Here is a 144,179-nt window from a genome sequence, read left to right as displayed (position 1 = left end):
TCATAGGAAAAACAAGAAGTTCAAATGGACAGAGAAGCATGAAGTCGCCCTCAAAGCATTAAAGGATTACTTATCTTCAGCTCCAGCTCTAATGAAGCCTGTGGATGGAGAATCCTTATATCTCTACCTAGCTGTTTCAGGAAAAGCCGTAAGTGCTGTCCTTGTGAAGGATAATGAAGGTGAACAACATCTCGTTTATTATGTAAGTAAAAGTCTATTAGATACAGAAACCAGGTATTCTCATTTAGAAAAACTAATTCTTGCACTTATTATGGCTTCCACTAAATTAAGACATTATTTTGAAACACATACTATTATTTTAAGAACTAACTATCCTGTTAAGAATTTTCTTAGAAAACCAGAATTGTCAGGTAGAATGACCAAGTCGGCTGTGAAGCTGAGTGCGTATGACATTCAGTATGAGCCTAGAACAGCTATCAAATCGCAGGCACTAGCAGACTTTGTGGCTGATTTTAGCTTTGACATGCAGAATGAATCCGACTTGGAGGTTCAACAACTAGAAGAAACCAAGGATACTTGGATCCTCTTCACAGATGGAGCATCCAACATAAGAGGTACGGGATTGGGCATACTACTGAAATCGTCACAGGGGGACATAATACCCCAGGCCATTGCATGTGCATTTCAAGCCACCAACAATGAGGCAGAGTATGAAACACTCATCGTAGGTTTACTTTTAGCCAAACAAATTTGGATCAGGTATATTTAAGTTTATATGGATTCTTTACTTATAACTAACCACTTTAAGGTTCTTATACCGTGAAAGGTGAAAAAATGATCAAATATTTAGAAGTTGTGAAGGAATTAGCAAAATCCTTCGAGTTGTTTAGTATCATACAGGTACCAAGAGAAGAAAATGTTGGGGCAGTTTCCTTAGCTAATTTAGCCTCATCCTTAAAAATTCCAGAAGATATGAAGATCCCAATCATCTATACACTCTCGCCAGCAATAGGAGACCAAGAAGTTCGAGAGATAACAACTGATAAACAGATTGTACTTTGGGATCCATTATCCTCAGCTAGCCAAGGATACTGGATCATCCCAATTAAGAAATACATTCGAACCGGAGAGATTCCAGCCATAGAGAATCCCAAATCTTTCAAACTCAAGGTATCAAAATATATTTTATTAGATGATATGCTATATAGAAAATCACTTGCAGGTCCATACTTGAGGTGTATCGAGGATCCTGAAATTCAAGAGGTGCTCAAAGACTTTCACGAAGGTGATTGTGGTAATCACACTGGAGGTAGAGCCCTATTCTCAAGGATTCTGAGAACAGGATACTATTGGCCAACCATGAAGAGAGACGCCATGGAATATTCAAAGAAGTGTGATTCTTGTCAAAGACATGCAAACATTCTTCATCAACCAGCAAAACCTATGTATCCTATATCCTCATCATGGACTTTCATGAAATGGGGCATGGATATTGTGGGTAAGCTACCTATGGCACCAGGAGGAAAATTATTCATGCTTGCAATGACTGACTACTATTCAAAGTAGATAGAGGCAGAAGCTTTTGTTCAACTTCGCGAAAAAGCGGTGATATTCTTTATTAAAAGAAATATTATTACTAGATTTGGCATTCCTTCAGAAATTATTTGTGACAGTGGTTCCTAGTTTATCGAAAAAAGAACCACTAACTTTTGTGACAGTTGGGGCATCAAGATGATTACATCTACTCCAGTGCATCCTCAAGCTAATGGCTAAGCAGAGTCAAGCAACAAGATCATAATCAACAACCTTTAAAAGAAGCTAGGATCCAAGATGTCGAGTCAAGATTTGACCCAAAACTGATTACAAGGAAGATTGAAATCTTCTCAACCTCCTCAGATATTGATAAGTATGGAGCCGGACACACCTAAGACATCCGAGCAAGGTTTAACTTAGTTGGGCAAAATATTTTGCCTACGAGGCAAGGTTATCTTCTTGAAGTCTTCTTTAGAGGATATCCGGGAAGGGTTCACACTTTAGTGTTTAACTAGGCAGGGTTCACTAGTTAGTGTACACCCGGGCAAGGTTCTCTATATCAAGCAGGTTTGTTCTTCATAGCCGAGTAAGGTTTACTTCAGAGTAAGCTCTTGGCTAACCAAGCCCATGAAGCCAAGTGATTGGAAGAATCGGGCAAGGTAATCTTTAATAATATAGTGGTCAAGGTAAGCTTGTTGTTTAATGAAACATATCAAGTAAAATCGGGCAGGGTTCAACTCATGCAAGGTACCGTGATCCCAAGCACATTTGCTAATAAGCTTATTCCAAGCAAGGAGTTGATAAGACCATTGAAGAACAAGGTTGCTAGTAAGGTTATGTCGAGCAAAGTCTGAGATAATCAAGAAGATTGAAGTATTCCTGGTGAGTATTTTCCTTTTGGAAAATACTCCAAGTAAAGCATACCCGGAAAACTGTTCCCGGGCACACTTCAAGGTTACCATGTCTAACAAGGAAAGCAGAGCACAAAGTCTACTCTGAGAAGTTTACTTCTACAAAGCCTACCCGGAAGACTTGTTTTACACTTAGGATTATTTTGAATATGTAACTTGAATATGTACGATATATTTAGGGTTTCTAGAAGGAATGAAAGCTGTCCAGAGGTGTCAGGCCTATAAAAGGAATACTTAGGGTACACCTCTGGAAGGCGGCTGAATACGATAATAGAAAGAATTTTTGTCAAGTGACGGCCGTTATTAGTATTGTGCGGACAACCTTTCCCATCAATAAACCCTAGATAGATTATCAATTGTATGATTAACATTATTTAAATGGAAATCTTTTGTGTGAATCTTGTGTGTTAGTTAACTTTTTTTGATTACTCAGCAACCAAATCGTTTGTTATTGATTCCGCCTTTATCAAACGGTTTTCTTTCTAAATATAGCAACCCTCATTAACTCTCTTGTCAACACTTTATTTGCTAACGATCTACCAACAATCGGGGACCTGACAAATGGTATCAGAGCTGGTCAATGCTATTTTAGTAAGAAATTGTTGCTGATTGAAGATTTGAAGAACAATGACGTAAGCAGAACACTGTTCCATTAAAGAGTGACGTCAGCTGCCCTAGTCGTCATTTCTATCCAGATTTACATCTTTTCGGTGTTTTCTCTTCCTTATTTTAGTTAAAGTTTAAATCTTTACCTCTGATTCTTGTTATATTCGCACCAGATTCATCAGATCTGGACAACCGGTTTTCAGATCTGATTGTTTTTAAAACTTGTCTTTTACAAATCAACTAATTTTGATTTTCAAAATGTCTGGTTACGAAGAACAAGAGGTGTCTACTAATAAGATTCCTAGACTCTATGGACAGGAAAACTTCACAAAATGGAAGGTCTTATTTGAAGCAGGCGTTTGCGATAATGATGTGGTTATGTGGAATTCAATCAAGAATGGCCCACAAAACACTAATGATGGTGCTAATGCAACTACTACTATAAGAGACAGAATGAGGAAAGTGGATGACAGGGCCTTAGCCATGATAAAGCTACGTCTGTCATGGGAAATATTGACCAAGGTTGCACATCACACCACAGCTAAGGCTATGTATGATGCAATCCTTGAAATGTTTAAGGGGAACACTGAATTGAAGAACATCAAAAAGCAGAGGCTCAAGCAACAGTTAGAGAGATTTAAATACAAGGATAGAGAGAGATTGAAGTCAATTCTGGAAAGATTCGTAGCAATTGTGAATGAGCTAAAAACCACTGACTATGTCATGACTGATTTTGACTTGAATACTAAGCTGCTTAACTCAATTCCCAAGGAATGGAACACTGCTTGCAAATTCATCCTCCAAAAGCCAAATTTCAATCTCTAGTCGTCATTTCTATCCAGATTTACATCTTTCCAGTGTTTTCTCTTCCTTATTTTATTTAAAGTTTAAATCTTTACCTCTGATTCTTGTTCTATTCGCACCAGATTCATCATATCTGGACAACCGGTTTTCAGATCTGATTGTTTTTAAAACTTGTCTTTTACAAATCAACTAATTTTGATTTTCAAAATGTCTGGTTACGAAGAACAAGAGGTGTCTACTAATAAGATTCCTAGACTCTATGGACAGGAAAACTTCACAAAATGGAAGGTCTTATTTGAAGCAGGCGTTTGCGATAATGATGTGGTTATGTGGAATTCAATCAAGAATGGCCCACAAAACACTAATGATGGTGCTAATGCAACTACTACTATAAGAGACAGAATGAGGAAAGTGGATGACAGGGCCTTAGCCATGATAAAGCTACGTCTGTCATGGGAAATATTGACCAAGGTTGCACATCACACCACAGCTAAGGCTATGTATGATGCAATCCTTGAAATGTTTAAGGGGAACACTAAATTGAAGAACATCAAAAAGCAGAGGCTCAAGCAATAGTTAGAGAGATTTAAATACAAGGATAGAGAGAGATTGAAGTCAATTCTGGAAAGATTCATAGCAATTGTGAATGAGCTAAGAACCACTAACTATGTCATGACTGATTTTGACTTGAATACTAAGCTGCTTAACTCAATGCCCTAGGAATGGTACACTGCTTGCAAATTCATCCTCCAAAAGCCAAATTTCAATGATTTGAAGGTGGATGATGTAGTGTGCTTCCTTCAGGCTGCAGAAATAGAAATGATTAAGAATGAAATGATAAAAGAAGAGAAGCCATGTTTCCAGATCACTAATGCTCTCATTGCACCAATGGGCTACTTGACGACCAAAAAACAACAACAGATTCCTATCATTGAAGAACCAGTTGAGCCGGGTATGTATACACCTAAATCTGTGAATGGGAGTACAAGTCATCAAGGAAACCAGCAAAGGTTCAATGTCCAACTTATGGATGATACTGATTATGCCTCAATGGCAAGTGGACATGTACCTTACACTGGTGGAGGAAGTGGCCAAGGAAGGGAAACACATGCTTTGTTCTCTATGTTTACAGAATCATACAATGCTTTTGTAGAAAAAAATCTGATTCATACAAGTGTCATCAAGGATGACCTTGAACATATAGATGTTGATGATTTGGAAGACCTGGATTTGAAATGGCAAGCAACCATGTTGGCTCTTAAAAGCAAAATGCTATACAACAGACCGATATCTCTCTTATCAAGGCCAAATGAAAGAATTAGATTTGACAAGTCAAAAGCAATTTGCTATAACTGTTAACAGCCTGGTCATTTTGCCAGAGAATCCAACATGCCAAGAAACTAACAGATGAATCTATACCAAAACCAGTCAAGAAATCAGCAGCATCAATATCAGCAGAATCAGCAAAGAAACAACAATCCTAACAACTTCAATAACTACAATCCCAACTTCAACAACTTTCAACAGTCTCAAATGAATAACAATCATCAAGTTGTGCCTCAGAATCAAAACTTTCAAAGAAACAACAATCAAAACCATCAAACTATGCCAAACAACTCAGTCCCAACTAATCAAAATCAACCCAGAAATCAAGGAAATGTGGCTGTCACCACACAACATGAGGGTAGTTTTGATTGGAGCAATCATGAAGAAGACATTGCAGATGACATCAAGAGGGTAAATGCAGCATTCATGGCCTTGATTGAGAAAGAAGGTGGATCATCATCTCAGGTACACTCTGTTTCTACTATTGATTAGAATGAAATAATCAATGAATTGAAAACAAAAGTAGGCAAGATGGAAAGTGAGTGTTTTAGGAAGAAAAGTATCATCAATGGATATGAAGCAAGTGAGTTGATAAGTGAAGAAAGATTAAAAGTTTAGAAGAAGATTGCATAAGTAGCTACAGAGCTCAGAAAAGATACACCACTGAGATTGATGGATTAAAGAAGATGATTGTTGAAGAAAAGGTGCAGAACACAAAACTGCAAATTGAGAATGAATTCTTGAAGAACTTGGTTTCCACAGGAAACATATGTGGTATCCTAAACGAAGTAAGTGAGAAAGATAAATACAAAGCAGTTCCACCACCATTCAAAAACTTTATGCCAAAAGTTGATAAAGAGAAAAGAGATGCATATCTGCAACAATTCAGAGATGGTTTTCATGACAAAGAAGAATTTGTTGATTTGTATAAAATTGTTAAGGTAAATGCAGAAGGTGAGTTTGTGGTTAAGGAAGAAGGGAAAGAAGAAAAATCAATTGGTGTGCAAGTCTCTGAAGATGACTTTGATTCTGATGATCTTAATCAAGATGATTTGAGTGAATTGAGTGATCAAATAACTGAAGAAGAGATCAGGGCTGCTGATAGAAGAAGAAGAGTGAAGAAACCTAAATCAATTGACAAACTTCCATTGTATCCGCTAGTCACACCAAGAATGAAAAAACAAAATGAAAGAATGAAAAGAGAACATGTGTCTTTTGACATTTGTGAAAGGAAGAATATAAGCTACAATGATGTAAGGCCTCCAAGCAAAGCTGTATTGGAAAGGATAAAGCAAAACAACAAGAAAAAGTGACTGAAACTATAGATGTTGATAACTTTATCCTTGTTTATCCAGTCTTTTCTAATCATGAGGTGCTTGATGTTGGAGAAGTGGAAACCATGGAAGAATATGAGAAAAGACAGTCAAGACATAGAGAAAGCCAAGATGAGTAACCTATGATTATGGAAAAGATTGTCTTTGTCAAAAGTAAACTTGAAAGACAAGACATCAAGATTGAGGAATTTGTTCCTTTTTCAATTGATTATGATAGTCTGAAGACTCAAAAGACACTTGGAGTTAAAGCACCTAAACCAAGTGAAAGATTCAAGAAACCTAATGAACATGAAAGATACAAGGGAAAGGTTTGGTGCAAGAAGTGTGATGAATATGGTCATCACACAGACTCATGTAAAGAAAGATTCAACTTCAAACCCTTTCATGTCCCAGATGAAACAAAGTATGGCCAAGATTTTGTTATGTACAAGCAAAAGTATAATGCATACCTGGGAAAAGGAAAGGTGTGTGGAAATGAAACCATGAATAAAGATGAATTGAAATCAGCTGAAAAGACAAGACATGAAAATAACACTGAATTTAAAACAAGGAGACAAGTGTCTAAATCAGCAAGAAGGAGTGTGTCTCCTAAGAAGAATGAGAAAGTGGTCAAAAGGAACTTTCAGCCTATGAGAGTCAGCTCCAAAGAAGATACTCAATTAGTTGATTCTGATAGCTCTCAAGGTTCACCTAGCAGTGAAAAGACAAGAAACAAAGGTGTCTTTTCAAGAAAGAAACCAACAGAACTGACAGGTGATGAGAAGTTCTTGTTAAAGCATGTATATGAACCAGAAGGATTTCTTTGGAAACCTAAGGTTGAGGCTAAAGTGGATAGAACTGCTGATGTAAGAGAATACTCAGAAAAGAAAGATTATGTAGTTCAAGAGTATGACAATGCACCAGAAGAATCCCAAGTCACAACCTCATTTGTTAAAACTCCTAGAGAGTGTGGTTATGAAACTGACAACTCGGAAAATATTGAAGTCACTCATGAAGATCCTGAGCAAACGACACTCACTTTCACTGCTGCCACTGAAATTGAAACTGTTGAGCTTCAAGTTGAAATAGCTTTCACTTCATCACTTAACTAATCAAACTCTTTTTTTTGTGCAGGAACACTCCACTCCACTTAATGACATATGGTACATGAATAGTGGATGTTCTAGGTTCATGACTTGTGACAAGAGGTCACTTGTTAACTATGAAGAAAAGTTTGAAGGTCCTGTAGCATTTGGAAGTGATGAAAATGGAGGAAAGATTGTTGGAAAAGGAATTTTTACAAATGGAAAGGTTTCATTTGACAATGTGTTTCACGTTGAAGGTCTCTAGTATAATTTGCTGAGTATTTCACAAATGTGTGATAAGGGTTACAAAGTTGGTTTTGATGACTCACACTGTTTCATCTTAAAACCTGAATTTGTAATCCCACCAAAAATGTTTACGATGATGGACCCAAGAAATGGCAATCTTTATGAGCTTAATATGAAAGAAGTTGTTTCAAGGGGTGGCACATGTTTTGTTTCCAAAGCCACTGAAAAATGAAGCAAAATTGTGGCACAGGAAACTATGTCATGTGAATCTGAAGAACAAGAACAGACTTGTTAACGGTGAGCATGTCATTGGCTTACCTACAAGAGAGTTCAAACTAGATGATCATTGCAGTTCATGCCAGAAAGGCAAGAAACACAAATCCTCTCATAAGACAAAGCTCATCAACTCAATTGATCAAGCACTTGAATTACTTCACATGGATCATTTTGGTCCTGTGAGTGTGCCAAGTATAGGAAAGAAAAGATATTGTCTGGTGATCATTGATGATTACTCAAGATATACTTGGGTTTATTTCTTGAGTACAAAGGATGAGACTGCAGAGTTGATTAAGGGCTGTGTGATAATGATTGAGAACAAATTGAATAAGAGAGTTAAATTAATGAGAAGTGATAATGGCACTGAGTTAAAGAATGGAGTCATGGAAGAATTCTGTACACAAAAAGGAATACTTTCGCAATTCTCAGCTCCTAGAACTCCTTAACAAAATGGTGTTGTAGAAAGAAGAAATAGAACACCATGTTAGCAGATGCAAATCTACCAATGATATTTTGGGCTAAAGCTATAAATACTGCCTGCTATGTTAAGAATATGGCACTTGTTAACAAAAGGCATAAGAAGACACCATATGAAATTTTCAGCAATAGAAAGCCTTAAATGAAGTTTTTCAAGCCCTTTGGATGCAAATGTTTTCTTCTGAACACCAGAGACTACTTAAACAAGTTTCAAACTAAATCCTTGGATTGCTTCTTTGTTGGATATTCAACACACTCAAAAGCTTATAGAGTATATGTGAAAGACCATTTGAGTTTTATTGAATCATCTGACATCATCTTTAATGAGAATCAGTTCAATACAGTTGATGGTGCAGCTTGGCTGTTTGATCATGAAAAATTGATAAGATCTTTCAAGATTTATCCTGAAGACTTTGATGACTCATTCTACAAGACCAGTGTGTTTGAAGAGAAAAAGAATAAAACATTGGACTTAGAAGAGTTGTGGAAGAAGGTTTCTAGTAAAGAAAAGGAGTAAACATTCATAATGGATCCCTCAAGTGACATAGTTGACCAAGTTCAAGACAATTATGAGAATCAAGAAATTAAGAATGATCAAGTTCAGACTGAGGGAAATCCAAGCAATCAAACAAATGAGGAAGCTGTAATAACTGCAAGATTTAAAGATATGTTTGAAAGGATGAATTAAGACAACACTGGTGCATCAACTTCAAGACAGATACATGAAGAAGCACCAAGTAGTGACAGTTAAACAGCTGTTTGATCATTGAAGAACCAGACCTCAATGAATCAAATCTTAACACAAATGTGTCTGTTGACATGATAGTTCAAACTCCTTATGTTGAAAAGAATCATCCCTCTGAAAACATCATTGGAGATATAAATGAAAGAGTTACTATAAGCCACTCTGAAATTGCAAAAATCTGTTTATACTCCTGCTTCCTATCCCATATATAACCAAAGAACATTGTTCAAGCTCTAAAGGACAACAGTTGGGTGGAAGCAATGCATGAGGAATTGGTACAATTAAGAGGTCTACATGTTTGGGATCGGGTTGAAAGGCCAAGAAACAGGTCAGCAGTTGGCATAAAATGGGTTTTCAGAAACAAAAGGGATGAGAGGGGTTTGGTGATTAAGAACAAAGCTAGACTTGTGGCACTAGGATGCCTTCAAAAAGAAGGAATAGACTTTGAGGAAGTCTTTGCACCAGTTGCAAGACTTGAGGCAATCAGGATCTTTCTTGCATATGCTGCCTCAAAGAACATTAGGGTGTTCCAGCTTGATGTCAAATCTGCATTTCTAAATGGAAAGTTTGATTCAGAGGTGTATGTTGCTCAACCTCCAGGTTTTGAACAACTCCAAATGTCATGAGTACAAGACAGCTTCAACTCCAACGGACACCAAAGAAAAGATGATTGCTGATGAAAAGGGGGAGCCTGTGGATGAGCATGAATATAGAGCCAAAATTGGATCCCTGATGTACCTAACTGCTACAAGACCTGACATTATGTATGTTGTATGTGTCTGTGCAAGATTCCAATCAAGTCCAAAAGTCTCCCACATGAATGCAGTCAAAAGAATTTTTAGATATTTGAAGGGAAGACCAGACTTAGAAATTTGGTATCCAAAGAACCAATCTTTTGACCTTATTGCCTACAGAGACAGTGATTATGATGGTTGCAACATGAGCAGGAAGTCAACTTTAGGTGGATGTCAATTTCTGGGAGACAGGCTGGTGTCATGGCAATGCAAGAAGCAGACCACTGTGTCCATATCAACTGCAGAAGCTGAATACATTGCTACATCTGCTTGTTGTGCCCAAGTTTTCTGGATTGAGAACCAAATGCTGGATTATGGTTTGAATTTTCTGAACACTCCTATTTTTATTGATAATACTGCTACATATTTTACTGTTAAGAATCCAGTTGAACATTCAAAGACTAAGCTTATTGAAATTAGACATCACTTCATCAGATATTGCAATGAAAAAGGTTTGATTAAGATGAAAAGAGTTGAGACAAGTGACAACTTGGCTGACCTATTCACCAAGCCACTTAACAAAACCTGATTCAACTTTCTTTACAAAGCCCTAGTGATGATCAACTCAGATGAGGTCTGATTGAGGATGTGTGCTTAGTGTGTGTTTCTGTGTGCTAATTGATCATTTTTTATTAAGGTCACACACATTGAATGTTGGTTGAAATGCTTGAATATGTTAATTTCTTTGTGTTAACTGAATTGTGTTACGTGATTATCTGTGCAACATAGGTATCATTGATACTTATGCTTGATTATCAGTTAACTGTTTTTCATATTATGATAAGTAGTTTGAATTGCCTAAATTGAATAAATGCTTATCTGAAATCATGATTTGTCGTCTGATTATGTGTTTTATCTGATCAATTGATGTCATTAGGATAGGCTAGACCTTGAATATTAGTCATGTCTGCTTGTTTTTGATGGTGTTATTCATGATTAAGATTTGAATATGTGACAACTGTTTATGTCAAAATGTGTTTTTATGTCAAAATTAAATGATTAAATGATTTTTCCAATGAATTTTGCATAATTACAAAAGTTTTTATCACAACATGAGCAAGTTGTTAATGGTGTATAGATATGATAATACTATTCAATTCAAGCTTTCTAGAAGCTCAAAAAAAGGATTTTTCAATGAAAAGTCTCAAGTAGTTATTCTTGCTGAAAATTATGTCATGTGCCCAGTTGGAAGGACATACACATGTATGTTTGGTCCTATAATCTGCATAGATTTAAAGGGTAGCCATTAACTAGAAAATTGTAAGCACTTGGGGCAATAATAGCTTGTTTTCTGTTCATTCACTTAAAATCATGTCAATAACTCTGACTTTGAAAGGACATATGTTCACATGTATGTTTGGTCATGTTGACCACTTGTGGTCAAATAGGATAGCCATTCACCACTCAAATAAGAGATATTGGGGTGTTTGAACTTAAAACTGTTTAAAATGGGAAATGATAGTACATTGACTACTTAGCCAATCATATGGATTTAATAGGCTAAAAGGGCAGTTAGTACAGTCATTAACATGTATGGTTGTTTTCTCATGATGTGTAAAATCTAAGGTGATATAAACATAAAGACAATGCTATATCTTATGTGGAGTTACATTGATGTCTATGGATGTTCCTATATATATCTTTCCAAATGATATGCAGAAAAGTGATTATCCAGTCATACACAAGCCAGTTTGTATTTGGTCTCCAAAATGAAATGTTTGATTTAAAAGAATGACACAGAACAACAGTGAACAGAATAATTCTTAAATAACATGAGGGTTAACTCTAGAACTACAGGGGTGGAGGCAATCACATAAGTCCTTTAAACATCCTGAATGAAAGGCCTGTAAGTCCGAATCGCGTAGCATGTAAGTCCAATGTTCAACGTCACACATGTTTGTAAATTTGAAAAGAAGAATCTTAAATTTTTTCAAATATATATATATATATATATATATATATATATGTTCTGTCATTAAAAGTTTTGACCAAATCGGGTCAAAGTCAAATTGGGGTGATCTAGAGAAAACCAAATAAGTCTTGAGAATAGATAAGGAGCATCAGAAAACTTCATGTTTTATCCATTAAGAATCATGCACATTAAATGAAATTAAATCATATCACCAAGGAAATGAAATTCATGTTAAGTCTAGACCTGCTGTTGACCTGTCTAAGTTGTCATAATAATGCTGAGAATGAAGTATTGAGAAAGCTACCTAGTCAATATGATCCCATTAATGAGATCTTTTCAGTTAAAGAAATAAATGGTTTGAAAGGAAACATAACTGAAATTTGATCTCTAAATGCACCATTTGCTCTCAAACTATTATCACTAATGAAATATAATTGACAAATGTCATGACAAGTGGTTTTTAAGTCAAAAAGTGTTGCATTTTGCCTAAAAAAGGATGAATATGTATTTTCGGGCAAGGTTTGAAGTTTTCAAACCTTCCCGGGCACAAAACAGTTGAATATGTATTTTCGGGTAAGGTTTGATGAATTATAACCTTTCCGAGCACACTTAGATGTTTTTATCTAAGATTGGCAATTTCGGGCGTGCTTTGAAGTTCTTGATACTTTTCAGGAAGATTTTACTATTTTTAGTCACCTTCCGGGCAAGCCTGATTGTTTATGTTTGAATATGTATTTTCGGGTAAAGTTTGATGATTTATAACCTTTCCGGGCATACTTAGATACTTTTATCAAAGTTTGTCATTTTCGGGTATGATTTCTGAGCACTCTTTGGAAATTTTAGTTTAGTTCCCAGGCATACCTGATATTTGAATATGATTTCTGAGCACTCTTTGGAAATTTTAGACAATAGAACACTTAGGTGTTTTTATATGTTTAATTTCATTCCGAGCATGCTATGTGTTATTTGTGTTTATGATCTCTTTGAAATTACAAGTGTTTCCAGACATACCTTGTCTTCCAGGCACACTTTATATATTTCGGGTACACTAGTGTTCCCTCAATATACTTGGTAATTTCAAAATTTGACTTTCCGGGTACACTATCTACTAGATTTCTTTTTTCGGGCATACCTTGTACTCTAGGAAGGTTATTCGGGTGTACTTTGAATAGGAAGGCTGTTCGGGCACACTTTATACTCTTATGAAGGTTGACCGGGCACACTTTACATCAAAGTATGCTTGATTGAATGTGTTTCTTATTCTCATAGGGTCTATGGTAGATTAAGTTTTAAATTTAAATTTGAAAAATTTATATGGGTATCTTAAATGATTCCTAGCAAGGATGCTTATTTGTTATTTCATACTTGATTATTTATCTTGTGATTAAGTTCTCAAGAAATCTGGTATTTCAAGTAAACTTTCTTCATTTTTACTTAAATTTATTTCTAAATTACTTTATTTTTAAATACTTTACTATTTATGGACATATACCAAACCAACCATTCCTTAAGTAGATAAGGAATTTATGAGCTAAAAGACAAAACACTTTTTAAGATTCTCTCTTTATCTGTAAAAGCAAAAATCAAATAAAAAAGAACTTTATCTGCAGCTGTTCTGACTAAATTGCAGATATGTACCTTGAAGTTGTCTTAACTACCATTAAGACAATTTTTGCAATATGTTTTAAAACTTGAAACTTCGCATTTCAACAGTAACTCACATTTCTGTTGTGTGTGTAGGTTTCAATATCATTCAAGACAACGGTTTGAATCGAAATATTTTTTATGCCTTAATCTTTATTTTTCTCTTGAATACACTTACTTATGGATCTAACTGACAATTGTGTATTCATTGTTAAACAGAGAAACCATAATGAATCCAACTCCAACAAATCCCAATTCCTAAAAACATCATAATTCTGAAGAACTGAAGAAGGCATTAAAAAGAGTTCAAAACCTAATGTATGAGGTTGAGAAGACCTCAGCTGCCCCAAAACAGGGGGAGAAATCACTGAATCAGGGGGAAAATTCGTTAATGCTTCTTTCAATGTATGAAGAAAATGATTCAGATACTGAAACTGACATTGTTCCAGAAGATGAAGAGAAACAAGTCGAGTAAAGAAAGTGTGACATTCGTGACAAAACAAGGTATACCTTATTCATTACATAGCGAGTAAACGATAAATCGGTTAATTCGTAGTGCTTAAACGAGTAACCGACCGATACTAATTATGACCTGTATATATACTTAGGGGTCATATACGAGTTATATATATATTATAGTGGCTAACAAATTGATATTTAGGCCCCAGTACGTTTAAAACTCTTTAAACGAAAAAGGTTTCGTTTATCGATACGCTATAAGATTAAACGCAATCGTTAATATCAAAACGAGCATTGTAGCATCCGTTAAGCCGAAAAAGATTTATAAAACACTTATATGACATGTTCTAAGCAATCCGTGAAAACATTTTGGAATATTACAACGAGTCAGTACGTTTTTCTTATTTTACAAAAATGGGGTGAAAAACACTCGTTTTCGCGTAGTTTTTCGCACTCGAACTAGTTTTCTTGCGTAAAACCGGACCCGAACTAAATTTTGGACTGAGACTGAACCTTGGCACACAAAACGAGGCATAAATGGGCCAAAAAGAGGCACGATGGGCCCCCCCTTTTGGTCCGGCCGCCAAAGTGGACTTTTACCCCCGTTTTTGTTCTTGCTTGTTACATAAGCTTTACACTTGATATTTTTGCACAAAAATTATCAAACCAACTCACAAGCACCTGTGTTCTTCTGCTGTTCCATCAAAACCCTATAGGTAACCTTCAATTCTCATTCATTTCATACTTAATTAACATGATTTAAACATGGAAAATTAGGTTTTCATTAGTATTAAACATGTTTAACCATCTAAAAACCCTAAAAATCAAGTAAAATCATGTTTTGATGTTAAACATGTTTACAAACCAGGAACATATATTCTTTTGATCAAAAACGCGGATTAGAACATGAATACAACGTTTTTACGGTTTGAAAGTTCGGTTTGAACCCAAAACCGAAACCCTAATTATCAAGGCTGTTACATGGATGATTTATGCTTTGTTTGATGTTATATAATATGTAGATACACTGAGTTTGCAACCCGAGACCCGGAAAGTCGTTTAAGCTAGCAAAACTCATCGAAAACCCGTAACACTCGTTTAGGGGCTGTTAAGTATTAGGTTGTGACTTTCTTGTTGTTAGCTTCTGAAAATTTGCAGGGACATTAGGAATCATTTAAAAGAGTCTCTGTTCAAATTTGGTAATTTTTTGATAAACGGAGAATATTTGGCGAATTTATTACCATTTATTGGCGTTTATTTGCGAAAAATAGTTAAACTTCATGAAGAATTATGAAGATTTGATTGGAACCCATAAATGATATATTAAGATCACTGGTAAAGTTTTAGAACCTTTGGAGATGTCTAAGTATTATTTGTGCAATTGTGTTTTAACCGAGTTTTAATAGCCGAAAAACGCGCAAAAAGGCATTTTGACCAAAGAGTTAGATTCTGGAGATTTTGCAGGGGATATGTACTGATATTGTGACCACTTGGAAAAATTATCGGAATTTTCGGATGTCGTTTGGTATATACGGGCTATTTATTACTTAATTATAACACCTTAAATGAATTTTTATAAATGGATAACTAATCATAAAATTTCTGAAAATATTTTTATAAAATTCTCCATAATTTAATTTATTTTTACAAAAATTTCCATAATTTATATATAAGTACATAATTAGTTATGAATAATCCAAGATTTAAACTATATTTGTTTTAACGAAACCGGCAGTTTGTGTTTAACGGACTGACTGGTATGTCAAAATGTCAAACGTGGTAAAATATCGTATTTTTGAATGAAATTAATAAAAACAAACTTTTTACGAGAATTCCGGACAATTCGGGTGGATTGTACGCGTTTTGTATAATCAAACCCGTGTGAAAACGGAAACGAACCCTGCGATCAATCCAGATACCGAAACCTCAAGATGCTTTCATAAATCAAATCATTTTAACAATCAACATGTTTACTTAAGTTTGTGTGATCTTACCTATTCCCTAAACGCGTAAACGATCAACTTGGCTAGGCTCGGGAAACGGTGAAACTGAGCCAAATCCAGTTTTAAACATTTCATAGTATACAACGTCACAATCTAAGACTATGGTAATGTTTTGGGCCTAACAGCTATAACTAGACTAGTTAAACAGCCCGATTTGGTTTAAACATTGTACTAGTATTAACAGTACGATACCGATTATAGGATACGAGTTATAATCGAGGCATAACACTTATTGACGTAAATTACCTGCTCGAACTACAATAAGGTGAGTTTCACGACCCCACTTTCTAAACTGTTTTACGAACTTTTGAGGTGGAAAGCATGTTTACATATACTTATATACTTGAAAACGTGTGGTGATGTGAATTATCTAAGTACTAACACTTGAAAGTCCCCACAAACACAAGTGATTAACCCCTAAGGTTTAAAGGTTTTCACCTTTCTTATAAATTAGAGTTTCTACACTCTTTCCTGGAGTGCACCATATCCAACGTATATTCCAGGGCAGCGGGACCAGTACACGCTTAGTGGCTGACAATTTCGTTGTTTTCGGCTATACGTAGGATCCTACGATTTATGGTAGACGTACTATACCACCGGTTTATAACATTTTCATGTTATCCCACGTTTGGGCTAAATCCCGGTTTGGGAGAGTCCCCAGTTGGCATCCGTATCTTTGGGCCAGTCCCTAGTTCGGGCTTGTCCCTAGTTTGACACCAGTTATGGCATGTCCCCAGTTCACGTGCTTGTCCCTAGTTGCACGGGCTTGTGCCTAGTTTATTATTTGGGCTTGTCCCCCGCTTAATGGGTTTGATCCCAGTTAACATTATAAGTTATTAGCAACAGATTTTCTAAGTTGATTACGAAGATCAAGTCTTATGGATTCAAAATCCTTAAATTACTTCTGCAAGGATCACAGAAGATTCTACACTTATGGAAACTAAGGTCCACCTAGACCTTGTGGTACAATTCCTACTTGTAACTTTGTTTCGGTTTAGCTAGGATGATTTTAAATATTTTTGTTTAAAGAGTTGACATTTTTGAATTATCCCTCTAAGGATATTCTATCCTAAATTTTGTTTTTATTAATTTTAAGGATATTCTATCTTAAAATTTTTTAGAATATTCTATCCTGAACGTTTCCTTCAATCAAGAATAATTTTTGAAATTTTCAATAAAGCTAAATCTATATTAAACAAACTTTCGCAATAACAAACATATAGTTAAAAGTTTTATCTTATTAACATAAGTCACTTGGACTTATCCAAAATCCTTAACTCGGATTTCACCATGCAAAAGATGGACCATCCACCTGGGTTAAGTGAGTAGTACTAATTGTTCATAAGTGCAGGAAAATAAAGAACAGGGGCACCGATGGTTTCATCCCCCCAAACAGAGGATCCATCCACCTTTGTTACCACCGCAAATTGTCTTAAGGATCATGGATCATTTACCCAAATTACTATTGTCTATTCTAAACCATAACCATTGTTCATAAAAACACCATTAAACCAAATAAAGAAAACGGGCTCGGACCTTGTCTTCTATATCCTTCATCCCCCGTTTACGTGGCTGCTTCACCCTCCGCGGTTGCTTCCTTTTCTTCTTCAGCCTCCTTTGCATCCTTCACTCCACTCACACCTGCTCCTCATGCATAACCCATCTCACCTTCCTCTTCGTCCTCGCCTCCATCCAAGTCAGACAAGGCTTGATTCCACTTCTTGATGTCCCATGAGGATTTGTCAATAGATGGGTCATTTGCCTCAGTTACCAGCTTGATCCTAGCTTGGAGAACCGATTTAGCTGCCCAGATCTTTTTCTCGTTGGTAGCTCAGTTGATCCCATCCTGCATTTGGACCGCAAGTGTGGATGCATGATCCTCCGCCTGTTTCTTCTCCTTGGTCCTTTTGGAGAGAGCCTTATCTTTAGCAACGGCCATAAACCTCAACGCAACAAGATTCTCCTCATACTCCCCAACAATCTTTTCATGATATCTTCAAGCAGAATTAACATCCTATACGAGAAAACAGGACAAGGTTAGAAGAATACTTGAACAATAAAGATTGAAAGGATAGAGGATCCTTACGGTCGAGAGCATCTCAATAAGCTGTTTCTCGGTTTCAAAGGGGTTCTCTGGATCGTAGCACTTCTTCCTCTTTGCTCCTGACTTGGCTCGGGTTGTGACTAGGCGAGGCTCAGACACTTGAGTCGATTTAGAGGTATCCTTCTTGGTGAACATGCAGTCAATGTCTTCGAGAGAAAACTTGGATGCGGACTTTCTTGACTTCTGAGCACCCGTAAACAATAATTCACAGATAAGTTTTCAATTATTTTTATCAATATTTAAATTTCTTATCCTTACTTGACATGTTTGACTCTGAGTTTGACTCCTGAAAAGCTACGATAAATTTGGCTTGAAAGGTTCTGATTGTAGGATCAGTGACAAGATTTTCTCGACTCTCTCTTCGACTCTAGGAAGCTCAGACATTAAAGCAAAGTTTTCAACTGCATAAGAAAAGAAATGTTTTAATGGAAGAATCAAGTATCCTATTGAAACAACCTAAGGATCTTAGATCCTACCCTTCTGGATCCACCTGGAATGGAATCTCTTTTGACAAAGAAAAATTGATTCCTCCAGAGGGTACTATTCAGAGTAGCCTTGGAGATAGAAATCACTTGGCGAGGTTTCTATTTGAAAACAAAGAGTTTGGAGCGGTGGGTAACCTGTACAGGTACGCTAACTCAGCCAAGCCGAACTCGACACCCTCCTCTTCGATTATCCTCTCTATGGTATGAAGGACTCTCCATAACATCGGCATGGTGTGGACGTAACTGATTCCCGTCAAGGTGAAGAATCTTTGGGTGAAATCAGGAAAGGGATACTTGAATCCTATAAGGAACGGTTGGGCTGGAAAACAAACCTAGTTTTTTCGATATGCATTTGCTGCGGGCTAAGGAATCGAAGGGTCGGAAAATAGTGTTGGCTGGAAAATGGGATCGGGTTTCTACAATTTCTAGATCCGTAAACTTACAGATGTAGAAAGAAGGGGCTTGAAGGATGCCTTGCGAATAAAGTTCGTCGGGGTCGGTATGATAGAAAGAAGAAGAGGATACAGAAACAGTAGACATGTTCAAAGAAAATAAAAGAAGAAGAAAGAAGGATACCTGAAGGACGACTGGAAGTGTGATTATAAAATGGTTATAATCATCGCATATATAGGCGGCGTATATTTATGAGTTTAGTGATAATAACCGTCTGACACACGTCTAATCGTTTCCAATTTGCATGGATTTGAATTTCAAAAATGACAGCTGTGTTCCACTATCACCCGCCATTTTTGGGGGCAGTTGTTAGGGCATGAATTTTATGCTGAGGATCCATTATTCTTGACTGTCTTGTGGATAGATTATCCTTGAGATATGTTTCAATTTATGAAGGATCAAGGATCCTCGGTATTATTTTTTACTAATGATTGTATTCGAATGGTGATGTGTGAGCCAAGTATAACGACTTTATGACTTGGTCTACCTTAAAGTTCGCTACTGGAAAGCTCCCAAGCACGTAGTCAATGAACGTTGGAGGAGTTATGGACGAGTGGCGGATTATTAGGAAATGTTGCTAGTTGATATTTTCTTTATATTATCGAGATAACGATCAATTAAGAACTAACTTGTACTCACACAAACTAGAGCAGAATTCATACTTCTCTCTACACACTAGCTTTCATTGTAACGTTGATTGTAATCTCCAAAACACTTGTAACCTTTTGTCACACCCTCAAAATCCACTAACGGAGTTTTACCATCAGAGGGTGTGAACTAACAGGATCGGAATCATTAGTTATAATCAAACACCATAAATAAAGTTTTCAAACAACCAAGACATCAAGTCTTAAGTAAAAATGCGGAAGCGTAAATAGTAAACCAAAACAGCTGTGCCACACAGGACGACTTAAAAACACAAGTTGTCAAGACAGAAATTAAAAGCAGTTTCTAAAACAATGGTGTTTAGCGAATGCATGTCCTAAACCGCGCGCCCGCCTCGGCTACCTGAGAATAACATACTAAAAGTGTCAACACAGGGTTGGTGAGTTCACAAGTTTATATAAATAAAACGTTTGCGTTTGCGTTTACGTTTTGCGTTACCAGATAGTGTTAAGTCATTTTATATATCAATAGGTAGCTAACCTATCAACAAGTATTACTAAGTGTTCGACACCGAAGCTGACTGTTTATCAATTGCCTTGCCACCATGTCAACCACGACCATGGTAATGTGTTAGCCAAGATTACACCCACTCGAACTACAGTCGAGTTTAGAGTTGGGTGGGGTTTGTCAAACCCAGTAGTACTACTCAACAGTGACTCGCTATTATCCAAATATTAACCGGTTTCATGTTATGAAGGACTTTAGTTGGTTTGTTTGCCAGTTAGCCTAACAAGTGATATATAAAAACTAACAAAATCTACAGCGTTGGAGTATGTTATCTCCCCCAAGTAAAAAGCGTTTAAAAGAGTAAAAAGGGGAACGTGAAACTCATTGTTTGCGAAGATAACCAAAAATATCCGAGAAAAAGGTGTGTGTCACAGAAAATCCTCACTAGTGTTCTAAAAACAAAAACGAGATTTTCTAAGTATTTAAACTACGAGTGAGTCCCTAGACTCGACACATACAACTATTGCATGAGATGCGTTTCGTGCTTCGTTTGTGAAATAAGTGCGACTCGACAAACACGTTGGTGATACGTTACATTTGTGAACAACTACTTACGTGTCAAGTATTAATATTGTACATTATTAGAAATTATCCCCCAAAAGGGCAATTTGGTCAAAACATAGCAAACATCGATCGGTTATGCACTTTTCATGACAATTTAAATAATACAGCAGCTAAATTATCCATGCAGATTTTCACTCGACAAGATTACTCTTATTAATAAATTCTAACAAGTTAAATAAATCACCAAAAATCATCACAGAAGCACACGTGAGTTAGGTTACTAAACCTATTTTTATTATATTTTTATTATATATGGTTTTATCACAAAGATCAAAACATCACAGCAAACACACAACAATCATTATCTTGCGTAACAGAATGTTATTTGTTATTTCTGTTAAATGACAAATCCAATTAATGCAAGACCAATTGGGTTAGGTTCCTAACTCAATGTATTTTCTTCCAGAAGTGGAACCAACCAATTTGGTCTTGTATTTTATGAGATATCTTAGTCTCAAAACAGCCTAACTACAGGTCTCCCAAATCATCCTTGCACAACAGTTTTGTAAAATAATAAAAACAGGCTTTTATACGTCCAAAAATTATAAACTCGGACTTTTCAGAAACTAGACTCGACCTAGTATACTGTAGTATCAACAATCGTATCAAAACATAAAATTAACATCGAGTTAAAGTCGTCCAAACACGAATTCAATAATCTGTCCAGCATCAGTTTTCATCAAAACTCGATAAACAATTAACCTATGAACTAACAATCATGCATACAACCTTAGCATATCAATAATCAACATATATAACAATTAGGTTTTATAATTAATGTGTTCAACGATGCCAAAAATCAATAGAATAGGTTGCATTTAGTGTTTAGTTTACCTAGTTAATACATTAAGCCTTTAACAAGTTGCAAGGATGATTGTATGTGTATGTGTGTTGTGTGTTTCGGTCGATCCAAGGGGGGAAGGTGGCTGCCGTCGCAGGTGGGGGAGGGAGAGGGAAAAGAGGGTCAGGGTTTATGTTAACGTTGTTTATATATTAAGATAATATATCATATGTTACAACTAGCACCCTCAAGTTTAATTTAGTTTAATTCTAATACAAACTAATATTTTTCATTCATAACGTGATGTTATAAATACAAGCACAAGTTTACACATATAACCGCAACACATAATTATATCAAGTACTTGTTTATAATATTCATTGTTTGTTCACCAATGGTTTGAGTCGACTCGTGTGTGTTTCGGTGAAATTCTGAAATATTACTTGTGTAGTGATTGGCATGCGTCATCTAAACCCTAGTTTAAATGTAATGAGATATGCATTACAGTTCGTGTGATATTAAGTTTGAATTAATGGAGTTTGGAATAACGGAGCTAACCTGAAATTGACGAGTGTCACATCATTCTCATGTTGAAAGAATTTTCGTCCCGAAAATTTGAGTCAAGTCACGATGGGTGTCTGAAAAAGGAAAAAATTTTCTGTTTGTCATATCATCCCCTAGTAGAAAGAAATTTCGTCCCGGAATTTAATTCATACCTCCGGTGATTTCTGACGGTTTGTCGACTTTCGCGGTTTTCGGTGTTTGGTCAACCCTTCAAAAAGGTGAGGATACTTTTTCATCATTTGATCCTCGGGTTCCCACGTGAACTCTTGTCCATGTCTCGAGTTCCAATGAACTTTAACGATTGGAATTTGCTGTGCTTGAGTGTTTTGGTTTCCCAATCCAAAACTTCGACTGGTTCTTCGATGAAGCGTAGCTGTTCATCAACTTGCAACTCGCCCAAAGGAACTGCTTGTGTTTCGTCAGAAAGGCATTTCTTCAAGTTGGATACATGGAAAACGTTATGTACGCCACTGAGTTCTGTTGGTAAATCCAATCGGTATGCTACCGGACCAACACGTTCGGTTATCCGGTATGGGCCAACGTATCGTGGGTTGAGTTTGTTTCTCTTTCCAACGGGAACTACACCTTTCCAAGGTGAGACTTTGAGTAAAATTTTGGTCGTTCACTTGGAATTCCAGTGGTTTTCGGCTCTTGTCGGCGTAACTCTTTTGGCGATCTCGTGCTGCTGCCATGCGGTTTCGGATTTGGACAATCTTTTCAGAGGTTTCAAGTATTAATTCTGGACCAGTGATTTGGCTATCACCCACTTCTGTACAGCAAAGAGGTGATCGACACTTCCGTCCGTACAACGCTTCAAACGGCGCTGCTTTAATGCTTGCGTGGTAGCTGTTATTATACGAAAACTCTACCAAAGGCAAGTAAGGTTCCAAACTTTTCCGAAATCCAACACGCATGCACGCAACATGTCTTCCACGGTCTGAATGGTGCGTTCACTTTGCCCATCCGTTTGAGAATGGTATGCTGTGCTCATATCGAGGCGGGTGCCTAGTGCGCTCTGTAGTGACTTCCAAAAGTGCGAATTGAAATGGGAATCTCGATTAGATATGATTGAGACAGGTACTCCGTGTCTAGACACTACTTCTTTCATATAGATGCGAGTCAGTCTTTCCATTTTGTCCGATTCCTTGATCGCTAAGAAATGCGCAGACTTAGTCAACCGGTCAACGATCACCCATATGGTTTCGCATCCCGTCGTTGTTTTGGGTAATCCCGTGATGAAATCCATGGAAATGTGTTCTCATTTCCACGTTGGAAGTTCCGGTTGCTGTAGCAGACCAGATGGTTTATGATATTCCACTTTGACTCTTGCACAAGTCAAGCATTTGCTCACGTAGGTGGCAATATCGGATTTCATGTTTGGCCACAAGTAAAGTGCCTTTAGGTCATGGTACATTTTATCTGAGCCAGGGTGAATGGAATATCGGGACTTGTGTGCTTCGTCCATCACTAGAGTTCTCAACTCTCCGTATCGAGGGACCCAAATCCGGTTTTCAAAATATCGGACTCCGTCTGATTTGGTTTCAAGCTGCTTGTCCATGCCCCGCATGAGTTCTGATGGGAGGTTATCGTCTTTCAACGCTTCGAGTTGAGCATCACGAATTTGATCAGGTAAGTTGGCGTGAATCGTGAGTTGTAATGCTCGCACCCGTCTAGGTTTATCGGTTTCTTTTATACTGAGAGCATCAGCCACTACATTGGCCTTGCCCAGGTGGTACTTGATGGCACAGTCATAATCCTTAAGTAGCTCGACCCAACGACGTTGTCGCATGTTCAACTCCTTTTGATCGTAGATATGTTGGAGACTCTTGTGGTCAGTGTAAATGGTAAACTTGGTACCGTACAAGTAATGTCTCCATATCTTAAGAGCAAACACCACAGCTCCAAGTTCCAAGTCATGGGTCGTATAGTTCTTCTCGTGTATTCACAGTTGTCGAGAGGCATAGGCTATTACTTTCTCGAGTGGCATTAAGACGCAACCGAGACCCTGTATCGATGCATCACAGTGCACTTCAAAGTTTTCCGTTCCCTCGGGGATGGCTAGGATAGGCGCGCTATAGAGTTTTGTTTTCATCAGTTGGAAAGCAGATTCCTGCGCATCACCCCAATTGTACTTAGTGCCCTTGGGTGTCAATGCGGTGAGGGGTTGAGCAATCTTTGAAAATCCCTCGATGAAACGTCGGTAGTAGCCAGCCAGTCCTAGGAATTGTCTCACCTCATGCGGAGTCTTAGGTGCTTCCCAGTTTTTGATGGCCTCTACCTTGCCGGGATCGATATAGATACCATTCTCATTGATCACATGTCCTAAGAAGTGAATCTCGCGAAGCCAAAATTCGCATTTCAAGAGTTTAGCGTATAGTTGTTCCTTCTTTAGCAATTCCAGGATTAACCTCAAGTGTTCTTCATGGTCGGTCTTGTTCTTGGAGTAAACGAGGATATCATCAATGAAAACAATCACAAACTTGTCGAGGTACGCCTTGCATACTCTGTTCATGAGATCCTTAAATACAGCTGGTGCGTTGGTTAAGCCAAAAGGCATAACCGAAAACTCATAGTGACCGTACCGAGTTCTGAATGCCGTCTTTGAAATGTCTTCTTCGCGCACTCTTAATTGATGGTAACCAGATCTCAAATCGATCTTCGAGTAGTAACTCGATCCTTGAAGCTGGTCGAACAGATCATCAATTCGGGGTAGGGGATAACGGTTCTTGACCGTAACCTTGTTCAGCTCCCGGTAATTGATGCACATGCTGAAAGTCCCATCTTTCTTTCGAACAAATAAGACAGGTGCTCCCCATGGTGATGAGCTGGGTTGGATGAAACCTTTATCCAACAAGTCTTATGGTTGAGTAGACAACTCCTGAAGCTCCGCCGGTGCGAGCCGATATGGGGCTCGTGCTATGGGTGCAGCACCGGGGGCTAATTCAATTTGGAAGTCGACTTGTCAAATAGGTGGGAGTCCAGGAAAATCCTCCGGGAAGACATCCGGAAAATCTCGCACAATCGGTATGTCTTCGATTCGCTTCTCCTCCGCGGGTTTCTCGACAATATGAGCTAAAATCGCCGGATGGCCCTTTCGCAAATAATTCTGCGCCTTCATGAGGGTGATGACGCTTGTAGTCATGCCGCTCTTCTCGCCCTGTATCGAGATGATTTCGCCAGAAGAGGTAGTGATGTGGACTATCTTGTCGTGACATATAATCTCAGCTCTATTCTTAGATAGCTAATCCATGCCGACAACGACATCGAACTACTAAGCGTAAAGGGTATAAGGTCGATATCAAAGGTATGACCCGACAGTTTCAACTTACATCTCGCTAGTACATGAGTTGTTTCTGTAGACTTACCGTCAGCTAATTCAACAGGAAACTTAGCATCTAACGGGGTTGGAGTTAATTCTAAGAGTTTACTAAAGACTTTCGATACAAAACTCCTATCAGCTCCAGTGTCAAACAAAACAGAAGCAGAACAGTCGTTCACAGGGAACTTACCGGTAACCATATTCGGATCGCTGCGGGCCTGGCCCGACCCAATGACGAAAGCTCTACTTTTACCACTGCTCCCGCCACTGTTATTGCCTTCATTGTTCTCATTCTGCTTCAGTTTGGGACAATCCTTCCTGAAGTGACCCTCTTGACCACACTCAAAGCACCATTTTGTCGCTATAGGCTGTTTAGGAGCACCCTTAGCCGCTAGGTCTCCCCTACAGTCCTTGGCCTGATGACCCAATTTTCCGCATCGCAGACACTTGATACGGTCACATGGGCCAGCATGGTGATAGTTTCACTTGTTGCATTTCGGGTACTTTCCAGCATAGCCACTCGAACCCTGTCTGCCACCGTTGTTGTTATTGTTGGAACCCTGATTATTGAAGTTCCAAGCGAGTTCGGGTTTACGGTGGTGTTGTTGCTGTGGAGGGTTCGATGATGAGGAAATGGTGTTGTCAAACTTTCTCTTTCCATTCATAGAGTTGATGTTGCTATTGTCAATGCTTGTGTTATCACGGGTTTTGGAAGGTGGAACCGCTAGGTGGTAACGAACCTTGTGCCACTGCTTGGTCCGTCAGTTTGTGGGCTATTCGGATCGCTTGCTGAATTTTAGCCGGTTTGGAAGACGTCACCATACCCTGAATCTGGGGTACCAAACCATTGATATACATCTCGATTCTCTTACGCGACGGGTCAACCATCCGCGGACACATCACCGCCAGTTCGTGGGAACGGGTGGTGTAGGCTTCAATCTCGGAACCCACCATTTTCAGCGCCTAAAATTCCGACTCCAACTTCGCGATTTCCTCTCTAGGACAATACTCTTCTCGCATCATATTCTTGAATTCCTCCCAGTTCATAGCGTTTGCCAAATCCAACCCAAGAATTTGCACATTGGAGTTCCACCAGGTGAGGGCAGAATCTTGCAATGTTCCAGCAGCAAACTTGACCCTGCTGGCTGGTGGACCGTTACACATCTCGAAAGCTGACTCTGCCTTCTCGTCCCAACGCAGGAAATCTATGGCTCCCTCAGTTCCGTCAAATGAATTAGGCTTGCAGTCTAGGTAGTTCTTGAAAGTACTGACTCTAGCTTGACCTCTGGCTTGATTATGAACGTGCGCAGCTAGAGCTGCCGCCGCATGGTCATTCAGTAGGGTTTGGAGTTCTGTTGCGGTTAGGTTAATGTTACCGCGACCATGACCAGCGTTTCTTCCAGACATCTAGATGTCGTCGCCTGAGAACACGTCCGAGTGTGCATTCTCCTCAGTATCTTCCTCGGGTTCTTCCTCAGGTTCTTCTGCATCCGGGGCAATCTGCGCCCCTAGTGTGTCCTAGCGGGCTAGAGCTGTCGCTGCAAGGGCTCTTGCACTAAAAATTTTGCATGCAAATCTATCATCTCTGCTTGCATTTTGTTCATTATCTCCATTTGCTGAACATGAGCATCCTGAACTTCCTTCATGGCTTCGGTCAGTAAGGAAATTCTCTCTCGGACATAGATTCCATTCTCTTTCAATTCTCCCACGTTTGCTCTAGTCGAGTGCATAATGTCAACCTCACGCTCTAAACAAGAAACGAGGGCTTCGAAAGCGCGCTCCATCGGGAGTGTTTGGGGGTGGTAGCATTTTGAAGGATGTAGGACAACCTGGGAGACGTAACGGTGGAACTTGCACACAGTAAACGATCCGCTCGACTAGACTCGGGGTACCAACTCCAGTGACCATTGTCCTCATACACGTCTCCAGATGGGCGATACCTCTTCGGTGCGGGGGCTGCGAGTTCCAGGACTACTCGGGGTGGTGATGAGTTGGGAAGATGCGGTTCCTTTCCAGGGGCGTGAGACATCGGGTCGGATGATGATGACGATGGCGTCGACATCCTTACAGGATAAGTCGTGTATGGGTTACGCGCGTACGAATGAATGAGGTTAAGAGACAAAGAAAATGAGTAACTAAATATATATCATATCTATATACTTATATGCAGTGCGTAAGATCATAACTAATGGGTCGTTACGGTTATAGTCTAGTATGCATGCAATTCTAGTTCGCTATAACCAATGGCTCTGATACCAATCTATCACACCCTCAAAATCCACTAACGGAGTTTTACCGTCAGAGGGTGTGAACTAACTGGATCGGAATCATTAGTTACAATCAAACACCATAAATAAAGTTTTCAAACAACCAAGACATCAAGTCTTAAGTAAAAATGCGGAAGCGTAAATCGTAAACCAAAACAGTTGCGCCACACAGGACGACTTAAAAACCCAAGTTGTCAAGACAGAAATTAAAAGCAGTTTCTAAAACAATGGTGTTTAGCGAATGCATGTCCTAAACCGCGCGCCCGCCTCGGCTACCTGAGAATAGCATACTAAAAGTGTCAACACAGGTTTGGTGAGTTCACAAGTTTATATAAATAAAGCGTTTGCGTTTGCGTTTACGTTTTGCGTTACCAGATAGTGTTAAGTCATTTTATATATCAATAGGTAGCTAACCTATCAACAAGTATTACTAAGTGTTCGACACCGAAGCTGACTGTTTATCAATTGCCTTGTTACCATGTCAACCACGACCATGGTAATGTGTTAGCCAAGATTACACCAACTCGACCTACAGTCGATTTTAGAGTTGGGTGGGGTTTGTCAAACCCAGTAGTACTACTCAACAGTGACTCGCTATTATCCAAATATTAACCGGTTCGATGTTATGAAGGACTTTAGTTGGTTTGTTTGCCACTTAGCCTTACAAGTGATATATAAAAACTAACAAAATCTACAGCGTTGGAGTATGTTATCTCCCCAAAGTAAAAAGCGTTTAAAAGAGTATAAAGGGGAACGTGAAACTCACTGTTTGCGAAGATAACCAAAAGGATCCGAGAAAAAGGTGTGCATCACAGAAAATCCTCACTAGTGTTCTAAAAACAAAAACGAGATTTTCTAAGTATTTAAACTACGAGTGAGTCCCTAGACTCGACACATACAACTTATGCATGAGATGCGTTTCGTGCTTCGTTTGTGAAATAAGTGCGACTCGACAAACACGTTGGTGATACATTACATTTGTGAAAAACTACTTACGTGTCAAGTATTAATATTGTAAATTTCTAGCAATTATCCCCCAAATGGGAAATTTGGTCAAAACATAGCAAACATCGCTCGGTTATGCACTTTTCATGACAATTTAAATAATACAGCAGCTAAATTATCCATGCAGATTTTCACTCGACAAGATTACTCTTATTAATAAATTCTAACAAATCAAATAAATCACCAAAAATTATCACAGAAGCACACGTGAGTTAGGTTTCTAAACCAATTTTTATTATATTTTTATCATATATGGTTTTATCACAAAGATCAAAACATCACAGCAAACACACAATAATCATTATCTTGCGCAACAGAATGTTATTTGTTATTTCCGTTAAATGACAAATCCAATTAATGCAAGACCAATTGGGTTAGGTTCCTAACTCAATGTGTTTTCTTCCAGAAGTGGAACCAACCCATTTGTTCTTGTAGTTTATGAGATATCTTAGTCGCAAAACAGCCTAACAGCAGGTCTCCCAAATCAGCCTTGCACAACAGTTTTGTAAAATAATAAAAACAGACTTTTATACGTCCAAATATTACAAACTCGGACTTTTCAGAAACTAGACTCGACCTAGTATACTGTAGAATCAACAATCGCATTAAAACATAAAATTAACATCGAGTTACAGTCGTCCAAACACGAATTCAATAATCTGTCCAGCATCAGTTTTCATCAAAAATCGATAAACAATTAACCTATGAACTAACAATCATACATACAACCTTAGCATATCAATAATCAACATATATAACAATTAGGTTTTATGATTAATGTGTTCAACGATGCCAAAAATCAATAGAATAGGTTGTATATAGTGTTTAGTTTACCTAGTAACACCTTAAGCCTTCAACAAGTTGCAAGGATGATTGTATGTGTATGTGTGTTGTGTGTTTCGGTCGATCCAAGGGGGGAAGGGGGCTGCCGTCGCAGGTGGGGGAGGGAGAGGGAGAAGAGGGTTAGGGTTTATGTTAATGTTGTTTATATATTAAGATAATATATCATATGTTACAACTAGCACCCTCAAGTTTAATTTAGTTTAATTCTAATACAAACTAATATTTTTCATCCATAACGTGATGTTATACATACAAGTACAAGTTTACACATATAAACGCAACAAGTAATTATACCAAGTACTTGTTTATAATATTCATCGTTTGTTCACCAATGGTTTGAGTCGACTCGTGTGTGTTTTGGTGAAATTCCGAAAGACTACTTGTGTAGTGATTGTCATGCGTCATCTAAACCCTAGTTTAAATGTAATGAGATATGCGTTACAGTTCGTGTGATATTAAGTTTGAATTAACGGAGTTTAGATTAACAGAGTTAACCTGAAATTGACGAGTGTCACACCTTTTTTGATTAATAACTTGCTGATTGACGAGTTGTCATCACCCAGGGTTTTTTTCCTTTGATCCAAACAAGATCATAGGGTTTATCCTCGCAACAAATCGTTGTGTTCATCTCTATTTCGTTCATACATTCGTTGTTAATATCATAGCACTAGACCTCACAATTACGTATTCGGATACTTTCCCTTAGCTTATTTTTATCCAAAACAACAGTCGTAGTCCTTAATCAAATCTAACCATCTCCTCTGTCTCATGTTCAACTCCTTCTACTCTAAGAAGTACTTCAAACTCTTATGATCGTTGTAAATAGTACACTTAGTACCATATAGGTAGTGTCTTCGTATCTTTAGAGCATGCACCATGTTGCTAACTTTCGTGAACCTTCAGCTATCTGGACGCATAAGCTATCACTTTTCCACATTGCATCAACACGCAACCTAACCCACGTTGCGAGGCATCAGTACAAACCACCAAAACCTCATTACCATCAGGTAAAGCAAGTATTGGAGCTTGTGTGAGTATTTTCTTCAATTCCTCAAAAGTTTCATCTTGAATGTTACCCCAACTGAATACTACAGACTTTCTGCTCATACCAGTCAATGGTGCAACTATCTTGGAGAAGCCTTCAATGAATCTTCTGTAACAGCTAGCCAACCCTAATAAACTTCGTATATCAGTCGAGTTTTGCGGAGTCTTCCAGTTTGTTATCGCCTCAATCTTAACTGGGTCTACGGTAATCCCTTCAGGATTTATCACGTGCCCAAGAAATTGCACTTCTCGCAACCAAAATGAACATTTCGAAAACTTAGCATACAACTTCTCTTCCTTTAAAACCGCCAACACTTCTCTTAAATATTCATCATGGTAAGACTCGCTCTTGGAATAAATCAATATATCATCAATGAATACGATAACTGATTTGTCCAACATCGGCCGACATACCGTATACATCATGTCCATAAACGCCGCGGGAGTATTCGTCAGACCGAACGACATTACAAAGGAACTCGTAGTGTCCATACCGCATCTGAAACATTGTCTTAGGGATGTCTGCTTCTTTCACTTTTAGCTGATGATACCCTGATCTAAGGTCTATTCGTGAGAACCAACTCGAACCTTTTAGTTGATCAAACAAATCATCAATCCGTGGCAACAGATATCTGTTCTTCACCGTAAGCTTATTCAACTCATGATAGTCTATGCACAATCTCATGCTTCCAACATTCTTCTTGACAAGCAACACTTGTGCACCCTACGGGTCACACTTGGTCATATAAAACCCGTCGAGGAGTTCTTGTTGTTGGGTAATCAGTTCTTTCATCTCAAATGGCGCTAGGCGGTAAGGTTCTTTCGCGACGGGCTGTGCTCCTGGTATTAAGTCTATCTGGAATTCTATCTCACGCTCTGGTGGCAACCCCGGAAGGTCCTCAGGGAACACTTCTGGATAGTCGCACACAAAAGAAACATATTTCACTTCTTTCATCTTGGCCATAGATTTAACAACATACGCCAGGTAGGCACCACACCCTCGCCTTAACAGTCCTTCGGCTTTTATCATCGAAATGACATTAAGCCCTGAACTTTCTTTATCACCATAAACCATCACCGTACCACCATCAAAGGATTGTAACCTTATTAATATACTCTTAGACACTATCTAAGCCTCAAACTCAGTTAGCCAATCCATTCCCAAAACCACATCGAACCCTCCTAAGTTCATAACATACAAACTAACAGGGAACTCATGTCCCTCTAATTCTATCTTACAATCCTTAACCATTCTCAATATTCTAACCGAGGTCTTACTCGCGGTTTCAACTTTAAAAGTTTCAGACATACGGCAATATTTCATCTTTGATTACTTAGTAAATGTCGTAGCTTCAAATCTTCTATTCGCACCTGAATCAAACAATACGGAAGGAGAAATACCATTTACTAGAAACGTACCCATCACAACATTAGGGATCTACTTAGCTTGTTCCTGAGTCAACATGTAGGCTCTAGTCCATAGACTTCCTTGATCGGCATCTCTCTTTCCGATTCCTCCAGCTTCACTGTCAGTACACTCCCTTACCATATGACCAGCCTTACCGCACTTTTAGTATGTGGGCTTTGTAGTGCAATCAGGAGCATAATGCCCCACCTTCCCACCAATGTAAATGCATTCGACCCAAGCCTGCACTCTCCACCGTGAGCTTTAACACACTTGTGAGAAACATTCGTACCTTTACCTCATTTGCACTCACCACCGTGAATCTTACCACACATCTTGCATGACCTCTTATCCCACACCCCCTACTTCTTCTCTTTCTTCTCTTCCATCACCACCTCATCAACAACTAGATCCTCGTAAACCATGACTGCAAGTTCAATAGAAGAGTCGAAAGTAGCAGGTTTACTAGTCTTGACCAAGGTGTAAACGTTCTATTGTAGTCCTCATATATAACACTTGATCCTTTTGGCTTCAGTAGTCACATTGTCAGGCACCAACCTTGACATGCGGTTGAATTCAGTAGTATATTCGCGGTATGTCATCTTACCCTCCCTCAAGTTCAGAAATTTCATCTTAGCCCTTTCGACTTCAGCATCAGCACAAAAACGTTTCATCACCATCTCCTTCAGATCATCCCACCTGATAGCCTTAATATTTCTTCTCAAGTCTTCTTCTGATCTACTGACTCCCACCAGTACATGGCTTCATCTCTGAACGATTGGGTGGCATAACCTACTGCATGCTAAGGACGAGACTCGCTAATTCGGATAACCTTGTCCATGGTGGTTATCCATTGAAGACTAGCGATTGCTTATTCTAAACCAGTCAGCTTCGTCGAGTCAAAACCTTTGAATGACTTGTAGTTACACCCGCCTCAGCCTCTCCTTCTGTATTCAATTTTCACAGATCGAACATCACTCGAGTCACCTTTCCCGTCATCATCTTTCTTACCGTCAACCCCTTCCCTCTCAATGGTCCTTTCATGGCTTCCAACAGACTTTTTAGGTTGCAGGTTCTTCACTGCAGCAGCTACAACTTGAGCATTGGCTACCTGAACAGCATGGTCAAGTTGAAACCCTTCATTGTTGCCCAGAATCCGTGCAGCTGCACTTCCTTCTTCCCCTGAGTTAGTAGTTGATTCTACAGAAGGTTCTCGGATAAGATGTGGCCTACCACGACGTCCAGTACGTCTTCCTTGACCGACGACCTTTCTTAATACAGCCATTTGTATTCTATAAGGAAACACAAACGGCATCACTTAAGGAACTGTATAGTATAAGGAAAGTAAGGTTAATAGGAAATAACAATGGCCAACTATGATTAGCTGATGAAGTTACTCTCCGTGTCCTATAAACTTCCCTTTGCGAGTCCACTTGTGCTAGTTCTACTCTTAATAGTTAGACATATAAACATTTCATATAATCATATACCCATATCCGTAGAATTTAAGCTAGCTTTCTTACACATTCTTACATTACATGTGAAATTAATCACATACTTTACCTTTACTGAGCTTTCTTGAGTGACACATGGCTTTCTTGAACTTGCATCTTCTTTCTTTTCTTATCTAAGTCTCATTCTCTGTCCTAGTCTAAGCATGTAGGATGCTTAATTCTCTCAAACTTATGCTCTGAAACCAACTTGTAAAGCCCCAGTCCCCGTGCCCTACTTTGGCGTTGGATTTACTCATAAACACAGTTATAAATATCAGAGTGAATTAAAACTTTCGCGGAATATAAAAACTTTCAATCAACATTTCATAACATTATAAAAACTTGTCTTAAACAAACATCTTTGTATATCATGTTAAAACATCGTTCATGAACATATCATAATTCATCGAATGACAGCTTCTTATTCATCTACCATGTGCCCTCCTCAAACTAGCTGCCTCATTCTACTCATATGCGTGCATACTAAAAGTCAGCTACGCTGAGTGAGTTCTAGTTAATTAGGCAACATACAATACATTCACATACTTACAAATATACTTATCTGAAGATACATATTACATACTTGGCTTGTAACCTTTCTTTCATTCGTAAATATTACATACTTTTATACGTTCATTCATACATTTGTTCATACCATCACACATTCATACTTTCATAATACGTACATAACTATCTTTACCATCTCAGATATTTGTAGGGTCTGCTCCCTCTCTTCTCAATCTCATATATTATTAGTGTCTGGTCTCTTTCTTCTCTATCTCAGATATTATTAAGGTCTGATCCCTTCCTTCTCTAACTCGGATATTATTAGGGTTTAGTCCCTTCTCTCTCAGATATTATTAGGGTCTGATCCCTTCTTTGCATATGACCATACATACGCTTCTTTACACATAAATTCTATTATATACATTCACACATATTCTTATCATTCATATATCATTCATGCATCTATATAAAACTCACCTTTCTTTGCCATATGTGCAATATCCGAAGATCGATCACGTACTGACAAGCATTCATTAATAACATAAATCATCATCACATAAATCATATAATTCATACACTTACCACTAAGGGTAAGTGTATTAACTAATCACATCGAGTATGCACACAGCCCCGAAAACATAACAATGAAATGGGCAAGAAACTCACCTGTGTCATGTTACGTTCACCATTAATGGTTATTCCTTTCTTTAGTTGTGCGCGACTAACTGAATAACAAATACACGTATCAATTAAATATCACTACCCATATTGCGCTTCTACTTTAATTATAACCATCAAAAAATGGGGATCCGGGGACAGCGCCCCTATGAGCGGGATTGTAGAGGCAGCAGCCCCTAGCGGGGTCCATGGGGCAAAGCCCCTTGATGGGGTTATGTTGCTAGGTCAGCTTGGAAAAAAAAAATTTCATTAACTGTTCTTAACAAATTTTCCATTAGAATTCTATTATTATATTTTATTGTTAACTCGTTACCCCTTTAAGGTATCTTTCATCAATTAATAAATTTCAAGTGCTTTTGTGTAATTAAACCATTTTATTCTATGTCCAGGGACCTTTCTGTCATTCATTCAAAGTCGAATTCGTTATCAGTTGGGGCTCATTCGTTGCTTCCTAAATCGCGTTTTCTTTCATAACGAATGGACTCATTAGTTATCTCATAACGAATGGACCTTTATAACGAATGAAATTTTTTAACGAATGTTCTTTCATAGCGAAGGACCTTCTAACGAATTGACCTTTATAACGAATGAACCTTTGTAATGAATGAGGGTTCATTCGTTAGTTCTCTATTAACGAATGGCAGTTCATTCGTTATTCTTTCCATAACGAATGGGAACAGAGAATGCCTTAACGAATAAGTTTCCTTCGTTATTTTTCCTTAAAGAAATGGCACAGCGAACGAGCCTAACGAATGAGGGCTCATTCGTTAATTCTCCGTAATGAGTTGCTTGACGAATTCATTACATGCGCCTAGGGTTAGGTCAGAGAATGTCAGAAACAATCTCTGGCATTCCCTTCCTCGTACGACTTCTTTCCAGCACCGCCATGCCGGAAAAACGTGTTTTACACCGTTTTTCTTCCTGATCGATCTAAATCCGAGCTAGGGTGAAACCAAAGCTCGACTTTTAATCCGTTTATACCCGATTTCATCCAGATCTTATGATTTTAACGGTTGAGGGTGTCGGCTCGTCGTTTCGCGACAATATGTAGAGGGTTTGGATCCATATAAGATCATAACATCATTACCTTGTATCGATGCTCGGTTTCTTCATGTTATTTCAGCTAGAGAAAGAGAGAAAAAGAGAGAGTGCTTAAGTGTGTGTTTTGGATGGTGTATGGAATGGGTGGAATGAATGGAATAGGGATAGTTGTGGTTTATATATTATGGGTCATGGGCTTAAGCCTATGGTCTCTCTTTATTTCTTACTAATCCAAGTCCATTAACCACATTTATTTAACCTAACACAAGCCCATCTCATAATAACTAATATTATTATTTCATAAACTGTAACAGGAAACGCGATGCTACACAATCTTACCACTCCCCAAATTTTTTATGAACTCATGAAAGCACTAAGAAACGCAAAGTGTTGCTTAGCTTCTTTAATGTTTACATTTGGTGGTTGAGTAAAGATATATTATTTAGACCCCTTGAAACACCCATTTGGCATTGATTCAGTAAATGAAGATGGCACATCTTGAGATGATTGAGTGAGGAACGCATTAATTGGAGTTATAGTGCTGCTCAGAGGTAAAGAAACGGCATATAATGTTGGATCTTGAGTTTATTTTTGACGAATTTTGGCACTTCATGTCATATTCTCTATCTTTTATTTTCTGCATAAACTCCGTAGCAGTAAGATCTTAATTTTTGAAGAAATTATTTTCATTCAGCACCATCAGAAAAGTTGAATAAGAATTCGGTAGTTCATGCTTAACGGTATCAATCTTATCTAATTCACTTGGTTCCATTTTCAGTTTATTCAGCTCAGCAATCAGATGATTAAACCTAGTTAGCATATCCTCGACACTCTCACCCTTCAATATGTTAAAGTTTTTGAATTGGAACTTCAACATAATTTTCTTGCTTTCTTTTGTATTTTCCATACTTCTCATCTTGATATGTTGAAACAAAGATGCACACATCTTAATACTTCCCACCTTATGGAAAATATTGTCGAGTAGTGCCATAGTTAGAGTAGAATGCTTTTGTTTCAATCTTTAATGCCTTTTTCTCTTCTTGAGTGTATGCAGAAAAAGCTTTTTCTTTAAAACGCGTTGTTGCATCACCAAGCATAGGTGTAGTATACACAACATCAAGACATCTTGAACAATCAGGGTGTACAGACCCTAGATGTGCAAAGTCGCTAAACTTCATCAATCGGGGACATTTAGAATGTTACCCGATTTCAGGGTCTAGTTGAAGCATCTATGATGACCTACATATGCATATAAAATACAAATAATTTTGTCATCACGAGGTTGAGTGAGTAAAACACTAGTAAACTTGAGATACAATATAATATATAAAAGAAAACGCAAGTTGTTCCTGTGAGATAAACAATTATGCCAATGAGAAAATAATTATTGTTGGTAAAACCTTTGCCATGCGAAGAGGGCATTGGCTACTACGACGGTCGTATGATCATACTAATACTGTGATTATGATGAACCTCTCCGAATGCGATCAATTAAGCAAATAAGCATAGAGTAAGTTAGGCATTAAACTGATATACACACAAGGATTAAACAGTTGCAATAGTGTATCTATATAATATGTAAATATCATAAAATACGCATATGCCTGCAAAAAATTTAAAATAAGGAAAAAGTAGAGTGAAATACCTACGTTATCAAATACCTAAACTGATAATGATTTGATAAGATATAACGAATAAACATAAATTGAATAGCGGATTAATAGAGATTTGGGAATTTGATGATCGGGTATTCTTGAAAAAGTTAGATATTACATAGAGTTATTATCAACCTTATTATTTAACTTTATTTATCAAGCTTTTATCATATAATATATTTTTAATTACATGCATTCACAATTATGAATAAAATACTTATATAAATACATATTTATAACATATATGAAAATATTGTTTTAACCATTTATTTTAAAAATATTTAGTGTTTATAAATTTTGTTATTTATTTAAATTCTTTATTATTTAGATTTTAAATCAATTTATACTATATTTATATAAATATTATACATACATTTATATAAATATATATACATACACACGCGTTTAGTGAAGATTCGGAAAACAACACATTAAATTTGTCGGTTTTAATAAAATAAAGTTTAGTTTTCATTTTCTATTATTAACATTAAATGTTTAATAAAACCGAAAATAGGGGGAAAAGAGTTAAAAGACGGGCTAGGGGACTCGAACCCGTGCCCCAGCCTCCTTCATGTGTTTAAACAAAGGTGCACTAGCCATCTGGGCTAGTGACTAACTTGGTTATAACTCGGAAGCTAAAATTTAAATATTAACAGTTTCAAAAACCACAATTCACATAAACCTGAATAATATCAATTGATTCAACCAATTATTGTTTATTCAATTAACATTGGCATTTATGTTTACTGATTAAACACGAACAAGAAACACTAATTATTTACTATATATGATGATTATATGAGGGGTTAATTTCTTAGACAGTGGCCGGCAAGAACGAACTCAAGAACACGAACTAAACAGCGATGTTAATTCAATTGGTTACAAGGGTTTAGTCGGCGATAGCAGAAGGGTAGTATATCTAGGTTTAGTTGAATTATTATGTTCGTTATAATGTATATTGATAAAAGGTTGAGACGGTTTGGTATAATAAGCAATTCTTATCGTATATGATCGATTTAACATATTTACGAGTGTCGGTGATCTGCTTATGGTAAGAACAAAAAAATTCTTTATTCAATTTCCATGTTAACATCGACAATTGCAGACCAAGCTAATCAATTGGATCTCGGGTATACTTTAAGGGTCACGGTTATGGGTATATTTGATGTGTTCACTGGTTGGGTGAATATAATTAACACCAATTGTGGTATAGTCCTTCAAGATTAGAGATGACAACTACAAGGGATTAAAGTTTAGTTTAGGGTTAAAATTGTATTAACTTAAAAGTTGTTTATATATATAAAATACTTATTTAAAAAATAACATTATAATAACTAAATAACTCTATAATTGTGATATTGTATTGATAGGATAACTTGAAAATAGAAATGGGTCGGGTAACGGTTACAAATTATAAATGAGAAAACCCGAATTGTTACAGGTAATCATTTACAACTTAAATAATCTCAAATGGTATTTTATGTATAATACAAAGATTACTTTTACAAAAATATCAAGGGCAATTCACATAGTAATTTAAGGAGTTGTCTCATCATTAAAGTAAGTTATCTTATAAATAATTCTAGCAACCCACTTGCTTACATAAAATGATGTTTTAGTGGAGGTCATGAAGTTATGAATACTTCTTTCTTTATTTATCATTGAATAACATGAGTTAGGAATAAGGTGATTCCCACATTTAGTCATCATAGCAAGCTATAAATTGTTAAACCAAGTTAAGAGGAGTTTCAACTAGATGATACACTTTTGTCCTTGATCATTTGTATATAAATATAAAAAATATTTCTTTTTTATTATGTCTTTTAGTTTCTTTCAAAAACTTACTTGTCAAACCAAAACCACTATGATTTTATACTTCCAGTTAAAATAAACAAAACAATTTAGTAGTAAAAAAAACAAGTGTGTCCGTGGATCGATAGTTTGTTCTTACCTGTACTTTACTACATATAATATAGGTACACTTGCCTATTTGTTTGTGATTTAGTTAACATAATAATCATTTTGTTAGATTTAAAACTAGACATTGTGTGAACAACCTTTTGAAAACTAAACAAGCTTTTCATACTACACACAACCTGCATCAGCCATCTTAGTAGCTTGACATTGTGTCATGATCGACTTTGATTGTAAATTGTTATTGTTATTGTGATCGACGTTGATATATATATAACGTACTATGATTTTTCTCACCAACCTTTTGTCAGTTAAAAATATATTTAATATCGTAAAAATCCCACATTTTGAACCACACATTTTTTGTTATTTAATATTAATATTTAATGTTATTTAATATTAAAATATATTTATTTATCGAAATTGTTTAAGCATAATGTTTTATGTCTGAAAACATAAGGAATATCACTTTTATATTTTCGTCCATTTAGTAAAATACATTAAAATAACTTGTGATTCTTTGTTTACCGACAAATATTATTTCTACGCTACATTTCACCAATAATTTGCGTATTTTTACCATGTTTGATACCTTCCCTATAAGATGCATATACTTCTAGCAATTGGGTTAGCCAAGTATTGGCAATTTATTATTTTTTAAATCAACAATTTTTTATTTGCTATAAAAAAACGTTTGTGTCTGTCGCATATAATACCCTAAAATCATCGATATATATCTTATTACTAACTTATTTTACAAAATAACTCTTCAACCATAAAATACACCAAACTTGAAACTTAAATTGAATGTGTTCATGTATTTATAGTTATTTAATTGTTTTTCCTAGTTTGTCATGTGTTCCTATTTATTGTTATTTAATGTTATTCAATATCATGTATTTATTGATAGTTAATATTACAATATATTTCTTTCATAAGCTTCTTTAATCAACTATAAATTTATAAGGTTTAAACGACTTAAAGAACAATTTCCTTGTATTATCTATTACTTTCAATATACCAAGAAATCATAAGTATGTCACACATAAAGTTTTTTATTGCAGTTTTTCTCCTTCATGCAATTGATAGTACGATTTACAAAACTTTATTTTTATTTTGTATTAATGTTTTAATTATTACCTATTTCGTATGAATAGACATTTGTAATTACGTACTAAGTGTTCTTATTTCCCAATATATGCCAAACTAATCAGGGAACACGGTGTTGAGTGACAGACAGTGTTCTGAATCGTGGAAACTTAGCCCATGTGTAATTGACGTATGCATGAACCAATGCATGGCTAGAAGAGGTTCAAAGCCTGGCTAAATTCATTGTGATCATGATAATTGTGTGTGTAATTTTACATGTTAAAACCCATGGCTTTTAATTAAACAATAATTATTATTATCGTCTTTAATTAAAGAATTTGAGTTAAAAAATGATGTTATTCTAGTAAACCAATCTAATAGTAAATTATGCTTACGAAGAAGATATGTGTAACAACCCCAAAGTTGTGCAGAAAAAACAACCTTTTTTTTAAGTAAACTTATCGTTAAATATCGAGTGAAATGTCAGTCGATTAGTATAAATGAATTGTTTGTCGACGGGCTTAGCCCGAATCAATCAAATACAACAGAGACTCATTTAATCCAAACGAACCCGATATCTTGAAAAGTTAAACGAGTAATTTCAGAATTATTTAACCATACCGGATATCCAAATTTTATAATCTAAAAATCAAAAGACCCACTATATCACAGGCCGATCACCGACCCTGATAAAATAAGAACGGAGTAATGAATTAAGTTACATATTTTATATTACTTAAAACATCCAACCCATAATGTAATATATATATATATATATATATGTATATATATGTGTGTGGGGGTGACTTCTTTTGAAAACCATTTGAGTTTTAAAAGCTTGAGGATTAATTTTGTGGCCCAAAATTAACCACAACGTTTACATATTATATTCTCTCTTCTAATTAAATCTAACATATTCCATTGCATCAATACAATAGCTTAATTTCTCTTGTATATTATATTCTCTCTCCTAATAAAATCCTTATACTTTAGACAAATTTAACATATTATTGAAAGTATCAAAGATTACGTACACTACTATATTATTACACAAGTACCCAAATTATAATCACAATTACACAAATTACAATAAATATATAAATTACATAAACCTAAACGAATTACATAAATTATCCAACTTAAAAAAATTGCATGTACAACACAAATTACATAAATCTACCAAAATGTCATAAACCTACAAAAGGTGTTCAATTACATAAGCTTGGACTTCATATTCCCTTTTAGAATACCGACGCGTCAAGAGAGATCAAGACAAATTGATTGCAATGATGTTTTCATTGCACGTCTGTCTATTGAGACTTCTGCCCACTTTATATCTGAAAATGACTTCCGTCTCCATGAGTAAAGAACCACTATGGAACCAAATCTAAACCACCATAAAGGAAAAAAATTATAATAACTTTTTGCAAATCATAACGAATGGGTACAACAACAGTAAAGAATGAACTAATAATTTCTCATGATATAACGAATGGATTCACCACCATTTCTAATGTTTCAGATTCAGACGAAATCCAAACCACAACAGAGCACTCCAAATCACACAAAACCAATCACCATTCACTTATAAACCAATTCCGAACCATTCCAAATCATTCCGAACCATTCCAAACACTAATACAAAATCAATTAACCTCAAATACTCTAATTACACTTTCAGTTGTGACTCAGAAAGTCAAATGCATAAGTTTAAACACGAAAAGTTTCCTGCTAAATCTAAAACAACTTCTAAACACCAAATTAACACCATTAATTTAGTCCAGATGATTAATTCAATATGTTAACTGTGTGTAGTGTGTGTGTTGAAAGAAAATTTTGGCAGAGTAACGAGACAATTTGTAATAAAATAAGAATAAAGTTATAAATGTATAATAGATTGTAAGGGCTACATATATGAGATGGGCTATTTGTGTCTCATTCGTTAGTGCCTAACGAATGAGCCTCCCATTCGCTAAGTCTTTCATTATACATAAAATAGGAAAAATGATCTTCATATGTTACTCACCATTCGTTAACATCCCAAACGAATGTGATAAAATAACAGACTCATTTGTTATCATAAAATTAACGAATGAGTCATTACATAAATTGCCATGATACCCCTGTACATTAAACTATTCCCAAATACATTAACAAAGACCGAGACGAAAAAAGATGTATTAACAGCTATTACGCTCAAAGTCGAACGATCCATTAGAGTTGGAAGTTATGTTCATAACAAGATTAAGGAAGAACATCTTGGATAAACTGGTGTTAACGATCTTACCTATAAAGAGTCATTGGGATTGTAAAATAAATAACTGCTGATTAACCACACTTCAGGTCAAAGAATCAAGCAAGAACAAGAAAAAGAAGAAAATTTAATAGAAGAGGCTCGATTAGTCGTACCCCTCTGAACACCTTTTCCAAAAAAACCCTACAAAACCTATCACCCACACACCGAAACCCTTGGAAATATACTATCTTTTAACTTATGCAGTATCTCACAAAGTGGGTGGAAAACTGATCTCATGACCAGCATATCTATGTAAGTCGTATCTTGCCAAAGAGGGTTTGTACTGTACAAATTGTACATACAACATTATACGTTTTTCCAGATATAAATTAGAGTGTGTGTGAAAATTATGAGAATGTGACATAATGCATAAGATGAAGTCAATAAAAGTAAACCATAGTTTAAAATATCACTTCATATACAAGCACGTTTTGCTCTTATAAAGTACCGGAACTTTCTGGAATTTCTCGTGATGCTAGTTTCAGTTAACGTGTTGTTAGAATAATTTGTCCAAAGCTTGCTTGATGATAACCAAGGTTCAAGTGTGGGTAGATTTGATTTATAATAATTTATACAACTTTTCGGTAGTAAAATATATCCAAATAAGTGTAATATCAGCAATTGTATTAGAATAAATAAACATTGACGTCTATAATTTCTATCTATATATAAACAAAGCCCTAAAGAATAAAATGAGCTAATATACGAAGAAAAATGGAGAAAAACGAGAAAAAAACTCAACACACCCCATGGTGAATCAGGGCATGGTCATGCCTAGAAAATATGAAGAAAAGACAAAAAAATCAGGAAGTTATAACAAGTCTTCGGGCAAGCTTTGCAGCATGTATCATTGTCGAGCAGACTTAGTAACCAAGAAGTTTGCTGGTAAACAGTTCTCCGGGAAGACATTACATAGAATATTTTCGAAGAATCAAACTTTGCTCGATATAATCCCACTACCAAACTTGTTCTTCAGGAATCCCTTCAACTCTTTGTTAATGACAACTTATTCAACAAATCAAAGTGTGCTGGTGACACTGTAGGCTTGCTGGGCGTTGAACCTTGCTCGGTATAAGAATTAACTTGTTTCCTTATCAACTTTCTTCAGCCTTGCGAGATTTAACTTTAGCTTGGTTTTGTCCAAGGGTTTTCTAGAAAAGCAAACCTTGCATGACTTGAAAAACTACCTTGCTAGACAAAGTGAACTCTGCTCGGATTAACACTTAAGAAGACTTCTAGAAGACAACCTTTCTTGGAAGTCAAAATACCTTGCTAGGATAAGTAAAACCTTGCTTGGAGGTCTGAGCTTGCTCGAAGTCCATACTTAGCAGTTTCTTGAGAGGTTGAAAAGTTTCCAATCTCCTTTTAGCACTTTTCTCTTCCCAACAAATGCTCATCTTCCACATTCAATACACCTTACACACCATTAAATTCACTTCACCCACCTCCTTCAAGGCCATTAATAAGGGAATTATCCCATCCATCCAACCCATGAAAATTATAGAGATTAAGCATCATGGAAGATATCATTAGCATCAAAGATTAGTCATCCAAATTGTTTAGATTGTTTTAATTTGATCATGTTTGTGTCTTTTACTTTGATGGATAACATTACGTTTATATTGGATAAACTTTCATAGTATCATCTCGGTTTATAATGAATCTTAATTGAAGTTTAATAATATTAGTTGAACATGTGAAGGTTTTTAATAAGTAAATTTTATGTTGCAATTATCACTTGACGAGGTATGTTAAAATACTCTTAAAGTATACCCCAAGTGATGAGCTTGATGATAAGCCTAGAAATTGCTATTCTTCTGAGGCCTTGGATTACTTTAATATATTCACCAAGGGTTTGGTTGATAAATTAAATAACATTTAAACAGACACCAAGTACCAAGCTTGATGATAAGCCGAGGAAATGCCATTCTTGTAAGGGATGCGTTGAGAAAAAAACATAAATCCTAATATAAACATGGATCAAACGTATTAGTAGTAATTTATCATTTTAAAATGGTAATTATTGACAATATTGTGAAAAAATATTTTTTGTAACATCCCGTTTTCTCGTTTTAGTTAATAAAATAAAATATGAGTTATTATGAGTCGGTCTTGCGTTGGGTTAAGTAATATAGGTACTGGACTTGGGTTAATAAGGAAGGGAGAAAATACCATGGGCTTAAGCCCATGACCCATAATATATAAACCATTTCCTTTCCTTAATTCATTCATTCACCCATTCCACACACCACCTAAAACACACACTTAAACTCTCTATCACTCTCTCTTATTCTCTCTTTCTCTATCCGGACCAATGAGGAGAACCGGTCCAGACCCGAGGTAATGATGTTATGACTATAAAAGAATACAAACCTACTACATTTAGTCGCGAAACGATGAACCGACACCCTAAACCGTTAAAGTCACGAGGTCCAGACAGAATCTGGAATAAACAAATCAAAAGATGGGCCGGTTTAGGTCAAACAAGTCACGAGGTCACGAGGTCACCCTAGCGAGACGAAAAATGGTGAAAAACGAGAGAGATTTCGTTTTTCCGGTGAGATCCCGGTTTTCCGCCGATGATGGCGCCGGAAAGACGACGTCGGAAAGGCGGTCTATAAGGAAGGAATGTCAGAGAATGTGTCTGACATTTTTTGACCCAAATCTAATTCGTTAACTGAAGAATGACGAATTAACAAGCAATTTCATATGCCCATTCGTTAAGAAGAAATAACGAATTAGCAGTAGTTCGTTAAGCCATTCATTAAGTAATTCGTTACGGGGAAATGATAAATGCTCAGTTCGTTATAAGGGTCAAATCGTTATAAAAGGCCAGTTCGTTATAAGGACCAGTTTATTATAAAGCCCGATTCGTTACGAGGGTCAATTCTTTATAAAGGTAAGAAGTAACGAATGAGTCCATTAATTAACGAACTTAATAACGAATTAGACTTTGAAAGAATGAAAGAACGGTCCCTAGACTTAGAAAAGAATGAAATAATTATAAAGAAGTTCTCGACCTTTATGAATTTCAAATAAAATAATAAATTAGAATTATAACGAAAAATGAGTTAAGACAATGGAAATATTTTTTTTCCAGCCAGGGGTTGTGCCCCTTAGACCCTGCTAGGGGCTTCCGCCCCTAGAATCCTGTTGCCAGGGTCGCTGCCCCCGGACCCCGGTTCTTTGAGGGTAATAATTAAACTAGAAACACGATATAGGTAGTGATAGTTTAGTGATACGTGTAATTGTTGCACGGTTAGTCGTGCACAACTAAAGAAAGGATTAACCATTAACGGTGAACATTACAGGGCTCAGGAGAGTTTCTAGCCCCACTTCCTTGACATGTTTTTGAGGCTGTGTGCATACTCAATATGAATGTTAATACACTTAACTTAAATTGTAAGTGTATGCTATAATGTTCTATGTGACAGTATGTATGAATGTATGAATGAAAGCTCGTCGGTGCGTGAACGATCTTCGGATATTGCACGTATCGAAGGGGAAAGTAATATATAGTATGCCTTGAATGAATTACGTATGTGTTAAAGTATGTAATTGAAAGAGTATGCACAAAAGTATGATTATGTAAAGAAACGTGTGTATGGTTATAGCCCAGATGAAAGGTATGGTTTAAGTAAGGAACTGACCCGAAAGGTATGGTTTAAGTAGGGAACTGACCCTAATAATATCTGCGAATGTAGGGAACATACCCTAATAATATCTGCGAATGTAGGGAACAGACCCTAATAATATCTGCAACTTAACTAATCTCAATTGATATTTTATATATAATTTAAATGTTGTTTATAAAAAAATATCAATGACAGTTCACTTAGTAATTTAAGGGGTTGTCTTATGTTTAAAGTAAGTTATCTTATAAATACTTCTTACAAACCACATTCTTACATAAAATGATGTTTTAGTGGAGGTCATGAAGTTATGCATACTTCTTTCTTTATTTATCATGGAATAACATTACTTAGGAATAAGGTGTTATTCCCACATTTTATCACCATAGCAAGCTCATATCACATTTTACCAATCAATGGTTCAACCAAGTTAAAAGGAGTTTCAACCAAGATGATACACTTTTATCCTTGATCATTTTAATATAAATATAAAACTCAAAATATTGTTTTTAATTTATGTCTTTAAGTTTTTTTTTTAAAACTTACTTGTCAAACCAAAATTACTATGATAATTATGACGTGAGGTCGAAGACTCTTTCAAAAATAAACCAAATACAACTACTTAGATAGCAGTAAGTGGGTATCGAACACAGGGAGTTTGTGGAAAATGTGTTAATGAGTAGTTTTGTAATTTATCTATATTCAGCCAAGTACAGAAAATAAATTCATTGATTTGGTTATTTGGTTTGAATAACAAAAAGAACTGAAAACAATTTAACGAGTTTTAATACAATATGAGAAAATATGCCTTCCCTCGGTTTCATGTTTCAATGAATGTTAAAGTAAATGTTTAATGTAAGATGAACTATAAAGATATAGTTCGTGCTTATGCAAACGATTGTGATAATTGAAGAATAAGTACTTGAATTATAAATGCAAGATAATCACTCAAATATCAATTAGATTATCCAACCCCGAATCCCTTCTAATTAATCTCGATTGCTTAAAACACCAAGACCTAACTATGTACAACACGAACACAATAAACTAACAATCTAACAATCAATTCATAAACACCATAATAATGAAACCAATAATGATCAAACTATTATCTCAGAAATTGCATAAACATTCAATTAAACATTCATAAATAAACCATAAAACCCGAGGGAAAACACAAAAAGAATTAGTCGAGCATGATTCGGTTTATCATCCCATTGATTATAGTAATCATATGAATCGATAACAAGTGTTATATGGTTGCACAACTCACAATTGATTTATGGAACCTAAAAATCGCCCCTAGGTCGTCCTCAATTGAATGATAATTATAAGAATATTAAAAGGCGTCTCAAAAACGAGTTTATATGGCTGTTACAAACATCTGCGTCGGGCCCACCGTAAGATACTGTGGCTACCGTAGCTTACGGTGGCTTCCAAATATCCCACGGAAGCTTAAAACTGCCATATGACACCATTTTAGCCGGCTCCCACCGTAGCTTACAGTGGCCATCGTAAGCTTTGGTGGATTCCTCCTTTCCTTCTTTTTTCTTCATAATTTTTTCGTTCCAAGTCCATTTTCTTCACCATTTTCGGCCACATTCTCGTAATTCCATTCTCTATCTACTCCTACATGCAATTATACGAGTAAACGTAGTCAACAAATTTCACAAAATAAACCGGTTGTATGCATGATTATTAACAGTTTTAACTCACTTAAGGGTTGTCCAATGGACCACCCGTCAGTTTACATCCAATTAAAATAAACACAACAATTTAGAAGTAAAAATTCAAACAAGTGTGTTCGTGGATCGATATACTTGGTTCTTACCTATATTTTACAACATATACGATATGTAAAGTTGTCAATCTGTGTGTGGATTAGTTAAGATAATAATCCTTTTTATATATTTAACTACATAAACAAGTGTGTCCGTGGATCGATAATTTGTTCTTACCTGTACTTTACTACATATAATATAGGTACACTTGCCTATTTGTTTGTGATTTAGTTAACATAATAATCATTTTGTTAGATTTAAAACTAGACATTGTGTGAACAACCTTTTGAAAACTAAACAAGCTTTTCATACTACACACAACCCGCATCAGCCATCTTAGTAGCTTGACATTGTGTCATGATCGACTTTGATTGTAAATTGTTATTGTTATTGTGATCGACGTTGATATATATATATAACGTACTATGATTTTTCTCACCAACCTTTTGTCAGTCAAAACTATATTTAATACCGCAGAATCCCACATTTATTCTTATTGTTTTTGAACTGGAGATTTTTTGTTGCAGTCTTTCTCCTTCATGCAATTGTTGGTACGCTTGACAATACTTTATTTTTATGTTGAATTAATGTTTTAATTATTACCTTATTTCATATGAATACACATTTGTAATTACGTACTAAATGTTTTTATTACCCAATATATGCCTAACTAATCAGGGAACACGGTGATGAGTGACAGAGACAGTGTTCTGAATCTTGGATACTTAGCCCATGTGTAATTGACGTATGCATGAACCAATGCATAGCTAGAAGAGGCTTAAAGGCTGGCTACATTCATTGTGATCATGATAAATGTGTGTGTAATTTTACATGTTAAGACCCATGGATTTTAATTTAAAATAATTATTATTATCGTCTTTAATTAAAGAATTTGAGTTGATAAATGATGTTATTCTAGTAAACCATTTTAAGAGAAAATTATGCTTACCAAGAGGATATGTATAACAACTTCAAATTTGTGCAAGAAAAAAAAAAGGTTTTTTAAGTAAACTTATCGTTAAATAACAAGTTAGAGGTCGTTCGATTACTCTAAATGAACTGTATGTTGATGGGCTCTACCAAAATCTATCAAATACAACCGAGATTCATTTAATCCAAACAAACCTGATAACTTGAAAAGTTAAATGAATAGTTCCATAGTTATTTAACGATACCGGATATCCAAATTTTATATTCCAAATATCAAACGACCCATTATATCACAACCCCGTCACCGAACCTAATAGAATGAGAACCGAGTAACGAAGTTAGTTACATATTTTGTATTACATAAAACACCCAACCCGTGATATAATATATATATGCAGGGTGGGGCTATAATAAGAAGTGGAGTGTGTCTAATAAGTGTAACAATTATTCTGATGCGTTAGATATGTTGATCTGACGGTGGATATGGAAATGATGTTTACTGTGCAATGTGTTTTGTTAGATCTAATTGTGAATAATACTTCTTACACTTCTTAGGAAAAATCTACTTCTTATTATAACCTTGCTATATATATATATATCTTACTATATAATAAACAAAGAACAAGGTTGGGACACTTGTCCCTCTCTTATCAGCCATGTACAAGTGTCAGCATTATGTTCACTTTGATATTATGGCAATCAAAGAGGAGGTACACGTTTCCAGTTTCCTCTTTTCAATCTTCCTACGGAAGCTTAATCTTTATTTCAAAATTCAAACCCTAATCTTAAATGAACTTTTCTTGTTAACATCACTTTGATACATTATTCTATAGCAGCCACTCCACTCCAACTATCCATGAAGATGAGTGCAAACCCGTTATTGTCAATCAGATGTTGATCTGATTAGTGCAAACACTAACATTTTTGGGCTTCAATGGTGTATTTTCGGGAACTCCCCAGTTTTAACAACTAATAGTTTAGACCCAGAAGGGCAAAAGAGTTGGATCGGGTGATGCGTGCCTCCAACCTAATTTTGATTGGGATGGCCATTGGCGTTCCGATTTCTCTCTTTTTCTTTGATTTGTTTGTGATGTTGATATATGGCATATATGCTTATGGTTTATGGACTCACTCTCGATTTGTTGTAGAAGGCGACGGACCTCTGTGACGATTTTGAGAGCTTCCAAGGATTCGTTGTTCAAGCGTTGCCGGTTTTAGGCCTCGACCTTAGTATTTTTTCTTTTGGATTTGCCTTAGGTATTAGAATCCAACAAAGATGATGATCTTTGATGCTCTCTTCTTACAAAATTGTTTGTTTTTTCTTAACTGTTAAACACCGAAGGAATCCCATCTTAGCGAATGAAAAGAATCCCATTTAGGTACGTTTCTCTAATTCTCTGTACTACTTATATGAATTTGTGCGTTTCTTTTATTCATGTTACTTTCCAATTCATTTTAAATTGTGTATTTCGTTGCATAATTAGGCTATTATTAAATATTTCTTGGAGATGTGTTCACTCAAGATAAAACACTTTATTTCTGATGCTTATAAATTATTTATAAACATCGTTGTGGTCTATTTTGTAAAGGTAAATTGTATATGCTTTATTTTTTACTGTTCGGGTATGTTAACGGGCTATAACGGTTAGGATGGTTTAATGATTCAAAAATAATTGGGTTGCTAACAAGTCAAAATTGGCTACGTAGAGTTGTAGACTAATGGTTAATAATCGTTTTTCTCTTTAAATGGGTTGTTGCCTACAAAATTTATAATCAACCTGCATGCTTAATTAAATTTAAATCGGTTAATTTTTTCCCCTTTGGTACAATTTGTTTTTTCTTTTTATTCATTTTATGTTTCACAGTTTTTTTTCCATAAGATTTTTTTACATATTGTTTTAATATTCAATCTTTGTTTATGCAGGTTTGACTTTTTTTGGAGTTCTATGATCTTCAAATGTCTGTTTCTATAATGGGTATTTTTTAGTGCAGCTCTAAAAAACTCACGTATGCATTTGGACTATAATGGATATCTGTTAGTTCAGCTCTAAACAGCTCAGATATGTATTTGGCCTCTAATCAATCGTTATTATTATGTTTTTACTTTGAATATAGTGGAGGTTAATTAGGTGTGCATGTACAGTTAGATGTACCGCGTATCGATGGGTTAAAATATATTCCTGTTAAAAAACAAAAAATCTTTGGAACAAGTTGATTCGAGTCAAGTCAGGTTCATTAAAAATTGTTCGTTGGTAGTACTATTTTATGTTTGTGTTGCCAATTAAGGGACGTTGTGTACCAAGTCATCTTGATATGTTTGGGTTCTTTCTTTGGTCATTTTCAAATACATCACTATTAATGGTGGGAGAGTTTTCTTATGTAATTATTTACCGGGTTCATAGCTTTTATTCCCATTCCATTTATACAACTACATTATATTAAAATTTTTTTATAAATAAATTTTTTATTCTCAAAAAAGCATCCCCACATGAAAAGGTTTCCATGTGTTAGATCTCCAGGCATATAGTTACCAAATTGCATTATTTCTTTCACGACTCAATAGTTAGCCTTATGTCTTTTATGACTCATTAGTTAGCCTTATGCCTGTAAAATTAAAAAGTAGCTCATCACCAAAGTTTACCACTGATCAAAATAAGCATGTTTGTGTATGCATAGTTGCGCACACATATATGCTGCATTAATGTCACCTGGGCAAAGGGAGTTATTGAAGATGAATTACACGGGCAACTTACAATTCCTAATATGTTTTTACGGGTCAAAAAGTATGTAAATTTATGTCTAATTTCAAGTTCAAAGAAAATTGTTTGGAATCAATAATGTTTTCTTATTTATTATGTTATCTTTCATTGAAAAACCCGAAGGCTCCTTGCTATGCTAATTTAAACGTGCGGGTCAAAATATGTTACTAGCTATTTGCTATATCATGCTTTTAGCCTGTCATACGTGTATCATACCCACTTTTATGATTCAAGGTGGAGATATTACATATCATGAATGGGTGGCATATTTTAATTCATGAAAATTTTAAAATAAAGCGGTTACATTCAGGAATTTGACTTTGTGTTTTTGTTTTCAACATTAATAAGTTACATAAATGGGAAATTTATCATTTTCAGTGTCATAATTTCAATTTCTATTTCAATTAAGTTGTTTTAATCTGTTTACATGCCATACTGATTGAGACAATTGGCAGTAGTAATATTGTTTTGCAATTTAAATAAGTTAAACCGTCTTGATTTGGAATTAGAAATAATATTTATTTATGATTTAGCTTGCAAAGGAGGGTGGACAGAATTGCAATTTAAATAAGTTACATCTTCTTGATTTGCAGCCTGTTTTGGACTTGATCGACCGTATACAACTATCTTTTATCTTGGTGATCTGCATTTGCTCAAAGCTAATTTATTTGATATCCAAACTATGATTGATATCAAACTTATGGGCCAAAATTACAATTACAAAATCTAAACTCATAAACTAGAGGGGTAAACATGGAATTTTACAAACTGTTTGGAAGGTTAAAGGGTAATGGAGGAATTTCCAAATTTAGCATGAGGTTTACTTGGATATATAGTCATCTTGAAGAAATTGGATACAAACTGTAAACTGACCATGCTGATTTTTTGATTCAAATTATTATGATATGGTTAACACTTCACATGCATTACTTTTTGCTCAATCACTCAATGAGATGTTTTCAAATTCCAGACTTTAAAGTTATTTCTTTTAATCAAAACTGCAATTTTTTTCCTACACTCTATTCGTTTGGTTCACCAACATGGCAACATCCACCTTTCAATTAAGAAAAAAGGTTATTTATCAACCCTAGTTCCTTTAACAACTTCCGAAACCATATTTCTCTTAATTGTTAAAACATATTAAATTTCATGAATTGCCCAAAGCTACTAGACATAAATGGTATTGGAGTTGGTTGAAGTTGATGACACTGTATGTGGCATATTATTTTTATTAATGAATAAACATTATACATTATTTTATTATCATCCAAAGAGGTTCTGCACCTTATCACTAATATAACCATTTGCTTACACGACATGACATCCATAAACGCTGACCATATCTATTTGGTTTAACATTCTGTCCATTTTACAAATCCCCTTTACAATCTTCCTTCCTCTTCAAACGTTGTGTAGAATTTTTTATTTTACATGCCATAGTTAATATTTATGAATATGTTTTTAAAATATTTTAATTTTCTAACATGTGTATCACACGGTCTTATAGACTAGTGTGTGTGTGTGTGTGTGTGTGTTGAACTCGTTCTGCCTAAGAGACATATTATAATTGATGTGGCTAGTACGTTATGATTCAAGTCGGGTCATACCTAATCACAAGCTAGACAAACACCATGATATTTATTTGAGATAAGATCTAACAAATAAATATGAACACATAGAATATTTGGAAATTGGGTTTCTAACTACTTACACTTGTTGAATAAATAAATTATGTGGATAATTTATGTTATGCTAGATTTTGCATTTTGAATGTTATTTATAATGTGTAGGTTCCCAGCCGGATCTACACGGAATATCTCGTTCTACGTAGGTGCGGAATCCCTACGTAAGACGATACGAGCGTAGAAGACGAAACACGTTAAACACAATCAAACACACATTACAATAAACAAAGAACACGTTGTATTGCAACTGATAACACGTGATATATCAATCACCGATTACACGAACTGAACAACTCTCTCAAACAAGCCGTAACCTCAACCTATATAACATTCGACAACTTCGCCTAACATGTTTAGGCGAAGTTGTCACTAACTTCGCTTGTTCCACAAGTTCGCCTATATCAGGCGAACTTGTGAGACAAGTTCGCTTAAACCTTAATACAAATCCAAATAACACGATTACAGACACTAGATACTGAACTACTGACATCATGTACCAACATAATGTTATTTAAGTTGGTTAAATAACAATAATGCAAAACTTATTGCATTTTGCATTTTGTATTTTGCATGTACTATGTAATTTAAGTTGGTTAAACGACAACATATAAAGCATATTAGATTTTGCATGATTCTTGAATTATATTATGTTATATTATAACATAAGTAGTAAAAATAAGTTTTGAGTTTGAAATGTTTGGGTGGGAATCCCATTTGCACCGCCCCCTTTCGCCCCTCACTCTAAACTGTTTACTAATTTATAATTCCAAGACATGCATTAGAATCCATCGGTGGGATTGTGTGGTGCATTTTTTGCACCCTTTTTTTTTATCTTTCTCACACACACAAGAAGCAAAATAATTCTCTCATCTTCCTCTACTATTTTCGGCCAAAGAAGAGCAAAACAAGGGAAGGAATTTCTTCCTCCTAGCAAGAAAGGGTGTTTGTTAGAAGGTTGAAGAGTATACAAGCTTGAGGTTCCTCAATCTTGAAGACTCGCCAATCATATCTTCATCTCCTTCATTTTCTTGTACTCTTGAAGTTATATTACATAAACACCGTATGGTTGTTTATATTGGTAAGCATGCAAATTCGTATATGTATCCGGGGCTTGGGTTTTGCATATAAATTAGGTTTTATATTCATCTAATTAACAAGATTTAAAACTTATTTATCCGCTGCGTTTTTCATATAAATGGGATTATATGACTTTGATAATCTTGTTGAAACCCAACAATAGTATCAGAGACGCTTATACGGATACATGCTTCAATATATCTAAATATTTTCTGGTTTTATGGTGTGATTCACCATATGGCTGAAAATTTTGGTCTTTTGGTTACCCCTTGGTTTTTCAAGATAATGCTTTACATGCATATGGTAATATTGAAAAATTAAGTCATATGGATGTTTGATTATTTTGTTTGGACAAAAACCAAAAGTTTTCGGTTTGCTTAACCTTGGCTGAAATCTTTAAGGGTTAAAAGGGGAACCATTTCGGATTTCCACTTCTTGCATATTTGGATATTTGCATGTTCATAATCTAGCCATGACCTTGTGTTTGTATGTGTGTTTGTGTTTTGATTTATTTAATTATTCAATATGGTAGTAATATTCATTTATTTGGGTTTGTAATCTATTTATTCAAATCATATTCGTTTTTAATAATAAGTAGATTAGTTGTATTTCTATTACTAGAGAATAATGTATTAGGATATATTTTTGCAAAAGAAGACGCAACAATGTTGGTGCATTATGTCAGTAGTTCAGTATCTAGTGTCTGTAATCGTGTTAGTTTGTTTTGATTTGGTTTAGATAGGTTGTCTCACAAGTTCGCCTAATATAAGCGAAGTTACTAAGACAAACCTATCTAATATAAGCGAAGTTACTGAGACAACCTATCTAATATAAGCGAAGTTACTGAGACAACCTAGTCTGTTAGTCGAAGTTGTCGAAGGCTTTATATGCCTTGGCTACGGCTTGTTTTAGATTTTTCATTCAAGAACGTGTGTGTGTGATTGATCGTCACGTGTTAAAGTGTTGCAATACAACGTGTCTTTTGAGTATTGTAACGTGTGTTCGTGTTCGGTGTTAACGTAGTTTACATCTTACGCTCGTATCGTCTTACGTAGGGATTCCGCACCTACGTAGTACGAGATACTTCCGTGTAGATTCGGCTAGGAACCTACAATTGGTATCAGAGCATTTGCTCGTGATTGTGTGGTTCGGGATTATCACACGAGTGTAGAAGTCGTTTCGTTTGACTATTCGCGGAACGAGTTTACGTTGAAATACCGAGTTTTTGTGACCTACCCATCTCCCACTATCAAATATAACCCATTACACCTTCGCATACCTCGCAATACGTCAAATCAAAACCTGCAAAAACCTTGAGTTCATCAGGCGAAGTTGTCGTCACTGTTTGTAGGGTTTAGGCGAAGTTATAAGGTTAAGCGAAGTTATAGATCAAGCGAAGTTAAAATTCAGGCGAAGTTAGTAAGCGAAGTTAATATCAAGCGAAGTTGAGAACAACTTCGCCATCTGAGTAAGCGAAGTTGTGGAAAACAAGCGAAGTTAATCTTAAGCGAAGTTAAGCATAACTTCGCCTACTTGTCACTGTTCAGAAATTAAAAAAAAAAAAATTCTTTTGGTGTTTTCAAGTCGTGTTTCTTTGAACAATGACTTCGATAAACATTACGGAACTGGTGAAAATGGAGGTTGAAGCCGGTTCAGCAACTAAGGCTCCGAAAATGCTTAAGGGTACCGATTTCGTTCCGTGGAAAGATCGGTTTGAACAATATGTTAAATATCAAGATGCTAAGATGTGGGTGTGCATTTCACCAACGGCCTTGTTTGAGGGTCGTGAACAGATTAAGAAGTACAATAAGATGGAAGAGGAAGAAAAGAAGATGTATGAAGCAGAAAGTAAAGCTCATGCTGCAATAACAATGGCTCTTCCACAAGAGATTCTTCATACATTCAAGAAGTACAAAACTGCTAGAGAGCTATGGGAAGCACTTGAAAATCGATATGAGGGTAATGTGGGAATACGTTCTTCCAAAACAAAGCTACTAAAAACCCAATTCTCTGTGTTCAAGTATCTGAAAAATGAATCACTTGACGATATCATCACCAGATATTATCACTTGATGACCGAACTCAACAATTACTCCATTGTATACAAAGAAGAGGAGATAGTAGAGAAACTTCTTGATGCTCTTCCGCCGAAATGGGAAATGTATACGGTTTTAATGAGAGAGGATAAAGAATTTGCTAATATTGATCTTGAAACAGCAGTCAATAAGTTACGAAATTTTGAGCTCAACATGGTTCGAAAGGAGACACCGACAGATCAGGTTCAGGATCCGGGAATGTATGGTGCGAAGGTCTCTCCAAGTTCAAGTTCAAAATCAAAATCGTCTGCCTACTACTCAAAGGGAGAATCAAACTCCAACTCAACTCGAGATGGTCATGTGATTCTCAATATGGATGGCGACGTATGCTTCGTAGCTGGAGGTAGTAGTTCTTCAAAACCTCAATCAACAACTGGTAATGTACCCTCAACTGTTCCGACCTACAATTACTCACAGATGCCCATGAGTGTTAAATCAGCTGAACAGCAGTTTTCTCTCTATGCATCCTTCATTGCATCGTATGAAAACTACATCAAAGGTAAAATAGTCGATCCCGCAACTTTGGATGAAGACTATGATCAGATAGATGCTGATGATCTAGAAGAGATGGATCTGCAGTAACTGATGGCTATGATAGTAAGAAGGGTTAAGAGATTCATGAAGAAAACAGGTAGAAAGTTCGTTGGAGATAGACCAGGGTTTGACAAATCAAAGGTTAGATGTTACAACTATCAACAAAATGGTCACTTTGCCAAGGAATGTACAAATGAGAGAGTCGAACGTAGTCAGAACAGGCCTGCACAACAGAATGGGGGAGGTAGTGAGAATAGGGCTATGGTATCTAGACACAATGGTGGGTACAACTTGAAGCTACAGGTTGAGGAAGTCTTCGAACAGGCAAATTTGGTGAACATCGAAACTGCAGGAAGTGAGAAAGAGACGGGAGAAAATCAAGCTTATATGGCAGAAGTGAACGATCAGCTCTCTGAGTTAAGTTTTGAACTTCAATGTATGCAATGTGAAAATCTGTCTGAACAATTGAAAACAGTAACTGATCAGTTTGTTAGTTTGGACGCTCAATTTAATACGTTAAAAGAAGATCATCATTACACTAAAACTAGAGAAAACAGTTACTCGGTAAAAATAAAAGCTAGTGAAAAAATATCAGAAGTCTTAAAGCCAGTCTAGCTGATAAAATACAAGTAATTGATCTTAGTTATGAAGTGTTAGAGGAAAAAACCAAACTAATTGCTGAAAGGGATAAACAGATAGCTGATTACCAGGTAAAAGTGGTGGAATTAAACAGAAAAATTGAACAGTTTAAAAATTCCTCAGCAATGCTTGATCACATCATAAGTGTTCAACGTTCCCCAGTTAACAAAGGGGGAATTGGATTTTCTGAAGTTCCACCACCATATAACCATAACTATACGTATGATCCTAGTAATCAGAAATCTGTTGATGTTGAGATTAGTCAGACAGTTCCTGTCAAAGTTTCGATTAAAGAACCCGAAGTTAGTAAAAGCAAAACGAGTAAGCCTGTTTCGAATGTTAAGATTTCTGTTCCTAGCTCTGTCTCATCAAATTCGGACAAGACATTCGAATCTAGTGAGATAAAAGAAGAGGTAGTGTTACTAAAACGTGGGGAGGAATATAAGCCGACTGAAAAGAATTCTCCCCTAAACCCGTTTGTCCCACCATATGTTAGACAAACGAATAGTAATGCAACCTAAACATCTGAAACAACTGTTGAGACGAAAGTTTAACACAGGAGTTGTTTCAGATGCAATCAAATAGGACACCTGATTGCTGATTGTCCTCTAAATCAGAGATTCAGAGGTATGAGGCCTCCGAAAACTGAGAATAAAACGAATAGTAAGTACAATAATAGTAAGAATGCTAACTCACCAAAGTTCAGACATTGGACTAAACCAAGATTTCAAAGATATCAATCTCAGTTTTTCCCAGTTAACAACCAAACCTACCATCATAATTCGGTTAATTCACTAAGCTTTGGTAGGCCTCATAGTCAATCCTCAAGAAGGTTTCCTTTTAAGACTTACAGAAATCATTCTCAAAATAACTTTTGACAACCAAAGTATGGGATGCCGTTTAACAGATTTAATCGACCCAAGACCAATAGGTCTTGGGTCCCAGATTTTAATCTTTTCTTTAACTGTGCAAGAATAGTTGAACAGGATTGTAAATAATCTATGGGTTGTGGATAGTGGCTGTTCCCGGCACATGACTTGTAACAAGAATTTGTTACACGAATGGAAACCTGTTCAAGGAGGTAGGGTAAGTTTTGCTGGAGAGAGTGGCGGTAGAATTACTGGTATTGGAACTGTGACAAATGGTAAAATGAAGTTAGAGAAGGTGAACTTTGTTGAAGAATTGAAGCATAACTTGTTGAGTGTATCTCAGATTTGTGATAAAGACTACACGGTGCATTTTACTAAAAACGAGGCAATCGTCCTTTATCCTGGTTTTAAGATACCAGAGGCATGGGTGGTGATGAGAGCTCCAAGAGAAAAGAACACGTATGTAATGGATATGAGGTCAACTGAGATGACAACTGAAGAATCATGTCTTTTGTCCAAGGTAACTGAATCTGAGTCAGAATTATGGCATCGAAGAATGGGGCATATACATCTTCGCAAAATGAATTACATTGTCAAGAATGGCCTGGTGCTGGGTGTTCCCTTGAAGAATTTTAACTTTGAAGATCAATGCTTGTCGTGCAAGAAGGGAAAGCAACACAAGAAACCTCATCACTCCAAGAAGGTTAACTCAATCGTCAGTACACTAGACCTACTTCACATGGATCTCTTTGGTCCCATGAATGTAAAGAGTCTAGGTGGAACTTCATACTGCTTGGTAGTAACCGATGATTACTCTCGATACTCTAGGGTATATTTTCTGAAGGCAAAAGATGAGACGGTTCAGTTGGTGATTAACTTGATTACCAAGGTTGAAAAAATTGTTGGGAGAAAGGTTAAGTACATCAGGAGTGATAATGGGACAGATTTCAAGAACTACCAGATGGAGATGTTCTGCTTACAAAAAGGGATAGACCATCAGTACAGCGCCCCGTACACTCCGCAACAAAATGTGGCGGCTGAGAGGAAGAATAGAACGCTAATTGAAGGAGCCAGAACCATGTTGGCTGATGCTAAACTTCCCGTGGTGTTCTGGGCTGAAGCCGTTGCCACAGCCTGTTATATCCTTAATCGTGTTTTAACTATTAAAAGATTGAATAAAACTTGTTATGAACTTATGCATGGTAGAAAGCCAAACTTGAATGGTCTCGAACCATTCGGGTCCCCATGTACGATATTAAAGAAAAACTCAAAATTTGGTGAGAAAGCCGACGAAGGTATTTTAGTCGGATATGTTGTTGGTACACCCAACAGAAGAGTCTTTAATTTATCGAACGGCAAGGTTGAGGTGGTATGTAACACGGACATTACAAGTTACAAATCACCAAAGCCTAGCACGGGACTCGCTGAAGCTTTCGACTATGATAAACTGTTCAAATCTTTATATAATGCCTTATTTGGATTTTGCAGAAGTTGATGAGAAAATTGCTACACAGATTCTGTATGATGAGGAAGAAAATATTGTGAAACGTCCGAGATACGATGAAAGTCAACCTTCCTCGTCAAGTGCTGTTGATACTCCTGCTGCCACTACCGAGGAAGAATTTTACAACCCATTTCATTCTCAACAACAATCACCCATTGATGAACTCTCTTCGAACTTGGAAAACAATCTGGAAGTTAGTACGGTTCCGACTACTGGAGTTCACAAAAATCACCCTTTGGAGAACGTGATAGGTGATCTGTCTGACGGTGTACAAACTAGACGAAGCTTGAATGAGCACACTTGTGTTTACGCAAGCATTAAAGAAACGGGTATCATTAATGAATGCTTATACACCTGCTTCATCAGCCAGATTGAACCAAAGAACTATCAAATGGCTCTAAAGGACAGCTCGTGGGTCGAAGCCATGCAAGAAGAGTTAGCCCAGTTCGAGAAGATGGAAGTGTGGAAATTAGTTGCAAAACCGAAGAATGTGCATGCTATTGGCACCAAATGGGTTTTCAAATGTAAGAGAGATGAGAAAGGGATAATCATAATGAACAAGGAGAGGCTGGTAGTGAAAGGGTTCAATCAGCAAGAAGGAATCGACTACAATGAAGTGTTTGCTCCTGTGGCAATATTGGAAGCGATTCGACTATTTTTGGCATTTGCTGCACACAATGAAATGAAGGTGTTCCAATTTGACGTGAAAAGTGCTTTTCTTAATGGCAAAGTCAATGAGGTAGTATACGTTGAACAGCCTCCGAGTTTTCCTGACCCTGACTTTCCTGATCATGTGTACAAGCTGAATAAAGCGCTATATGGACTACATCAGGCCCCTCGTGCCTGGTACGCAACCTTATCAGATTACTTACTTGAGAATGGGTTCGAAAGAGGAAAGATCGACAGCACGCTGTTTGTCAAGAGAAAAGGGCGAGATTTTCTACTAGTTCAAGTCTACGTGGACGACATCATATTTGCTGCATCAAAAGTCGTCATGTGTCAGGAGTTTGAAGAAGTCATGAAAAAGAGGTTTGAAATGAGTGCAATGGGTGAATTAACTTTTTTTTTTAGGATTGCAGGTTGATCAGAAGAAAGATGGGATGTTCATCCATCAAACTAAATATGTCCAAGACGTTCTCAAACGCTTCAAGATGGAGGACAACACTCCATTTGTTACTCCGTTTGCGTCATTCACAAACTGGGTGCTGATTCGAACAGTAATGAAGACGTGGACCCCACCCAATATCGAGCAATCATAGGTTCTTTAATGTATTTAACTGCATCTAGACCTGATAGTATTTTTGCAGTTTGTCTTTGTGCTCGATTTCAGGCAAGCCCGAAGGAATCTCACTTGAAGGGAGTGAAGAGGATATTGCGGTATCTCAAAGGCAAGCCTAAGCTGGGTTTGTGGTACACGAAAGGGGGAGACCTGGACTTGGTTGCTTACACAGACTCTGACTATGGAGGTTGCAATCAGAACAGGAAGTCGACAACCGGTGGATGCCAGTTTCTGGGAGGAAGATTGGTGTCATGGCAGTGCAAGAAGCAGACCTCAGTAGCCATTTCCACCTGTGAAGCAGAGTACATGGCAGCATCAAACTGCTGCTCCCAGGTTCTTTGGATACAACAGCAATTGCGCGATTACGGTCTGAATTTCACTCGAACTCTTATTTGCATTGATAACACTGCTGCAATCTCAGTAACTAACAATCCCATCAAACACAGCAAAACCAAACACATTGACATTCGTCATCATTTTATACAGGATTGTGCTGAGAAGAAATTAGTTGTGCTAGAAAAGGTTGATTCGTTAGATAATTTCACCGATCTTTTTACTAAAGCGTTTGACCGAACTCGTTTTCAAAATCTTATTAAGTTTAATGGGATGATCAATCCCGAGTAACCGTGTTTCTCGTTTCTATTGAATAAAAAAAAAAAAAAAACCATCACTATCGCTTAGAATTATGTCGGTTGCTTCAGTTTGAAGGATACATCTTCGGATATGTTTGATCCTTACTTCTACTAGTAGATTATGAGGATAGCCATTAACCAGATGACTGAAAGTGATCGGGGCGGTTTATGATGTGGTTTTATTCTTTCGCTGAAAAGTAGTCGTTCATACTTAGTTAGAAGGACGCATATTAGTATGTGGTCGGTCCAGCTGATCCATTGGATCTTCAGGATAGCCGTTTACCTGAAGACTTTGATTTGATCGGGGCGATAGAATTTAAAATTTTTTTTGGGGGAGATGATATAATTTTTCAAGTCTATAACTTCATAAGAAGTTTCAATACAATGTTTCTAAGAAAATTGATCCAACCTTGGAAAGTGATACACAAACTAATTCCGTGTGCTTAACTAGTGAAGTTATTAGGCCTAAAAGACTCTAGAACAGTCATTTTATGTTATGGTAGCTTTTTATGGTGCGTAAAAGTAGAAGTGATACTAACTAAATCTTCTCGATTTAAAGTGGAGACTCATTCATAGTGTATGTCTCCATATACATCTTTCCGAATGACAGGCAGAAAAGCGATTACCCAGTCCCACACGAGCCCGTGAGTGTTCTGATGTCCGAGAAGATAGTGTGTCAAGTACCTGCAGTGATCCAGATTCGGGACTTGCAGTAGTCTACTGTTTGAAGATATGTAAAACTTTATTATTAAAAAAAATAATATCAAAAAAAATAATAAAAAAAATAATTTATGTTAAGCCTTCTGAAGCCTATTGTGTTATCATTGTCAATCAAGAGGCAAGAAAGAGAACGGGAAAAAGACTCTAAAGATCAACATGTACTTACTGTTTGATCAGACACTACGGGTCGAGGTCAACTCGGGGTGACCTGGGGAAAGTCAAATAAGCTTTGAGAATAGATAGGAGGCATCACAATCTCTGATGTGTTGTCCATTTAAATTTTAAGCTTAATTGAACCTAATCCGTATCACAGAAGTGATGAAAACCATACTAAGTTGTTTACCTGCTTACAACCTGTTTCTTTATGTCATAATACCGCTGAACATGGATCTATGTGATCGTCACTTAATTAGTATGATTCATGTTCGGATCTTTTCTAAAACATGCTTGTCCCTGTCAAGACTGAAATTTGATCCCGTGTACGTTATTTCTAAAATTTTCTTGCATTTGTCGTTTTATGGTTTAAAACTTGGTTACTTGGTCTTTGATCGTAACATTTAAATCTTTAAAGGAAGTTTTAAAAGACAATTGCATAATGTTCAAATTTATAAGGGACTGTTGTGTAAATTTTAATACTAAGCGAAGTTGTATAAGAGGCAAACTTGTTAACTGGCGAAGTTAAGGGGTAAGCGAAGTTAACCCTAACTTCGCCTGTATAATTTACACCGTATATAAAGAGTTTTTTTTTGGTCAAACACTTTACATTTTTCAAACCCACAGCGAACTTATCACTTTAACCCTCGGCGAAGTTACCTCTCGAATCAAACATTGTTCTTTTTCTCAATTTTAATCCGTGTTAAAGGTGTGTAGGGTCGGGATGACTTATAATTCGTGTCAATGATGTTAATCAGATGTCGTTTCGGTCCGGTTTGTGACCTCGTTCATGCAAACCTTTAAACACCCACTAACCAAACTCTTTCTAAGTGTTCGTAACTAGTTTGATCGTCTAATCTCTAAAGTATCATCCTTTTATGTTGTTAATCACAAAATTTCCTTTAAAAACTCTGATCGGTCGTCTGTTTGATGCCGCTTCATATTCAGGCGAAGTTATCTTTAGGCGAAGTTGTTCTTAACTTCGCCTTAGGCATAACTTCGCCTGCTCCTTTGATTGGTTAATTATTTAGGAGCGAAGTAGTTAAGGGTTAGGCGAAGTTATCCCCAACTTCGCCTAATACTTAACTTAGCCTACTGTTTTAAGCGATGTTATTGTAAAGGCGAAGTTGTACTCAACTTCGCCATTTGTCTAACTTCGCCTGCTCACTAGAAGTTATCTTAACTTCGCTCATGGTAATAGGCGAAGTTATGATTTGCTTTTACGATTTTCTAACTTAGACCGTTTGTTGTGCAGATATGGCAGCTGTAGCAGGAGCTGGTGGTGCTGGTGGTGACGAAGGTGGTGATAACAACCGTCAATTCTTTCCGGGTCACAATATGTACATCACGCTGGATCCGGATGCTAGCGGTGTTGATGATTATCGCGAGATCATCTCTTTCCTTATTCGCTCGCGTATCTTTCATGATATTACTAAACTCTGCCCATTTCTCTGCCGAACATTGAAGACTTCTGGCAAACGGTAGAATATGATTGTAGAGTCGAGCCCCCAGTCATGCGCGCCAAAGTTAACAATCAGGAGGTGCAGTTCTCATATGAAGAGATAAGGGTCACCTTGCAGTTTGGGAATGAAACTAGAGATGATCTTACAGACTTTACTGCTCCATTCAGAGATGGTGCATTTTTACGAATGGGCTATTCCGGTCCATTGGGTGACACCAGAGGCGTAAGGGATTTTTGTTGGATCAATGGCGTTTTCTCATGCATCTGATGATCGTGTGCATGTCGGGTCGTAAGGCTGGTACGGACGGTATGGGTGCAACGATGCAATCGGCTATGACAGCACTGACTTACAATAAGCCTTACAGCTTCAGTCAGATGGTGTTTTATGAAATAGATCGTCAGAGACGTGCGGTAGCTCGTGAAAGATTCTTGATGTATCCAAGATTCTTACAAATGATCTTGAATCATTTGGCTCCTACGCTACCTCAGCGCCGTCCAATTCGATATGTAGAGAGTGTCAGCAAGAGGATATTCTCACAATGCAGATCGTCGAGTGCTCGAAGTAAACCAGAGCTTCGTCCACGACATACTCTGTTATTTGGTTATTTGATAAACCCGGCATATGTTGCTCCTCGTGGAGACGAGTTTTGGGATCTGGCACCGCAACAGGCAGTTGTTTCTCAACCACCACCTGTGGTACAGCAAGCATTGCCTGCTGCTCCTGTTGTGGCACCGGAGGAACAGGTAGACCTTGAAGCTGCTTTTGGTGGCCAAGGGTTCTTTGATATGGAGCGAGTTGATCCTGAGGCAGAGATTCAGGTCTCAGTAGCGGAGGTTTCTGGTGTTGATGTGTCGATGGTAGCTACGTCTGTAGCTGATTCTGAGAGAACCGACTCTGACTCCTCAGCTGATGATATTGCTGAAGCAAGACAGGTTTTGGTCGCCCAAGAAAGAATTCATGAAAAACGAAAGAAAGACACGGATGACAGTGAATCGGACTTTGAGGAGGAGTTAGATCGGTTGATTCGTCGATCGAAAAGGGTCGGAACGGGTGAAGGCTCGGGAGCTGGTGAAAGTTCGAGGGTGGTTCGTTTCTCTCCACCCGCCTTATCTGGTATGACTATGGTCCCTGCATCGATGACTGTGTCAGGACCGATCACCTCGGGTGTTCCCGTGATAACTACATCATCTTCCTTTGGCATTCCACCCACTACTTTTCAGCTTTCGACTCCAGAAATTGTTTGCTTGCCACCTCCTACTCTTACTCCATCGGAGGTTGTGGCAAGATTTGTTGAGTCGACTTTGGTTGCCACCGCGGGTTTATCTGATACAATACCACCTGCGGTTACTTTTTAGCCTGTGTCTGATGTTCCGGCTACCTTGGGAATCCCTCCACCTTATGCTCAAGACATTTCTCATATGAGGTTTGATTTTGATGCAACTTTATCTGACTCAGAAAGGATAGAAACTATTGAAAGGATCGTGGAAGAACAGTCAAGAATCAACTTGATCCAGACTCACGCTATCCAGCGCCTTGTTGCAGAAAATCAGATTCAGTCGTCCCTCCTGGTTGAGCACGGTAAACTTTTTGATGCTTTAAAACAGTTCTTAGCATCTCAGGGGGAGACGAGCTGCAAGGGCGATGAGTTGAGGCGGAAGAAGAGAAATGATCGAGACGATGATCCCAATGCATCGAAAGGTGCAGGTGGTGAGTTGCCAAGAACTGAACATACTTTTGGGACTTCCACATCTTAGGGGGAGTCAACTGGTGTAACAGGTGGATCAGGGGGTGGTGATGTGGTGGTAGTGGATGATGAGGAGATGTTGGATGACGATATTGTAGGTGACGACGATGTGTTACCGGTTGAAGAGATTGAGAAGATAGGAGCCGAGATTGTGATTGAAAGTGAGATTGAAGAGGGAGAGATTGTGGAGGATAATGTAGAACATGAAATTCCAGATGTTGATAAGTCAAATGTGGGTCAAGATATGGGAAGTGATGAGACTGAATGGGAAGAGCAGCCAAGATGGAAAGAAGGCTACGCTCAATGGTTCGTAAAGACAAAGAAGCCAGCGGTTCCAACTATGTTTAAAAAGAGTTATAATATCAAAGGGTATGCTGAATCAAAAAAAGGTATTATATGCTGGTTATATGATGAGCGGTTGAGGCTATTTGTGATTAAACGCTTTGATGGGATTCAGTACTTTAAGAGGTTGTTGAGATCATTGAATACCTTACCTGAATGTGAGGTGAAGGATTTGGCCAAGTTGGGGTTGATAAACAGGAGTGATGATAATGTGGCTAGGATTATTGGGAAGATCGTGTGGAAAGAATGTATAAAAGAGAGAAAGTTCCAGTTGTTAAAGCGCAGAAAGGGAAGCTTGTTGAAGATAAAGACAGAGGAATGAGAGCTGATGGCAAACCTTGGATGGTAATGAAGTATAAGCCTATCCGGTGTTTAGAAGAAGTGCCGATGAAACAAATGCCCAAGGATGTCTTAAAGAATCTGAAATGGTGGTATGTTGATAGTCAAAAAGCTGAAGCGGTTATGGAGGATGAAGATGAACAAGAGGTGCTGAGAGTGTATGACCCTATGCACTTGGTAAATCTGTCTCAAGCTGACATGCAGGTGCTAGACGAGAAAAAGATATTCTATATTCCTGCATGGAAAGATGAAGCCAAGAAATATCAGAGAGTAGTTTCCGTTTGTGTCAGAGAAGGTGTTCATGCTTGAAAATGGTTGACTCGAGATTTTTGTATTACAAGACAAGTGAGTAAAGATAGAGATATGAAGCTACTGCCAAGGGGGAGTCTGTTGGTGCATTATGTCAGTAGTTCAGTATCTAGTGTCTGTAATCGTGTTAGTTTGTTTTGTTTTGGTTTAGATAGATTGTCTCACAAGTTCGCCTGATATAAGCGAACTTGTGGACAAGCGAAGTTAATGACAACTTCGCCTAGTCTGTTAGGCGAAGTTGTCGAAGTCTTTATATACCTATGTTACGGCTTGTATTGAGAGGAGATTCCAGTACGTGTAATTGTGATTGAATGTCACGTGTTAAAGTGTTGCAATACAACGTGTCTTTTGAGTATTGTAACGTGTGTTCGTATTCAGTGTTAACGTAGTTTACATCTTACGCTCGTATCGTCTTACGTAGGGATTCCGCACCTACGTAGTAAGAGATACTTCCGTGTAGATCCGGCTGGGAACCTACAAACAAAGTTAGGTGATTGTCGACACATTTTTTGTGTGAGTTATGACTTGATTGTGATTGTGAGTGACTTGTTAGTTGCTGATTTGGGTAAAGAATTTGTTGCTGATTGAAGATCTGAAGAAGAACAATGACGTAAGCAGAACACTGTTTCATTGAAGAGTGACATCAGCTGCTCTGTTCTTCATTTACGTCCAGATCTACATATTACCGGTGTCTTCTTTTACTTATTTTGTTGAAATTTTTTATCTTTACTACTTAATCTTGCTCTAATCGAACCAAATAAATCAGATCTGAAGATCCGGTTCTCAGATCTGATTATTTTCAAAATTTGTTTTTACTAATTAACTGATTATGCTTTTCAAAAATTTCTGGTTACGAAGAACAAGAGGTTTCTACTAATAAGATTCCTAGACTTTATGGACATGAGAACTTTACCAGATGGAAGGTATTATTTGAGGCTTCCGTGTGTTACAATGATGTTGACATGTGGAATTCAATCAAAAACGGCCCTCAAGATACTGATGGTGCAAATGCAACTGCTGTTGTACGAGAAAGGATGAGGAAAGTGGACGATATGGCCTTAGCTATGATCAAGCTAGGACTGTCTTGGGAGATTTTAACCAAGTTGCACATCACACTACAGCTAAGACTATGTATGATGCAATCCTTGAGATGTATGAAGGTAACACTGAGCTGAAAAACATTAAGAAACAAAGACTCAAACAACAGCTAGAAAGGTTCAAGTACAAAGAAGGAGAAAGATTAAAGTCAATCCTAGAGAGATTTCTAGCCATTGTGAATGAGCTGAGGACTACTGACTATGTGATGACCGAGTTTGTTTTGACCACAAAGCTGCTAAACTCTATGCCCAAAGAGTGGTACACAACAAGCAAATTCATCATGCAAAAGCCCAACTTTGAAACACTTAAGTTAGATGATGTAATTTGCTTTCTTCAAGCTGCTGAAATAGAGATGATTGAAAATGTAATGATCAAAGAAGAGAAACCTTGTTTTCAGGTGTCCAATGCCCTCATTGCACCCATGGGAAACTTGTCAACCAAAAAGAAACAACATATTCCCATTTTTGAAGAACCAACTGAACAAGGTGTTGATACACCTAAAGCTTTTGTTGGAGGAAGCAAAAGTCACCATGGAAACCAGTCATGGTTCAATGTCCAACTCTTGGAAGACAATGACTCAGCCTCTATGGCAAATGTACACACACCTTATGCTGGAGGAAGCAATGGTCAAGGGAGTGAAGCACATGCTTTGTTTTCAATGTTCACTGAATCATATAATGCTTTTGTGGCAAAGAACTTGATTCATACCAGTGTGATCCAGGATGACTTAGAGCAGATTGATGCAGATGATTTGGAGGATATGGATTTGAAATGGCAAGCTGCCATGTTGGGATTAAGAAGTAAAAGGTTGTTTAATAGGACTGGGAGGTCACTAGCGTCTAGTCCTAATGAAAGGATTGGGTTTGACAAATCAAAGGCAATTTGCTACAACTGCCAACAGCCTGGACATTTTGCAAGAGAGTGAAATCTGCCAAGAAACTTTCAGATGAATCAGTACCAGTATCAACAACCAAGAAACCAGCATCAATATCAACTAAATCAGCCAAGATACAACAATAATCCAAACAACTTCAACAACTATAATCCCAACTTCAACAATTTCCAACAACCTCAAATCAACAGGTTGTGCCCAAAATCAAAACTTTCAGAGAACCAACCAAAACAACCAAAACCTTCAAACAGCTCCAACCAACTCAAAAAGAACCAACCAAAATCAACCAAGGAATCAGGGAAATGTAGCTTTAGTTGCACAACAAGATGGTGATTTTGATTGGAGTAATCATGAAGAAGACATCTCAAGAGCAAATGTTGCTTTGATGGCTATTGCTGAAAAGGAGACTGGAACAACAGTGGTTGTTCTAGGCACATGACTTGTGACAAGAGATCTCTTGTCAATTATGAAGAAAAGTATGAAGGTCCTGTAGCTTTTGGGAGTGATGAAAAAGGTGGAAAAATTGTTGGAAAATGAATCTTAACAAATGGGAAAGTCTCATTTGATAATGTATTTCATGTTGAAGGTCTTCAGTACAATCTGCTGATAGTTCTCGGTCTAAGCCGATTCCCGACTACAAGGTTCTCGGTGATCTTAGTTCTCGGCCAAAAGGAGTTTTCGACCACTTGGGTTCTCGGCCAAAACGAGTTTTTGGCTACTTAGGTTCTCGGTCACAACAGGTTCTCAGCCATTATCAGCTCTCGGTTACTAGGGTTCTCGTTACAAGGTTTTTGATAATAGTTTTGGTTCTCAGTTCAGTTTGAGTATTATATTATGATGGAATCAGAGGATAACAATGGCTCCACTAATATCCATTAGGAGCTCGACTCTATGATGGGAACCGCAGCTCGTATTCCTTGCTTGTTGAATGCTGAGGGTTTTGATGAATGGAAATTTCGATTTGAGAAGTATATGAGAATGAAGAACTACATGACTTGGAGAAGCATTCTTAGGGGTCCACCTATCTTCCTTTGTGAGTTAGATAATGATGAAAAGACTATGGCTCCTAACCTAGTAGAATTACTCATAGATGCATACTTTGATAAGGTTGATGATAAGAGGGCCCTATCTACACTTACACTAGCTTTGGCCCCTAACTTTGCTCTAGGTTTTAGGGAAATCAAGTCACCTAAGGCTCTGTGAGGGGATCTCATTGATTTGTTTGAGGGCAATGAAGACATGCAACAAAGTAAGAGGGATCTGCCACGTCAAGAGTTCAACATGTTTAACCACATCCCAGATGAATCACTTCATGCTCAACTCCAAAGACTCACAAAGCTTGTGACTCGAATGAAATATGCAAAAATTGAGTTAACTCTTTTGGAAGTCAACAAGAAACTCCTGAACTCACTCCCTCAAAGATGGGATATTAGTGTTCTTGTGATTAAAAAGACTAAGGATCTGGATAGGTTGATAATAAATTAGATGAAGGCTGTGATCAACTCCTATGAATTGATGGCAAGCAGCGTGCTATCAATCATGATAGCTCCTACAATACTGTTGGCATGAATTCATCCACTATTAATGCTTTTTTAGCTCAAGATGGGTTTGCTATGTTCAAATACACATTGAACCAGTCCACCGCTCTTGTCTACCACTCAAGTAATCCACCCAAACCCTCTCCGAAGAATGAATCCACACCTTCATCATGCCTAAATGCCAAGCTACCTCCTCAGGCTCCCACTATCTCTACGGAAACTGAGTAGAGCATTACCCTGATAGCATGTTTCATGAAATGCTATAACGCCTTTCTTGTTGGTGATATTGTTCTACCAGTCATGTTTGCTAAGTTGGATTAGATTCATCCTGAAGATGCTGAAGAGATCGAAATCTCATGGAAAATAGCTGTGGGGTATTCAAGGAAAATAACTTTACAAAGAACACTGCTAGAAACAACTAGGCTTTCACAAATGGCAGGAAAGTGGGTTTTGACGAGGGAAAACTCAGATGCTACAACTGCCATGGGCCGGGTCACTTTGCTCGTGAATGCACCAACCCTACTAAAGATCCTAACAAGGAGAGGGGTCTAATTCCAGTTGGGCAGATGAGAGTAGCTGGGTTCAGCAATGAGAAAGCTAAGGTAGCTAAGCAGTTTGAATGGGAGGAGCAGATGAAGGCATTGAACATGGGAAAAGAGTTGGTTAACTTGGCTCGGTTGATACAGTTGAAGAGGAGCATCAAACAGAAGAGAAGGTGAAAGAGCTTCAGCTCGCATTTATGGTATATCCCACCCCTAGCTCAAAGTAGGTAAATTCTAAACTATGATCTCAAATCTGCATTGATAAAGTTAGTATAAGTATAATTCATTATGATAATCTTCTTAGGAAGAAGAAAGATGTTAAATGTGCTAACAACACATTTAAGGCAAATGAAAAACTATATACAGAGAAAATAAATTCCCAGTCAAAAAATGTTGCTAAATAAATAAGATCTAAGTAGGCAAGGTTGTATTTATCTTGACGCCAAAAATAAGATAGCTAAATTAAACTGTTGAGCTAGATGCGTCAAAAATAGAAAGAGGCAAAAGAAACACAAACTTTGAGAAAACTGAATTCAATTTTAAAGAATTTGACATACTAGTGTAGTAGTTGAAAACATGATTTAGCATCAATTTAAATACACAAATATAAATAGGGTATGGGCCTAGGATTTAATTAGGTTCCCCCTCCATTCAATGATAATTATTCATCTCTTCCTATTACAAAAGAGGAAGGGAAGAGGGAACAATATACTTAGTACGGTAAGAAAGCAGAAAAAAACTATGGGAAAAGGCTCACTCAAATCCATTGAGCCTGTGTTTAGTAAAAAGGGTGATACTAACCCCTCTACTTCACGTGCCGATGAAGCAATAATCGATGATTGGTCAGAGGATGTGGAGACTTGTGTGTTTTGAATAATTAAGTTAAGAATGATTTGTTTTCTGGTTGTGCTAAAACTGATGTTTATGTGGGCTCTCCTTTTAAGACCAAAAACTGAGTGCTTGAACCTTCTATTTCTGCTTTGATAATGATTTTGTAAATGTTAATGTTTTAAAACCATCTGAAACTGGTAACTATAAGGCACCAATGGTTGTAAAAGAAGGTGCTTCTTGTGCTTGTTCTTGAGGTTATGCCAATAAAACTAAACAGGTTAACAGAAAATTTTCAAGTCCCATAAATCATCAAGTCCAGGAGTTGACCATAACGGTTTCTATTTGAAGAAGAAAACTTGTTATAATTATGGAACTCCTGGTCACATAGCCAGAAATTGTCCATATCATCCATATGTTCCCTCTTATGGACGAGGACAAAGGAGTATGTCTAGGTACAGGTTTCAAAATCAATTTCATAGAAAACCCGCCAAGGAAAACTCCTCAGAGGGTGACTGGAATGCCCGTAAATCTACAAGTCAGGCATTTACACAAAATAAGCCAGCTATAGAAAATAAACCTGGCAAGAGGCCAGGTTCCGCCCCAAAAACGAAATAGTGGTTGAAGTTGGCCAATGGACCAAAATCCAAATGCATATCGGTTCCAAAAGCCGACGTCAAACACCCATTTGTGTTAGTCACAAAGTTCTTAACCCCAACTATAGATGGTTGTTTAAATCTCCAACAGACCAGTTACCGAAAAACTTTTACGTAACTCCTTGTACAATATTTGATATCAAGGAAGATATGACATGGCAACAAGTGCAATGTGTAGACAAATCAGTTTACCCAGTCTTACACTTGACTAGGTACCCAAATCTAACTGATCCCGCGCATTGTGCAGGAACAACTATGGAGTAATATCATAAGACCCTGGTATGTTGATAATGGTTGTTCCAGGCACGTGACAAGAGACGTCTCTCAGTTATCTGGCATTCAATCCATTAATGGAGATGATGTGTCCTTTGCGGGAGGAGAAAAGGCAAAGATCACTCAAAAGGGTACCATAAGTAATGATTAACAGTTTAAAATGTGAATTATGTCCCTGAGTTGAAACACAGTCTATTGGGTGTTTCCTATATTTATGATAAAAGGCTTTTCAACTCATTTTACAAAGATAGAATAGCAAAAGCCATCCTTTTTTGGAATGTTTTTTTCAGTGCACGTTCTTTAGCAAAAGAAATCACATAAATCATACCCCGTCAATTTTTCCATTAAATCTGGTCATGTGGAGGGTATTTTGGTCATTAGATAACTTTATTTAACAAATAAAAAATTATATATAAAAAAAATCTTTTTACTCTCTTTTTTCTCTCTTCTCTCTCTCTCTCTCTCTCTCTCTCTCTCTCACATCCACGATTCCTACCCCACCGTCGTTCTCTCTTTCTCTACAACCTAATTTATTCGTAAACCCTAATTTTAATTTTTAGGATTTGAGATACTGGTCCCAACTTCATCGGAAAAGATGGAAACAAAGCCCATCTTGGATCCGATGATAACTCATGATGCCACAATTGTAATATTCAAGATCTCCAACCCTTCCGATTAGAAAAACATCTACAACCCTTATCACATACTAAAGCCGGCCACCGCCGCCATTTCAAAAATCAAGCATATCTCTCTCTCTCTCTAAATTCATGAAAACTCCATTGTTTTCTTTCTTCTTCTCCAGCGAAGCACCATAGTCATATAAAACAGCGATGAGCGATGCAAAAGTGGTTCAGCAAAATAGATGGCTTTCCGGAACCCCGCAACATCACAGTATTAAAAGATCTAGGGTTTCTTCGTTCTAAAAAAGAAAGGAAAATCAGATCTGATATTCTAAGGTTCCTAACAAAAATAACCAAAAATGCAGTACGTGTGCATTTCTTGAGCCAATCTTTGTTTTCGCAAGACCGAGTTTGACTCGTGACGGCTTTTGAGCAGTACCATAAATCAAGAATTGAGTAGTGAAAGTAGATTAGTTATAGAAAGTCTATATTCCGAGTTTTAACGACGGGGTGGTAATGGCTGTCACAGACGGTTGGGGTTTTTAGCGGGTCTGATGTGGTGGTAGGGTTCTGGTTATGCCGGTAGTGTAGAGAGAGAAAGAGAGAAAAGAGAGGGATAATTAGGTGATTCCGGCAACTGTGGTTGTGGTGTTGGATCTGAACAATGGTAGTTGTGGTGGGCTTGAACTTGAAAGTCGTGGTTGAGAATGTGGATTAAGATAGAGTTATATACATTTTATTTTTTAGTTTTAATTATTAAATATATAGTAAAATTACAATACTACCCACATATGTGTGGCACATGACCAGATTTAACAAAAAAACTTAACTCTGTTAGTGACAAACGATGTAACGTGAATGAGATTTGAAACATTAAATATGTGTTCTAACCATTTGCTAAAGGGTGTCCATTGAAAAAACATTCAAACGTAAAGGTCATATTTTGCTATTCTATTTTTTAACAAATAAAGATTGCCTTATTTTAAATCCAGGCATTGTCATAACAGATGGCGGGGTTCTTGTTCGATCATAAAGAAAAGATAATTTATACGTGGTAGACATGAATCAAAATGTTCCTGAATAAATTACTTGCTTGTTTTCAAAAGTGTCAGAACATAATGCCATGTTATAGCATCGTCTTCTAGATCTTGCCAATGTTAAAAATTTAAACCATCTTGCTAAAAACAACATTGTTCGCTCCTTGCAATCAAGGATTTTATAACTACTGAGATATGACTTGCTTGTGTTCAAGGAAAACATCATCGTAAACGTAACTAACACTATTGACCCTTTACTTCAACTACTTCACATGGACTTATTTGGTCCAGTCAATGTGCTTAGCAGTTCTCGTAACTCTTATTGTTTGGTTAATACTAATGATTACTCACGTTACACTTGGGTTTTCGTTTTGTCTAACAAGAGTGAGACTGCAAAGATAATTAAAATATATATGGTCTTGATTCAGAAGAATGTGAGGGTAAAGGGTATATACTGTGAAAATGGTAATGAATTTAAGAACACGATATTGAATCATTTTTGTGCTGAAATAAGGGTGCAATGACAATACAATGCTGCCAGAACACTTCAACAAAATGAGTAGCTGAAAGAAAAAAATCATACCTTAATTGAAGCAGCTCGCACAAAGTTGTGTGACTCAAAATTTCCCTCATTCTTTTGGTCTGAAGCAATTAATACATGGTGCTCATCAACAAATAACATATGAAGACACCCTGCGAGTTGGTTTATGGTCAAAAACCGACTGGTTCTCATTTTCGCACTTTTGGATGTTCTTGCACTCTTCTGCACTTGGAGATGACCCCAAAGTTTGATTCAAAAGCTGATGATTGTTGTTTAGTTTGATACATTGGACGCACTTCTTACCGAGTTTACAAAAAGGGCACAAAACAAATTTTGGAATCTTATGATGTGCGCTGGCTAGAGGAATGCAAGATGGGTGCAAGAGCCGGCCTTGACTTGTTGTTCAATTACAATGAATTATTTGATCCATTTAACGTGTTTCTAGATGTTGTTGCAGTTATTGTAGGTCTATCATGTGGTGCTGATGAGGTTACTATTACTGCAATAAATAAACCAACGGTGCTGAATATCGATCCATCAAAGATGTATGATGAAGCACCTGTATATTTAATATCTGTTCAAGATCTGATTCCTGAGACAGACTCTTCACATAACGTTTCTGAAGAGAGTGCACAACCTATAGTTGATGTCGAAGCAACAAATGTCAACGACCCTATTCGTCGTACATCTGGAAGTTACCTTTTCCTTGACCCAATTCCTAATGAGTATGTTGCAAGCACCTCTTACTCACACAGCTCCTCGGCTAGGCAATACACTTCCACGTTTGGAATCCATGACAACTTCACAAATCTTCCCGTTAGTAGTTTAGTGACAAGTCATCAAGCTCCTACAAAGATTCAACATGATCACCCAATTGAAAACGCCATCGGTCCGCTTAAAGCAGGAGTTTCTACCATAAGTCAAATTGGAGAAATAAACAAATGTCTCTACTCCAGTTTTATATTTAAAATAAAGCCAAAAAATATTGACATGGAGTTACAAGAACCAAGTCGGGTTGATGCTATGCATGAAGAGTTGAATGAGTTTGACAAGTTGAAGGGCTGGAAAATGGTTAAGTTACAAGAAGGCAAGAAGTCATTTGATACAAGATGGGTTTTTCGTAATAAGCAAGATGATAGTGGGGTTATTGTAAGAAACAAAGAAAGGCTAGTGGTTTGTGGCTTTCGTTAGGTTGAGGGTTTTGACTAAACTAAGGTTTATGCTCTCGTGGCTTGCCTTGAAGCCATTCGCATTTTCTTAATATACGCCTCATACATGGGATTTACTGTTTATCATATGGATATCAAGACGACTTTTCTACACTGAGAAGTCAATGAAGAAATATATGTGGATCAACCACCCAAGTTCACTAATCCAAAATATCCAAATCTTATATATAAATTGGATAAATAACTTTATGGCTTACATCAAGCTCCCCGGGCTTGGTATGCCACCTTGACAGATCATCAGCTAGAACATGGGTATACGCGAGGAACATTTTATCAGACTTTGTTCTTCAAGAAAATCAACAAAGATATCATTCTAGTTCAAATTTACATGGATGATATCATCTTCGGGTCCATGAGTCATCATTTGTGCGTGGAACTTGAAGTTGTAATGAATAAGAAGTTTGAGATGAGTTCACTTGATGAAATGACCAACTTTTTGGGTCTACAAGTTCTTCAAAATTCAGATGGCATTGTACTGCATTGTCACACCCTGAAAACCTTAATCAAGGAAGCGGTAGACTTTAACTAAGTCATTCGGGTCGAGACAGATGCCGATAGCCAATCATAATAAAATAAAATTATAAAAGTTTAACTTTTATTTAATAAAAGTATTTTTTTATTACATGATCAGAGTTTTACACATGCTACCGCAAGATTTATTACAATCCTAGATTCCACGTTATTCAAAGACACTTCCAACACTCCCTTTTCCATATCTCCTCGAAGCCATCACTTACCTGAAAAGCATATTAAAATCAGCGTCAACATGAATGTTGGTGAGTTCTCTTTATTCGAAAATAATATATTTATATATATATATATATATATATATATGGGATGGTTTAGGAGAGAAATGATATTACTGCGAGAAATGCGATAAATGAATATAAGCCACTAGTTTAATTTTAGGTTTTAAAAGTTTAAAGATAAATTAAGAAAGTATAAATGTATTCTCTTTCTTCAATTAATACAACTAATAAACCATAATAGTTATCTATACAATTAATATAACTAATCAAATTACTATAATTAAAAATATATTAAATATTCATTTATTTTTATAACTTATTTTTTGTCTCTTGAATTTTTATGCTACACAGGTACAATTTATTCATACATTTAAATTTATTTCTATAAAGAAAACAATTTCTTCCAACTCAATATATTAATATCCATCAACATATAGTTACATTGTGATAAATAACAGAAAAAACTATTTTACACATGTTTGCATGAAATATCAATAAAAAAGATACAACCTACACAAAAATAGATACCCTACACTTGTTCTAAGAATAAGAAAACATATAGCATACACACAAAATTCACCATAAATAAATTACACATGCACACGAAAACATATAACCTACACACGAAAATTTTATCCTACACAAATACAATTTATTCATACATAAAAAAAATTTCTATTTAAAACCAATTTCTTCCAACACGTAGTTACATTGTGATGAATAATACAAAAAACAATCTTACACATATTTGCATTAAATGTGAAATATACAACCTACACAAAAACATATAACCCACATTTTTTCAATGAATAAGAAAACATATAACCTAAACACGAAAAACATATAACCTACACACGTGTAGGATATATGTATCTTAGTTTAGTTTATATAATTCTTGTTGTCAAATTAAATATGTAAGTTGTATGCTTTTTTGTATATTGTACCTTTTTATTGCTCAAAACAAGTTGTAAGGCCCCGGTCCAGGTTTCCTGCGTTAGCGTTGGATTTACTCATAAACACAGTTCTAAATATCAGAGTTAATTAAAACTTTCGCGAATATATAAAACTTAAAACATTCATTAAAAACATCCATAACTTGTCTTTTTAAAACATAACATAAGTCATAGTACTCAAAACATTATGACAAATCTTCAGATGCCAGCCACTTCAATCCTGCCATGTGTCCCTCTCAAACCAGCTGTCTCAGTCTATTAACATGCGTACATACTAAAAGTCAGCTACGCTGGGTGAGTTCTAGTTAATCAAGCAATATACATTACATTCACATACTTATGTAAATATGTATCCGAAGATACGTACCTTCATCTTTCCTTACATACTTAAATACATACGTACATTCATTCTTTCATTCATACGTATGTTTTAAAGAGCATTTCGCCCTATAACCTCCGCACATATTAATAGGGTCTGTTCCCTACATTCGCGGATATTATTAGGGTCTGTTCCCTACATTCGCGGATATTATTAGGGTATGTTCCCTACATTTGCATATATTATAAGCGTTTGTTCCCTACATTCGCAGATATTATTAGGGTTTGTTCCCTACGTTCGCAGATATTAGGGTATGTTACCTACATAAACCATACCTCTCATCCGTGCTATAACCATACATACCTTTCTTACATAATCATACTTTCGTACACACTCATTTCATTACGTACTTTCATACATACATATTTCATACAAGGCATACTAAATATTACTTTCCATATCGATACGTGCAATATCCGATCATTCACGCACCGATAAGATTTCAATCATACATTATACATACTATCACATATATCATTATAGCATACACTTACCATTTAAGGTAAGCGTATTAACATTCACATTGAGTATGCACACAGCCCCGAAAACATGACAAGGAAGTGGGGCTAGAAACTCACATGAGTTCTGTTTTGTTCACCGTTATTGGTTATTTCTTTCTTTAGCTGTGCACGACTAACTGTTTAATTAACACAATATTAAATACCGTTCTACACATTCTTTGCTTACTTAATCCTAAGCGTCGAAGTCGGTTTTACTTCATTGATCGTTAATCGGCTAGTTAATCATTATTCGTCAATCTTTAAAGGTATCCTTGTCTAATTAATAAAGTCCAAGGGCTTTTTGTAATTAATTATTTTATTATAAGTCTATGGTCCTTTCGATCATTCTTACATAGTCTAATTCGTTATCCAGTTCTTTAACGAATGAGGGCTCATAACGAATGGACTCATTCATTACTTCATAACGAATGGCCACTTATGGACCTTCATAGCGAACTGGCCTTAGTAACTAATTTACTTTTATAACGAATTGACATGTTTAACAAACTAACCTTCATAACGAATGGACTCATTCGTTTGGATTGGCTAACAAATGGCTTTATAACGAATGAGGTTCATTCGTCTCTCCCGTTGCAAATGGCCTTAATGAATGATCATAACGAATGAGGGCTTATTCATTAGTTTTCCATAACGAATTACTTAACGAATGAAGCTCATTCGTTATTCCTTCTTAACGAATTGTCTTCACGAATTGGAATAGCGAATTCTTAACACACGCCTATGGTTAGGTCAGAGAATGTCAGGACTTTCTCTGACATTCCCTTATCCTCGTACGACGCCTTTTTGGCGCCGCCATTAAGGCGTCGTCGTGCCGTAAAAATGTGCGGTGGCCGGAAAATCGTGTTTCTACACCGATTTCATTGTTTTTCGTCCGGATCCGAGCTAGGGTGACGGTTCAGGGTGTCGTCTCATCATTTCGCAACTAGATCTAGCGGTTTTGGATCCATAAGAGGTCATCTATCATTACCTCGGGTCGGGATCGGTCTTCTTCTTGATTTCAGTTGGAGAAAGAGAGAAAGAGAGAGAGTTTAAGTGTGTGTTTTGGGTGGTGTATGGAATGGGTGAATGAATGAATTAAAGAAGGAATATGGTTTAAATATGATGGGTCATGGGCTTAAGCACATGGTCTTTCCTTATTAATCCAAGTCCATTACCCATTTTTATTTAACCCAACACTAACCCAACTCATAATAACTCATATTATTATTTTATTAACCGAAACTGGAAGCAGTATGTTACAAGTCTCCCCTCCGTAAAGAGGTTTTGTCCTCGAAACTGAACTATTACTTAAAACAATCCCGGGTAAAACTTCCGCATCTCTTCTTCAACTTCCCAAGTGGCGTCTGATCCCTTACGATGCTTCCATATCACTTTCACCAAAAGGATACCTTTATAACGAAGCTGCTTTTCCTTGCGGTTGACTATCTCTATAGGATGTTCAACATAGTTTTATTGTTTATAAACCTCAATGTTCACTAATGGCACATGTGACGTGTCATCAACTGGACATTTTCTCATATGAGAAGCATGAAAGGTTGAAAGAATTCTTTATAACTCCTCGGGTAAATCTAGCTTGTAAGCCACTTCACCCACACGATCAACAATCTTAAACGGTCCAATGTACCTTGGACTCAACTTTCCTCTTTATCTGAAACGGATAATTCCTTTCCAAGGCAACACCTTGAGCATCACGTTGTAACCAAAGTTAAACTCGATTGGTCGTCGCCGCGTATGACGATCTTAAGCAGCTTTCATCCTTTCGTTTATTTGATCGAACCTTGACAAGGTTTCCTGCACAATTTCGAAGCTTCCAATCTCCTTCTGGCCAATCTCTCCCCAACATACAAAAGTTCTACAACGTTTACTTGAATGGTAGCTGTTTTTATAAGAGAATTCTGCAATATGAAGATGATCATCCCAACTTCCTCCAATGTCTAAAACACAAGCATATAGCATATCCTCAAGGGTTTGGATAGTCCTTTCTGACTGCCTCTGTTTGAGGATGATACGCTGTACTGATGTTCAATCTTGTCCCCATAGCTTCATGGAACTTCTTCTAGAATCTTGAAGTAAAGCGAGTATCTCTATCAGACACTATCGAAAATGGCACTCCATGCTTAGCCACAACTTTCTTTATGAACACATTTTCCAATACTTCTGACAAGATGGCTTCTCATATGGGCAGAAAGTGAGCACTTTTCGTCAAACGGTCCACAATCACCCAAATTGTATCATGATGTTTAGCTGTACGGGGTAGCTTAGTTATGAAATCCATGGTGATGTGTTCCCATTTCCATTCAGGTATCTCTAAAGGCTGCATCTTCCCATAAGGTTTCTGGTGTTCATCCTTGACTTGCAAACAAGTTAAGCACTTACTAACATAATCCACTACATCATTCTTCAAACCTGGCTGCCAGTAATCTCTCTTAAGATCCCGATACATCTTGGTGGATCCCGGATGAATCAAGTATCTCGACTTGTGAGCTTCATCTAAGATTCAACCTTTAAGATTTCCATAGCGTGGAATCCACATACGATCAAACCTTATCTTAACACCATGAGTGTTTTCCATCAGCTCTTCTTGTTGTCCGACAATTCTTTCCTTCTTCAATAGCCTTCATCTGCAAGAACCTCAGACATCGCCTTGACGATTTCTCCAAAAGAGGTCTGAGTTAACAAATAACTTATACGACTTCAATGTTGCAATGACTTCCTCATTCTTACGACTTAGTGCATCAGCAACCACATTAGCCTTACCAGTGTAGTACTTGATATCACAATCATAGTCCTTTATCAACCCTAACCATCTTCTCTGTCTCATGTTCAGCTCTTTCTGCATAAAGAAGTACTTCATACTCTTATGGTCAGTGTAAATAGTACACTTAGTTTCATACAGGTAGTGTCTCTATATTATTAGAGCATGCACTACTGCTGCTAACTCTAAGTCATGTGTTGGGTAGGTACTCTCATGAACCTTCAACTGTCTGGACGCATAGGCTATCACTTTCCCTCGTTGTATTAACACGCAACCTAACCCACGATGCGAGGCATCAGTTCAAACAACCAAATCCTCATCACCATTGGGTAGAGCAAGGATTGGAGTTTGTGTGAGTATTTTCTTCAATTCCTCAAAAGTTTCTTCCTGAAACTTACCCCAACTGAATACTAGATACTTTCGAGTCATATTGGTCAACGGTGCAGCAATCTTGGAGAAGCCTTCGATGAATCTCCTATAATAGCCATCCAGCCCTAAGAAGCTTCGTATATCAGTCGAGTTTTGCGGAGTCTTCCAATTCATAATAGCCTCAATATTAGCTAGTTCCACAATAATCCCTTCAGTATTGATCACGTGACCAAGAAACTACGCTTCACGCGACCAGGATACACATTTTGAAAACATAGCATACAGCTTCTCTTCCTTCAAGACCTCCAACACTTATCTTAGACGATCTCCATTGTCAGACTCGTTCTTTGAAAAATCAATATATCATCAATGAAGACGATAGCTGAATTGTCCAACATCGGCCGACAAACCATATTCATCATGTCCATTAATGCTACGGGAACATGCATTAGACCGAATGACATCACGAGGAACTCGTAGTGTCCATATCACGTTCGAAACGTTGTTTTAGGGATATCTGCCTCTTTCACCTTCAGCTGATGATACCCTGATCTAACGTCTATTCGAAGGTCATGTGTTGGGTAGGTACTATCTTTCACCTTCAGCTGAGAATCAACTCGAAGGTTGTAGTTGGTAAAAAAATCATCAATCTTTGGCAACGGATATTTGTTCCTCACCGTAAGCTTGTTCAACTCTTGGTAGTCTATACACATTCTCATACTTCCATCCTTCTTCTTAACAAACAACACCGGTGCACCCCATGGGGAAACAATCGGTCATATAAAGCCTTTATCGAGGAGTTCCTGTATTTGGGACATCAATTCTTTCATCTCGGATGGCGCTAGGCAGTAAGGTGCTTTCGTGACGGGATGGGCTCCTGGTACTAAGTCTATCTGAAATTCTATCTCACGCTCCGGTGGCAACCCCGGAAGGCCCTTAGGGAACACTTCTTGATAGTCGCGCACAACAGGGACATCTTTCACTTCTATTGCCTTCGCCATAGCTTTGGCAACATACGCCTGGTAGGCACCGCACCCTCGCCTTAACAATCCTTCAGTTTTTATCATTGAAATGACATTAAGCCCTGAACTTTCTTTATCACCATAAACCGTCACCGTACCACCATCCAAGGACCTTAACCTTATCAATCTACTCTTACACACTATCTGAGCATCTAACTCAGATAGCCAATCCATTCCCAAAACCACATCGAACCCTCCTAAGGTCATGGCATACAAGGTAACAGGGAACTCATGTTCCTCTAATTCTATCTTGCAGTCCTTAACCATTCTCATTATTGTAACCGAGGTCTCACTCGCGGTTTCTACTTTAAAGGTTTCAGGCACACGACAACATTTCATTTTTGCTAACTTACTAAATACGTAGCTACAAAACTTCTATTTGCACCCAAATCAAACAGTACCAAAGAAAAAATACCGTTTACTAGAAACGTACATGTCACAACATCATAAATCTGCTTGGCTTGTTCTTGAGTCAGCATGTAGGCCCTAGTCATTGGCCTAGCTTGTTCGGCATCCTTCTTCTCACTTCCTCCAGTTCACCATCAGTGCATGCCCTTGCTAGGTGACCGATCTGACCGCACCTATAACATGTGGGCTTTGCATGGCAATCCTGAGCAAAATGCCCTATTTTTCCACATTTGTAACATGCATTTTACCCGAATTTTCATTCCCCACTATGGGACTTTTCACACTTGTGACAGACGTCAGAACCAGTACCCCACTTGCACTCACCAGCGTGCTTCTTACCACAAGTCTTGCACGACCTCTTCTCTCACACTTTCTGTCTCTTATCTCTAGGGTTCCATGATTGAGTACCGGGTCGTTTTTTAGGAACAACACATTTCTTCTCTTTCTTCTCTTTCACCACCACCTCATCCACATCCAGATTATCGTAAACCATCTTTGCGAGTTCGACAGCAGAGTCAAAGGTTGCAGGTTTACTTGTCTTGACCAAAGTGCGAACATTCTAGGGCAGTCCTCTTATGTAGCACTTGATCCTTTTGGCTACATTATTCACCATGTCAGGCACCAACCTGGACATGCGATTGAATTTAGCAATGTACCCGCGGTGTGTCATCTTACCCGCATTCAAGTTTAGAAACTTCATCTCAGCCCTTTCAACCTCAGCCTCAGCATCAGCACAGAATCTTCTCAGCACTAACTCCTTCAGGTCACCCCATCTCATAGCCTTAATCTTTTATCGGGTTTTCCTCTGTTCCACCGACACCCACCAGTACATAGATTCATATCCGAACGACTGGGTAGCATAACCCACTGCTTGGTCAGGACGACACTCGCTAATTCGGATAACCTTGTCTATAGCGGTTGTCCAATGGAGAGTAGCGATTGCATCTCCTAAACCAGTCAGCTTTGGCTGGTCACAGCCTTTGAATGACGTATAGTTACACCCGCCTCGGCACCTCCTTATGTCTTCAACTTTCACAGACCATCTTTATCCTTCTTACCATCATCTCATGCCCCCTCAACGGTCCTCCCATGGCTTCCAACAGACTTTTCAGGTTGCAAGTTCTTCAATGCAGCAGCTACAGCTTGACCAATGGTTGCATGAACAGTTGGGTCAAGTTGATACCCTTCATTGTTGCTTGGATTCCGTCCAGCTTCACTTCCTCCTTCCCTTGTGTTAGTAGTTGATTCTACAGAAGGTTCTCGGACAATACTTGCCCTACCAAGACGTCTAGTACGACCTCCCTGAACGAAGACCTTTCTTGCTCCATCCTTTCTTATTCTATAAAGAAACACAAACATCATCACTCAATGAACTATTTAGTACAAGGATAGTAAGGCTAACAGGTAATAACAGTAGCCAGCTGTGATTAGCTCTGTGATTAGCTGATCACGTTACTCTCCGTGTCCTATACACTTCCTCTTGTGAGTCCACTTGAGCTAGGTCTACTTCTGACAGTTAGACATTCAAACAGTTCATGTAGTCATATATTCCTATCCTTAGAAATTTAGCTAATTTCTTTACACATTCTTACATTACACATGTAATTAACCATACACTTTACCTTTACTGAGCTTGCTTGAGTGACACATGGATTTCTTGAACTGCCAACTTCTTTCTTTTCTTACTTATGTCCCATTCTCTGTTCGAGTCTAAGCGTGTAGGATGCTTACTTCTCTCGAACTTATGCTCTGATACCAACTTGTAAGCCTCGGTCTCGGTGCCCTACGTTTGCGTTAGATTTACTCATAAACACAGTTCTATATATCAGAGTTAATTAAAACTTTCGCAGAATATATAAAACTTCAAACATTCATTACAAACATCCATAACTTGTCTCTTTAAATCATAAAATAAATCATAGTACTCAAAAGATCATGACAAATCTTCATATGCCAGCCTCTTCAATCCTACCATTTGTCCCTCTCAAACCAGTTGTCTTAGTCTATTAACCTACGTGCATACTAAAAGTCAGCTACGCTGAGTGAGTAGAACTACATTCACATACTACCATTTGTCCCTCTCAAACCAGTTGTTTCAAACCAGTTGTCTCTTCAATCCTACCATTTGTCCCTCTCAAATCAGGCAACATACATTACATTCACATACTTCTGTAAACACGTATCCGAAGATACGTACCTTCATCTTTCCTTACATACTTACATACATATGTACATTCATTCTTTCTTTCATACTTACATACATTCACTCTTTCATTGATACATATATGTTTTAAAGAGCATTCCACCCTATAACTTTCGCATGTATTATTATAGTATGTTCCCTACATTCGCGGATATTATTAGGGTCTGTTCCCTACATTTTTCATACATTAATAGGGTTTGTTCCCTACATTCGCAAATATTATTCGGGTATGTTCCCTACATTCGCAGATTTTATTAGGGTATGTTCCCTACTTAAACCATACCTTTCATCTGTGCTATAACCATACATACCTTTCTTACATAATCATACTTTTGTACATACTCATTTCATTACATACTTTCATACATACATATTTCATACAAGGCATACTAAATATTACTTTCCCTGTCGATACGTGCAATATCTGAATATTGTTAACGCACCGACGAGCTTTCATTCATACATTCATATATACTATCACAAACATCATTATAGCATACACTTACCATTTAAGGTAAATCTATTAACATTCGAATTGAGTATGCACACAACCTCGAAAACATGACAGGGAAGTGGGGCTAGAAACTCACGTGAGTTGTGTTACCTTCACCATTAATGGTTATTCCTTTCTTTAGCAGTGCACGACGAACTATTTAATAAACACAATATTAAATACGGTTCTACACATTCTTTTCTTTAGCATCAGCACAGAACCTTCTCATCACTAACTCCTTCAGATCACCACATCTCATAGCCTTAATCTTTTATCGGGTTTTCATCTGTTCCACCGACACCCACCAGTACATAGCTTCATCTCCGAACGACTGGGTAGCATAACCCACTGCTTGGTCAGGACGACACTCGCTAATTCGGATAACCTTGTCCATAGCGGTTATCCAATGGAGAGTAGCGATTGCGTCTCCTAAACCAGTCAGCTTTGGCGGGTCACAGCCTTTGAATGACGTATAGTTACACCCGCCTCGGCACCTCCTTCTGTTTTCAACTTTCACAGACCGAACGTCACTTGAGTCAGCTTCCCCATCGTAAGCCTTCTTACCATCATCTCATGCCCTCTCAACGGTCCTCCCATGGCTTCCAACAGACTTTTCAGGTTGCAAGTTCTTCACTGCAGCAGCTACAGCTTTACCAATGGTTGCATGAACAGTTGGGTCAAGTTGATACCCTTCATTGTTGCTTGGATTCCGTCCAGCTTCACTTACTCCTTCCCTTGTGTTAGTAGTTGATTCTACAGAAGGTTCTCGGATAATACGTGACCTACCAAGACGTCTAGTACGACCTCCATGAACGACGAACTTTCTTGCTCCAGCCATTCTTATTCTATAAAGAAACACAAACATCATCACTCAAGGAACTATTTAGTACAAGGATAGTAAGGCTAACGGGTAATAACGGTGGCCAGCTGTGATTAGCTCTGTGATTAGCTGATCACGTTACTCTCCGTGTCCTATACACTTCCTCTTGTAAGTCCACTGTGCTAGGTCTACTTCTGACAGTTAGACATTCAAACAGTTCATGTAGTCATATATTCCTATCCTTAGAAATTTAGCTAATTTCTTTACACATTCTTACATTACACATGTAATTAACCATACACTTTATCTTTACTGAGCTTGCTTGAGTGACACATGGCTTTCTTGAACTGCCAACTTCTTTCTTTTCTTACTTATGTCCCATTCTCTGTTCGAGTCTAAGCGTGTAGGATGCTTACTTCTCTCGAACTTATGCTCTGATACCAACTCGTAAGGCCTCGGTCTCGGTGCCCTACGTTTGCATTGGATTTACTCATAAACACAGTTTTATATATCAGAGTTAATTAAAACTTTCGCGGAATATATAAAACTTCAAACATTCATTACAAACATCCATAACTTGTATCTTTAAATCATAAAATAAATCATAGTACTCAAAAGATCATGACAAATCTTCATATGCCAGCCTCTTCAATCCTACCATTTGTCTCTCTCAAACCAGTTGTCTTAGTCTATTAACCTACGTGCATACTAAAAGTCAGCTACGTTGAGTGAGTAGAACTACATTCACATACTACCATTTGTCCCTCTCAAACCAGTTGTTTCAAACCAGTTGTCTCTTCAATCCTACCATTTGTCCCTCTCAAATCAGGCAACATACATTACATTCACATACTTCTGTAAACACGTATCCGAAGATACGTACCTTCATCTTTCCTTACATACTTACATACATATGTACATTCATTCTTTCTTTCATACTTACATACATTCACTCTTTCATTCATACATATATGTTTTAAAGAGCATTCCACCCTATAACTTTCGCATGTATTATTATGGTATGTTCCCTACATTTTTATACATTAATAGGGTTTGTTCCCTACATTCGCAAATATTATTCGGGTATGTTCCCTACGTTCGCAGATTTTATTCGGGTATGTTCCCTACTTAAACCATACCTTTCATCTGTGCTATAACCATACATACCTTTCTTACATAATCATACTTTCGTACATACTCATTTCATTACATACTTTCATACATACATATTTCATACAAGGCATCTAAATATTACTTTCCCTGTCGATACGTGCAATATTTGAATATCGTTCACGCACCGACGAGCTTTCATTCATACAACCATACATACTAACACAAAGATCATTATAGCATACACTAACCATTTAAGGTAAGTCTATTAACATTCGAATTGAGTATGCATACAACCTCGAAAACATGACAGGGAAGTGGGGCTAGAAACCCACCTGATTTGTGTTACGTTCACCATTAATGGTTATTCCTTTCTTTAGCAGTGCACGACTAACTATTTATTAAACACAATATTAAATACGGTTCTACACATTCTTTTTTTACTTAATCTTAAGCGTCGAAGTCAGTTTTACTTCATTGATCGTTAATCGGCTAGTTAATCATTATTCATCAATCTTTAATGTATCCTTGTCTAAATAATAAAGTCCAAGGGATTTTTGTAATTAATCTATTTTATTATAAGTCTAGGGACCTTTCTATCATTCTTTCAAATTCTAATTCGTTATCTAATTCTTTAACGAATGGGGGCTCATAACGAATGGACTCATTCATTATTTCATAACGAATGGCCACTTATGGACCTTCATAGCGAAGTGGCCTTCGTATCGAATTGACTTTTATAACGAGTTGACCCTTGTAACGAACTGACCTTCATAACGAACGGACTCATTCGTTTGGTCTGGCTAACGAATGAACTTTATAAAGAATGAGGTTCATTCGTCTCTCCCTTAGCGAATGGCCTTAACGAATGATCATAACGAATGAGGGCTCATTCGTTAATTTTCCATAACGAATTGCTTAACGAATGAAGCTCGTTCGTTATTCCTTCTTAACGAATTGGCTTAACGAATTGGCATAGAGAATTCGTTACACGCGCCTAGGGTTTGGTCAAGGAATGTCCGGACATTCTCTGACATTCCCTTATCCTCGTATGCCGCCTTTATGGCGCCGTCGTGCTGGAAAAACGTGCGGTGGCCAGAAAATCGTGTTTCTACACCTTTTTCACCTTTTTTCATCCCGATCATTCCGGATCCGAGTTAGGGTGACCCCTAAGCTCGTCATTCGATCAGCTTATACCTGATTCCGTCCGGATCTTATGAATTTAACGGCTGAGGGTGCCGGCTCGTCGTTTCTTGATTAGATCTAGCGGATTTGGATCCATAAGAGGTCATACCAACATTGCCTCGAGTAGGGATCGATTCTTCTTCTTGGTTCCGATTGGAGAAAGAGAGAAAGAGCTTAAATGTGTGTTTTGGGTGGTGTATGGAATGGGTGAATGAATGAATTAAGGAAGGAATATATTTATATATGATGGGTCATGGGCTTAAGCCCATGGTCTTTCCTTATTAATCCATGATCATTACCCATTTTTATTTAACCCAACACTAGCCTAACTCATAATAACTCATATTTTTATTTTATTAACCTAAACGGGAAACGAGATGTTACACAAATGTAGGTTACATAATTTTGTGTAGGTTGTGTATTTACTGTTAATATTTAATAGACACATTTGTATGACATTTTTTTATTATTATTTCTGAAAATAGTTTTCTAGAAATATCAATTGAAAAAAAAAACATATTATGTTTTGAAATTTATTGTTAAAAATTACGCGATGATATATGCTAATAAATTGAGTGAAAAGAAATTGTTTTTCTAATATAAAGAACTAGTATTATGTGAATAAATTGTATTTTTGTTGGATAAAATGAAGAGGATGTAAATAAATTATAAAACTAAATTAGTGTTTTTATTATAGTTAAATTAGGTAGATATATATTAATTAAATAAAGATTTATTTTGGTTATATTAGTTGTATTAATTGAAAAGAGAGAATGCATTTATTGTTGCATTTTTATATTTTTCATTGAGGGATCTACATATGGTATTCATCGACCTTGAAAAAACTTTTGACAGTGTGCCACGCAGACTAATTTGGGATAGTTTAGAAGGTAAAGGGGTACCTGGAAAGTATATAGACTTGATTAAAGATATGTATGACAGGACTAAAGCTAGTGTTCGTGCGCCGGTAGGAGATACAGATTTTTTCCCTGTGGAGATGGGACTCCACCAAGGATCGGCGTTAAGCCCGTTTCTTTTCACGGTAGTCATGGATGAGCTGTCCAAGTCAATTCAGGAGCCTGTACCATGGTGCATGCTCTTTGCGGATGGTATTGTGTTAGTGGCTGAGACTAAAAAAAGCTTGAACGAAAGGCTAGAGGAGTGGCGTGTAGCTTTAGATGATAAAGGTTTAAGAATTAGTCGCTCTAAGACAGAGTACCTTTGTTGTGACTTCAGTGGTGTTGGTGATAGCGAGGACGCCCAGATCACTATCGAGGACCAGGTGGTTCCGCAGATAACGAAGTATAAATATCTAGGATCGTTTGTCCAAAGCAATGGAGAGATAGACAGTGACATAACCCACCGCATACAAGCTGGATGGTGTAGGTGGAAAGCAGCCACTGGGGTTTTGTGTGACAAGTGGTTCCCTTCTAAATTAAAAGGGAAATTCTATAGACTCGCAGTTAGACCTGCAATGTTGTATGGAACAGACTGTTGGGCCATCAAGAAAACACAGGAGCGCGGGATGGAGGTGGCAGAGATGAGGATGCTGAGGTGGATGTGCGGACACACTAGATTAGATAGGATTAGAAATGAGGTCTTTAGGGAAAGATTAGGAATAGTTAGCATATTAGAGAAAATAAAGGAAGGGAGATTGAGATGGTTTGGGCATGTGAAGAGGAGGCCGACAACACATCCAGTTAGAGTAGTAGAAGCCTTCATTGTGGAAGGAAAGAGGAGTAGAGGCAGACCTAAATTGACTTGGAATGAGAGAATTAGACATGACTTGACAGAGTTGCACCTCTCTGAGGACATGGTCCAGGATAGAGATTGGTGGAGACGTAGGATTAAGGTTAACGACTTCTAGGGGAAGGTACCTAGTTAGATTAGCTTTCTATTTAGGGTCTAGTTGGCTAGCCTTGCTACTTGTTGTTTATGAATGTTTTTTTGTTTGATGCTGCATTTTGTTTCCTATGCCCTTTTCCTAGTAGGTTACAGATTCCTTGCTTTTTTGGTAGTTTGTTATCTATGTATTGCTAAGTGTCTTTTGCTTGTAGGATGTATGTTTACTATGATTACATGTATGTAGCTTTATGAGCCAGGGGTCTCTCTGGAAACAGCCTCTCTATTCTCTCGGATAAAGGAAAGACTTGCCTACATCCCACCCTCCCTTGACCCTACCGATAGCGCGCTATGCGGTGGGATATACAGGGCTTGATTGATTGTTGATTGATTGATTGATAGTTTATATCTTTTTCATTTATCTTTAAGTTTTTAAAACCTAAAATAAAACTACTAGCTCATATTTATATCTCACATTTCTCGCATTAATATCATTTTTCTCCTGAACTTCAGCCAATATATATATATATAGGTTTGATTTCTTTTTAGAACCACTTTGAGTTTAAGAACTCAACGTAATAATATCTTTTTTTGTATTTGTTTTTACACATATGTAATCGTTAGTGTAAGTAACGTAAAAAAATTACAGTATTTTTTTACACACCGAATCGACTTATTACACATGTGTAACTAGTATTTAAACTTGTGTAATTATTAAAAATATTTATTCTCTCTTCTGATTAATTTTATAATCAGATATATTCCCAGCCACATATTCCATACTATTTAATTAAATTTGTGGTCCATATTGAGTTCTTAAAGTTCTTACAACTCATCAAGATTCTCAAATATCCCACCCCTATATATATATATATAGAGAGAGAGAGAGAGATGATGGTTCATGAGAGAAGTAAACTTACAGCAAGAAGTGCGATAAGTCAATATGAACCACTCATTTAACTTTTAATCTTAAATCATTAGAAATATGTGAAAATGGTATTAATGTAATATAAATGGATTCCCTCTCTCCAATTAATATATATAAGTAAACTAATACAAGTTACATTTCTAACTAATATAATTAATCTAATCACAATAACTAAAAGATTAATAAAATCAATAAATCCATAAAACAATAAACTAATATTTACATTTTTTACCCCATTTCTTGAATTCACCATACACAACTATAATATTTTCCTACCCCTCTGCAAATCTTTCCTACATATATTTAATTTTTACGTACACGTCTAAATTTGTTTCCTACACATTTTCAATTTCTTCGTACGCATGTTTTTCGTCCTACACATCTTCAAATGTTTTATACGCATATTTAGTTTCGTCCTATACATATTTAATTTTTCTCATACACATCATAATTTTTTTCCTACGTATCTTTAATTTTCTTATACACAACATATTTGTTTCCTACACATCTACAATTTTACCGAACACTTTTCTCTTTCGTCCTACACATCTTCAATTTTTCCTACGTATATTTAATTTCTTCATACACATCTTAAAAATGTTTCCTACACATATTTAATTTTCTCATACAAATCTTCATTTTTTTCATTACACATCTTTAATTTTCTAATATGCATCTTATCTTTTTTTCCTACACATCTTTATTTTTCTCAAACATATCTTATTTCTTTTCCTACACATTTTCATTTTCTGTGTACACTTTATTTTCCATCTTAAACATCTTCAAATTATTTATTATTTTTTCAAAACAACAATCGATGATGAAGATATTATTTTGCTTAATATTATAAATTAAAAACTTTTTATTGGTGAAAAAAGAAACAAATTAAATCTTACTTTAACATATAATAAAATAAATAAATTGTTACTTCCGAATCATAAATTCTTGAGCTTTTATTTAGGGATAGATAAGAAAAATTAAATGATAAATTATTTATTCTACCTAAACTATCATTTTCTTATTTATTTTAATGTCTTTCAAGTTTTATTAATTACAATAAATGCAATAATGTTTCAACCACTGATTAATAATCAAATGGTTGAGATCATTTCTCGCTATAATAATCGCTTCCAAAATTAACTTAATCTTTTATATATATATATATATATATATATATATATATATATATTTGTTGGTCATTCAAAAAAATATTTATGTTACTAATCTATGGATTGAGCCTATGTGAATATCATAGTAGGATGCCTTGTATGTATTCTTTTAGTAGTAATATTATCATAAGATTTTGAAAAAGAATAAAAAGGTGTCATTCCTACTTCGGTAGAATGGTAAGACGGTTTGGGTGTGAATTTGATGGTCAAGAGTTCAATTCCTACAAAGGGCAATTATATTTAACAGTTAAAAAAAAAAGAAATTGTGATGACACTGTAACACAAACATCCCCATATACATACATGTTAACAAAAGCTGCCACTTTGATTCTACTCAATTTAAATCTATTGGTCAGTGTTTTCAAACCCGGACCGGATATCGACCCGGACGTTTTACCGGGTCATAGGTTGGGTCATACATTGACTAGGATGACGTCATATATATAAAAAATTAATAACAATATCCAACAATTTATTAATATTACATTTTCTCATCTTAAATGTAACCTAGTTGTCTTTATTTGGGAAGTTTTTTAATCTTTATTTGAGAAGTTTTTTTTCATTTTTATTGTAAATTAAATGCCCAAAAAAGACCAAGAAATCTCATATATAACTCATTTAGTTTTGTTTGGGTTTTGAGATCCTTTGTTTACTCACGGCCGTCATATTATCTTCCATCCATCCACATATCAGATCTCTCTCTTCTTCATCATTACCCTATCTAAAAATTCATCTATATGTAAGTTACTAACAAAAAAATATGAAGAATTGTTCTATTTAAAGCTTGTTTAAAGGCAAATGGCTAATCAGAAGGTTTGATTGAAGGTAGCTGGGTCGATTTAAGGTCAATTTTGAGGAATGGAAACCATAAAAACTCATGATATTCAAAAGTTCCGGTTAGACCACTAGTTTGCCGGTTCTAGGCCAACCACAAACCCTAAGAACTGGCCGGTTTTTGGAAAATGAGTTAATAGCATGAACCTGAACGCTAAGAGTACCAGGTCCCAGTACGATCGGCTGATACGGTACGCATTTCAAAACATTGCTATTGGTATATTTGGAACCATCATCAATGTATTTCAATTTCATATTTCTATTACTACTAATTACGTCTACAACTAATCTATTGAATGCTTTATAATAAATAGTTAGTGCTATCTTTTTCTTTAATAGCCTTTGATTTCTTCAACTGGGATACTGACTAAATTTACCACATCGGGATACACTCATCTTTCGATCCGGGAAAAATCCTTACATAAGGCCAATGCCTGTGAACACTCTCCCGAAGGTACGATAGTACAGTGAGATAAAACTTGTTCAGTTCAATGACCCAACTAGTAAAAATCACCTACTCGCTTGGTCTCCCATTGTCACCCTGGTTGATATGATCAATCAGTTTCGTTTCCATATTTAGTGTTTTTCTTATTTTTTGCGTGGTTTGCATGTTCCGAGGACCATTATGGCATTTGCAATATTGTGTTGGTGTCTTATGTAAGTTTGAACATTTTGATGTGTTGGTTATTTAACCTAGCACCGATCAGACCTGGAGATCATCCAGAAATCATTTTTTCTTTTATTTCCATAGCTTTCTGTTCTAACCATATCAAGGGTATCACAGCCATTCCGATCACCGGTTGGTATTCCCCTCGTTATCATAACGAACACTCGCAATCAAGATGTCGACAAAACTCTCAAGGAGCATGACATGGCAGTCTTGGATATCCAGGGTTTCTTATCTACTCTAATGAAACAACAAGAAAAGATACTCAAAGTGATTAAGGAGAAATCGGGATCTAGCGGCCCAAAGGCTGGAAAAGACAGCTCAGGTTCGTTCTTCTATTTTGTTGATGCTGACTTGAAAGGTACCCAGACCCGTGAGGGTCGGGAAGGTGAATTCCCCAAGTTCTGAGGGGAATATGTGGAAGCAAGGTTTCATCGTTGCGAGCATTTTTTTTGAATTTTAACTAAAGGCTAGCGGAGATGAAGCTCAGGTGTGCGGTTGTCCATCTAGAAGGGGATGTTATATAATGGCATTGGTCATTTATGCACAGTCGTTAGGCTACCGTTGTAGAGGTTCCATGGGATGATTATGTTCGGGCTATATCAGGTTCTCCAATGCCATGTTTGAAGACGCACTGGAAGAGATGGCCTCCCTTACTCAAAATGATCTCACTATTGAGGTGCTTCATGTATACAATTTATCGTTTGATTCACTACTGAACAAGGTAAACTTGAGTGAAATACAAGCTGTTAGTCTTTATCTTAAAGGTCTTATTCAAGAAATCATGGGCCTAGTTAAGATGTTTAAACCGTGTACCCCACATGAAGCTTATGGGCTGGCTAAGATCCAAACATTTATTATTGAAACATTGGAAGGGAAACTCAAAACTATGAAGGGAAGTGTAACAAATTCTAGGAACAACACCGATGCAAGGATTGTCCCTCCCGTTAATGCAACCAAATTACATATTCTTCCTACTTCTAATAGGTCGGTATCGACAACTTTTAAACCAATCGGGGCCATGTCGTCGCACGAGTAAGGAGTTGGAACAGAAAATTTTGTACCAGGACAAAAAATGTGCTCGGAACAGGAACCAGGTGTACATCATCTAAGTTGAGGAAGTGGATGAGATATATGTCGAGGAAGTAGTAACCGAAGAGAAAGAAAAAGAACACCAAATATCTATTTATGAATTGACGGGCTTTCATTCCTACTCTACTATGCGAGTTTAGGGTTCGATGGGTACCTGCCAACTCCACATTTTGATCAACTCGGGATGGACTCATAACTTCCTTGATAGTGTATTAGCGAAATGATTGTAATGTAAGGTTAAGAATATTACGCCGGTTAAGGTGGGTGTAGCGGATGGGGAGCAACTGACTTGCACCCAGTTGTAAACTGAATTCCAGTGAACCATGCAAGGCCAACGATACTCAACAAAGGTTCTACGGTTGGCCTTAGAAAACTATGACATGATTTTAGGGGTAAAGTGTTTTCTTCCCTTACAAGATATTCTTTTGGAATTCCCAAAAGATGACTATGAGGTTTGAGGTGGACGGGAAACCGTACGACTTGAAAGGGTTGTAAAAATAATAAGACATCGGTATTTTCAGTAGAGAAGATGGGAGATTTTCTAGAAAAACACGCTAAGGGGGGGAGTTTACAAATATTTATCCTACAATTGGCTAACTGTGAAGATGAATAGACTTACCACTCTAAGGTTCTTTGCGACCCGAAATGTCACACCCTCAATTTTTGACTAACGGGGTTTTACCGTGAGGCGCGTGACATACCAAGATCTAGCCATGTGTCATAACGAACAACCAATTTATAATGGAAAATATTTAAATATTATAGCTCATCATAAATGAGGTAAGTAAATTTACAATAAAGTTGATACATTTGCGGAAGCGTATAATTTATGAAAAACACTTAAAAACCCTGAGTGCGTGTCAAGAAACCCAGACATAACATTTCATTAAAGACTCCCAGCATAATTCGATGCTTAGTGGGATCCATGCATCCTAGACTCATTTCAACTTCGCACGTGCACCTTAAACACCTGAGAAAGACATGCTAAAACGGGTCAACACAACGGTTGGTGAGTTCACATGTTTGATTTTAAAAACAAATTTGTTAAACAAACCATTTAGTACGTAAACGTTGTAAGAAATAAAGCATGGATAATGTATCCATTAGTAATACCGCTAGTTAATTAGGCTAGCAATCATGTTACAATAGTGTGAGTTCCATTGTGACCGAGGCTAACTTGTTAGTTTGTTGCCACCCACGGAGTCTAATATAAGACTAGTGTGTTTCTAGTAAATGAGACGCCTGGCGACTCCCTCAACCGAGAGCCCCGAGGGGGTTCGTCAAACCTAGTAGTACTACCTTTCATTACCGAGCCAATGTACAATTGTTAACGGTCCGATGTGCATGGGGGACTTCATTTTAAGTGCACTATGTACCCATGAGGTATTAAAAAGTCTACAATTATCCAATAGTTTGTATGTTGCATGCTTCCCCCCCCCCCCCGCCCCCCCCCCCCCCAAAAGGAGTAAGTAAAAAGTGGGGTAGTGAAACACACCTCGAATGCAGTTCAAATTGAAAGTCAACTGCTTTAGTCAAAGTTATTCTAGTGCCTAAATCATACAAGCACTATAAGTATTTGTTAAGTGATTCCTAGAACCCTTAGTATCCAAACAATTCCTTGTTTATTTGAAGTTTGACTTTGTGTTGACTTTGACCAAAGTTTAACATTTGTTGACTTTGAACAAAGTTTGACTTTTGTTGACTTTGAACAAAGTTTGACTTTTTGTTTAACTTTTGACCAAAAGGTCCGAGATGTTGACCGTTGACTAAAAAGTTCAAGCTGGATGAACGAAGACTAAAAATTGAGTTTTATTGACCGTTGACCAAAATGTTGACCTTTGACCAAAATGTTGACCGACGGCCCGTTGGTGACTTTTGACTAATTCGCTAGACTTAGAATGATCACATTATGTTCCTAATCACAAAAATCAAGTATTGTACACTTAGCCATTTTTCATACAGTCTTATGGCTAAGTTTCTAACATTCAACACCTTACAAGTAAGACTAACCACTTAGTCAAATAGTTCTAAGTTGACCCATAAAGTCAAAATTTAATTTACCACAATTAGTATATTACAAATTACAAGTATTTTCACTAACCAATATGTTGATCATCCTTAACAAGTTTTCAATCATCAAAACTGATTCTTCCAACCAACCAAAACTTGTAATTAAATTACCAAATAATTCAAACATATTCATTCAAGTATTAGGTAAAACATATATTTTTATTGTAATTTTCTAATATACACAATTATACATAATATTAACACTCCACAACAACCTAATTTCAGTCTCTATTTTAACACAGCAGTACACAAATATTTGCCAAAAATTGTATCTTTGCCCAATTGATGCAAGACTAATTGGATTAGATTTCTACTTCAATTTATAACATTCTAGAAGTGGAATCACACCCATATCTATTTTCAATCTCAAGTTATACAATTTACAACACAGCTCATAAACTTTTTCTTTCAATAAGGATTACAACCCGAGTTTGTAAATTAATAAACACTAGTCAAACAAAGTGCAAGAATTATGATTCTTGACTTTTGAAAACTAGATTCAAAGTACTTAATCATAGAATCAATAATAAATCAGAAACACCACCTTATCATCAAGTTATACAATCTACAATCTAAAACACAGAATCTGTCAACAAGCAGATTCAAACCAAAAGTCACAAATATCATGATGCTTATATCCTTATGATCTTTAATCATCAAGGAACCATTTTCTATAATAAAATCTCATGTATTTCATTATTTTACTTATTTATAAAATAATATTTATGTACAAAAGGTTTCCATATTTTCTTTTATGACAAGACACGCAATTTATTTTAAAACCATCAAACTTGATCATCTTTTTATTTATTATGATTTCATGTGTTTGGATACTCAATCCCACAATCCTAAATCAAAGATACATAAACAAAATATATTAAACATGCTTACTTACTCTCTTGATCAATACTATACCACTATTTGTTCCAAGAATCACCCAACTGGACTATGATAATTTGAGAGTGTTTTTTTTAAAAAAAATGTATGCGTGTGTGATGTGATATGGACGGCCAAAAGTAAGAAAAAGAAAAGATATAACTTTTATTGTTATTTACTCATCATTATCACAATCATTAAGACATAATTAATTTTATTAAACTTTAGGTTATGTCAATTTTTTATTACATGTGATATGTTACATTCTAATATAAACATTTTCTAGTAACCATATGTTGTGTACTAGTCTTTTTGTTACTTGTCATGTAATATATCATAGGTTATGTTATAATTATTCATTTCTCCTACAACATATAAGTATACAACAACTATTCATGTAGTATGTAACACAATTTCACCCAACACATATAATACATGTAACATATCATGTGTGAGAAATTTATTATAACATATCACATATTATAACATGTGTGACAAGTTTATTATTATAGTTATCAATAACTAGTCACTATCACTGAGGTCACCAACGACACGACTAACTCAGTGTATGCATGCATGACGCTATATGAATAGGAGTTCATTAACTTAGTTAACAGAACTATCTGGGTTTACTGACACAGTCAACAGGATTTAACTAGGTTTAGTTAACGGAGTTAACCTGAAAATATCGGGTGTCACATCATCCCCTTGTTGAAAGAATTTGTTTGAACTCAGGTCTATCTTAATTAATCCAGATCTGTTAATATTAATAGCCTAAGTACGGATCTAGTTCATAGTTACGTTTAATTGAATGTTATATGTCTATATTAGGTGTATGTATGTATGATAATATTATAGTGAAGCTTGAGAGAGATTGAACAGAGGTTCGTTACTTTAAATCTCAAAAACTTAAATTAAACAGTGACAAAGGTCACTATATATAGAAGATAGATCTAGTTCGCTAACATTCCGTAGCGAACTATACTCTACTTCGTTACATACATAATAAGGTAAATAACTTAACGAATCATCTCCTGATTCGTTTTAACGAATCAGGAGGAAACTAAATTAGATCTAGTTCGCTAAACATCCTTAGCGAACTAGACTATTACATTAACGAACTACATTATAAATTACTTGTTTATTACATTAAACAAAACGACAAATACATTAATAATAAATACAAAGACTCGAGACGCAAAACCTTGTACTAACAGAAACCCCCTCGTCATGAGCTCTTTGTCTTTAAATTACTTGAAGCGCTTGGACTGCCAGTCTCTGCAACTATGAATTCCGTTTTCATAACAAACACGCACAACACGTTGGAATTGCATAGCCAGGTCGTAGTCTTCATTGAGTTCAAACAGAATCTTGTGGTTGTGGAGCACGTCGTTGTCGGTCTCAGTTAAATTCACCAACCACATCGGGTCAATGATCTTTATCAGTTCAGTCTTCAACCCTGTACCAAGAACAATGACGACCTCGCCAGTACGATTATCGTAGTACCAGCGGTTGAAAGATAAATAAATGTGTTGATTCAACGGCTTCACCGGCACACGCTTCATCGTCTTCGGCGGCTTTACTTTAAGAACCAACTTCTTCCAACCCGTTTTTGGGTTAATCTCATTGTGACGCTTGCGGATAGGAATTTGTGACTTAAAATACTTGAAACCACGATTCACCTCAAACACCAAGTGTTGGTGAAAACGTTTTGCATGGTATTCATCACCGCGATTAATAAAAGGACGATACGCCAAAGTGCGCACATCCCATCTTGGTAATGAGAGAAGATCAGTTATCCTTTCGTAGTACTGGACGCCCTTCTCCCATTTCACAATGTATACCTTAAGTTCAGATTCAAACATCCAAGAAACAATATTACCTTGCACCTTTGACACGGCCTTAAAAGAAGTTTTCTGATTGGCTTTGGCTCGTGCAATACCTTCTTCTTTCTGTTTTTGATCAACAGTCCTGAATTCCTTGATAATCTTACGTGCTTTCTTATGTCTGAACCAACTTTGAATCTCCTCAAGAGATGGGTCGAGAAGCGAATCAGATTTCATATCAAAGACATTCTTGCCTTTGGAATTCTTCTCAAGATGGTCTTCTGCTTCTTTCACTGTTTCTTCATTAAATACTGGAGCACCCTGATCAACGTTGGTGTGTTGAAACAGATCTGGGTAATCCTCAGCAGTCACATCCTCCACCTCGACCTCCTCATTCTCATAAATATAATCCGTACACATCTCAACGGTAGGATCATTTAGTAGCTCATCATCATTAATTACCTCAACATCGGGCAAGGCCTCTAACACGGTCATCTCATCTTCATTCAAATCAAGCAAGATCGCAATCTGCTTTCGTGTCAGCGACTTATCAACAAACTGCCCTTCTTTGATCTATTCTCTATTCACCATACTCCTTATCATCCCATTCTCATCCACAAAAATAACTGTATCAGCCTCGATCATCTCAATCTGTTTGGCAGCCGAATGGTCATGAAAAACAATCATATGTTTGCCCGAATCATCAACAAAACTCGTACCCGCACTAGAAGCTGGGTCTTGAGTTTGTTTAGTCTCACCACCACATCAGATTCTTCTGGATCCTCGTCGTCATTCTTTAGCTTTTTCAGTGCATCATCTTTACATGTTAGCTGTAGAATAAGTTCTTCTTGTTCTTTCATTTTCACCCTCTGAGACTCAACAATCTCACGAAGGGCTTTTGTTTCCTTTTGACAAAAAGAAACATAACTGACCAGCTTCTTCTGGTTCTCTGATGTATATAAAAAATAGCATCAAATAATCTCTAAAAACTGCAACTTCTATCGTATAATATAGTTAAAACAACTACTTATCATGTTAAAATGTATTTTCAGGTGAATCCAAGCCTCAAACGAAGAAACGAATGAAAAGCCAAAGAAAAACAAAAGAAAACAGCAAAACATGGGGTTGTGCTTCAGGAAACTTGGGGTTGTGCTTTCAGGAAACATGGGGTTGTGCTTTTGGAAACACGGGGCTGTGCTTTTGGAAACACGGGGTTGTGCTTTTGGAAACACGGGGCCGTGCTTCTGGTCACTTTTCAGAAAAGACAAAAAAAATCTACAAGAAAAGACAAAATAGTGAACAACTGGACACGGGGTCGTGCTTTTGGAAGCACGGGGCCGAGCCTACCTTCCAGAAACGACAAAAATAAATAGCACATGTCACTAAAAAGCACAGGGGCGTGCCTCAGGAAGCACGGGGCCGTGCCTACCTTCCAGAAACGACAAAAATAAATAGCACGTGTCAATAAAAAGCACGGTGGCGTGCCTTAGGAAGCACGAGGCCGTGGTCATCTTCGAGAAACGACAAAACAAATCTGGCACATGTCATAAAAATGCACGGGGGCGTGCTCATCAAGCACGAGACCGTGCCTTACCATCCAGAATGCCTATAAATAGTGGCTCATGTTGCACTCATTTGGTGTGTCTTGAAAAGAGTTCTATCCGGTTTTCACTTATAAAAACACACACTAACTCTCACATAGAAGGTTTAGTGAAGAGTTTGAAGGCTTGGAGATCACCACCATCAACCATCATCACCATCATTAAGAAGGAAGATTCATCTACATTTGGTTAGATCAATCCAAGTTTAATCATGTATTTGTTATCATCATTCATCTTAATGTTTATTATTATGTTCATTATGAGCTAAACTCCATTACCATCTAAAATCTATGAAGAAGCTTTGTTTTACTTGATGATTATATAAAACATGTGGTTTAGTTTGGTAAAGTACATGGTTATCTTACAATTATCTTTTGATGAGAAATGTTTCACCATCTTAAAACACTAATTCAAAGTTGGTGATTGTCAATTATATTGGCAATCGTCCATGATCGATTCATGTTCTTGAAAGATAGAAATACTTTGATACATTATCGAAACATGGATCTGTATATTGTACTTAGAAATGGTGAGATATAAGTTATGATGTATTTCTCTAAGTCTTGGTAATCCGAAAATGGCTTTGCTTAGGATATCATGCTAGTTAAAGAAATCATATGTTAATAGAATGTGTAATTATAACCTACATAAATCAACCCAGGGAGGTTGTGTGAGTTAACTACAACCACTCGAAGTTGTTAGGATTGGTATTTGAGAAATCGAAGTCAATTCTAATCATTCTACTTTACCAACTGCTTGTCTACTTAAATTGACATTCTCGGGGTAGCATGCTATTAAGCATAGGATGGACTTGAAAATATGCATGCTATTATTCATTATGTCATAGAATGTGTTCATTCAAAAATGAGGATCATAATTCTATCATATATTATTAGGACAAGTCTATCACATGTTTAATTATTAATCATCAAGGAACAATGGAGTGAATTCTAGATATTAGATGGTAACCTTCACATAATTGAACAACTCGTTTAGAATCTCTCTTCTTGGTCACCTATATATTATATATATATAAGTATTTATATTTTATAAGAAGTTTGAAGAAAATTAACCCCAAAATGATTAATACCTCCGATTAAATTAAAACAACGATTCATTAATAGAAACATTTGTGTCCATGGATCGATACTTGGCTCTTACCAACACTATTTTACATATACGATAGGTACACTTGCCTATTTTGTGTGTGTTTAGTCTTTGTAGAAATCACTTTTATAAATTTAAAACACGATCTTGTGCAAAAGCAAATCATCCAACCTCTTATATTTTTACCGCACATAAAGTTTTTAGCATGCCCACATCATTCTCCATCAGACGTTCTTGATTTACACGGTCAGCAGACATTTGATTTTCATACAAGTGAGAAGATTCAAAAGCATGTCTGTCAGACGATTCGGTGGCATAGCATACAAAGATGGATGAACTGGTTGGATTGGTCCTTGAGGCCTTGTGATTCTCATAAATGAGACATCACTGGGTGGAGCAGGCCCCATGGACGGTGTTGGAGGAACAGTAGAAAGTGTAGCAGAAGGCATTGGTATTTCAGCTAAGGCCAATTGTGGAATCATACCAAGCCTGTCATGAGGTACCATCGTCGTCGTCAAAGTCATCTCCGGAGTGTTAGTAGTAAGTGGCACTGCCGGGCGTTGAGGAGTTACAGGATGAGACGGTTTCACACCAAAAGAAACTCAAGCTCCAGTTGATACACGTCTTTTTGCTGAGCCTTCAGAAGCTGGTGCTTTACCCTTTCGTTTACGTTCACGTTGGGCTGCAATAGTAGCAGCTAACGCGGCTTCAACAGCATTTTGTTGTTCTCGAAGAGCTGCATCACCATTACCACCATTTCCACCATCTCCATCTCCTCCATTAACACCATCACCTCCATCATCACCATTGTTTCCACCTTCTCCTCCCTCATGCTCAAAATCCGAGTCATCATGGATCCAGCGATCCTCGGGAAGACAGACATAATCAGGATTAGCAAGATGACGAATCAATCTCTTGAATCTGGGAGGAGGAGATTGACGGTACTGTTTCATTCTTCGCATTGTATCTGCCTTCATGTTATCCAGCTTAAACTTATCATTCTCATCATTTGGATCAAGCACCAAATCCCTGATAGCATCATTGACAAACAATTGGACGAAACGCGGATACATCAAGAATTTCACGCGTCGTTTTCCAGGAATAAAATTTTCTTTCATATGATTAAAGATCAATTCAGAAAAATTGTAACGCTAGTTCATGATAAGTGCAACAAATGCTGATTGTAGTGCAATACGGCATTCGTCAAACCCAGCCTTACATCCACCAAAGCAATGAATAAGAACATGAAGTAAATACTTGTATTGGGGACCCAAGTATGCCTTTTTATACATGGATGCAGTGAGACTGGGAGCATAAAACAATCGCCTAAACAAGCCCTTGATCAGTTCTTTATCAAATTCACTCGGATCATCAATTGTATCATTAAACTATAGCACTCTTCGAACTGTTTCAAGTGAGACGAAAACTGGTTTGTCATTTACCACAGCAGTTATATGGTCATCAACTTCTACATACTGAGCAGTGTTCCAGAATTGATGAACTATGCTGAATCTAATATCCGGATTAGCATTCCTCGTAATGGATACGAGATCGGCGTAGAAATGCTAGCATACCACCAAAGACATCCTCATCAGGAAAGTCTATATCAACAAAAGCACACACATTGTGTCGAGGATCATAAGGAAGTAAAGGAGCTTCCTCAGCTGGTTGACCAGCATCTTGAACTTGTTGTGCATCCTGAATTTGTGGTGGTGCATCAATAGGAGGGTCTTGTTCCATGTTATCAGCCATAATCCTAAATAAATAATATTGTATATTAGTAATGTGGAAGTCTAGAAATCACCCAAGTGTTATATACTTTAAGCATTTAGATGTAAACTATATATAATTATGGTTTAATCCCGTGTGTATAGTTAATGTATCGACGCGGTTAGACCCTTGGAATATTGTATTAATTTATAATATTAAGTTACATTAATTATTTAAATAATTTTAAAATGTCATTTGTTAAAACACCGTCTGATTCGTTACAGAAGTATAACGAATCGACTGAGTCGCTATCATGTAAATAATTTAACGAAGAAGAACTTAGTGAATTACTATTAAAAAGAGCGAACTACCCTCTAGTTCGTTAAAAATGAACGAATTAAATTCTGATTCGTTAAATAATTCATTCACTAATCTAGTTCGTGTAAATCCTTAACGAATTGGACACGGAGGATTGAAAGAATCACGGAGAACTTTTCTCTCGATAATCGAATACCTTAACATATCCGTTTCACTTTTTGAAACCGATAAATAAAAATTTAAATAATATGTAAAAACGAAATGAAAAATATTTTTGTAATTTGAAATAAAGAATGTATTTACATGAAAAGAATCCAAAACAAGAAATATAAAAACTTTTTGTGTTTTATATATATTTTTCAAAAAACAATACATATTTTTGTATTTTTGTTGAGTTTGAGTAGAGAATCATATTGACCAAATTGCCCTTCCATCAAAGTTTTATATTTCAGCGATATTATGACTTGTGTTAAGTCGGTCATTGGTATTGTTGTCCACTTAAATCTAATAACAAACTTTCAAGTATTTTTGTGATATGATTAACGGTTCAATTAAAGCACAGAATATCAGAAACTATCAGCCTCTAATCTCGGTTCAAGCTTAATTTGATTTCTGCCATATCACCCCAACTTGACTTAAACCATTATATTGTTGATCAAAATTTGAATTAATAGATATTTATGAGCAATGCATAGATTTTCTTTTACTATGAGTGAGTATGCACGAGTCCATCTGTCGGCTTACATACATTGTATCCCCTGGGGTCCGTTTCTTAATGGTATTAAGACGCACGCAAGGGAGGAACCATGTATGACTAACAGCGGATTTTGATCAAGTCAGTAATTTGGATTTGTACTAAGTACAACAGTGATCAAGTTTAATGACTTTGGGTTTGCTTTAAAGCGAGTGAAATATTCATGCATATGAATACCCAGATGATTAAGCCGCATAAAGACTCAGAGTGTCCAGAATCTCAAAAGCCTGTTATTTGCTTTATTACATTTCTGCCATCCTCACCGAGACTTTTGCTAGAGACTAACACCTCTTTCAATTTGGCATTTCTTTATGTTTATATCACTTACTTTACTCTACTTGTTTGTTTTAAGACCTACCAATGCACCAATGAAATTAAACATATAGTCTTTTAAGCTTATTTCTTACTGGATTTGGGGTCAATATAGTCAATGTACTATCATTTTCTCTTTTTGCTTCAAAAACTCAAAATTTTTGAGGAGCATAAAACAAAAAAAAAATAAAAAAAAATAAATTTAATCGCCCCAGTTAACTTAAGTTTATAAATAAATGGCTATCCTATCAATTCAACAAGTGAATAGTAGGACCAAGACATGCAAGCATGCTTCACAAACTTAAATAACTGACATAATTTTCAGCGAGCAAATAATCTGAAAACCCATAACGAACGCCCCAACTAGTTTCCATTATCAGGTAAATGGCTATCCAGATATCATGGCCAAGTATATATAAGTATATGTCCTTCAAATGTAGATAATTGACATAATTTTTAGCAAACGCATGCAAAAATCTTTTTGGTTTTTCTCTATACATACTTTAAAAACATAATCTTTTTGTCTTTTTCAATGTTGTTATAAACAAAAACAGACTTCACAATCTTTTTGAATTTTTGGATTTTTCTGTACAAACTGAAATCACAATCTTTTTGGATTTTCAAATTTTAAAAAGTTTTTGGTTTTTCAAAATATTTAAAGGAAAAACATTAAGAAATGACATCACAATATTTTTGATTTTTCTAAATTTGTCAAATTTTTTTGGATTTTATCTATACAAATGAAAAGCACAGTATTTTTGTATTTTCTAGATTTTCACCGCCTAAAACCAAAATAAATTTTAAAAGAAAATGACAGAAAATAAAGATAATCATCATTGTTTAAAGATATCAGCGAGGGTCTTCAATCCATTAATACCAAGCAGAAATTGAAAACGCGTTTTGTCAAAAGCTTTGGTAAATAGATCGACTTTCTGAAAGTTAGAATGTACTTTCTCAAGGTTAATTAATTTCTTCTCAAGCAATCCCGTATAAAATGATATCTAATTTCTATATGTTTTGTTTTTTAATGTTGTACAGGATTCTTTGTGATAGAAATTGCAGCAGAATTATCAATCAAAATAGGAGTAATAAGAAACTTCAAACCGTAGTCGCGAAGATGTTGTTGTATGCACAAAACCTGGGAACAGCAACTCGAGGCTGCAACATACTCAGCTTCGGCGGTTGAAGTGGAGACCGTTGTCTGCTTCTACACTGCCAGGAAACAAGTCGATTTCCTAAAAATTGACATCCTGCAGTCGTTGATTTGAAGTTGATCTTGCAACCTCCATAGTCCGAGTCTGAGAAAGCATTTAGCTCAAAGTATTCGTCCTTGGGGTACCACAACACGATGTCTGGATTTCCCCTCGGATACTGAAGTATTCGTTTAACCGCAGCTAGGTGAGTCACTCGTGGACTCGCTTGAAACCTAGCACAAAGACAAACAACAAACATAATGTCAGGGCGAGAAGCCGTTAGATACATTAAAGAATCAATCATGGCACGATAGAGGGTAGGATCAAAGGTATCCTCCAATTCATCAGGTGATAAATTGTGACCCACGGTGAGAGGAGTAGAAGGGATTTTTCCGGCAGATATCTTGAATCGGCTCAAGACATCGTTCACATACTTGGTCTGGTGAATAAAGATTCCGTTTACAGACTGGTGAACTTGCAACCCTAGAATGAAATTCATCTCTCCCATCGAGCTCATTTCGAACTTCATTTTCATGGATTTCTCGGACTCCTTACATAACATGTCGTTTGTAGACCCAAAGATAATGTCGTCGACATAAATCTGAACTAGGAGAAGATCATCACCAATAGTCTTATGAAATAAAGTGCAGTCGACAGTCCCTCGCTTGAAGCCGTTATCAGTCAGATGGTCGGCGAGCGTGCCATACCATGCTCTCGGGGCTTGATGTAGACCATACAGGGCCTTGTTTAATCGATAAACTCGGTCCGGATAATCAGGATCTTCAAAACCATGAGGCTGTAAAACAAACACTTTCTCGTGTAGTTCACCATTGAGAAAAGCACTTTTAACATCCATTTGATACACCTTGATATTCTTATAAGCAGCATATGCCAAGAAGATTTGAATCGACTCTAATCTTGCAACTGGAGCATATACTTCTATGTAATCAATACTCTCTTGCTGATGAAAACCTTGCACCACTAAACGTGCTTTGTTTCTGACAATCACTCCTCGATCATCTTTCTTACACTTAAATACCCACTTAGTCGGAATAGCTTTCTTGACTCTAGCAGGTTTGTCGATTAATTCCCAAACACCCAAACGTGCAAATTGTTGTAATTCTTCTTGCATTGCTTCTACCCAAGAATGATCTTGAAGAGCCATACGAGGCGTCGTTGGTTCAACTTGAGATAGAAAGCAAATGAATTTAGCAACATTTACAATTCCAGAGGAATATAAGTCAGCATAGGCACACAATACGTTATTCTCATTTGACGAAGCAACTTGATGACATGTTTGTACACCCACATCAAGGTCTCCAATGATGTTTTCCTGTGGATGATATCCATGAATCCGAAGAGTGGGATTCTCAGGAACAACAACATTATCAAATAAATTAGTGTAATGTTCACCAACTTCAGGAGATGAAACATTATCACTGTCATGTACAATAACTTGATCTTCAGCTTGACCATCATCAGAAGAAGAAGAAGATAAATTATCAACAGTAACTGGAGAAACAACATGTGGTTCTTCAGTTGGAGCATCAGGTCGAGCTTCAACGTCATTAGAACTTGAAAATCTTGGAATGGCCAAATGATCTTCAAAGTATGCTCGAACCAGATCCTCATCGATGTGTTCGGTGGAAGGAGAAAATGAATTAAATAAACCATCATAGTCAAACATCCAGTCGAGACCTTTCCCTTGAGGAGGAGTAGTGTAATTTTTACAGTCCACATGATACCATTCCTCAACACATCCAGAAGTGAAATTAAATACACGTTTCTTTGGAGATGCATATCCCAAGAAATAACCTTCGATAGCTTTTTCTTCAAATTTACCCGCATCCTTCTTCAACATTATACACGGACACCCAAACGGTTCCAGGTACTTTAAATTAGGCTTTTGATTGTTCAAAAGCTCGTAAATTGTCTTCTTGAGTCGTTTAACTAATAAAACCCGATTAAACGTATAGCAAGCTGTATTCACCGCCTCATTCCAGAATTGGACGGGAAGCTTAGAATCAGCAAGCATGGTTCTTGCAGCTTCACTCAAGGTTCTATTCTTTCTTTCAGCAACGCCGTTTTGTTGAGGTACATAAGGTGCACTATATTCTCGGTGAATTCCTTTTTGAATAAAAAATAAATCCAAAACAGTGTTTTTGAATTCAGTTTCATTATCACTTCGAATTCTCCTCACCTTTTGTTTGTATAGTGATTCGATCTTAGTGATAAGGTTTTGTACCAAAACAGGCGTTTGATCTTTCGAACCCATAAATAACACCCATGAGTATCTTGAATAATCATCGGTTACCACAAGACAATAGCAATCCCCAGAGATACTCGCACGATTCACAGGACCAAACAAATCCATATGGAGTCGTTCAAGAGGAGTATTAATGGAATTCAATAACTTAGAAGGATGAGACTTTTTCTTCTGTTTGACTTTCTTGCATGCAATGCAGTGATCAGATAATTTAAAGTTCTTCAACGTAACACCCTCAACTAAGTCATTAGCTATTAAATAATTCATCTTACGAACATGTATGTGACCCATTCTACGATGCGCCATAGAATAGAATCCTTCTCGGTTGCTTTGGAGACAAAACATGTTTCGATAGACGTTGATACTTTAGAACTCATATTTAAGACATAAATATCATTTGATCGTGGTGATCGCATGACAACCATGTCCTCAGGAATCACGTATCCCGGTTTCAAGATAAAACACTCTTTATCAGTAAATACCGTGGTGTACTGCTTATCGAAAATTTGCGACACACTTAATAAATTATGATCCACCTTGTCGCAATAATTAACCTTTTCAAAAGTAATGTGACCATTCGAAACTTCACCTTCCTGTGTGATCATGCCCCCAGAATTCCCAGCAAAAGCTACATAACCTCCTTGCGTTGGTTATAGGTTGAGATTTCCAGTGATATGACGAGAACATCCGCTGTCCATTATCCAGTTTTCACCATACACAGTCTTGGATGTACCCTACACACAAAGTAAAAGTGATTAGTTAAAAAAGGCAGCCTAGGCCTCAGTCTTGGGCACCTTCTGAGTTCTCTTTGATCAGTAATTTGAACAAACTTCAGCTGTTGTTCAGCAACTTGAGAATATGTTGCATGCTTCCTAGACTTTCGTCTCAGATAAGCAGATTGAACAATATTTGAATTCGTGTTCCTACATACGAGCTCAGTTGGAATGAATTTTGGTTTCACTTGACCATGAGTTTCATTCACATGAATTACCTTTCGAGGATTCATGTTAGAAAACATGATATGTGTATCATCCTCACACGACATTGGTCATTTCAAAATCTCCTTTATCACAGGAATCGGTTTAGAATGATCATTGACAAAAGGATGGAGATTTTGAGTTTCTTATTGACCACAGTTTCTCACCACATGACCTTGTTGACCACACAAAAAGCAACTTCGCATGTCAACATGACCATGTTGAGGTCTGGCAGAAACATATGCAACTGAAGGTTGATAGCTTACATTTTCAGTGAATCGTTTGGCCAAATCATCAGAAGTGACAGACTTCTTTTTCATGTAAAAGTCAAGGTTAGAACAATTGGAAAAACTTTTCAATGTATAATTTCCAGTTGATTTGACAAACTGAACCCTTTTAGCTTGTTTTAACAATTGTTTTGCTTTCAATACTGTGTCTGATGACTTTGATGTTTTGGCACAAACATATTGACGTTCCAACTCTTTCAACTTGTCAGTTTCATTGTAAAAGACGCTCTCAATTAGTTCTGGTTTAATGATACTAATCAGGATATCCTTTTTAGTGAACATCGTGTCCATACCTTTTAACTTAAAAACTCTAGCAGATGATGGCTTAGAACTAGGAGGATTAATGAAACGCATCAATTCCTTATCAAAAATTTTTGGTTTCTCTGATTTCTTTGTCTTCACAGGTTTAACTTTCACCTGTTCTGCCTTTGTCTCATGAGGCTTATGTGAACCATATACAACTGCCTCAAATTCATGAGGCTCGCAAAGAATATGATTAGAACTAGGAATGTTCTTATTCTTGTGTATAACCTCTGGTTCAAACACATCCTCAATAATTACTTTGTCAACATTCTTAATAAAGACTTTGTTACTTTCAATATGAGATTTAGGAGAAGCAAATTGGGTTTTAACATTTTCAGATTTAACAGGTTTAGGATTTTCTGAAATTACAGGTTCTTTCACAATTACCTCTTCTTCCTTTTTAGCAAAATGGTTAATTTTATAATCATTGTGAAATGGTGGAGGAATTTCAACAAAACCTATCCCTTTTTTAGAATCCTTTTACTTTCCAAACACTTCAATAATTTCATTCAACAAGAACGAAGAGTTTCGAAATTTACCCAATTTGTTCTTCAATTCAAGAACCTCATTCTCATGCTCGGTTAACTTTGAATGTTGTTTCAAGATTTCTTGAAACTTTTGGTCATTAATCGTCATTTTCATAGATAACTCAGCTTTGAGATCATGGTTACTTGTCGACAATGCTTCAATCTTTTCTTGAGATCTCATTTGAGATTCAAGGGATTGTCGATAAGTATCCTTCAGAGAAGCAATTTCTCTCACTAGATTATCATATTGATTCTTTAAAGATTCTAACTTAGATTTGTTAGATTCGCATTCAACACATGTTACCTTAACAGATGAAGTAGCAGAGATAGAATGACTAACCTCATTGATCTTTGCCATGCAAGGAAACACCGTTGGAGGCTTGTCACAAGTATCGTCAGAATCAGATCCAGAATCATTGTCAGAGGACATTTCACTTCCACTTGCGTCTTGGAATTCTTTTGTCAGCCCAAACATCGCCAAATCAGCTTGAGTTTCATTACACAACAGTCGTTGTGACCAATCATTTCCATCAGCTAAAATTGCCTGTGACCCAGAAGTAGATGGTTTCTTTTCAGCATCACTACTTCGTGGTGTAGAAGAATTTTGATGTTGACCACGAGGACCGGTATACTCCTTTTTCGGTTTGTCACATTCCTTTGCAAAGTGCTCAAACTCTTGACAATTATAACATTTCACTTTTAGCTTGTCAAATCCCAATTTCTTATTCAAGGCGGGAAGATCTTTACCAGTCCTTTACATGAATCTTTTAACCTTACGGACGATCATAGCCATGTTCCACTTCAAATCCATAATCTCTAAATCATCTGGATCAATCTAATCATAATCCTCATCAGTTAGATCACTTGTGGCTATCTTACTACTCACCAAGTTTTCATATGAAGATATGAAGGCTGTTAAAAAATAAAAATTATGTTCAGCTTCCTTCATGGTGACACTAGATGATGAAGCAAATGGATTAGTAGTAGTTGAACTTCCAGAACCACTAGATTATCAAAATTACCAGCAGTGTAAAAACATGCTCTTGGATCATTAAAGATAGTTGATTCATTGTCACTAGCAACTTGGGTAAGGAAAGCAGTTATCAGAGAAATAGTTGAACTTAGAGGCATAATTCCACCATAGAAAGCTGGATCTTGATTTTCCTTGGAAGATTTCTGACACTTAAGATCGTATTCTCGTGCTTCAATCTTTTGCAAGAATTCAATTGCAGTCAAATCTTCATTCAAGAAATAGTTATTTTCTTTCAAAACCATTAAAAATGTGGAATAAGAACTTGGTAGTACACTCTTAATAGTATCAATCTTATCCATCTCAGAAACTTCCAATTTCATCTTATCCATCTCAGGAATTAAATGATTAAATCTGGTAATCATCTCTTCAACTATTTCACCCTTCAATAAATTAAAGTTTCGAAATTGAAACTTAAGCATCACCTTCTTACTCTCAGCTGTATTTCCCATACTTCGCATACGAAGATGTTGGAATAAAGAAGCACATCTCTTTATACTACCCACTTGGTGAAATATATTTTCAGGTAAAGCCATAGTAAGAGTAGAATAAGCCTTTATCTCGATCTCTAATGCTTTCTTCTCTTCTTATGAATACTGAGAAATAGCTTTGGGAGTAAAACCAATAGTGTCATCACCAATCATTGGTGCAATATATACCTCATCTAGCCATAAGAGCAATCAGGATGAACAGAACCCAAGTGAGCACGAAAACAAGGTACTCATTTAGCAAAATCGCTAAATTTCATCAAACGTGGACATTATAAATGTGAACCAATCTTGGTGTCCAGTTGTAAAATTTGTTGCATCAACATGTTTTGAGAAGCTAGTGCATACATACCAGCCATTTTTGTAAAAGTTTCGAACTCTAAAGATTAAAATTAAAATTAGTTAACGAACTGTAAACGGTGTAACGAATTATGAACAGTGTTTAGCGAATCACACTTTAACGAAGTAAAGTGTGATCAAGTAATGAATTGGAAATGGTTTTGATAAATTAGATGGTCAACAAACAAATTGACTAAGAAAATCACGAAGTGCAAGCTTAGCGAATTAGAAAGTTCCTGTAACGAATCACTAAGAGATACTTAGTGAATTAGATAATGAACCAGCTACAGCTGATTAACGAATCAACTTATAGCGAATCAGGTTGTTACAACCGTTTGTAACAAACTCTGGCACAGAATGACACGTGGCAACAGTTGTTATAACACGAATCCCAAGGTAGACGCATGTCACACGAATCAGTTGGACACGAATTGGATTAAGTAGCGAATTGGTTAAAGAATCAACCAAAATTCATAACGAATTAGTATAACAATTTAACGAATCTGATACAACTCGGGTGAACAGTGTTAACGAATTGACCAAAAGGTCAACGAATCAACAAATCTTCAAATTCGTTTGAAGATCTTCAAATCTTCAAGTGTAATTTCCAGAAACTGGAAATCATATGAACACAAAACCTAGACTCAAATCCGTAATAATACTTCATCTCTAAACCAAATCACTCAACTAAACAACCAAAATACTCGCAAACTAATCGTGAATCCACTCGTTTCAATCCCGTAACACAATTACCCTTAACACATGTCCAATTTGACCACAAATCTGTTTCTCGGCCAAACTCAGATCCAACCAATACAATCCAAACAAAATCAAAACTCCAATTCCAGTCAATCACACCTATCCAATACCTTAACAATCTCAAATCCAATCCAATTAAGACATAATCAAACCAAATCAAGCTCAAATTGAATCAAATTCAAACTGTATTCAAACTTATACCAAAATCAACAATTATAAACTTAATAATATCTATAATCAGTCAATTCAAGTGTAAACAAGAGCACCGAAAGCTCTGATACCACTTGTTTGAACTCAGGTTTATCTTAATTAATCCAGATCTGTTAATATTAATAGCCTAAGTACGGATCTAGTTCATAGTTACGTTTAATTGAATGTTATATATCTATATTAGGTGTATGTATGTATGATAATATTATAGTGAAGCTTGAGAGAGATTGGACAAAGGTTCGTTACTTTAAATCTCAAAACTTAAATTAAACAGTGACAAAAGTCACTATATATAGAAGATAGATCTAGTTCGCTAACATTCATAGCGAACTAGACTCTACTTCGTTACATACATAATAAGGTAAATAACTTAACGAATCATCTCCTAATTCGTTAAACATCCTTAACGAATCAGAAGGAAACTAACTTAGATCTAGTTCGCTAAACATCCTTAGCGAACTAGACTGTTACATTAACGAACTACAATATAAATTACTTGTTTATTACATTAAACAAAACGACAAATACGTTAATGATAAATACAAAGACTCGAGACGCAAAACCGTGTACTAACAGAATTTTCGTCCCGAAAATTGATATGCTACTAAGTACACCAGTCGAATTTCGTCGATATGTTTGATCTTAGTAAATTCAGTAGACTTCATGTCTATATGTTTGTTCACTATACATTTAGTACGTAAGTAGACTTTCAGTCTATATTATTGTTCACTGTTCATGCAGTACGTCAGTAGACTTTCAGACTATATGTTTGTTCACTGTACATTCAGTACGTCAGTCGACTTTCAGTCTATATGTTTGTGCCACTAATATTTGGACAGTGTTACTCATATTTAAGCAAAATTTTCCATTTGTCACATCATCCCCTTGTTGAAAGAAATTTCGTACTCGAAATTTTGATTATGATATACAAAAACTATAACCATAGTTTCTTGATAGTGAAAGCGTCTGAACGCTTGACAGTATAAGTAAATAGGAAGTGCTAAGATTAACGATTTTTAATGTTATAGGGAACCAAACGAGATTCAAGTATTCACATGTTTAGAGATATAAAAATAAACCAAGAGGTTTGTCATAAGATTTCCGATCAATGTTTGTAAAATTTAATGCATTCAACTACGACTTTTTAAGAGTTTAGGGAAACCATTTTGATAAAAACATCCATTTATAAAGAAATGGAAAATTTTCAAAAGTAGTAAAGAGGTTTGAGTCTCAATCGTTCAATCTCATTTCAAGATAAGCTTAGTAATAAGTACAGCTACCATTGCGGAAGTGATACAAATGTTAAGGATTTAGAAAATAAGGCTACCATAGCTCAAGGAGATGGTGGTTCATAAAGATGAATTTGTATATAAGAGTTTCATTTACCGATCAAGTCATGCTATCGAGAGAATAATACTAATACGTCTTGTTTCCTATTTTGGTCAATATGGTAATTTGAGTTCATGGAACTCAATAATGAGGAAGCTTGTAACAGGTTATAACATCCCAAAGATGTTTATAAGATTCGAATCACTATTAGGTTGATTAGCCAAGGTTGAGTTTCCACTATTCCACACGAGGAACCATTAGAAAAATATACTGCGTGCCCAACTGAACTATGATTTAGAAGTCCTTTGGCTTATGCTTAAACTATGGAAGCTAGCGCTCTTTTAATCAGGAAGGTATGGTTTATCAGATAGGATCGTTACTCAAAATAAATTTGAGGTTGATGGCATGGACATGAAGGACATGTGTCCCGAAATAAAGTGTTGATGAAACTGCTCGTACCAGAATTACGATCAAAGTAATTTGGTTAAAGTCAAAATTTCTCCACTTCTAAGATCACGTGATTTGGAGATACCAAAGGAGTTACATTAAGTGATCGAGGTTGAAAAAAAAATCCAAGGTGAGTGTCAAATGCATTCGTTGATAATTGATGTTTTATCAAGGTTCAAAAACGGGACGAGCTCTTCCACTCCTAAACAGTGGAGTTAACCTTCCAGAAGGGATAAATGTCATTTGAACCAAACAAGTCGGTGTTATAATCATTTTAACTGAATGAAGTCCAAAATTAGGTATCGTTTTGAATATTCGTGAAATATCAAAGACTTGCCATATTTGAAATTGAAAGCAATAGTCAAAGATTCGTTTCTTTCCTCTTTATTGTTAATTCCCATGATTACAGAGGATTGTGCGTTTCCAGTCAAATGAATTATGATTACCCCAAATGGTGTTGCATCCGATAGGAGTTCAGGATAAATTAATAGAGGAGATAATGGAATAGCTCCCTTCTTCAATGAGGTTTTCTGATTGTTTGAAACAATTCAAACGTCTTCTTATGTTTGTATTTGTCTGGCCTCAAGGGACATGATATGGTTTTAGCCTAAGAGTTTGTCGCTATCACTGAGAATGAAAGACGTTGTTCAACGTTAACGACGTTCAACCAAATGCAGAATGCATATCCAATGGGTTATTTAATTGAGACTGGCCTTAACTAGTTCCAGGTATCAAAAGAAAAGACATCATCAACTAGCTTGGTCAGCAAGTTTAGTCATTAGGTAGGATGGGCATCTAATGTATCTTATGTAGGAATACTAATCATCAATCACAATGACACGATTTCCCCTGCCCTCCGCTCTAGCGGGCATTGTGGTTCAAGTCCAACATCGAACAAGGCATATTTAGAAAATATCTCTACTAACGTGAGTGGATCGTTTCTAGGTCGTAAGGTAGCTCTTGTCTCCACCACTTTGGGGCGACTACCGATTCTGGTTAAAGCGAATATAACTATGCTCAAGGTAGGAAAGTCAGTTAGTGATGTCCCCAACATCAACATACCATCAGTGCTTATATATAGGGTATACCGCAAATAACTCACCACACTAATAGCACATCTTCGGTGGTTCTCATTACCAATCCTAACCAAAATGTGTCTTCCAAGTGTCAAGTGTAACTTGTAAATTTCACTTCTCCATTTTAGGCAATAAAAGATGAGTATATGTTTCCATCTAAGATAGACCAATATGAATCCATATTAATACTTGGATTGATGGTTACTTGTTGTTCCTTGTGAGTTACGGATCTGAGGAGGGTTTTGATGATTAATGGTCATTCACCAACTGACATGACTTATTCACGTTAACTATTTGGTCCTCAGTCGTGCGGTATAGGGTACCCTGGAAATAAAAATGTGTTGTTTGTTTACTAAAAGAAAAGTTCAACCATATGTCTCGTCAAGGTTATACTCACTGTTCTATTGAAGTTTAGGTTTGGTCTTTATCACTTTGTTATGTGCGTGCAAATTGATGGAATTAACGGGTTCGAGCTTGTACTGAAGAAAAAATGGGAAGAAATCAATTTAGTTTCCATCACGAGGGCATTCAATAATACTTAGGCTATTAGGGGTTTGACTCAAACTAGGGCGAGTCAGTGTTGGAAGTTTGTATCAAAAACATGTTCGTTGTTACTATAGGCACATTAGATGAGTTACACCATCAGCCTTCACATACTATCAAGGCGTTACTTCAGGCGATTAAGAATCATTGCTCTGGGGCCAAAAACTTTCTAGGAAAAGTTGCATAGAGAATTCCCCAATCCTTAGGGAGGTGTCTTTAGAGCTATGGGTCGAGAGGAAGATTCAACGCTTTATGAAAGGTTACATAACTAAATTACCGATTTCCATGAGAGTTGAGGTAGGACCATACTAGTAGCTAGTCACGGGGTCAAGATGAGGCGAGTGATTAAAATTGATTTTGAGAATGTTAGCCAAAGAGGGGTGTTAAAGAAGATATTTCTGAAAGAGTTTTGTTATAGGGTTACGGTTCCATCCGTGCATAAGGTATTCCAATTCATCGCATTCTAGTGGAGGTTCGATGGTTTAAATTATGTTTTCCAATGTCCTTAAGAAAATGGGATTATCTTATGGAATGGTCTTAGTATAGAGTTTGTCATGTTCGGGAAAAAAAATTCAAGCTAAAATGTGAGTTAACAATTGGTCAGGGTAAGTATATCAACAGGAACTTTTAGCTAGGTCGCGACAAACATGGTGTTGGTTTACAAGAGGTTCTTAAAATTTCGCATATACACTAGGGTTAGAGGTCTTGCCATGAAACGCTAGAGAGGTTTTAAATTCAGATTATTTTCATTACAAGGTTTGGAAAAGATATCTTAAGCTTGCCAAAATAACTTGCATATTGGTAACTAAAACATCAAATTTTATGAGGATCCATATTCAATCGGCTAGTCGCTTCTACCATTTATAGAACATATTATACAATTTCTACTAGTGTTAGACGAGTTATGAGAGCTTCCAGCAATGGTGGAAACTTAGGTATGAGATTCACGGACTATGACCACACTACAGGATTCATCAGGACTCACATGCACCATAAATTATTATTAAGTATGAACCCAGAATAATAATTCGATTTACATGATCAGCCCAATTCCTCCCACCATGTGTCAAATTGTCCCTTAGTTTGGATTGCCGAGTACAGAATGATACTATTCATGAAAAGGTGAGCAAAAAGACTTTTTATTGATCATACATAGATTAGTTCAGAGTTTCACCCAAAACTTTGGTTGGGAATAGATTATCCGAGTATTCACTCGAGTCGAACAAACTAAGAGTTCAGCCTTACAGATGGCAGAAGAATACATGTTCGTGAAGCAAACATGCAATTGAAGTATGAATTCGATATAAGCTAGAAATAAAGTGAAGTAATCATTTTTTTTCCTCTAAGTCAGAATACACTTTGAGTGTACCATAAGCAAGATGTTTTCAGTTGCGTAGTCAATCTACTCTTCCAGTAGCATCGACTAATGAAATGAGCGCGCGACTCAGGAATGAAAATTATGGCATCTCAATGCCGATGAATTTCTATAAAAAAAAGCCTTCAAGGGTCTGCCTCAAGGAGGTGTGTTTCACCCGAGACTCAAGTTTGGAGATTGGAGTGGAGTATGGCTAGCAAGTTTAGGATACTCAATATGGTAGATATATAAGAGACTCACTTCCGACATACCCAACTCTTGAAGAGGTTATACTCGTTTGGTGTTGCCCGTGCAAGAGCCTAAGATGACTCATCATTCCAGATGTTGTCGTTGCTATATTCAAGCTGGTATATCCTGTCACACCCTCAATTTTTGACTAACGGAGTTTTACCGTGAGGCGCGTGACATACCAGGATCTAGCCATGTGTCATAACAAACAACCAATTTATAATGGAAAATATTTAAATATTATTGCTCATCATAAATGAGGTAAGTACATTTACAATAAAGTTGTTACATTTGCGGAAGCGTATAATTTATGAAAAACACTTAAAAACCCAGAGTGCGTGTCAAGACGCCCAAACATAACATTTTATTAAAGACTCCCAGCATAATTCGATGCTTAGTGGGATCCATGCGTCCTAGACTCATTTCAACTTTGCACGTGCACCTTAAACACTTGAGAAAGAAATGCTAAAACAGGTCAACACAACGGTTGGTGAGTTCACAGGTTTGAGTTTAAAAACAAGTTTGTTAAACAAACCATTTAGTAAGTAAATGTTGTAAGCAATAAATTATGGATAATGTATGCATTAGTAATACCGCTAGTTAATTAGGCTAGCAATCATGTTACATTAGTGTGAGTTCCAATGTGACCGAGGATGACTTGTTAGTTTGTTGCCACCCACGAAGTCTAATATAAGACTAGTGTGTTTCTAATAAATGAGACGCCCGGCGACTCCCTCAACCGAGAGCCCCGAGGGGGTTCGTCAAACCCAATAGTACTACCTTTCATTACCGAGCCAATGTACAATTGTTAACGGTCCAATGTGCATGGGGGACTTCAGTTTAAACTATGTACCCATGAGGTATTAAAATGTCTATAATTATCCAAAACTTTGTATGTTGCATGCTTTCCCCCAAAATGAGTAAGAAGTGGGGTAGTGAAACTCACCTCGAATGCGGTTCAAATTGAAAGTCAACTGCTTAAGTCAAAGTTGTTCTGGTGCCTAAATCATACAAGCACTATAAGTATTTGCTAAGCGATTCCTAGAACCCTTAGTATTAAAACAATTCCCTTGTTTATTTGAAGTTTGACCAAAGTTTGACTTTTTGTTGACTTTGACCAAAGTTTGAATTTTATTGACTTTGAACAAAGTTTGACTTTTTTTTTACTTTTGACCAAAAGGTCCAAGTTGTTGACCGTTGACTAAAAAGTTCAAGTCTCGATGACCAAAGACTAAAAATTGAGTTTTGTTGACCGTTGACAAAAATGTTGACCTTTGACCACAATGTTGACCGACGATCCAAAATGTGACCGACGGCCCGTTGGTGACTTTTGACTAATTCGCTAGACTTAGAATGATCGCATTATGTTCCTAATCACAAAAATCGAGTAATGTACACTTAGCCAATTTTCATACAATCTTATGGCTAAATCTAACTTCTAACACTTTCAACACCTCACAAGTAAGACTAACCACTTAGTCAAATAGTTCTAAGTTGACCCATAAAGTCAAAATTCAATTTACGACAATCAATATATTACAAATTACAATTATTTTCACTAACCAATATGTTGATCATCCTTAACAAGTTTTCAATAATCAAAACTGATTCTTTCAACCAACCAAAACTTGTAATTAAATTACCAAATAATTCACACATATTCTTTCAAGTATTTGGTACAACATACATTTTTATTGTAATTTTCTAATTCACACAATTATACAGAATATTCACACTCTACAACAACCTAATTTCAGTCTCTATTTTAACATAGCAGTACATAAATATTTGCCAAACATTTTATATTTTCCCAATTGATACAAGACCAATTGGATTAGATTCCTACTTCAATTTATAACATTCCAGAAGTGGAATCACACCCATAGCTATTTTCAATCCCAAATTATAAAATTTACAACACAGCTTAGAAAATTTCTCTTTTAATAAGGATTGCAACCCGAGTATGTAAATTCATAAAATCTAGACAAACAAAGTGAAAGAATTGTGATTCTTGACTTTTTGAAAACTAAATTCAATTTACTTAATCATAGTATCAATAATCAATCAGAAACACCACCTTATCATCAAGTTATACAATCTACAATCTAAAACACAGAATCTGTCAACAAGCAGATTCAAACCAAAAGACACAAAAATCATGATGCTTATATCCTTATGATCTTTAATCATCAAGGAACCATTTTATATAATAAACTCTCATGTATTTCATTATTTTATTGATTTATAAAATAATATTTATGTACAAAAGGTTTCCATATTTTCTTTTATGACAAGACACGCAATTTATTTTAAAACCATCAAACTTGATCATCTTTTTATTTCTTATGATTTCATGTGTTTGGATACTCAATCCCACAATTCCAAATTAAAGAAACATAAACAAAATATGATAAACATGCTTACTTACTTGCTTGATCAATACTATATCACTATTTGTTCCAAGAATCACCCAACTTGACTATGATAATTTGAGAATGTTTTTAAAAAAAATTAAAATGTATTTGTGTGTGATGTAATATGGACGGCCAAAAGGAAGAAAAAGAAAAGTTATAACCTTCATTGTTATTTACTCATCATTAACACAATCATTAAGACATAATTAATTTTATTAAACTTTAGGTTATGTCATTTTTTATTACATGTGATATGTTACATTCTATTATAAGCATTTTCTAGTAACCATATGTTGTGTACTAGTCTTTTTGTTACTTGTCATGTAATATATCATAGGTTATGTATTTTAATTTTTCACTTCTCCTATAGCATATAAGTATACAACAACTTATCATGTAGCATGTAACACAATTTCACCCATGACATATAATATATGTAACATATCATGTGTGACAAATTTATTATAACCTATCACATATTATAACATGTGTGACAAATTTATTGTTATTGTTATCAATAACATGCATGAATGACACTATATGCATGGGAGTTCATTAACTTAGTTAACAGAACTAACTGGGTTTACTGACACAGTCAACATGATTTAACTGGTTTAGTTAACGGAGTTAACCTGAAAATGCCGAGTGTCACACGAAATAAACATATGAAAACCTCGCATGGAAAGCATTAACCCGAGCATTTTCTGAAGTGTTTTAGATGCCAAAAGGGCTGCCCCCTACACTACCGTTTGACCACCGTATCACTCTTAAGAAGGGAACAAAAACCATTAGTCAACACCCTTACCAGTACCCGGCGGTTCAAAATGATGTAATAAAAAGACCACACGAGAACTGTTAGACTCGGGGGGTCATTCAGAATTGTCAGAGCTCGTTTGCAGCTCCGGTGGTGTTAGTAAAGAAAAAATATGGCCAATGGCGGATGTGCAGGGATTACCCGCTGACTGAACGAAGCCCTTTTACAATTATTTTGCCAACAATTGGCTAATTGTGAATATGACAAAACTTACCCCTCTAAGGTTATTTGCAACCCGAAACGAACATATGAAAACCCTTCATGGCAAGAATTAACCCGAGCATTTTCTAAAGTGTTTAAATGCCAAAAGCGTTGCCCCCTACACGACCGTTTGACCACCATATCACTCTTAAGAAGGAAACGAAAGCCATTAGTCAACCCCCTTACTAGTACCCGGTGGTTCAAAAAGATGTGATAAAAAATACCACATGAGAACTGTTGGACTCGGTGTTTATTCAGAATAGTCAGAGCTCGTTTGCAGCTCCGGTGTTGTTAGTAAAGAAAAAATACGGACAATGGCGGATGTGCATGGATTACCGCCGACTGAACGAAACCACCATAAAAGATAAGTTTCCAATTCCCTTAATTGAAGAGTTGTTATATGAGTTGGGTGGCGCCTTTTTTTTCAAAACTAGCTTTACGCTTCGGTTATCACCAGGCTCGCATGGCACCCAAAGACGTTAATAAAACCGTATTCCGGACCCACAAGGGTTATTACGGGTTCCTTTTCATGTCGTTAGGCCTTACAAACGCACCAGCTACGTTTCAAGCTCTTATGAACCATGTGTTTCGGCCTGTGTTACGAAAAGGAGTGTTGGTTTTTTTTATGACGTGCTCGTGTACAGTAAGAGTGAAGATGAGCACATCCAACACTTACGCTTCGGTTATCACCAGGCTCGCATGGCACCCAAAGACGTTAATAAAACCGTATTCCGGACCCACAAGGGTTATTACGGGTTCCTTGTCATGTCGTTAGGTCTTACAAACGCACCAGCTATGTTTCAAGCTCTTATGAACCATGTGTTTCGGCCTGTGTTACGAAAAGGAGTGTTGGTTTTTTTTATGACGTGCTCGTGTACAGTAAGAGTGAAGATGAGCACATCCAACACTTAAAGCAAGTTATGTCCAAAATGAAGGAGAATAAGTTGTTCGCTAAAGAATCCAAATTTGTGTTTTGAGGCAGAGCGGTCGAGTATTTGGGCCATATTATATCCGAGGAAGGAGTATAAATAGACCCGACAAAGATAGAAATGGTTTAACAATGGCCGGTCCCAAGGACCCTTAAATAACTCCGGGGATTCCTAGGTTAGCCGGGTACTATCAGCATTTTATCTTCTCCTTTGGAATGATCGCCAAACCTCTCTCGGATTTGCTAAAAAAAGACGCCTTTCATTGGGGTGAGGAGGCTTAGGTCGCGTTTGAGCGGCTCAAATGGGCCCTATCATCAGTGTTGGGACATATTTATGGTTTAAACTTTGTATTAGGTTCTCGGTTCAATGTCTTGTAATACCGAATTCACCATGTTGAATTCGGTGGGCTTGCGCTTGGGCCGTTGGTAGATCAACCTTATATAATGTGATATGTATTATGCTAGGTTAATTTCTTTTTGGTTGTGGTTGCGGTGGTTATACACTGATATCTCTCTGTAAGATTAAGGGCTTAAGTCCCCGACTTTTAAAATAACGCGTGCTTTAAAGCCTTTTGGATTTTTTGTTTGTTTCATCTTGTTCTTGAGTCATCTTGTGATTAGTTTCCGCCTAACACACAGTATTCATTGATATCATATTGAAAGATCCTTCTTTGGGACTTACAATTAGTATCAGAGCCTATAGACCTTTTCTAGGCTCGGTTTCGTGATATCAGTGATTCAGGATACTGTTTTTCAGGGTGTGATTGTTGCTAATCTGTTTGTGGAAGATTGAATATGTGTTCATTGTGTTCATCGGGAAAGCTTGACAGATTAGGGATAAGAATCTTTTCAAAACGTGAAAGATTTTTAAATCCCTGATTTTTTGGGATTGAAATCGGTTACCAATTTTACCATGTCAACAATTCAAGGTTCTCGGGCAAAGACCAACTGTTCTTAGCAACAATTCAAGGCATCCGGGCAAAGATCAACTTTTCTCGGCAAAGATTAAGGGTTCTCGGGATCAGTTTGGAGAACTCGGCTTAGTTCAAGAGTTCTCGGGAATAGTTTGGTGTTCACAACCACAACTGTGTTCTCTGGTCATTTTTGTAGCTCTCGGTTGAGTTCTCGGTCAAAACTAGTTCAATTCCAGGTTTGTATTATGTGTTTGGATCATTCCTTGGTCTTTAAATGGTGGTATGGAGGATTGGGGATGATTAGATGAGGAAGGGTTCGATCAAAACAAGGTTCCGACGAAGGAACCAAGAAGTGCAGCCACTGTTTGCGTCACCGGAAACTGTTGCAGCAGCAGCCGGCGGCGGCGCAGAATCATGGTGGTAGTTCTCGGCGACACGGTCGTGTGGATATATTATTTTCTTGATTTCGAGTTCATATGATCAAGTTATGAGCAAACAAGAAAGGGTTCGCATTCCGGCTAACGGTTCAGTTTTCCGGCGGACTGTTTGGTTTTCCGTCAACAGTGAAGGTTTTTTCCAGTGAAGCCAGCTGGCTCAGATGGTGGGTTTCAATCAGACAAACGCATGGATATCTTATTCTCCTAAAACGGAGTTCGTTTGCTACGGTTTCAAGGTGCTCGATTGTTAACGCGCAAAACCCGACGAACCGAAAGGCTGCTTCAGGTTCTGGTACCTGTGGAGGCTGAGGCAGCAGACAATAGTAATTTTCTAAGGTCTGGAATGTTGAGACGAGTTCATGGATATGTGATTCGCTCGAATCAGAGTTTGTTTGATATGGTTTCGAGCTATTCGACTGTTAACGTGCAAAACCGAACAAACCAGTGGGTTGTTTCAGGTTCTGGAAACTATGGAGGCTGTGGCAGCAGGTGATAGTTATTTTGTAAGGTCCGGCATGTTGAGACGAGTTCGTGGATATGTGATTCACTCAAATATTAGTTCGTATGGTCAAGTTATGACCATTTTAGTTTTCGTTCGCGTCGGTATTTTGGAATCCTGCGCGTATGGGTTCAGAACAAGTTATACTCGAAGGTTATTTATACGCGAGCGGACGCGTCGGTTGTGTTAAAAATCGTTCTGCCCAAAACACATATTAGATTTGATGTGGCTATTACGTTATGGTCCAAGTCAGGTCATACCCAATAAGAAGTTAGAGAAACACCAACGATATTTATTTTAATATATGATCTAACAAATAAATATTATCACTTACGTTCTTTAGAAAATGGGTTTCTAAATATTTGCATTTGTGTGGTAAAGAAGTTATATGGATATTTTATATTTTGAGAGAAGCATTTTATAATGTTATTTAAGTTGGTTAAATAACATGATACATGTTACTTACATTATTTTATGTTACATTTTATATTATGTAACGTATATATAACATAAGTAATTAAATTAAAAGAGTTTGAATTTTAGGAGGGAAATATCTTTCTCTCTCATCTATTTATTAATGTACTCTTTCAAGAATATGCAAGGTATTTTATTGGCAAAAGAAAGAGTGCAAAGGTTGCATCTTTTCTTTTTCTCTCTAGCACACAAAAGCTAGAAAACTCTCTCTCTCTCTTTCTATCTTTTTTTTCGGCCAAGATAGGAAGGAACAAGAAGGAGTTTCAAGTGTGTAAATCCTAGCAAGTCAAGAGTGTTTTGTTGGAAGCTTGAGGGTATACAAGCTTGAGGTTCTTCTCCTTTGAAGATTAGCCGTTCAAATCGTCATCCTTTTCATCTCTCTTAGCATCTTGAAGGTAGTATGCTAAAACACCCTATGGTTGTTTTACTTAACCTTGGGCGATAGTTTGAGGTTAAAATGGGGAACCATTTAGACTTGAAATACTTGCATATTTGGATGTGCATTTGGATGTTCATAACCTAGCCATCACCTTGTGTTTGTGCTGTGATTTATTCAGTTTATTCAATATGGTTGTAATATTCATTTATCTGGGTTTGTAATCTATTTAATCATTTCATATTGGTTTGTAATAATAAGTAGATTAGTTGTATTTCTTTTACTAGAGAAAAAATTATTAGGATATACTTTTTTTGTAAAAGAAGAAGCAACAAGGTTATGGTTTTGGTTTTGGGCCTTAATGGACCTAATAGTCCAAGATGAGATTTTAGCCCAATGGCCAAAACCCAAACATGGAGGCTCAAGAAAGCTAGGAGCTGAAGTTGGAGCCCAAATGGAAGCACAAATAAAATGGAAGAGTCACAACACAAGGTGGACACTTGAAGCATTTGGATGCAACACAAGTGGTCAAGTGGGAGTTCATCGACACATGCCTTGTGTCATTCTCGTCCCTTAGGAGAGACCTTTTCGCACACTTGTTTCGGTCAACAATTTTGGGTGGCTATGGTTATGAACTTGTGGTTGTTTTATTTATGCTTGTTTGGTTGATTTATATTTTGTTTTATCATATTTGGATATGGATTGTTAACAACTTAAAATCAACAACTTGCATAAAATTGGTTCCTTAGAAATCATTAGGAAATAAAATTGGTTTTATTAAAGGTTAATGATGTTGGGTTTTAGCAAGATTATCAAAGACCAAATAAACCAATTTATAAGGAAAACGCAGCGGAAATAAAAGTTTTAAATCTTGTTTTACCAATACACATAAACCCGTTTATGTTAAACAAAATCCAGGATCCATATATGATTATGCATGTTATCAAACAACAACCATAGGGTGTTAACACACATAACTTCAAGTCTTCGGATTTGAAGGAGAGGAACAATTGAATGACGAGCTTCTAATGGAGGAAACCTCAAGCTTGTATACCCAACGAGCTTCAACAAAAACCAAAGTTTCTAGGATTTGTCACTCTTGCAAATCTCCTTGTTTTTCTTCTTCTTGTTCTTCCTTTCGGCCGAGAGAAGAAGAGAGAAAGAAAGAGAGCTTGTGTATGTGTGAGAGAGAGATCAATTTGTAAAAAGTGATCCACCAATAGAACCAGATGCATGGTCTTGAAAACAACAAAGAGAGAGAGTGGGATGGAGGGACCGGCCCCCAAGGGGTTTCCCCTCTAAAACCCAAAATGCCAAAACGTTTATTTTCTTTTAACCATATATGTATTATTTATCCAAATAAATAATATCTCTCTCTAACATAAATTATCCACATAATTTATTTAACACACATTTGCAAATATTTAGAAAACCCATTTTCCAAATAATATAAGTTTTGATAATTATTATTTAGATCATATCTAATAATAAATATCATGGCGTTTGTCTAGCTTGTTATTGGGTATGACCCGACTTGGATCAATAAGTACTAGTCACATCAACTCAAATATGTGTCTTGGGTAGATCGATTCCAACAAATGATTTCATAATAAAATGGGTTTTATTAAAGGAACTTTGAAAATTGATTTTCAAACAAAGTACCAAACATTTGAATGCATGCAAATGAAAGGTACATAAATAGTTTTCCAATCTAGAATTTAGAAAACTTATATCCCTTTTAAAACAAGTTTAACACCATCCTTTTATACAACACTCGAATCACTTGGGAACTAGATGTGGGATAAAGGTCACCTAACCACATTGGAGGAAACTTGTGAGTTTGAGGTGGGTTTGCCATAATTGTGGGATAAAGGTTACTTAACCACTTGTATGTGCAAATGCACACGTGTGTGTAAGTAGGACGACTTGATTTGGAAACCATGTGAATAGGGTCACCAAACATGGCGTACAAAGGGTTGATGGGATTAAACATGTCAACTTAACAAAATATGTTTAACTGGTCCCATAAAACTAGAAGTTGCAAAGGGTTGCAATCGTCAAGCGTTGACTACCATGTTAATTCAATAGTAGGATAAAGGTCACCTAACTATTATGTGAATGTAACGTTGGGTTCTAGATTTTAATCATTAATTGTCTTGGAGACATAAAGGGTATAGTGATTAAAATAAGTTAATGATATCAAAAATACTAAAATTATGCTTTGTTAAATTATGTAGATGGCCGCAATCAATCCACCTAAAGCAATTATCCCACCCGTGCATAACCTATCACTAAGAGCTATACTTGATAAGGATCGTCTTAACTACAACAATTATATGGATTGGTATTGAAACTTGAGAATTGTTCTCAAGCAAGAAAATAAATCCTACATATTGGACATTGACGATGTAGATGCCTATAAAGATCCTATTCCCGACGAACCAAACATTGACGATGTAGATGTAGATGCCTATACTTGATTAGGATCCTATTCCCGACAAACCAAACATTGATGATGTAGATGCCTATAATGATTGGTTGAAATACACCGAGGACTCGGTGCAAGTTTCTTGTCTCATGTTGGGAACTATGATTCCCAAAATTCAAAAGGATTTTGAAAATCGTGGGGCATATGACATGATCACCCAACTTAAGAAAATGTTCCTTACTCAAGCTAGGGTGTAACGCTTTGAAACGGTTCGAGCGCATCATGCATGTCATATGGAAGAAATCCAATCTGTTTCATCTTATGTACTTAAGATGAAAAGCCAAATTGATCGACTTGAATGGCTAAATTATCCCGTCTCAAAAGAGTTAGCCACATATATGATTCTAAATGGCCTAACCAAAAGATTAGAGACTTTAGTCATGAACTACAACATTAATGGATGGGACAAGAGAATTGGTGAGCTTCATGCAATGCTCAAAATGGCCTAAGCGGGAATGGGTAAAAAGGTTATACCAGTTCTCACGATCAATGAAGGTGGCAATAATAAGAGGCATCACCAGGAACCTAAGGCAAGGGACACGTCAAGGGTAAGTTCAAAGGCAAGACTAAAGCGAAACCACCAAAACCAAAGGAGAAGAAGCTAAAGGTTAGCTCGAAAGACCCGTGCCTTGGTTGTTGTGAGATAGGACACTGGATAAGAAATTGTCCAACCTATCTCAAGGAGTTGAAAGCAAAGAGGGATGTGGGGCAAAACTCAGGTACAACTTTCATTGTCCACATTGATCTTAATATTATTTCTTCTAACACATGGGTATTGGATACCGGATGTGGAACTCATATTTGCAATTTGTTGCAGGAGTTCAAAAAAATAAGCATTTCAAGAAAGGGGATACAAGTCTCTTCATGGGCAACGGAGCAAAGGTTGATGTCAAAGCCCAAGAAGGCTATGTTTTGAAGCTTCCAAATGGTTTGAAAGTTGTTTTGAGTAACATTTTGTTTGCTCCTAGTTTGACTAGGAATATTATCTTTGTTTCTCTTTTAAGACAATATGGTTATGATGTCTTTTATTTTAAAGCAATGCCGTCTAATGGCATTTATGAATTAGTTCATGATAACACGCTGTACCAATCAAGCACCAAGAAACTCAAAATGGATTTGAGTAAGACTTATCTTTGGCATCGTCGCCTTGGTCACATAACAAGGTTCGCATACATACACTTCAAAAGAATGGTCTTTTGAAATCAAATGATGATTCATTTGATAAGTGTGGATCTTGTTTAAAAGAAAAGATGACCAAGGAACCCTTTAGTGGAACTAACGAAAGGGCAAAAGACTTATTAGGTATCATACAATCGGATGTATATGGTCCTTTTAAACAATGATAAGGAATGGCGAAAGATACTTCATTTACCTTTATCGATGATTATAGTCGTTATGGGTATGTGTACTTGTTAAGACACAAAGATGAAGCTTTTGAATGTTCAAAGTTTTCCAAAATGAAGTAGAAAATCAACTCAATAAAACCATCAAAGTACTTCGTTCGGATAGAGGGGGTGAATACCTAAGTGATGCTTTTCAAGATCATCTTAGGAGTTGTGCGATCATCTCACAACTCACTCCACCCGGAACACCACAACATAATGGTTTGTCCGAAAGAAGGAATCGAACTCTATTGGATATGATTCGATCTATAATGGCTAGAAGCACATTGCCTCTATCATTTTAGGGTTTCGCATTGCTCTCCGCAGCCCGTATTTTAAATATGGCACCAACCAAGAAAGTGGACAAGACACCATTTGAAATATGGCATGGAAGGGTTCCATCATTATCATATTTAATGGTATGGGGTTGTGAGGGTTATGTCAAACACAACACCCAAAACAAACTTGAAAGTCGATCCACTAAGTGTATCTTTGTAGGATATCCCAAAGACTCTATGGGATATTATTTCTACAACCCAACAGGGCAAAAGCTTTTCATTGCTCGAAAGGCCGAGTTCTTGGAAACTAAGTTCCTTATGGAAGGAACTAGTAGAATGGTGGAACTCGAGGAGGATCAAAAACCGCAAGCCGATACACGTTTGGTTGATACTAGCACTCAACAATAGGTTGTTGAGATCAAATGGTTGATCAAGACACACAAAACGTTCGAAAATCTGGTAGAATTAGTAATCCACCTGAAAGATATGGATTTTTCATGGATGGATGCTATGTGGTAGATTCGGTGGAACCCACCACATACCAGGATGCAATGTCACAATCCGATTATGACAAATGGCTTGAAGCTATGAACGTTGAGATGCAATCCATGCATGACAACCAAGTATGGGATTTGGTTGTACCACCTCTTAACTCCAAACCGGTTGGAAGTAAGTGGGTTTTCAATTAGAAAACCGATATGCATGGAAACTTGGATACTTATAAAGCAAGACTTGTGGCAAAAGGTTTTACGCATACTCAATGGGTTGATTATGATGAGCCTTTTCGCCCGTGGCAATGCTAAAGTCAATTAGTATATTTTTTGCCATAGCCGCATATGACTTTCAAAATTGGCAAATGGATGTCAAAACAGCTTTTTTAAATGGACATCTTGAAGAAGATGTCTATATGGTTCAGCCCGAAGGTTTTGTCGATCGACAACATCCTAATTAAGTATGCAAGTTAAAGAAATCAATCTATGGATTGAAACAAGAATCTAGGAGTTGAAATAACCGTTTTGATGAAGAGGTCAAGAAATTTGGATTCATCAAGAACGCTGATGAGGCTTGTGTGTACAAGAAAGCTAGTGGGAGCATAATTACTTTCCTAGTATTGTATGTTGATGACATACTATTGTTTGGAAATGACATTCCAACCATGGAAGGTGTAAAAGCCTAGCTTGGGAGTTGTTTTTCCATCAAAGATCTTGGTGAAGCCGCCAATATTATGGGAATAAAGATCTATAGGGATAGATCAATGTGGTTGATAGGTTTAAACCAAAGTGCATACATTGATAAAATCTTGAAAAGGTTCAATATGGAGAACTCTAAGAAAGGTTTGGTACCTATTCAAAGAGGAATGTTATTGAGTGCGTCTCAGTGTCCAAGCTCAAAGGATGAGCAAGAGAAAAATGAAAGGAATCCCATACGCATCGGCTATAGGATCAATCATGTATGCTATGATATGCACTAGACCGGATGTATCATGCGCTTTGTGCATGACAGGTAGATACCAACAAAATCCGGGAAGTAGCCATTGTATGGCGGTTAAGAGCATATTGAAATACCTTAGAAGAACTAAGGATATGTTTCTAATACATGGCTCTGGTGAGGAGGAACTCGTTGTAAAGGGTTACACGGATGCGAGTTTCCAAACTGATCGAGATGATTCTAGATCACAATCGGGATATGTTTTAATTATAAATGGTGGGGCAGTCTCTTGGAAGAGCGCAAAACAAGATGTGGTAGCATTGTCCACCACTGAATCGGAATACATTGCCGCCTCATTGGCAACCCAAGAAGCTGCGTGGATAAGGAAGTTCATTTCCGACCTAGGGGTGGTCCGTACCATTCAGGACCCTCTAGAGATCTTTTGTGACAACGAGGGTGCGATTGCTCAAATCAAAGAACCCAGTGCACATCAAAAGACAAGGCACAATGAACGGAGATTCAACTACATAAGGGATGAAGTTGAAAAAGGAAAGATATCTATTCACAAAGTTCACCGATCAAAACATTGCGGCTCTACTCACGAAGCTCCTTGAAAGACCAAAGCATGAAGGTCACATTTGTGCCTTAGGACTTCAATATTCTAGTGATTGGATTTGATCTGTTTTGTATATGGATATCGGAACAATTGTTATTTTGACTCAATCGTATAAATATGGTTTATGATTATGACTTTTGAGTTATGTTTTATTTTAGCATGTTTAAATCCATGAATATGTTAATTATTCTAAATGTCTGTAGTCGCTCATATTTGTTGGAAAAAATACGAAGGTAAGACTATTATGAACTTGGATTGGTGGATATTCATAAAGTATGAATATAGAGCAAGGGTTTGCTGCCGATGTCATTGATATTTATGGGATATAAATATTGGACTGACCCGCACTCAAATATTATTACATGGAATCTTTGTGATTGATCATAAGTAAATTTGAGTAAAGCCGAATCTCATAGTATCCTCTGACCTGAGATACATATTGGGTCTTGATATTCACCAAATATTATGCTTTGACTTAGTTCTTCGTTGCTCTGAAACATGACAGTACACAAGGCTAAGCTCAAGTATAGTACAAGGTGATTAGGAGAGACGTATGTAGTCAAAAAAGGATTTGCCCCTCTTATTCATTTAGAGTAATAAGTCTATGACCTGCTAAAGTTAAATCAACAGAGAATGATCACTCTGTGTCTCTGGATTTGAGACATATGTGACAAAAGGATAAATGATAGATTCACCTAAACCATTTCAAGTGAGGGACTTGAAGGGGATGATGTTATTGAATGTCACTTAGTCATACGTATTAGGGGTAGTAAACCGTTGTTAGGCGGTATTTGCTATTTTCATTAATCTTCTATGTATCTTGTGCAAGTGGGAGATTGTTGGAATCAGTCTGCCCAAGACACATATTAGAGTTGATGTGGCTAGTACGTTATGATCCAAGTCGGGTCATACCCAATAACAAGCTAGACAAACACCCAAGAAATTTATTTTAAGATATGATCAAACAAATAAATAATATCACTCTTGATATTTAGAAAATGGGTTTCTATATATTTTCATTTGTGTGGTAAATAAGTTATATGGATATTTATATTTTGAGAGAAGCATTTTACGATGTTAAGTTGGTTAAATAACATGATGCATGTAACTTACATTATGTTATGTTACATTATATATTATGTAACAAATATAACATAAGTAATTAAATTGAAAGGATTTTGAATTTTGGGAGAGAAATATCTTTCTCTCTCATATATTTATTAATGTACTATTTCAAGAACATGCAAGGGATTTCATTGGCAAAAGAAAGAGAGCTAAGGTTGCATCTTTTCTTTTTCTCTCTCACACACAAAAGCTAGTAAACTCTCTCACTTTCCTTCTTCATTTTTTTAGGCCAAGATAGGAAGGAACAAGAAGGAGTTTCAAGTGTGTAAATCCTAACAAATAAAGGGTGTTTTGTCGGAAGCTTGAGGGTATACAAGGTTCTTCTTCTTTGAATACTAGTCGTTCAAATTCTCATCCTTTTCATCTCTCTTAGCATCTTGAAGGTAGTATGCTAAAACGCCCTGTGGTTGTTTAGATATCATGTGTTTCGTATATGGATCTGGGCATTGGCTTTTATATAAAATCGGTTTTATATTAATCAAATTAACAAGATTTAAAACTTTATTATCTGCTGCGTTTTTCATGTAAATGGGTTTAAATGACTTTGATAATCTTGTTAAAACCCAACAGGTTGTGCAAATTTGGAATCCTTGTGAGGTTTTAAATTAGGTATTTTGTTTATATTTACTTCTAAGGCCTATGCTTGTGAGTGTTCACCTAGCGGTCCCCCAACTCATTGATTTTTTTTTTTGTGATCCATATCAAGTGAGTTTCATGGTGCCCCTTTTTAAATATCTTGCTTTTTGAGCTTGCATACACGCTTTATGATGTTTTTACCCTTTTGATCCATTTGGATTATATTGCATAGATTATATTATATTGCTATCCATGCTTGGAAGTTTACATGATTTATATTTGATGTATTTGGACGTGTGTGTGTGTGTGTGGCCGCCACATGAATGTTTTTGTTAAGTCGTGACCGGATCGAGTGATGTTTTAAAATTCCTAAATTTCCCTGTTGCGGGTTAGGGTGGATGTGTCCCGGGATTTTTTGACTGTCCTTGGGGAGAAAGGATGTTTACAAATCCCCTAACCGTTTATCTGTCCTTGGGGTCGATGTTTACTCGGGTCCCTGACTTTGTGTTTTGGACTTAAGAGGATGTGGCCCGTGTTACGTGCTTAACGGGGGAAAATTATTTATTTAATTATTTATTTTTATGGAAGTCGTATGTTAAGTATCTTAGTCGTTCTTTAATATATATTTTATTTATAAAAACATGAACTCACTCAGATCAAGCTGACTTTGTGTGTATGTTAGATTGATTTCAAGTTGAGTGTGGATGCGGTTACCGCTTGTATGTGCTTAAGACTACCCAATATCCCGATGCAGTTCTAGTCGATTCTCCTTATCATTTTATAATTAAGAAAATTATAATTTACATTTTTCGTCTTAAGAATAATATTTGGATATTTTGTCAATTTTCCGCTGCAAGAATACTACTCTATGTTTTTTTTAAATTATATGAAACCGGTTTATATTTTATATTTGAATTTGTTTGGAATGATTACCAACTGTAGGACTCTAGAGATTTAGGGTCTTACAAGTTGGTATCAGAGCCATTGTTTGAGAGATTCGGGCATCCTTTAATGCTTGGACTCGAACAGTTAAGGGATGGACTAGAAATGCAACCGCGGGTAACTGCACTCCAAGAGGTAACCTTATATTTCAATGTATGATAGGATGTTTTCTCTCTTAATTGTTTGATGTGCTAGATAGAATATTAATGTAGTCATAAGCAAGAAGTATTTAGAATGGGTAAGTAAAGTAAACAATTAATAACACTTGATCAACGTTATTAGCAGTTTACCCTTACTTTCCATGTGCTGAACATGACTTGTGGTTGATTACGTGAAGTTTGTATCTTCGTAGGATTAAGTCATGACTAATAAGAGTTTAGTTACAGGAGGTCATATCGGGAGCCGTGATGGTGGTTAACCATAATGGACTAGATTTGTTAGGGGGATTCACCAGTGTTAGATAATGATATCCATGAGGAGTTGAGTACGTTTTTTTGTAAGCCGTTGTCGATGAGGTTTATCGAGTTGTGCGTAATATAATGTCTGAAATGATTACTGAGTCTGCGTAGGTGTTAAATGTTTCTGATGGAAATAAGGGTAAAAGGATAATGAAGGTGGTCAAAGAGTGAGGAGGACTTGGGATGATCCTAGGTTGATTGTACCTAGACATTATGCGGAGAGAGGTTATGTTGGCAGTGTTGATGCTCGTCGATACCCCTATGGTGATTTTAAGAAGTGTGACCCTTCTCTTTTGATCAACAAGATGGCTTTGTTGGCTTATCAATGGGAGCGCTAAATGGAAACGGTTTAGAGGATATTAGAAGGTGTAGGGAGGATGATATTGTGAGGTATGCAACCACATCATTTCATTCGGAAGCATTGTCTTGGTGGGATAATCTAGTTCAAACTATAGGAAATATGGATGTTAAGAGAATGACTAAGGAGGAAATGAGGAAATTGGTTATTGAACAATTTAGTACCGCTCATGAATTGGACAAGACTGAGTAGGAGTTCTTGCCGTTGGAGGCGGGTGATTTTTCTCATAGGGAATACCCGATTATAGTTTATTCATGTGGCCTGTTGTGTTTTAACTTGGTAACACCGAGAATAAGAGAATTAAGAGGTATGTTAAAGTTTTTTCGATAGATGTTTGTAGGGTTGTGAACTATAAAGATGAGTACTTACCATTCAGTAGTGACGTTCGCGGGCATCTTTTATGAAAAGAGGAGTGATGTTAGTCATGGCATTAATGGTAATCGGTTTGAAGTGATAATCCTGCATTGAATACAAAGAAACCGAAGGTTGAGACATTTGATGTTAGGGAGTGTTCCGAGGACACTTGGGAATTTGAGGACTGTGAAGAGGATGTACCCCTATCGTTTCTGGTGTACTAGGATTCGGGGACGAATCCCGGTGTAAGGGGGTGGACTTGTAACACCCGTAAATTTCCGATCGTCTTTGAGCAAGTGCTTAGTTTGTATATTTTCGGGAATCAAATTCTTTCCTTTCATTTCCTAGTTGAGGGACCTTGTGGTAGTTTTAGAAGTGAGATTACCTAACTTTGGGAACAAGTTAACACACCTTGCCAATAGAGGGACCATTTGTGTAAAACCCATAAAAGATAAAATAAATTACCCTCCCCATACCCTCTTGCGATCGGAATTTTGGTGCAGCCCTCCCTTAGATTTTCTTCTTTTTTACCAGCCAATTAAATCCCTGAATCATCTCATACTAGGTTAGTATTATGGTTTGGAACATCTTTTTCATCCATAATCAGTTTGTATTGCTCCCTAATCGATCATATTCTTTTTAAAGGTCAAAACCGAAGGCTGATCTAGTTCAATTCCAGGTTTGTATTATGTGATTGGATCATTCCTTGGTCTTTAATTGGTGGTATGGAGGATTGGGGATGTTTGTATGAGGAAGGGTTCGATCAAAAAAAGATTCCAGCGAAGGAACCAAGAAATCCAGTCACTGTTTGCGTCACCTGCAACAATTGTGGAGGCAGCCAGCGGTGGCGCTGGTTCAGGGTAGTAGTGCTTGGAGACGCGGTCACGTGGATATATTATTTTCTTGATTTCAAGTCGTACGATCAAGTTATGAGCAAAACAAGAAAGGGTTCGTATTCCAGCTGACGGTTCAGTTTTCCGGCGGACTGTTTTGTTTTCCAGAGACGGTGAAGACGTTTTCCAATGACGCCAGCAGGCGCAGATGGTGGGGTTCAATGAGACGAACTCATGGATATCTTATTTGCCTAAAACGGAGTTCGTTTGCTATGGTTTCAAGGTGCTCGATTATTAACGCGCAAAACCCGATGAACCGAAAGACTGTTTCAAGTTCTGGTATCTGTGGAGGCTGAGGCAGAAGACGACAGTAATTTTCTAAGGTCCGTAATGTTGAGACGAGTTCGCGGATATGTGTTTCGCTCAAATAGGAGTTCGTTTGATATGGTTTCGAGCTATTCGACTGTTAACGTGCAAAACCGAACGAACCAGTGGGCTGTTTCAGTTTCTGGAAACTGTGGAGGCTGTGGCAGCAGGTGATAGTAATTTTCTAAGGTCCGGCATGTTGATACGAGCTCGTGGATATGTGATTCGCTCGAATCGGAGTTCTTTTGATATGGTTTCGAGTTATTCGACTATTAATGTGCAAAACCGAATGAACCAGTGGGCTGTTTCAGGTTCTAGAAGCTGTGGAGGCTGTGGCAGCAGGTGACAGTAATTTTCTAAGGTCCGACATGTTGAGACGAATTCGTGAATATGTGATTCGCTCAAATCGGAGTTCGTATGGTCAAGTTATGACCATTTTAGTTTTCGTTCGCGTTGGTATTTTGGGATGCTGCGCGTATGGGTTTAGAACAAATTATAGTCGAAGGTTATTTATACACGAGAGGACGCGTCGGTTAAGAAAATTTGGAAACCTTGTGAGGGTTTAAATTAGGGATTTTTCTTCTATTTACTTCTAAGGCCTTTGCTTGTGAGTGTTCACCTAGTGGTTCCCCAGCTCGTTGTTTTTTTTTTTTTTGTGATCCATATCAGATGAGTTTCATGGTGCCCCTTTTCAAATGTTTTACGTTTTGGGCTAGCATACACACTTTATGACGATTTTACCATTTTGAACTGTTTTGATGATATTGCATAGATTACATTATATTTACTATCTATGCTTGGAAGTTTACATGATCTATATTTGATTATTTGGATGTGTGTGTGTGTGTGTGTGGCCACCACGTGAATGCTTTTGTTAATCCATGACCGGGGTCGAGTGTATGTTTTAAAATTCCTTAATTTTTCTATTGGGGGTTAAGGTGGATGTGTTCCTTAATTTCATTCGTCTCAGGCTAAGGAAGGGCCAGTGTCGCATAGTTGACCCAAGACTCTTAGTGGATTTCAAATTGAAGCTCTACCACTTTACGAGCCAACCGATAAGAAGTATACCGGAATGGTGGGATCAATAATCCGCACTGGACTATGAGCAGGTGCTTATCGTGAATATGATGTTGAAGTTATGGAGCAAGAATAGCACATAAAGCTATAAACCAAGGGGAGATTTGTCACACCCCAACCTACGGCGAAAATGTCGGGGTGCGAACTGATTGTCACAGCTCTCAAGGTTATTATCATGCACAATATAAGTTTCAATATCTATTTAATAATTTTAAATAATTCAAGTACAAAATACAACTTATTAAACAAAGAACAATTACAAATTAAATTTTTGATCGTATCATTTCTAACTTAAATTCTTCACTAAGTCTTCACCAACCTGCATTAAATTTCTACGATAACTTGCATATGCGTTTAAAATAAAATTTTGTCAACAACACATGTTGAGTGAGTAAAACACCAGTTTAAGACACTACAATAATACTATATAATAAATAAAAAAAGATGCAAACTGTTCCTGTGAGATAAGCAGTTAAGCCATAGCATATACACAATCAATCAAACCATAAAGAAATGAAACCATAAAGAAAGGGCTCAACCAATCCATATAATAATTTTATTATTATATAAATTTAATAATAACCTTGAGACCTGTGACAAACAGTTCGCGCCCCGGCATTTTCGACGTAGGTTGGGGTGTGACAGATTTAAAACTTTCAAGTAATGGTAAAATTACCCTAAAAAAACTACTACCCAAATGTGTTTCCACCTACATTCTTCAGGGTCCATTATGCAAATCTATAAATATATTATTATACTATATTAATTACCCATTTACCCAATTATCCAGACCCTGACCCGAAACCCATTTAACGAAATCGTGACCCGATTAACAGTCTTGGAGCTTAATCTTCGCTTCTAACATAGTAATCAAATCAAAATATGTTATTATTGCCTTATATGATCTGCCGACATTATCAGTTTGGTAAATCGATCAACAAAAGATTCGTTTTCTTATTATACATAACCGACTTCAACTCGTTAATCACTGGACGTGTTAACAAGCATGTTAATGCAGTTAAATCTGCAGGTCACTTTCTCTACCCGTCACCAACCATAACCCCCATGGATAATTATGTTTTCGTAGCCTACAGAACTCGTTTTTGATCCTCCCTCAGCCGTCCTTGTCACGATCAATATACCCATCAATAGGTGCTCGTTCAAGGTAATCAAAACATGTTTTGTGTTCATTTTTGGTCACTAATCAAAAGCCCTAAACCTAATTAGTTAGATTCATAGCGGATTTAGCGATTGAATGGTTAGGGTTCTTGATTAAGTTATGGTCTTGCGTCTATGTGATTATTATTATTATTATTTTCTGCAGTATTGTAGCATCTAACACCCTAGCCCAGATGGCTAGGGTGAGAGTGTTAAAGGTTGTTGGTGTGCTGGAGGGCACAGGTTTAAGCCCCTCCAGACCCGATATTTTTGCTATTTTTGTTATTTTCTTTCTTTGAACATTAAATAAATATATTAGTAATAATAATAACCAATTAAAACCATTTTAATAAAAACCGACTTACAAAAGTCGTTTAACTCACGTTTTCATTTGTGTATATACGTATATAAGCATATATGTATATATATATATATATATTATATCTTATTATTTTTACATAATTATTTGATCAAGTATTTATAAAATATTTTATTTTACTTTATATAAATTAATTACTATATGCACCATTAATTTAACATAAATCCTTATTAGTAATAAAATTATATATTAAAGGTATTTTAGTTAAAATAAATATTTTAAAACAATTTCTATATATAATCTACCCCAAAGTTTTAAAAATATTTATTCGAGTATTTATATATAATTAAATCATATTATTTACAACAAAGCTTTGTTTATAAAATTAATAATAAATTTAAAAAAATAAGTAACCTTCACGAGAACCCATCAGATCATTAAATCCCGAACCTCATTGAATCTCGAACGTCTTTGATTAGCATTCGTATTTTAAGTTCATAGTTACTTATCGTTATAACCCATGCTTAGGATTTCCCGTTGGGCAATCTCGAAAGAAGTGACGCTTGTATCTTTGTTTATCCCGTTTGCTTTCTCGACCAGGTTAGTATCTCACTCCCCTTTTTAACTCATTTTTAACTGTTTTGGGGACATATGCGTTCGTAGATATTTTTATATTATATAGTACTTAACCGCAACTGTTTATCCTTGTGTGTTTATTAGTTTATGCTTAACTTGCTATTTGCTTATTTGCTTTATTTGAACGTTGTTTGCTTACTTCGGCAACCGGCGTCAGTTTTTATGTTAACGGTTTAGTCCTTTCTTGGTAACCAATGTCCATTTATATGGATTGGTTGAGCCCTTTCTTTATGGTTTGCTTTCTTTATGGTTTGATTGATTGTGTATGTGTTATGGCTTAACTGCTTATCTTATAGGAACAGTTTGCATCTTTCTTTATTTATTATATAGTATTATTGTAGTGTCTTAAACTGGTGTTTTACTCACTCAACATGTGTTATTAACAAAATTCTATTTTAAACGCATATGCAGGTTATCGTAGAAATTTAATCCAGGTTGGTGAAGACTTAGTGAAGAATTTAAGTTAGAAATGATAAGATCAAGAATTTAATTTCTAGTTGTTGTTTGTTTAATAAGTTGTATTTTGTACTTGAATTATTTGAAACTATTAAATAGATATTGAAACTTACATTGTGCATGATAATAACCTTGAGAGCTATGACAATCAGTTCGCGCCCCGGCATCTCACTCCCCCTTTTAACTCATTTTTAACTGTTTTGGGGACATATGCGTTCGTATATATTTTTATATTATATAGTACTCAACCGCAACTGTTTATCCTTGTCTGTTTATCAGTTTATGCTTAACTTGCTATTTGCTTACTTGCTTTATTTGAACGTTGTTTGCTTACTTCGGCAACCGATGTCCATTTTTATGGCAACGGTTTAGTCCTTTCTTGGTAACCAATGTCCATTTATATGGATTGGTTGAGTCCTTTCTTTATGGTTTGCTTTCTTTATAGTTTGCTTTTTTTATGGTTTGCTTTCTTTATGGGTTGATTGATTGTGTATGTGTTATGGCTTAACTGCTTATCTCACAGGAACAGTTTGTATCTTTCTTTATTTATTATATAGTATTATTGTAGTGTCTTAAACTGGTGTTTTACTCACTCAACATGTGTTGTTGACAAAATTCTATTTTAAACGCATATGCAGGTTATCGTAGAAATTTAATCCAGGTTGGTGAAGACTTAGTGAAGAATTTAAGTTAGAAATGATAAGATCAAGAATTTAATTTCTAGTTGTTGTTTGTTTAATAAGTTGTATTTTGTACTTGAATTATTTGAAACTATTAAATAGATATTGAAACTTACATTGTGCATGATAATAACCTTGAGAGCTATGACAATCAGTTCGCGCCCCGGCATCTCACTCCCCCTTTTAACTCATTTTTAACTGTTTTGGGGACATATGCGTTCGTATATATTTTTATATTATATAGTACTCAACCGCAACTGTTTATCCTTGTCTGTTTATCAGTTTATGCTTAACTTGCTATTTGCTTACTTGCTTTATTTGAACGTTGTTTGCTTACTTCGGCAACCGATGTCCATTTTTATGGCAACGGTTTAGTCCTTTCTTGGTAACCAATGTCCATTTATATGGATTGGCTGAGTCCTTTCTTTATGGTTTGCTTTCTTTATAGTTTGCTTTTTTTATGGTTTGCTTTCTTTATGGGTTGATTGATTGTGTATGTGTTATGGCTTAACTGCTTATCTCACAGGAACAGTTTGCATCTTTCTTTATTTATTATATAGTATTATTGTAGTGTCTTAAACTGGTGTTTTACTCACTCAACATGTGTTGTTGACAAAATTCTATTTTAAACGCATATGCAGGTTATCATAGAAATTTAATGCAGGTTGGTGAAGACTTAGTGAAAAATTTAAGCTAGAGAATAATTAATCAAGATCAATTGTGATATAAGTTGTATTGATGTATGATATTGTCATTTAAATAATGTTGCATGATAGTAACTTTGAAAAGCTGTGAGCAATCCCTATAACATCCGGCCCCTCGCACCACCAATATTGTCCGCTCTGCTCACGAAGAGCTCACGGATTTGTTTTTGGTTGCCCATATGGAGAATTCCCAGGAGGTCACCCATCCTAGTACTACTTCCACCTAAGCACTCTTAATTGTGGAGTTTTCATGTGCTCCACAGCCAACTAAGCCCAAAACGCGTTGGTGATTGAAGAGGAATGACATTTACTTATGAACCAAGGATCTCTCTTGTCCATGGCCGATGTGGGATTTTCCTAAGAATGGGACAGTGTTGTGTTTGCCAAGGGTGTTACAAACAACCCCCCTTTGGACTCATCGTCCTCGATGAGGCATGTCCCATCATCCCATACAGCACAAGAGTGGATCTGATACCACTTGTAACATCCGGCCCCTCGCACCACCAATATTGTCCGCTCTGCCCACAAAGAGCTCACGGATTTGTTTTTGATTGCCCAGATGGAGAATTCCCAGGAGGTCACCCATCCTAGTACTACTTCTACCTAAGCATGCTTGACTGTGGAGTTTTCATGTGCTCCACAGCCAACTAAGCCCAAAACGTGTTGGTGATTGAAGAGGCATGACATTTACTTATGAACCAAGGATCTCACTTGTCCACGGCCGATGTGGGATTTGCCTAAGAGTGGGACAATGTTGTGTTTGCCAAGGGTGTTACAACATTGTTGGGGCATATTTATGGTTTATACTTTGTATTGGAACCGAATTCAGCATGTTGAATTTGGTGGGCTTGGGCTTGGGTCGTTGGTAGATCAACTTTATATAATGTGATATGTATTATGCTAGGATAAGTTTCTTTTTGGT

This window comes from Bidens hawaiensis, unplaced genomic scaffold (genome assembly GCF_021521415.1).
Source record: "Bidens hawaiensis isolate Kalapana, Puna unplaced genomic scaffold, B.hawaiensis_p1.1 tig00018661_1, whole genome shotgun sequence".
Lineage (NCBI taxonomy): Eukaryota > Viridiplantae > Streptophyta > Magnoliopsida > Asterales > Asteraceae > Bidens > Bidens hawaiensis.
This window is presented reverse-complemented; position numbering follows the sequence as displayed.